The 117519-nt window shown below is 28.3% G+C and overlaps 12 protein-coding genes, 1 long non-coding RNA gene and 1 pseudogene across 22 annotated transcripts; 8 read left to right on the forward strand and 6 right to left on the reverse strand.

Annotated features, from left to right (window-relative positions):
* The first annotated feature begins 284 nt into the window (after positions 1–284).
* Positions 285–2947, forward strand: LOC141526730 (cyclin-dependent kinase-like 2). Its single transcript, XM_074241810.1, is given in 6 exon segments — positions 285–452; positions 995–1183; positions 1357–1447; positions 1450–1644; positions 1949–2300; positions 2686–2947. Coding segments are annotated over 5 exon segments (927 nt in total). The 3' UTR covers positions 2233–2300; positions 2686–2947.
* A 505-nt stretch (positions 2948–3452) lies between these two features.
* On the forward strand, positions 3453–6877 carry LOC141526655 (bifunctional methylenetetrahydrofolate dehydrogenase/cyclohydrolase, mitochondrial-like). The gene is made up of 3 exons (XM_074241715.1): positions 3453–3737; positions 5614–6170; positions 6362–6877. The coding sequence occupies exons 1-3, from the start codon at positions 3679–3681 to the stop codon at positions 6712–6714; spliced, it is 969 nt and encodes a 322-aa protein (XP_074097816.1). The 5' UTR covers positions 3453–3678; the 3' UTR covers positions 6715–6877.
* Positions 6878–7162: 285 nt separating this feature from the next.
* LOC141526667 (glyoxylate reductase/hydroxypyruvate reductase-like) lies at positions 7163–9150 on the forward strand. The gene is made up of 5 exons (XM_074241735.1): positions 7163–7189; positions 7340–7423; positions 7683–8003; positions 8154–8611; positions 8805–9150. The coding sequence occupies exons 2-5, from the start codon at positions 7353–7355 to the stop codon at positions 8933–8935; spliced, it is 981 nt and encodes a 326-aa protein (XP_074097836.1). The 5' UTR covers positions 7163–7189; positions 7340–7352; the 3' UTR covers positions 8936–9150.
* A 130-nt stretch (positions 9151–9280) lies between these two features.
* On the reverse strand, positions 9281–46391 carry Mtpap (mitochondrial poly(A) polymerase). Of its 4 annotated transcripts, XM_074241722.1 has the most exons (6): positions 46260–46391; positions 43268–44171; positions 41672–41919; positions 11314–11474; positions 11183–11238; positions 9289–10219 (listed from the first exon to the last, which is right to left on the reverse strand). In XM_074241722.1, the coding sequence occupies exons 2-5, from the start codon at positions 44085–44087 to the stop codon at positions 11220–11222; spliced, it is 1248 nt and encodes a 415-aa protein (XP_074097823.1). In that variant the 5' UTR covers positions 44088–44171; positions 46260–46391; the 3' UTR covers positions 9289–10219; positions 11183–11219. The 4 variants fall into 4 exon arrangements, with proteins under 4 accessions (XP_074097822.1, XP_074097823.1, XP_074097824.1 ...); XM_074241721.1 differs by having other exon boundaries at positions 9281–11238; XM_074241723.1 differs by lacking the exons at positions 9289–10219; positions 11183–11238; positions 11314–11474 and adding an exon at positions 32477–33029.
* LOC141526658 (RING finger protein 207) lies at positions 11511–29283 on the forward strand. 2 transcript variants are annotated; one of them, XM_074241719.1, is made up of 7 exons: positions 11511–11764; positions 11938–12282; positions 12342–12490; positions 15524–16329; positions 19603–20275; positions 23735–24133; positions 26296–29283. In XM_074241719.1, the coding sequence occupies exons 2-7, from the start codon at positions 12086–12088 to the stop codon at positions 26910–26912; spliced, it is 2841 nt and encodes a 946-aa protein (XP_074097820.1). In that variant the 5' UTR covers positions 11511–11764; positions 11938–12085; the 3' UTR covers positions 26913–29283. The 2 variants fall into 2 exon arrangements, with proteins under 2 accessions (XP_074097820.1, XP_074097819.1); XM_074241718.1 differs by having other exon boundaries at positions 11511–12282.
* On the forward strand, positions 39277–41135 carry LOC141526662 (uncharacterized). Its single transcript, XM_074241726.1, has 4 exons — positions 39277–39334; positions 39908–40078; positions 40205–40430; positions 40605–41135. Exons 3-4 carry the CDS (start codon positions 40205–40207, stop codon positions 40766–40768), a joined length of 390 nt encoding a protein of 129 aa, XP_074097827.1. The 5' UTR covers positions 39277–39334; positions 39908–40078; the 3' UTR covers positions 40769–41135.
* A 7694-nt stretch (positions 46392–54085) lies between the features above and the next one.
* Positions 54086–61697, forward strand: LOC141526659 (facilitated trehalose transporter Tret1). The gene is made up of 3 exons (XM_074241720.1): positions 54086–54147; positions 54231–54578; positions 60274–61697. Exons 1-3 carry the CDS (start codon positions 54091–54093, stop codon positions 61456–61458), a joined length of 1590 nt encoding a protein of 529 aa, XP_074097821.1. The 5' UTR covers positions 54086–54090; the 3' UTR covers positions 61459–61697.
* A 151-nt stretch (positions 61698–61848) lies between these two features.
* LOC141526650 (odorant receptor 46a-like) lies at positions 61849–70809 on the reverse strand (annotated as a pseudogene).
* A 151-nt stretch (positions 70810–70960) lies between these two features.
* LOC141526649 (odorant receptor 4-like) lies at positions 70961–90566 on the reverse strand. Of its 2 annotated transcripts, none has more exons than XM_074241708.1 (5): positions 90362–90566; positions 75518–75934; positions 75248–75449; positions 74032–74187; positions 70961–71161 (listed from the first exon to the last, which is right to left on the reverse strand). In XM_074241708.1, the coding sequence occupies exons 1-5, from the start codon at positions 90526–90528 to the stop codon at positions 71117–71119; spliced, it is 987 nt and encodes a 328-aa protein (XP_074097809.1). In that variant the 5' UTR covers positions 90529–90566; the 3' UTR covers positions 70961–71116. The 2 variants fall into 2 exon arrangements, with proteins under 2 accessions (XP_074097809.1, XP_074097808.1); XM_074241707.1 differs by lacking the exon at positions 90362–90566 and adding an exon at positions 77507–78489.
* Positions 86685–90336, reverse strand: LOC141526652 (putative odorant receptor 19b). The gene is made up of 3 exons (XM_074241709.1): positions 90064–90336; positions 88702–88857; positions 86685–88059 (listed from the first exon to the last, which is right to left on the reverse strand). Exons 1-3 carry the CDS (start codon positions 90223–90225, stop codon positions 88018–88020), a joined length of 360 nt encoding a protein of 119 aa, XP_074097810.1. The 5' UTR covers positions 90226–90336; the 3' UTR covers positions 86685–88017.
* A 3636-nt stretch (positions 90567–94202) lies between the features above and the next one.
* Positions 94203–95735, reverse strand: LOC141526677 (uncharacterized). Its single transcript, XR_012479067.1, has 2 exons — positions 94716–95735; positions 94203–94651 (listed from the first exon to the last, which is right to left on the reverse strand). It is a non-coding gene; the product is annotated as an uncharacterized LOC141526677 (long non-coding RNA).
* Positions 95736–98095: 2360 nt separating this feature from the next.
* LOC141526598 (testis-expressed protein 10) lies at positions 98096–102715 on the reverse strand. Its single transcript, XM_074241636.1, is given in 8 exon segments — positions 98096–98302; positions 98382–98536; positions 99397–99628; positions 99704–100186; positions 100189–100313; positions 100315–100516; positions 100519–100876; positions 102372–102715. Coding segments are annotated over 8 exon segments (1860 nt in total). The 5' UTR covers positions 102573–102715; the 3' UTR covers positions 98096–98198.
* A 621-nt stretch (positions 102716–103336) lies between these two features.
* Positions 103337–104895, forward strand: LOC141526806 (uncharacterized). Its single transcript, XM_074241913.1, has 6 exons — positions 103337–103606; positions 103700–103828; positions 103908–104129; positions 104212–104342; positions 104506–104710; positions 104785–104895. Exons 1-4 carry the CDS (start codon positions 103337–103339, stop codon positions 104299–104301), a joined length of 711 nt encoding a protein of 236 aa, XP_074098014.1. The 3' UTR covers positions 104302–104342; positions 104506–104710; positions 104785–104895.
* A 35-nt stretch (positions 104896–104930) lies between these two features.
* LOC141526728 (uncharacterized) lies at positions 104931–109093 on the forward strand. Of its 5 annotated transcripts, XM_074241805.1 has the most exons (7): positions 104931–105159; positions 105968–106162; positions 106232–106428; positions 106485–106637; positions 107957–108133; positions 108572–108846; positions 108954–109093. In XM_074241805.1, the coding sequence occupies exons 1-6, from the start codon at positions 104979–104981 to the stop codon at positions 108827–108829; spliced, it is 1161 nt and encodes a 386-aa protein (XP_074097906.1). In that variant the 5' UTR covers positions 104931–104978; the 3' UTR covers positions 108830–108846; positions 108954–109093. The 5 variants fall into 5 exon arrangements, 3 of the variants coding, with proteins under 3 accessions (XP_074097906.1, XP_074097905.1, XP_074097907.1); XR_012479077.1 differs by lacking the exon at positions 108954–109093 and adding an exon at positions 108196–108296 and having other exon boundaries at positions 105968–106428; positions 108572–108711; XM_074241804.1 differs by having other exon boundaries at positions 105968–106428.
* Positions 109094–117519: the final 8426 nt, after the last annotated feature.

A 117519-nucleotide genomic window follows, 5' to 3' on the forward strand; every position in this document is an offset into this window, starting at 1 on the left:
TTCAAAAAAATAAAAAAAAAAGAAATTTCAATTTTTTTTTTTTAATTTTTTTCTTCGAAATTTTTTTTTTTTTTTTCAAATTTCTCCAAAAATCAATCTCTTTGATTAAAAAAATTAACTCGATTTTTTGTGAAAGCAAAAAATTATTTTAAAGCGGGGGTTTTTTTAATTAGTATTGAAAATATCCAACAGGTGGCGCAGAGTCGCTAATTAATTTTTTTCAATAATTTTTTTATTTATTTTGTGGTATTAATTAATTATGCTTGCGTGGAATTTTCCCCAAAATGGACAAATATGAAAATATTGAAGTTGTGGGGGAGGGAAGTTACGGAATTGTGATAAAGTGTCGGCACCGCGAAACCGGTGAAATTGTCGCGATTAAAAAGTTTCTTGAAACTGAAGAAGATGTTCATGTGAGAAAAATGGCTTTTAGAGAAATAAGGATGCTTAAAGTAATTATGTTTTTTTTTTATTTAATTTCATTGGAACAGTATTTTGTTGAAAAACTACTTAGCTGTTACATGATAAAATATTGTATTTTTTAAAAATATATTGGACGAAAAACATGTTCGTCCCTAGATGATTTTTCAAGAAAGAATATCTTGATTAAAAAAAAAAAAATTTTTGATAAAAGTTAGTTTTTGGTTTTACCGTTAGATGGCTACGTCTTCTCGCTACTAGACAAATTTTTCCAAAGTATATATATGGAAAGAATTTTCTTCTATCTGTAAGATATTTTATTGAAGAACTATTTAGCCGTTAAACGATAAAATATTTTATTTTAAAAAATTTTTATACAAAAAAAAATATTGGATGAAAAGACATGTTTTTCCCTAGATAATATTTCAAGAAAGAAGATCTCAATTAAAAAAAAAAAACTAATTTATTAAAAGTTAGTTTTTGGTTTTGCCGCTAGGTGGCCACGCCTTCTCGCTATTAGAAAAATTTTACCAGAGTATATATAAGCGTAGAATTATTTTCTGAAAAATTACAGAAATTGCGACACGACAATTTGGTAAACATGATTGAAGTATTTCGTCGGCGCAAAAGATTCTATCTAGTCTTTGAATACTTAGACCACACTGTTCTAGATGAGCTAGAAGTTTCATCGAATGGCCCGCAAGTGTCTCGTCGCTATATATTCCAAGTACTGCGTGGATTGAACTTCTGCCACAGTAACCATGTGAGTTTTTTGCTTCTGTAGGCAATGAATGGCCCGGTTGTTCTTTTTGCCGGTTGAGTGCTTTGATAAAACACATACTGGCCACTTAATGCACCAGAAGCTCATCAAATATTATTTTACTCGTATATTTTTGTGCAGTAAATTTTTATTGTTAATTACAAAAAATTTTTTAGATAATGCACCGAGATGTCAAGCCCGAAAACGTCCTGGTCTCTCCCAATAGCGTGATAAAACTCTGCGATTTTGGATTTGCAAGAGTAATACCGGAAACGAGAGTTGCACTGACTACGTAGCGACCAGGTGGTACCGTGCTCCGGAATTGTTAATTGGAGACTTGAGGTATGGAAAAGCCGTAGATGTTTGGGCAGTTGGATGTCTTTATGCTGAAATGGTCTCAGGAGATCCGCTTTTTCCTGGAGACAGTGATGTTGATCAGCTCTACCAAATAACTAGGCTACTTGGTATGTAATTTTAATTTTTAACATACAGAAAAAAAAAGTTCGTTTGAACTAAAAAAATTTTAGTTGAAAAATTTCGACTGAAAGAATTATTTTTCTTGATTCAAGAATTTTTTTCTTCAGTAAAACATTTTACTGGTAGCAGAAAATTCTACGCTTATATATACTCTGATAAAATTTTTCTACTAGCGAGAGAGCGTAGCCACCTAGCGGCAGAACCAAAAACTAACTTCAAAAAAAAATTCCTAATTAGCTAAAAATATTATTCTAATTGTATTTTTATTGTTGTGCTCATTTAATTTTCAAGGTGGGCTATGCAGCAAACATCAATCGATAGTAAACAAAAATGGCGTAGCATCAAAGCATCGCAAAATGGTCGACGAGTCTGAACTCAAGTCTCTAAAGAACCTTTTTCCTTCCTGGAGTTCAGCTTCTTTAGATTTCTTGTCTCAAACTCTAAAAATGGACCCCGAAACTCGGCTCAGTTGCGCGCAACTTTTGCAACACGCGCTTTTCACCCAAGACAACTTCGCAGAGAAGTTTTTAAGCGAGTTGCAGGTTATTATCGCGCGGGAAAATTCAAAAAATTGATTGTAGAAGAGATTCGAGCGCAGGCTTACAGGCGAAGAAACTCCGCGGTCTTACGAGAGTGCTGGCAGGTTTGTGATTAATTATTAATTTAATTAATTGACTTACTGATTAATGAACATTTAATTAGCCGACATTTGAAAATTTTCGTAATTTATTTTATTGAAACAAATTCACACGTAAAAAGTTTTAAAAGCTATAAGTGCAATTTTCTTTAAATATTTTTTAAGCTTAGCCGAAGTTTTTAATTTTTTGATTTTCTTTTAATTATTCAATTAGGACTGAATTATATTTTTTAGAAATTGCGCTTATAGTTTTTCAAGTTTTTTACAAATAAAAATTTCTTTTTATTTTTCGTAGTAATTTTTTCAACAAAAAAATTTCTAAAAATTTTTAGATGTCGGCCAACTTAATTTTGATTAATTTTAGCTTTATCACTGATGTGTTAATTTTCAGGTGGAGAACACACTTGATTAAAGAAATGGGCTGCAAGGATGAAGACACGGAAAAAAAACAGAAACAGTCTCTGTTTATTGGATCTGTTTCACTGGAAAAATTTTACCTCAAAAAATTGGACGTACCTAAAAAAAATTTTTCATTACCTGCGCTACCGTACTTGCATACTAAAAATATTAAAAAAGAGAAAGAATCTAGAAATAAAAATTTTAGGAGCTGATATTTTTAAGTTTTAAACGTGTTTTTTTTTTTTTTTAATTGATTTTATTGTAATTTTTAGGATTATTTTTTTGGCTTGTAAAGTTATTTAAGAATTTTTTTTTTCTTCAAAATTCAAAATTTTCTTTTCATTTTTTTTTCGTCCTGAAAAAAAAAAATTGAAATTTTTTTTTCAATTTTTTGTAAAAATTATCATAAAAAAAATTTTATTTGTAAAACACTTGAAAAATTATCTTTACAATTTTTTAAAAATATTTTTTTTTATTAAAAAAAAAATAAATTTACTAAGTATGATAAATTTTACATTTTCAATTGTCGATACTTAAAATATCTCAATTACCACCAAGAAATATATTTTATTTAATTAATAATTATTAAAAAATAAATTAATTTATGTTATTGTAAATAGCGCATAAAATCAAAAGATAATAAAAATAATTAAAAACAAAAAAAATGCAGTTGACTGTTTAATTATTAAGAAATAATCGATAAAATAAATAACAAGTACACATGTGGCAATGGTTGTTATGTACGTCAGTGATAAACTATCAAATGAGATTAAGTAGTTACTGCAATATATTTTTTTTAATAACAACTAGAAAGTTTCTCGCGAAAACGTTGCTTTTACATTTTCCTCCGACAGATCTGTCGACGTCTCGTTTATTCAGTCCAGTTCTATAAATAAATTAATAATTCTAACCCTATACACTCAAAAATTAATATTTTATTAATTTATCTATTTATTGCTTGTTTAATTATTGGTCAGTTTCAACAATGCGAGGATTGAAATTAGTAAGCGTTAGTTTAAAGCGGGAATTCCACTCTAGCAGCTGGTAAGTTAATAAACAATTTTTTAGAAGGAATTTAGAAAAAAATCTTTAGGGCGCATGCGTGAAAAAAGCGGGGAAATTTGATTTTACAATAAAATACAAAATGATTTTTTAATTTAGAATTTAGATTCTGGTAAAATTTCTTGTTTAAATAATGAAAAAAAATACGTTATTAAAAGGCAATAATGTAAAATTTATTTTTTATTATATTTTTGCAACTAATGATATGAGACCGACTAAAACAAATAGATATTTAAAGACATCTACCTAAAAAACAGAATTTGTAACAGATGAAAGTCATTTGATGATAAAAGCTAAAAATTGATTTATTCTTGATTTTTTTTAATTTTCCCAACTGCGAAATAAATTGAAAAAAGTATCAAAAGGCGACGAAAAATAGCTCAAATTGAAGACAATTATGTAAATTTTAACATAAATTTGATAGATTTAAGCTACATTTTACGGCTTAAAAATTATTTGAAGAAAAAGGGCTGAAAAACGTTGATGTAAAATTTTTTCAAATATTCAAAATCACGGAATTAATTAAAAAAATCATCAAAACCAGACAAATGATAGTTTAAATTGAAGGTACTTAGATGGTTTAAGATAAATTTGATAGATTTTATCTATCTGTTACATCTGGAAAATTATTTTCATAAAATGTACGAAATACAAAATTTTTTTAAAATGAAAAAAATTTTCAAACACCTACAACTTGTAAACTAACCGGCCGATTTTGCTCATCTTCGAACTTGATCTTGGTATTGATCCACAGAATGAGCCCACAAAATTTAATATAGATCGGTTGAGAACTGTGGGCGCAATTCTGCTGACATGGCGCGTTATATCACACATATTTACATACATAACTAGAGATATAAACTTTTGAGCCAATGCCATTTTTCGACATTACTCGATGGAATGAAACATATTGTGATAAAATTTTCTTAAAATTTTTTAGTATTTTAAAACGTAAGAATTTGAATTTTGATGAAATAATGAGATACAAGAAAATTGAGTTTAATTTTCCACAAGACAAAAAAAACATAGGGATTTTTCCTATTTTTGCATAGAAAAAATTCCTATGTTGACATAGGAATTTTTACAATGTTAACATGGGAATTTTTTTTTTTATTAACATGATAGAAATATCCATGTAACAAAGGAAAAATTCATTTATGACATGAAAAAAAATTTTTTTTTTTTTTCAATTGAAAAAAAATAGAAATCGAAAAAACACCATTCTAAAATTTTCAGGATATTTGTAGAAAATGTCAAAGTTTCATATGAAAGAAAGAAAAAAGAAATTAAAAATGTTTATCATCGAGAAATTCGGAGTTTTTTCAGAAAATCTAAAAAATAACGATGAAGATAGGTTCGAATAATTTTTTTCTATTTTTTCCCAAAAAGAACATTCAATAAAAAAAAATTAAAAAAAAAAAAAACGTCCCGATAAGTCAATTTTTGAAAAAGTTATGGTAATTTAAGCCACACCGTCCATAATCTGCTGTATTTTTAATTGTTTCGAAATGCAAAGCAAAATTTGAAAAAATTTCCTCGGATTTTTTTTATCACAAACTGACTGTATATCACTGTTTTGCTTTTAAATTATATCTGAAATTGCTCGAATGAGAAAATTGTAGTTATTAAATTAATAAATTTAATTTAATTTCCCATGAAAAAAAATTCCCATGTTACCATTGGAAAAATTCCTATGTCAACTTAGGAATTTTTTCTATGCAAAAATAGGAAAAATCCCTATGTTTTTTCGCTGTGTACAAAAAATGTCTCTTGTAATTTTTCCATGTATAATTAATATTTCTATTTTTCCAAATATTTGTTAAAAGATTTCCAACAACTATTTTTATAAATATTTTAGGCGTCAAACTGCAGTAGTAATTAGCGGCAAAGCAATAGCCAAAGAAATAAAAGATGAGCTAAAAAAATCAGTGGACTCTTGGATTTCCAGCGGAAAAAAGCGCCCAAGATTGGCAGCAATTCTCGTGGGAAATGACCCTGCTAGCGAGGTGTACGTGAGCCGAAAAGTAAAAACCGCGAGTTCCATCGGAATTCTCGCGGAAACGATTCGCATGACGGAAAATGTGAGCCAGAAGGATTTAATAAAGAAAATAAATTATTTCAACTTGGATCCTGATGTCGACGGAGTTCTGGTGCAGCTTCCGCTGCCCAAAGGGTTCGATGAAAAGGAAGCTTGTCACGCGGTGCTTCCAAATAAAGATGTCGACGGGTTCCACTCGGAAAACCTGGGAAAGCTGAGCACTGACAGCGAAGGGTTTGTTCCTGCGACTGCTCTGGCTGTAAGGGAGCTGATTCTCAGGTCTGGAGTTAAAACTCTGGGAAAGAACGCGGTTGTTATCGGGAGGTCCAAGCATGTTGGGTTGCCGACGGCACTTTTGCTTCATGCTAATGGCAAAGGCGAGTACTAAAATTATTCTTTATTTTTTAGTAAATATTAATTTTCTTAAATTTTATATTTTATTAATAATTAAGATTTTTTATTTTATTAATTTTTCAAATTTTTTAAATAAATTCCAAGAACAATAACTTTTTACCTGTCTACTGGTCCAGTCCTCCAGAATTTAAAATCTTTTTTAATCTTCTTTCAGGTGATACCAGAGCGCTGGATATGACCACGACGATCTGCCACATCCACACACCCAGAGAGGAGTTGATAAAACTGGCCCGTCTCGCGGATGTCCTGGTCTCCGCGACTGGAGTTCCCGGGCTCGTCACCAAGGACATGATAAAACCCGGAGCGTGTGTAATCGACGTGGGAATCACCCGGGTCGATACTCCCGACGGAAAAACCAAGATTGTCGGGGACGTCGACTACGAAGAGGTGAAAAAAGTCGCTGGGTTTATCACCCCGGTTCCTGGAGGCGTAGGGCCTATGACTGTCGCCATGTTGATGAAGAACACCTTCTGGGCTGTTGAAAAAAATTTCGCATCTAAAAAATAAATTTTTTTTATTATTATTATTATTATTATTATTATTATTATTATTATTATTAAAATTTGTAATTTTTATTTTTTTACTTTCAAGTATATTATTTCATGCGCTCTTATTTATATAATAAAAACTGATCATTGTAATAGATAAAATAAATATTTTATATATATTATTAATTAAAATTATTAATTGTTAGTTAATAAAATTTTTTAATTTTTAATACTTCTAATAATAAAATCTTTTCATAAGAATTTTTTTCATTTACTTGAATTTTTTTTAAATATATATATATACCTACATAAATTTATATCCTCTTCTAAAAAGTTGATAGCCGGATGTCGTATCGTTTTACGTCACTTCTGTGACTATTTTATTCGGTTGTTGATTTGTCGACTGAGATAGTGGCGGGATTTTTAAAAGAATGAAGGCGAGCGAAGCGAGCGTGTTAAGTCTAGTATTAGTAAATAACATATGTTTGTAATAAGTAAGGTTATAAGTACATCAATATTTCTATTTTTATATATTTATATGATTGAAAAAGCTTGAAAATGATTGTTAAAAATTTGTCAAGTGTTTTCATAAAAAATATAAATTTTTTAATGGTTTGTAAAAATAATTATGATTTTTATTTTAGAAAAATTTCAAATATGTCACGACCAAGAGTATTGATCACACGTGGAGATATTCCATCACCTGGGTATAAATTATTGCAGCAAGAGTAAGTATTTAATTTGTACAAATTATAAATTAGCAAGAAAATTTTATTTAAAAATTTCATCTTTAGAAGCTCTGAAAAATTATAAATAATTTTCTATATCTAGTTCATTTTTCAAGAAAAATCAAAAAATTGTCAAGTATCTGCTAACTTCAGCCTTATAGAAAATTGAATTTAGATTTTTTTTAACAAATAAAAAAAACACTTAATTTAAAAAAACTTACTTTTGATTAAAAAAAAAAAAAAAATTAATTAATTTCAGATGTGAGCTAATCGAATGGAAGAAAAGCACTCCAATTCCGCGATCAGAGTTGCTGTCAATGATAACAGGGGTAGACGGAGTTTTTTGTTTATTGACGGACAAAATAGACGAGGAAGTAATCTCGTCAGCGGGTCCGCAGCTGAAAGTAGTAGCGACGATGTCCGTCGGACTGGACCATCTGGACCTGAAGACATTGAAGGAGAGAAACATTAAAGTTGGTTACACTCCGGATGTCTTAACAGACGCCACGGCGGAACTTACGGTAGCGTTGTTGCTGGCAACTTCGCGACGGATAATTGAAGCCGAAAAAGCATTGAGAGCGTAAGTATAAGTTAATTCTTTAAAATTATTTCAAAAATTGATTTTAAGTGACTTGGTCACAAGAAATTGCGGATTTTTTCCGGTAAAAAATTAATTCTTGATAATTTTTATCATTATTATTAAAGATTAATTAATTTGATAATTTTGCAGAGGAGAATGGACTTCTTGGTCGCCGACCTGGATGTGCGGACCAGGTCTCGCTGGCTCCACAGTTGGGATAGTGGGTCTGGGTCGTATAGGCGCCAGAGTTGCCGAGTATCTTCACCCGTTCCGTGTATCGAAAATTCTCTACTCCAGCCGCAGCGAAAAATCAGCTGCGGCTGCTTTTAAAGGCCAGAGAGTTCCTCTGGACCAACTGCTAGCTGAAAGCGACTTTGTCATTGTAACAATCGCCCAGACTCCAGAAACTCGCGGGATGTTCAACGAAAAAGCTTTCGGCAAGATGAAAAATTCCAGCATTTTTATCAATGTCAGCAGGGGAGAAATTGTTGATCAAGATGCGCTGGTAAAAGCCTTGAAGAATCGAGGGATTAGAGCCGCTGGGTTGGATGTCATGACTCCAGAGCCTATTCCATTGGACCATGAGCTTTTGAAACTTGATAATTGCGGTAAATATTTTTTAAAATATTATTTTTTTACAATTTTTATACGTGGAATTTTTTCATAATTTTTTTATTGCTAAAAAATTATTAAAAAATTTTTAAAGTCAGTCAAACTTCAGTGTCACTATTTTTTAATTGTAAGTTTGTTGAATAATTATTTAAATATTTACTGAAGTAACTTACGGAGAAATTTTTTTAGTGTTACTGCCGCATATTGGAAGCGCGTCGACAGAAGTAAGGGACCAAATGTCGGTCATTACTGCTAATAACATTTTAGCTGTTCTGAAAGGAAATTCTGAGTCGATGCCGTCTCCTCTGAAAATGCAATAAATATTTTTACAATTATTGTTTTAATATAAAAAAATAATTTTTTTTAATATAATTAATTTGTTTGAAAAAATAAACTACAAACAATTAAAAAAAAAATTTTTTTTCAATTCATACTATTTTTTTGAATTTAGTATAAATGTATTTAAATTATTTCGTGGTAAAAAAATATCGATTATCAATGTTAAAAAAAAAAAAAAATAATTTTTAAAATTTAATTTTTTTTATTCTCTTTTTTCTTCATCAACATATATAATTATAAAAATTTTAATTCTATCGACCTATATATACATTTTTACACTTAATTTATTTTAAATTTATCTCACCATTTAATTACCAAAACTTACAAAATTATTCGTGTCTTTAATTCATTTTGGTTAAATTAATTTTTTATTTATTTATTTATTAGAATTTAAATTTGCGCGCGCAAGCGCGCGCATGACTATAGACTTTGCATTTATTTTTTTATGCAAAATAAAAATATACTCAATAATAAGTCTCAACTATACCAAAATTAATTTATACCAAAAAATAACTCTACCGTAATACAGCTCTAACATTTTTTAAGTCTATTAAATTAAAACTCTACGAATTTTTTGCAGTAAACGGTGAAAAAAATATTGCTTAACGTTCGTAGGTACAGTAATGAATGACCAATCTTTAAAAATTATCTAGATATAATTTGAATTATGGCGGCAACTGATAAATATAATACAATTGAAATTTTCAATATTAATAAAAATCGGTTTGTTTATTTAAATAGTAACAATTAACAGCTTGCAGTCACTATGCGATTTTATTTATTCATATGTCAAATACTTTTTTTTTTTTAAAACAGGTAGACGGCTGTATACGTACTCACTATTGTTTTTCATTTCTTAGAGTAGAAAACGGCAACTTGTTTTAATTAAAAAATTTTTACCAATTAACATTTAAACAGAAAAATTATTATAGAACATGGACAAATGCATAATCTGATTTTTCTTTCTGACTCTATAAAGATTCTATATGTATTTTTGACCATATGTTCTTTAAAAAAAAATGATCCATACAAAATATAATATATTAGTAATAATGATAATTTTGTGGTCATCACCAGATCAAATTATTTCTATACAAGTTGAACGTAATATCAGTGTAGCAGCCTTTTACATTAACCAACGGAGGATAAGCTTCAACAGCATCTTTATCACAAAGATCTTTCAGGTAGAACCCTCGCGACTTCCGTAGTCAAAAGTTTATGTTAGAATGTACGGTACATACCCTTGAGAGTCATTATTGACAAGCCTAAAACGTTTTGTTGTTTATGTACTTATTTTAGCCAATCACTAACGAGAAACTGATCGTTTGAAAAGTCTGGCAACACTGCATGAGCGTTAAGATATTTTATAGTAGTTACACAGTAGTATTTTAGACCAACTGTAGACTAATCTCTGTTTTGATACATGCGTTTATTTATTTATTTACAAAAATTTATTCAGAAATATAATTACAATGTCTGAAAAAAAAAAAAAATAATTGACAGTATTGTTTTATTTTTTCAGAAAAATCAGTAGTTAAATTTTTTGTGTTGATGTATTAACTGATTTCAAATTTTACTATTTTTTATTATTTCATCTGACTGTTATTTTTATAACTTATCAAAGATTAATATATATTATTATATTAAAATTTTTTACTTTTTTGAATTTTTAATAAATATAGAAAAATACTTATTTTCATAAAATAATCATTGTTATTTTTTTTTTAATTAAATAAAATTAATAAGTATAATATTACACCTAACGTACATTAAACTTTTCAAATTTTTCAGCGCATGCGCGTCTCATACTTTTTTCGCGGCTCACAAAACTTGCGTTGTTGCCAGAGCTTTATTAACGTATCCTTTCCTCGGTTAAAGTCTGGTAAATTTTTCATTACTTATTAATAAATATCTCTGAAACTGTGTGGTAATTATCAATGAAATTATTTTTAAAAAATTGTTTAGTTGTTAGTTAACGTTACTCTAGTTTTTTAAAAAGATCCTAAGAAAAGTTTCTGAGATATAAAAATGTTTGTAGGTAAAATTTTGAATATCCCGTATACCGTAATGTATAAGAGCGTTCAAAACTCAAACTTTGAAATTAACTATCTCTGAAACTAGATGGTCAAAATTTTTCAAATCGCGCCAATCGATGCAGAATTATATGAACATTAATCTGTCAAAATTTTAAAAAAATCCTAAGAAAACGACTCTGGCGAGGGTACTACCTTAACATTAGTATCTCCAACATGATCCAGCCAACGTTTACAAAATGTTATAATATCTATAACAATAACAAATATAAATATTAAAAATTTTTTTAATGACTTTTTTTTTTCTTTTTTTTTTGAATACTTACTGATAATAAATGTGTAAATAAATATTATGTAGGTCTGTAGTATGTGCTCTCCTCGGCTGGTTGTTTTCACGCCCGTTGACCCGTTGGAAGGGTAGGACCGTTGGAATAATACAGATCCCAAGTGTATTCATCCATGAATGTAGTCCGTACACAGCCAAAAACTAAAAATAATATTAAAAAAAACTGACAACAAAAAAGCATTCTATAAAGACGTTATCTGATTGGTTGAGTGTATTCCCTAGGGTATGACGTAATTCGTAACAGCGCAAGCTCGCTAATAGGGATGGGGATGGTTTGGAAGCTCTGTCATGATCGGTGGTACCACCACCTCTACCACCAGCAGTAACATCTCGAGTAGTTAGTACGTCACAATAATGTGGAGGACTGTGGGATAAAACAACAGAGCTGATTGCGGAAACGCATCATCAGTCGACGCGACTCTCTAGGGCGGGTAAATAATTTATTAATTATTAATTACCGTAACCTATTAATTTGTCAAGTTAAATGGCTTGTTGAATCTTAACTTTAGTGCTGTATTGAGTTTCATTTTGTTTGTAATGTTGTGTAGTTTGTTTAGAAGGGAAATCGATTTGAGTTTTTTTAACACGGGGAGTGTCAATGCAGGTACCGATATGCGGAGCTCGATTTTAAAATCAAGCACAAGGGTTGTCAGGTGAACAACTTTTAGAAGCATTTGGATGGTTTAGCAAACCATATAGAGTTCAGTAAGGGGTGAGTTCTGTTGAGTTAAAGCGAAGCAACGGTTCCAAGAATGGCGAACTCGGCAGATGGTATTGATGTAGATGCAACTGCTGGTCTTGGGAACACAGCACAACGGAATCCATTGACTTGTGGTGTTTGTCAGGATTATTACACTGAGCCTTGTCTACTGTCTTGTTTTCATACTCTTTGTGCGAGATGTGTTCGTGGACCTCACCTCGATTCAAAAGTTATTTGTCCTATTTGCGGGTAATTTTTTATTCATTATTTTTATAGAAAATTTTTAGTAATTTTAATCATTTTTACAGACAAATAACTCAATTAAAAGAAGGAACCCAGATGCCACCGGTTGATCAGTTGATACGTCAATTGATCGAAATAGCCAATAACGAAAATCCAGCATGTGCCAATTGTGACAAACGTGATAAATCAACAATGTATTTTTGCACCACTTGCTGTAAGTTATTTATCTGGTTGTTGATAATTGTTTTCTTTAATCAAGTGCCGCGCTAGGTTTAAGGGGATAGGGTGCAAAGGTTCCTTGCTTTTAAGTGACGTTTCAAAGGGCTTTTTAAAAGCTGCTTTATTTATAATGACACTCAAAACTCTTCCAGATGTCTCAGGGACACCTTTGTCTGTTCCATCAATTCATCGATACGCTCAGAGCTTACACACTTATATTTATCATAATCTGCTCGTAGAATACACAATCAAGATCACAGTTCTGTAAATGACAATAAGTCACAATACCTTTCAAAATTATTTTCCATTAGATGACACAATTTTATTCAATTGCTTTCAATTCAATTCAATACTCGGATTTTTTTTCAAAATAAATTTTCAACTGTTAATAATAAAATTAGAAATTTTAGTAAAAATTATTAATTTATATTTTAGTTTGAATAAATTATTCCAAATACAAAAACAAATTTTTTTTTTTCTTTACTGTGATTTGCAATCAGAATTCACGTTCTTGGTAATATAATAGTTCATTGTCCTTAAATTGGATTGTTTTGCACTGGTTGGCGATACTAAAACTTGGTTTCAATGCAGAATAAGTCTTGAAAAACATAGTAGTGTCTGACACAGGATGAAACACGATCTCAAAGTTCGGGTAGTGCCACTTCTCAACTCCACCCTAGACTTAGACTGAAAGCGTCTTGTTTCATCTCTTATCTCACAATATACTATCAAAAACAATAAATTTTTTTATCGTTTAATATTTGTTGTTAAATTAATTTTTACTTTTCTGGCTACGATAAAAATGAAAAAAATATGAAATTGAAACTAAGTATTTTATTTCAATTTTTGTGTTCAAAATTTTATCTAAAAATTGAATTTCTATTTTATATAGATAATTTTTGAAGATACGACAAAATAATAAGAATTCATTTTTATATCATATTTGATTTTAATTAATAAGGTTTTTATCAATCTTTTGAAAAATTTTTGCAATTATTTTACAAAAAGTTAATCAAACAAAAATAAGGGCGGTAAAATTTTGAATTAAAAAATTAATACGAGACAAATTATAATTTTAGGTTTAAAATAAAAAAATTACACCTTATGAACTCACGCAAATTATGTTTATAATATAACTGAAGATAATTTAAACACTAAAGACTTTTGTAATTCAGTTTTTGATTAATCGAGACAAAAAACTGGTTATCTTCAATTATAAATATTTTTATTGAACTTTTTTAATTTAGCTATAAAGTGCTATGGGTTATAAACCTACAATTCGATTCTCATTTAAAAATCTTTATAATTCTCGAAGTAATTAATATTTAAAAGATCAAAAAACTGTTTTTTTTTTAAATATGAAAAGGTACCCTTTTGAAAATCAGCTTCTCACTTATTTTAATAAATTAATAGCAATGAATGTTTAGTCATCTGCTTCTTTTAAATATTAAAATTTGAAGAATAAACTAACATAATTTATAAAAAAAGTTTAAATCGTGATATCGTTACACTTTCTTTTTATTCGTTGAGTTTTTCATGCTTTTATAGGAACAAAAATATTATGAAATTCTAAAGATTTACTTTTAACGAATTTCCACAAAGAACTGGACAAATAGAAGTTTTTTTAATTTTCAAACCAAAGAATTAATATTTTTTCAACTTTCATTGAAAAATTTAGATATACGCCAGGAAAAAAAAAAATAAATTTTTATCCAAAGAATTAGGTGATCGTAAAATTAAGCATTTCTAAAAAAAAAAATCAAATTTTAAGGCTAAAATGCTGTGAAAAATAAAAGACAAATTATTTTAGTAGGTTTCGTAGAAATCTAACTAATGCAGCGGTCCTCATGTCGGAAAAAAGCTTTAAATTCCATATGTATAAGTTGTCATAAGTTCTTTTTGAAATAACTTCAGAATGTATCGATTTTTCTCATTTCTGTGGATAAAATCTTAAAGTTTATTCATTAACTTTTAATTTCTGTACCTTTAATTTCATTTGATCTCCTTTATTATATAAATTACCTATTAAAGCTGTTGAAAATTCGCAAAAAATTTCCTTTTTTTTTGTTCTCGGTTCAATAACTTTCGAATGCCTTATGTTTTCTTATTTGTGTAGATCAGATCTTAAAGCTTATTAAATAAGCTTTAATTTCCATACCTATACATTTATTTTAGTCGTTTATTACAGAAATGATAGGATAGTTCTAATGAAATTTTACTATTGCAGTGGTTTTTTTTTATTTATTTTTTTTTTTTATTTAGAGTCGATTTTAACTGCTGTGGTCCTTCGCCGACTTTAACTGTTGGAAGTGATACGTTGGGGACGTTTTGGGTTGTGAAAATCTTAAATCTACACGGCAAGGGTCGAATATCAACCAAGATGGTTTCTAAGACCAGCTTGGGATTCGAACCCACGCCTGGCCGGTGAGCCAGTCCGAGTGTTCTATAGTCACTCGGCTAATATCACCGGTTTTTTTAAAATTTATTAATTGTTAAAATCATGACAAAATTTTTGACGTTTCAGTAAGATATACAAGTTTATTTTTTTTTTCTAATTTCTGCACAAAAAAAAAAATTAACTTGATTCAAGAGAAAAATTCTTGAACCAAGAATATAATTTTGAAGAGGGTAATTGTCTTGAATCAAGACGGAAAATTCTTGAATCAAGTAAAATTTCCTTAAATCAAGAATTTTTCTCCTCAAATCAAGAATATTAAGGTCTTCAAAAATATATACTCGATTCAAGAACATTTTTTTTTTCTGTGTGGTAATTTTTGTTACATAACATATTATATATATTTTCTGTACGTAAATGAAATCTACTTCCATTTCGGCTGCCGAATAGTCTTTTTTTTTTTTTATTAAAATTTGAAGTTTTGGAAAAATTTTTCAATGACCTGATTGATGATACCTTGGAAGAAATTAAAATGAAAAATATCCAGCATCTATTTTATGAAACTTTTTTCCTTTAATAAAAATCTTTCCGTAGCTCTGTATATTAATATATTGACATAATTATAATTCATAGGTCAAGCACTATGTACACACTGCCGTGAAAATACTCATCGCGCAAAAATGTTTTCATCACACGAAGTTGTGCACATGAGTAAATGCTCAAAAGATACTCAAAGACGTTGTCCCTCGCACGGTGATTTATTTATAATGTACAGCCAAAGTACCAAATCAATGTTATGCGCGACTTGTTTTCGTGATACACCAGCAGATGCACGAATTCATTGCGTTGACATTGATACAGCATGGCAACAGGCTAATAAAAAAATGGAGCGCGCTGCCAATTCACTTTGCGAATTGCAAGCTGGCGTACACGATAGTTTAATGGCACTGAAAAGCCAATTGGAAGAATTGAGACATAATTTAGAATCGGAAAAACGTTCACTTAATTCTTATTGCCAGGGCATGCAAGAGGCTGTTACTAAAACACATACATCTGTATCGGCGGAACTGCAACGTCAATTTGAAACAAAAGAGCGGTTGGTCCGAGGACAATTACTTAGTCTAGGCTCGGCAATACCTGTATTGCAAATGCATTTAATGTTGTGCACAGTTTTTACCAGTGGTGCCACTAAATACCAATTTTTAGAGCTTGCTCATCCCATGCTTGAGCGACTTGGACGCGTCGCACAGCTTGGACATCCGTCCAGACCACCTGTATTGGCTGGTCACTTTAAAATAAATTATAGAAATGAATTCGCACGGGCATTACAACCTTTTTTGGGACAAATAAACACTACGCAACAACAGCAGCAGCAACATCAACAGAAAGATTTGTACGAGCACACTCATCAGATTTCTAATGAACAGTCACTTCTTCAGGTGAGAAATAAAGAACATTGTTAAAGTTATAGTTGAGGTAGACGTGAAAAATCTCTGGGTATTACATTTTTTTTCTTTTGGCTTTTAACAACCCACGAATTTAATTATATTTTTACAAATTAATTTCATCAGTGCGAAGAGCTTGAAATTGAAGTATAATATTTATAATTAACTCTAGGTTTAACAAAGGAATTATTTTTTTTTTTTTGCCTAAAAATAAAAGCACGTAAACAATAATTGGATTTATTAGAAACTCGGATTAACACTGCACACTGAAAAAAAAATTCTTAAACCAAGAAGATAATTTTGAAGTGTTTCATTGTTTTGATTCAAGACCAAAAATTTTTGTATCAAGTTTGAATCAAAATTAACTTAAACCAAGAAAAATTTTTCAGTTTAAGAATTTTTTTACTCAAATCTAGAAGATGAAATTTTTCAAAAATATTTTCTTGATTCAAGTTAATTTTTTTTTCTGTGCATAAAATAATGTTAATTACTTTAAGTTGCATACAAAAGTGCGTGAGAAAGGAACAAACAATTATTACCTAATTAGTGTGTTATAACGCGCATTACTTTGTTAACGATAACAAAAATTTTAACTCTACAGAAAGTAAAAATTAAACGATTTATCATCTGCATTAAACATCAAAATAGTACAAATAACAAAGAATTATTTATTTTAGAATTTTTTCTTAATTGAGTTTCAACATTCTCTACACAGAAAAAAAAATTAACTTGAATCAAGTGAAAAATTCTTGAACCAAGAAAATAATTTTGAAAAGTTTCATTGTCTTGTATCGAGACGAAAAATTCTTGAATCAAGAAAAATTTAATTAAACCATTTTTCTATTCAAACCAAGAAAATGAAGTTCTTCAAAATTATTTACTTAATTCAAGTAAATTTTCTTTTCTGTGTATTATTTCAATTGCTTATGGAAAAAGCTACATGCTTGGATATATTGATGACGTTATTCCAGCTTTTCCACTAATTTTATATTTTCGAAAATAGCAGCGGCAAAAATCTACACATAAAAGAAAATTTACTTAAATCAACTCAATAATTTTGAACAATTTAATTTTTTTGATTTGAGTAGAAAATTCCTCAAACTAAGAAATTTTTAAGTAAATTTTACGTGATTCAAGAATTTTTCGTCTTAATTCAAGACAATAAAACTTTTCAAAATTATATTCTTGGTTAAAGAATTTTTCTCTTGATTCAAGTTCATTTTTTTTTTGTGTGGTACATTACAAATGAATATTTAAAAAAATTTATAAATATAAATAGATCAGTGTCTGAACAAATGATGTTAGTTTATGAGAATATCAAATTACAGGATATCGATGTACGATTACGTTTTCTAGTGGCTAATTAAATAAAGTCAAGTTTATCTAGTTTATTTCCGAATTCAACAGTTTTACCATTAGATTTATCTGTTAACGGGTTTGGTAAAGTGACTTGAATCACGATTTAGCAATTAATTTACGAATAAAATCGGGATCAACAACAAGTTGAGTAGTGTTTCACACAAAGGAAGCAAAATACAATTACCGGGGAGCAGTGGTACGTTTATTAGATTCAATATATCGACTAATGCGTACTGCTATTCCGGTCATCTCAAAAGTGACTGACATACTAAGACCGTGTGTCCCAATTATCTCATTTAAGTATATTTATACCGACGTAAAATGTGATCTAAACATTCCTAATTCAACAACTGTTAATATATCTGGACTTAAGTATTTGTTTGGTTTATTCGATTATCTCGGATAGCTTAACTGGTAGAGTTCCCAAATTTGTCTTTAAGGTAGCACCCTCGCCAGAGTTGTTTTCTTAGGATTTTTTTTAAATTTTGACAGATTAACGTTCATATAATTCTGCATCGATCGGCGCAATTTGAAAATTTTTGACCATCTAGTTTCAGAGATATTTAATTTCAAAGTTTGAGTTTTGAACGCTCTTATACATTACGGTATACGGGATATCCAAAATTTTACCTACAAACTTTTCTATATCTCAGAAACTTTTCTTAGGATCTTTTTAAAAAACTAGAGTAACGTTAACTAACAACTAAACAATTTTTTAAAAATAATTTCATTGATAATTACCACACAGTTTCACAGATATGTATTAATAAGTAATGAAAAATTTACCAGACTTTAACCGAGGAAAGGATACGTTAATAAAGCTATGGCAACAACGCAAGTTTTGTGAGCCGCGAAAAAAGTATGAGACGCGCATGCGCTGAAAAATTTGAAAAGTTTAATGTACGTTAGGTGTAATATTATAGTTATTAATTTTATTTATTTAAAAAAAAAAATAACAATGATTATTTTATGAAAATAAGTATTTTTCTATATTTATTAAAAATTCAAAAAAGTAAAAAATTTTAATAATATAATAATATATATTAATCTTTGATAAGTTATAAAAATAACAGTCAGATGAAATAATAAAAAATAGTAAAATTTGAAATCAGTTAATACATCAACACAAAAAATTTAACTACTGATTTTTCTGAAAAAATAAAACAATACTGTCAATTATTTTTTTTTTCAGACATTGTAATTATATTTCTGAATAAATGTTTGTAAATAAATAAATAAACGCGTGTATCAAAACAGAGATTAGTCTACAGTTGGTCTAAAATACTACTGTGTAACTACTATAAAATATCTTAACGCTCATGCAGTGTTGCCAGACTTTTCAAACGATCAGTTTCTCGTTGGTGATTGGCTAGAATAAGTACATAAATAGCAAAAAGTTTTAGGCTTGTCAATAATGACTCTCAAGTATACGTACCTTACACTCTAACATAAACTTTTGAGTTCAGAAGTCGCGAGGGTTCTACCTTAATGACAAATTTAGCAATGACTTATGGAGTGTAAGAGATTTTGATTATACGGTAAAACTGTGGGCATCATTTGTCTGCTAGCAAAAAAATAAAAATTTTATCAATTAATTTTTATTCTTAAAAAAATGAATCTCTTGTTTGCGGTATTTAATGAGCGTGCATAAATAGTAAATTTATAATAATCAATATCCCAATTAAAGCATCATATCCGATCTAAATAATGACACAAGCTTATTTCCTCAGGCAGCCAATTCCGTTCTCCTTCAGCCTATTTAGTATTTCAATAATTCGTAATCTTTTTTTGGCCATTATAACCGACGAAACTTGGTCAAGAACTTATTATATTATATCCATCGTATTCAGAATAACTTTATCAGATTCAGATAATAATAATTATTTATTTCTTCTTTACAATTCACAGACCACGAAACTAACATCTCGAATATCAAAATTGGGGTCAGACAACGGGCAATTCAGCAGCCACTGCCGCACATTTGATTCCCAACTAAAAGAATTGAATGACCAATTAATAGCTGTTAAAAATCGGATAAGCGAATTGCAACGTGATGTAACTGTGTTGAGGCGCGTCAACACACCACCGATAAGTGTGCGGTATGAACACGCTGTAAGAGATTGTCGATTACTTGAACAGGAATTGGAGCATCACCAAATTGAATTAGAACGATTGAGAAATATATTCGATGCGTTGTGGGAAGAACAGCTATGTAAAATACACATTGAGAAGGAGATATTCCATTCCCAGATGAAAGATATTCTAACATTGAAAGCCGATCTCAAACAATTGCAATCAGTATCCCAACAAATGGAACCCTTTATAAAGTCATTCTCTGCGGGAATTTCCGCCGGTGAAATGAACGCTGCTGTTGCTGATGCTGCTAGCCATCAACATTTACAAGCACTTTTGGAGCATTTTACAAGGCTGCAGATGCAAGAACCCCAACAGCAGCAACCTCAACAGCAGCAGCAGCAGCAGCAGCAACAGCAACAACAACAGCAACAGCAGCAGCAATCTTCTAAAGATTGTCGACATTCCAAGGGCTCTAATATGGCTGATAATATCTTTTATATAAAAGGTAAGAAATTTTTTTATTTTTACACTGATAAAGAAACTTTTTATTCAAGAATTATAATCTTGATCCAAGAACAAACATATTTTAAACACAACCTGTTGTCGCACTTCAAGAATTTTTTGTCTTCAATCTTATCATCTTGGCTTGAGAGACCAATATCTTCGGTCGATAATTATTCAATTTTTTATTGTAAGAATAGTGATAAGAGAAAATTTTTGACTCTTAAAGTAAAATTTGTTTAAGCAAAAAAAATTATTTTGAGTTTAAGAAATTTTCTATTTAAATGAAGACGATAAGTTCTTAAAAATTATTTTTTTGATTCAAGAATTTTGCTCTTCAGTCAAATTTACTTTTTTTTTTTGACACAAGAAATTTCACTTATTCCAACAAATTAATTCTTTTACTTTAAGAAATACGTATCTTGATCCAAGAAAATTTATTTAAGTCAAGAAGATCTTCTTGTTTTGAGAAAATTCAGCCTCTTGCTCCAAAAAATTTTGTTCTTGATAGAAGTAAATTTTCTTGCCTTGAGAAAATTTCTCTCTTGCTCCAAAAAATTAAATATAAAGATAGAACTAAATTTTCATAAATATTTTATTGATTCACATGACAAATGGGAAGATCAAATAATATTGAATCATTTTTTTTTTTTTTCATTCAATATGTATAATTGCACGCTAAAATTCCACTTTTATAATTTAGATGAAAAATATGAAAATATATCATGTAAGCAAACTATTCGTAACGTGATTGGTCAAATATATCAAAGCATAAAAATATATGCAAATCCTAAATTCATGCGTGCGCAAATTTAAATTCTAGTAATATAAAATGGGTATCAAATATTCAAGAGAAAAATTTTCTCAAGGTAAGAAAATTTTTTTCTCAGCTGAAGTAGGTGCACTGATAGAAAAACAATCTTGATTCAAGAATGTTTTTCTTCAAAATTTGAACTCTTGAAACTAAATATAGATATATTTCTTTCAAGAATTTTTGTCTCTTGGTTCAAGATAGGCGATAACATTGATTCAAGATGTTACCGACTTGTGTTAAGAATGGCTTTTTTTTGAGTCATTAATTTACTTATTTCCAAGAAATAATTTTTTTTCGGTATAACAATTAAAGACTATTTAGTTTTTGAAATATACTTTGATGAATTATGTTTGATGTCGGTACAAAGGAGATTGACTAGATTACTCTCATGAGTATACTCAAACTTTAAACATCTATACTTAATATCTAACATGGGTCATTCTCATGGCAACTTCTATTATCGTTCTTATGAACGCGATGTCAAATGGTTGCTGCACATGCGCACCAAGACTTAGCGGGAAGAAGACCGGCGAGCCCGGGGCACGAGGCCCGAGGGACGCCATGTGCGGCAGTTGTACTGGAACAGTTCCAGTGGAACTTGTGACTAGTGCAATATACCTGCGATCTCTCTGACATAGAAATTATTTCATTGAGTTTCATTGTTTACTAAAATAATTAATTATTCAAGTTTGTTAAGAATCTTCAATTCCGCTTTCAATAATTAATAATATCTTCACTTCAGTTCTTTAACATTTAATTACAATTAAAATTATTGTTATTTAATTATATTTTACAAAGGTTAATTGAATTTAATCAGTAGTAATTATTAATTTAACTTCATTTAATGTGCTTTATTTAACTAACTAGACTTAACACGCTCGCTTCGCTCGCCTTCATTCTTTTAAAAATCCCGCCACTATCTCAGTCGACAAATCAACAACCGAATAAAATAGTCACAGAAGTGACGTAAAACGATACGACATCCGGCCATCAACTTTTTAGAAGAGGATTTTAATCGTTTATCAAAATCAAATTAATATTTTCAAGAAACAAAGTGCGTTAATAATTTCATATATTTAATAATTTTGTTGAATTATTTAGAAAATAATTTGAATTGAATAGTAAATTCTCGCGTCAATTAGAAAAAATATATTCAATTACTAATTTAAACAAATATTCAAATCATTCAAATCAGAAAAATAAATCAGATCCTTAAGGATCAATTTAAATATTTTAACATTTGATCCTCTCGGATCGCTACACACTTGATCCCAGCGATCAAATTACTATTTGAAATTACAGGTCATTTCAGACCATTATAAACATACAGTCAATTCTCTTCCGATTACAAACACACGATCCTTTCTGATCATAATCACACATTATATCTTGCTATAGATTTAACGGTTGACGGTTAACCTCAATAACCTAACGGCGGCTGAGATTAATTCTCACCCCTCATTGCACACCAGTGCAATTATCATACACATTCACGTCAATACGCATATGCACACGTACATCTCTTAACTGTATCATCTTCGAGGAGTTTTTCTCTAGCAATTGCTAGAGTTTTCTCCCATTGGGGAATAAATTAATCATAATTATTTACCCCAACACCGAGTCTTTTATTTTAAATAGATAAATCCTGAACCAATTTCTAAACAATCAACTACATATAGAAGAATCACGGAAATTCTCCTTATTGGAGAGTTTGCGACAAAACAAATTATTTTAAGTTTTTTAAACGATAATGTTATTTTGGTTGGAAAATTAAATGTATCGATTGAAGATAATATAGCTCTTAAGCCAAGAAAATCTAAATCAAGACAAGAAATTCTTAAATCAAAATAATCATTTGTCTTCCAAAATAAATTCTTAGATCAAGAAAATATCTCTTGAGTCAACATAAAATTTCTAATATTTTCTAAATATTTTTGAAATGTCTTAAAATTGTCCCAAAATTGTCCTTAAATTGTCCCAAAAATGGTCAATAAATGTTTTTTCCATCAATTCCTAGACAAATTTACAGCTGTGCAAAAATAAATTTTTTTTTATTAAATCATTTAATGAACGTTTAAAATTGTAGTAAAATTGTTGTAAAATTGAAAATTATTCTGAAAATTTTCAAAAAAATACGTAAAATTGACGAAAAATTACTCAAATGCACTATTTTAAAATTTCTGTTTATTTCTAAGATGTCCCAAAATTGTCCCAAATTGTGTCACGTTTGGATGTCCTAAGCTTGGGTCATTTTTGGGACAATTTTTTTTTTACACGGGTCAGGCATCCGAAAATTCTCTTGAGCCAAGAATTTTGTTCTCCAGCCAAGAAATTTTTCTTTCTGTGTGGAATTTACCGGATAATTTACTTAAAAAATTAAAGTTGAAATAAATTATGAACATAGATTTGTTAAAATAAATTGATTCATATTTTAATGAAATAAAATCGTATCTCAATCCAAAAGAAACAAATTTGTCTGAAAACAGTAAAGCGCTTTGTTAGAGTAAAATTTTTCTCAAGAATTTTTTGCTTATTCAAGAGTTTTATTTTATTGATTGATAAAACCATATATTTCTTAAAAAATGATTATTTTCAATGTAAGTTTAAGAATTTTTTCATAAAGATCACAATTAAATTTTTTTTTTGCAGAATCAAAAGATGTGCCAAGATGCAGAACTCCCTCGGGCGGAGTAGGAGCACTCTTAGATTCCGGTGGTAATATTATTGTTTATGGTACGGCTAAATCATCAGAAGCTAAACGTGGGGTACTGAGTCAATTAATCGAAAAAGCACGAACCCGCGAAGACCGTAAGAAATCACCAGGTAGAGACAAAGAAGAAGGCGGGAGCAGAGATCGTAGTCAAAGCCGTCGGTCACGAAGGTCACCTGACAGTGGTCACAAGCCTAAAACACCACCTGGATCGTCTTCTACCAGCAAAGTTCGTTCTCTTTATCGGTCATTGAAAGGCGGCTCTGGCGACAATAATGCCGATGGTGTGGAGCAGGATAATAAAAACAGTGAAAGTCAATCTCAAAAAGATAATACTGGTAATTGTTTATTGTTATTATGATTTATGAATTAGTTCTACAGAAAAACTCAATTTTTAATTAGGATAGAAGCTCTGGGTATTGATTCTTTAATAAGACAATTAAAAGAAGTCGAAAATTTTATTATCGGCTTTAAATAATTAAAATTTAAAAGACAGAAGCAGTTTTTGTTCTTGCAATTTTCTTTTTTATAATTTTTCTTTTTCTTCAAGAAAAAAAAAAAACCGATGATTTGAAATTGTAAAAGAGAAATCTTTCTATTGATTGGATTTAGATGAATTTCATACCATTGAATGAACGGAGTGATTTTTTTCTCTTTCTTCGTATTACGTTTCACTTGTATTGTTTCTTTTGTTTGTTTTCAGCACTAGACTCGCCCTAATATTTCTATAATAGTAGACAGAACGTTATACGGATATTTTCCAGAATATTAAATAACAAAAATATTCGATTACTTGTGGTAGTTACTTTTGCAAAGTATTAAATTTATGAAATTGGTTTAAAATTGCTGATTAAATAGTCAATTAATAGAATTTGAGTAATAAATTTATTAAAAGAACTTAGAACTTCCCATAATTTTTTGCAAATTGTAACAAGCTTAAACTTAAAAAAAAAAAAAAATTAACTTGAATCAAGAAAAAATTTTTGAACCAAAAAAATTATTTTTGAAGAGTTTCATTATCTTGAATTCAGACAAATATTCTTGAATCAAGTGAAATTTACTTAAATCAAGAAAAATTGGTAATTATTTGTGGGGTCAACTCATGCTGGGCCATGTTAAAATTTTTTTTTTTTGATCAAATTGATCAATTTTTTTTTTTTTTTCAATTCTTCGTTTTTTTTATGTACTTTTCAAAAAAAATATCTAAAAAATATAAAATAGAAATTTCATTCAAAAACATGAAAGCCAAAATTTTCTTCAACTTTTAAAGGCAAAAAAGCAATCAAAATCTTTATTTTTTCCTTTCACGAAATTTACTATCATAAATGCGCTGTAAAAAGAAACAGAATAAAAAAAAATTTTTAAATGTTAATTTTTAACTTCCCTCTCATAACTTTTGAGCGGCTTGACCGATTTAATCGCGGTTGGTGTCATTCGAAAGAGCTTGACTGAACTTAGGTTTTGAATATACTTTGGACCGATTCGGACCAGTAGATTTTGAGAAATCTCAAAAAACTACAAAAAAAAATTTTTTTCAAATGTGGTTTTTTTGGAATAACTTTTAAACGGCTTGACCGATCGATTTCAAAAACTAATCAGCTCTTAACATTAAAAAACCACGTTGATCGACACCAAGCCGGTCAAAATCGGTTGATTCGTTCGTGAGTTATCGTTGACGAAAGAAATTGGAAAAAAGTGTTTTTTTCGAATGACACCAAAACTTCTGGTCTTATCAATTTGTGTTTAAAAATGTATCATAGAATTTGAAAAACTGCGTCGAATGCCGCCAATTGCGTGAAAATTGTTTCGTTCATTCAAAAGTTATTGCGGTTTGAAAATTCAAAAAATAGTGTTTTATTAAACTTCTATCAGACTTTTGAGCTCGGAGAGCTCAAAATTACATGAAAATTATATTTTTGAGCTCTTTGAGTTCAAAACCGTAATAAGCGCAATTTTGAGCGCTTAATTACGGAAGTAGCGGGAAGTTGCAGGGATGGCCTTCAGGGTCAACCGTTTTCTTAATTTTTTTTATGTATTTTTCAAAAAAATATATCAAAAACATCAAAAAAAGATAAAATAGAAATTTCATTCAAAAACATGAAAGCCAAAATTTTTTTCAACTTTTAAGGGAAAAAAAGGTATCATCGAAATCTTTATTTTTTCCTTTCACGACATTTTTTATCATAAATACGCTGTAAAAAAAAGCAGAATAAAAAAAAATGAAAAAATGTTATTTTTTCATTTAGTTATGGCCCAAAATGGGGCTGATCTTCCTTGTAAATAGTTACCGAAAAATTTCATAGTTAAAAAAATTTTTCTTTTCAAATCAAGTAGATAAAGTTCTTTAAAATAATTTACTTGATTCAAGTTAATTTTTTTTTCTAAATACACAATGCAAAGAATTTAATTTAAATAATGATAACTTTCTAAAAATTAAAAAAATATTAATTTAATTTTTATGATTAATGCAATTTTTTTTTTCAATTTTCATTTAAAAAAGGAGCAACTGAAGAAAGTGAATATCAACGAATATCAGAAGCATCAACCCTAGGGGACGTTAAAAAATCGCGAGTTCAAGCCCAAATTCACGCAGCACCAGAAGAACCAACAATAGGAACAGGAAAAGCGAATGAGCAGCGTCAAAAAAGCGTAAGAGTGTATCCAGCAAGTGATTCTGAGGACGTTTTTTACTCGAGTGAAAAAACCGCTGATGGCAGAAGAAAAAGACGAGCGAGCTGTGACAGTCTGAGCACCACAGGATCTGGCGGTAGCAGGAGATCAAGTCTGACTGACGGTGCGTTAATCGGTAAAGATCCACGAAAAACACTGCTAGTGCTAATAGGACCAACAGCTAAATCTACACCAAGTCTTGTTTCGAAACAACGATCATGGGAAACGTTCCCACGACCTAAAAGTAAACGATCCGCAGCTCATTCTGCAATTATCGCTGCTGCTGAAGCAAACGCGACTGGTCTTGGGCCTCTGAAAAAAGCTGACAGTTTAGAAGGCCACGAGGAAGCGGTAAGGACTCTTGTTGCTGCAGTCCAAGAAACTAGAAATCAGAGGCATTATCATGCTCATCATCATCGGCATCATCGTAAAAGTAAAACTAATTAATTAATATTTATATACTGTTATTTATTATTTTATAACAGTATATATTGTTGTATAATTTGGATTTGAATTTTGATAAGTCTTTTTTGAGGTATAGTTATTTATTATATATATACATATATATATATTTAATATTTGATAGTGAAGTAATTTATTACTCATCCATGCCAATATTGAGTAAGCATTGTTCTTGTTTAGTTTATGAAAGTTACATTTTTAAAGTTAAATATACACATTTTTATAGTTTAAGGGGCACAACTAGTGTGACAGCCTAAAAAAAGCGATTTTTGGGAATTAAATTAAAAAAAAACTCCTGTATGGATTGTTTTAAAATTTTAAGGGTATACTAATACATATTTTGAGAATATGCAGTAAAATTTTTGAAGAAAAAAATTAAATATTTTGGAGTTACACGCGATCTCCGAGGGCACTAAAAAAAAAAAAATATTACTATATCAATTGTTTTAAAATCTTATTTTATTTATTTACTAGCTGTTACCCGCCCGCTCCGCTGGGCACTTTATAGAATTGTAGTTTTAGATCTAGACTTGAAATTCAATTGGAGTATTATTTTGACTTGCACAGGCTCCTCATTCCATCGAATCGGAAGTAGAATTTATTGAAATCCGTATTGAGAAGATCTCTACATGACAAACAAGAGATCCTTACCAAATTTGCAGCTTTTTGAAGCTATATTTTAAAAATTAAGATTTTTTATTGTTAACACCCATCCCCGCGATCTTTATTGGAGGTGATTCGGTGTAAAATCCGTTCTTAGATCATTTTTGTATCACATGTAGACGACTTCTATTAAATTTGGAGTCTATAAGAGCTATAGCTTGGAAATTAAAAATTTTCATTGTTAATACCTACCCCCGCAACTCTCTGTGGGGCGAGATATCGTAAAATTCATTGATAGATTATTTCTACATCTCTTACAGAAGGTTCCTACCAAATTTGAAGTCGATAGGAGCTATAATTTAAAAACGGGAATTTTTCATTGTTAACGCTCCCACAACCCCCCTTGTGGGTGGAATTTTGTAAAATCCGTTCTTAGCTGACCTCTACTCGGCGGAAGGAATATTCCTGCCAAATTTCAAGTCTCTAGATCTTATAGTTCCAGAGATATCGTGATGAGTGACTATATCTATAGAAAATCTCCTATATAAATATATATATAGATATAATAATGAAGTTAGCGGTCAGCTGTCAATTTTAAAAATTTTTTTAACAAATTAATTACAGTAAAAAAATGCTTCTAAAAATTTTCACTTGTGAAACTTTTTAATTAAATTTTTTTTTAATAATTCAATTGCTAAAAAATTTTTAATTTCTGTCAACTTCAGTGTTATATTTATACATATTTTGAGATTACACAATAAAATTTTTGAAGAAAAAAATTAAATATTTTAGGAGTTACACGCGATCTCCGACGGCGCGCTAAAAAAAAGGTCCTCCACTGTTGGAGTGATCCCGGCCTTCTCCGTGGATGAAACGTAGAAAAAAAAATTTTGGTTCAATTAGAAGATATTGTCCGTACAATGACCCTCGGTCAAAAAAAAATATCAAAAATTGACGAATTGGCGGCGTTTTTTAAAAAAAAAAAAAAGTTGAATTTTACTCAAAATTTTGGTTATTTTTGGCCTGCCAAAATTCGATTTTTGATCAGATAAAAAAACTGAAGGGTCATTGTATGGAGAACTATATACAGAATATGGAGAAAAAAATTTGGTCAGATCATTTGTCTCCGAGTAATTACTCCAGCAAATTTAAAAATGCGTTTAAAAATAAAATGATCCTATCCTAACTGCCGAGCGGTTACTTTTTAAATGGCTGTAACTCAAAAACTATTTGAGATATCGATTTAAAATTTTGGTATGTTATTTTTTAAGGTACAACCTATCGAAATATGAAAAAAAATCGATTTTTTTTTAAATTTCACACTAGTTGTGCTCCTTAATAAGTTATTTTTTTTAACGAAACTTGTTTTCGGAGGGAAATGGGCAGTCATTAGAAGTTTTGCTTTCATAAATTTCATGTTGCAGCAGCTTATTGAAAGGATTTAAGGCAGAAATTCACCGTTGAGCTTAAAAAAATATTATTTTTTAAATGTTTTACTTTTAAGTATTCGCTATGTCTATAAGCAACAAAAAAAGCATTTTCTGAGCTCGTGCCCATTTCAGTCCAATTTGAAATTTAGATTAATTTCGAAGAATTATGTATTATACAAAAAATAATTTATCAATTAGATAAAAAAATTTTACATGAATATTAACATTTATTTATTAATGAAAAAAAGCTGTAGACGCTCAAAAATAAACCGGCAGTGCCAGTTGATTATAATTTTTATCCTTGTTATTTTTAATATTGTACATTGTTACTTTTCTTCCCAAATATTACCATTCATTGCATTATAAATGTTCTCAATGGTTAATAATATAAATTATTATAATTATAAGAATAATTATTGAAACACACGCAGATATTAAATAATTATTTATAATGATATTAAATAATTGAAATAATATATGAAGCACTTTTAGGAGCCTTTATTAGAATATTAGAAAAAAAAGTGAATAGTATTAATTATAATTGAATGGGGCAAATTAATGAAAAATATTAGTTGATTTTAATTTTTAATTAAGAAATAAAAAAAAATTTACGATAAGGACGTTATATAAAATTGTTTAAAAAAAACGCAAAGGCAAATTTTTCCTCCTTGCTATTTGTAAAATAATTTTATATTTAAGGTAGAACTCTCGCGATTTTCGTAGTCAAAAGTTTATGTTAGAGTGTACGGTACATATACTTGAGTCATTATTGACAAGCCTAAAACTTTTTGCTATTTATGTACTTATTCTAGCCAATCACCAACGAGAAACTGATCGTTTGAAAAGTCTGGCAACACTGCATAAGCGTTAAGATATTTTATAGTAGTTACACAGTAGTATTTTGGACCAACTGTAGACTAATCTCTGTTTTGATACACGCGTTTATTTATTTATTTACAAACATTTATTCAGAAATATAATTACAATGTCTGAAAAAAAAAATAATTGACAGTATTGTTTTATTTTTTCAGAAAAATCAGTAATTAAATTTTTTGTGTTGATGTATTAACTGATTTCAAATTTTACTATTTTTTATTATTTCATCTGACTATTATTTTTATAACTTATCAAAGATTAATATATATTATTATATTAAAATTTTTAACTTTTTTGAATTTTTAATAAATATAGAAAAATACTTATTTTCATAAAATAATCATTGTTATTTTTTTTTTAAATAAATAAAATTAATAACTATAATATTACACCTAACGTACATTAAACTTTTCAAATTTTTTAGCGCATGCGCATCTCATACTTTTTTCGCGGCTCACAAAACTTGCGTTGTTACCATAGTTTTATTAACGTATCCTTTTCTCGGTTAAAATCTGGTAAATTTTTCATTACTTATTAATAAATATCTCTGAAACTGTGTGGTAATTATCAATGAAATTATTTTTAAAAAATTGTTTAGTTGTTAGTTAACATTACTCTAGTTTTTTAAAAAGATCCTAAGAAAAGTTTCTGAGATATAAAAATGTTTGTAGGTAAACTTTTGGATATCCCGTATACCGTAATGTATAAGAACGTTCAAAACTCAAACTTTGAAATTAACTATCTCTGAAACTAGATGGTCAAAATTTTTCAAATTGCGCCGATCGATGCAGAATTATATGAACATTAATCTGTCAAAATTTTAAAAAAATCCTAAGAAAACGACTCTGGTGAGGGTACTACCTTAAATTATTTTATTTACAAGTTTATATTTGTATTACTTGTTACGAAACTGTTATTATTTAGCAAGTTTGAGGATAAATTTATCTTTACATTTCAGAAATTCAAAAAGTTGATGTATATTATCAAAATTTTAATAAATTTATTAATCAAATTAGTTAATAAATATTGAATATTGTTAAAAAGTATATATTAAATAAAATTAATAATAATTATAAATATAATAATCAATGTAAGATTATTTGTATTAGAAAACAACACTGCCAGTTGCCATGGTATTACGAATTTAAACAATAAATAAATAAATAAATTCAATTTTATGGACGATAAATTACGTATAGAATAAATGTACGCATTTTAGAGCTCTTGAGCGATGAAAATGATGCAAAAAGCGGACAATTTCTTTGACGAATTTTAACGATAAATTTATTTTGATTTTAAATTTATTATCGCCGATATAAATTAATTAAGGGATTTTTTTTCTCGTTGTATATAATAAAAAAAAATTTTTTTTAGTGTCATTTTTTTTCAAACTTTAAAAAATAATTTTTATGTGAGTTTTATTATGTATAAATCTATTTAAAATTTTTCTACGATGTATTATCTGATTTTTGACATTTTCTTTGTAATTCAAGAGTTCTTGTATATAAATAAAATAAATAATGATCAAAAATGAAGAATTTTTAGTGAAATAAAAATTTTTTGTTAATAAATAATTAATTTCAATAAAATTGAGTCGATTTAAATACAAAAAACATATTTCTTTTAACAAAAATAATAATTAATTTTCTTCTCAGAATAATTCTAGTACGCTCACTACAAGGACTATAAATATACATACTATGAATCATGAATGTTATAAAATAAGTGATTAATCACCGAATAATGGCCGAAAAGTAATTAACTAAATAAAAATTATGGATAATTAACGAAAACAAATAAAATTTTGAATTCAGTAATGTTATAAATAAATATAAATATAAATACCACACAAGTGGACAAAATTTACGTATCAAAAGATGTATACTTGGTATATAAATGGATTAAAAGTTGCAAATTGAAAGAATAATTATAATTAATTAATTGAATAAGTTAATAGTAATAAATCAAATTATATAAAAAAAAATTTTTATTTATAATTGTGTTTAATTTTTTTTATCTACTATTTATTTTACAAAAGTTATTACACTTCAACTTATTATTTATAGATTAATTATGTACATTTTATTAACAAGAAAAGAAAATTATAAACTTCAAATAGTTCAAACATTTTTAAAGCAGAAGTGAAATATGTAATTCACATTTTTAACTTCACATTTTATCAATTTATGAAGAAAAATGAGTGAGATTTAAGTCCAGATTTTTAGCTCAATACAAAAATTATTTGTTACTAAAAATTAAAAAGTATTTCTATAAATATCATACAATATTACATATTTTTTTTTTGTATCGTTAATTTAAAAACAAAATTTTTTTTTTTTTCAACTGTAACTTCAGTTTATGTAAATGAATTGCCTAATACAGAAATATAAAAAAAAAATCGTTTTATTTAGAATAAAAACGTCATTAAATTCTAAAGGGTAAAAATTATCTGTTGAACATTTTTATAAAATACTTAGAGTCTTTTTATTGACTTTTAATCAAAATTTAAATGAAAAATTTTAGAAATAAATATTATAATTTATCGGAGCATAATTATTTTACTAAAAAATTTTAAGAAAATAAAAATTACTTTTTCTTAAAATTTTTTTTATTTGAAAAATTTCATTTGGGTTCTTGACGTCGTTTTTGATTTTTGAAAAATTTATTATGATTATTATTATTATTAATTTTACTACTATCATTATCGATTTGGTTTACATCATTACTGGTGTTATTATTATTATTATTATTATGACTTCTATCTTTTGTATTTTGTGAGGAAGTGAATTAATTTAACACAATATTTATGTTGAATAATCAAAACGAATCTTTATTTAACTTCTAAATAATCAATAAATGATAATATGTTATCTGGAATAATTAATAATATTGTAATAATACAAAGTAGAACGTAAAAGAAATAATTATTAATGTAGTAGCACGTGGTAGCACGTAATACCGCCAAGAGTACAATACATAAAGTGAAAGTATAAAGAATGCAGGGGAGAGGAGTCGTATGTGCCGTCAAGCAGCGCGTAGACCGACGCCAACTCACTAGCGATAATAATAATAGTGTAGATATATAAAAATAATAAGCCTAAGCGGACTTGGATAAATCTTGACTTCTTAACACTCCCTCCATTTTCCCACGTCCAGCTTCCACTGCGCTACTTCTTACTATCAACAGAGTTTTCTGTAACATAGTGAAAATATAATTATCATTAATTCTAACAATTTTATGAACTTCTAATTATTCTAGTCCAAAAGTCTATCTCTTAAATATCTAAATGGTTCTGCAGGTAATGGTTTTGTAAGTATATCTGCTAGGTTCTCTTTCGTAGATATCCAACAAACTCTTATTCTATTTTCATTAACGCATTGTTTAATGAAATCATCATGGGTTTTTGCCATGTGCTTTCTATTACCTGTTTTCTCTCTTTCTAGTAATTCTAATTTCATTTCATTTACACTATTATTGAACATCTTAAGTTTATGACTACCATCTTTTTTTGTACAGTCATTTGCTAACTTGTTATCACACCAAATAGTCGTAGGAAATAGTGTTTTTCCAATAATAAATCTAATCGCTTTATCCAGAAATATTATCTCTTGACAGGCATCACTCATTGCCAAATATTCAGCTTGACAAGTCGAAAGCGTAACGTAATTTTGTTTGTGACTTCTCCATGCTATTATGTCACCAAACAGTCTAATAATGTATCCACCTGATGAAGTTGAGTCATCATTGTCTCTAAAACTAGCATCGGAAAAAGCTTCTAGTTCATCTGAGTTACCTGTGTATTTTAGGCTTAAATTTACAGTACCCTTTAAGTATCTCAGAATTCTTTTAACATCTTTCCAGTCATCCTTGTTGGCATCTAATTGTTTTCTAGCTAAGTAATATACAGCAAAAGCAATATCTGGTCTAGTTCCATTTGCTAAGTACATAAGACTTCCAATTGCCTCTCTGTATGGAGCTTTTCTAGTTGTTGATGATTGTTCACATTTGGACGATCCTGATTCTTCTAGTTTTCTTCTTTTGCATCTATTTTCAGTTTGTCTAGTAATCATTGGGGTGTTTTGAGGATTACAATCTGTCATCTTGAATCTATCTAAAATGCTTTCAATATAATTACTTTGCTTTAATACAATGTATTTCTCTTGTCTATTTCTCTCTATTTCAATTCCAAGAAACTTCCTGGGTTCACCAAGAATTTTCATCTCAAAATTCTTGCATAAGTGATTTCCAACTTCATCTAATTTTGTTTTATCATTACTAGCGGCTAAAATGTCATCTACATAAATTAGCAACACAACTATGATTCCATTTTTCCTCCAAGTATACAAACATGGTTCGTGTAAATCGTTTTCGAGACCAATTTCTTTTACCACTTGATTAAATCTAATGTTCCACTTCTTTGGACTTACTTTTAATCCATACAAAGATTTCTTTAATTTAAGTATCTTTGTTTGTTTTGTCTTTTCATCTACATCTAGACCTTCTGGTATCTTCATATAAATATCTTCATCTAAATTTCCATAAAGGAATGCTGTTTTCACATCATATTGACAGATTTCTAGATCATATTTATTTACTATTAAGAGTAATGCTCGTATGAGTGATAGTCTAGATACTGGCGAGTATGTATCTTTTAAATCATAGTCATTCTTGTCTTTGAAACCTCGACATACTAGTCGTGCTTTATAAAGTACATCTTTATTTACTTCTACTTTCTTTTTAAATACCCATCTTGAATCAATGATGTTTAATTTTCTTTCAGTTTTACTTGCTTCTTCCAAATCTACGAATTCCCAGACGTCATTTTTAGTTATAGAATCCAGTTCATCCTTGATAGCTCTCATCCATTGACATCTTTCACTTTGAATTGCTTGCCTCATCATAATTGATTGGTTCTTTGTTTAACGAAGTGATTAAACAACTTATCAATTCTTGTTCATCCTTCTTTGATTGATCTTCTGACACATTGACGCTTCTTACAAAGCTTATGTCTTCAATTAATTTTCTATCTTTATCTTTTTCAGATTCTAATTTTCTTTTCATCTCACCTCTAGTACATGGTCTAATTTCTTCTGATGAATTCTTCGTTTCATTTAAGTTTTTAACATCTAGTGAATTTTTGCGGGGTCTTCCTCTTTTTCTTTTACTTTGCAGTAACTTGATCTGATAGCGACGTTCGCGATTTTTTTACTGCGTTTATATATATATATATATATATATATATATATATATATATATATATATATATATCAAAGAAATTATGCCAATAAGAGAAGAAAATCCTCTTTTTTGCCAGGAACCGTCTCCCGAAACGGTTAAAATATCTTCTGGTTCTCCGTGCTGAGCATTCAAGAGTTTCTCTTCTCTAACAGCCTTCAGCATCACTACATCATACACACTTTTCACCGCGATAGAGATCGAATCGATAATTTTATAATAAATAGAGGAGCTTATCCCAGTTCCAAGTTCCATAAGACCACAAAACTTATTAATACCACTCAATCCAACACCAATCAAACGCATAATATACACTAGACGACGATTAATTTCGTATCCAGTAGAAATCATGTGACACGAATTAATGTACCTTTCGCCACACTCACATGTAACACAAACATTAAAACCGAGTCCTCGCTGTCCATACTTTGTAAAAGAAATATCTTTATCACAAGTTTTACACTTTAAATACTCTTGCAACGTAGAGAAAACCAGGAAAAACTGTATAATACTGTATCCCGACGTTTGATCCACGTGTACGTCGAAACTGGTATCTTTCGATTGTTGTAACTTCAACGCAGATGCACTAGCATAACTTGTATTTGCCTCGTGGTCATGTGGAAGCACTCCATGAAATTTCCGCTTTTTCGGCTTCGAACCTGGACGTCTCCACTTGGCAGTTTGATATACACTTTTCTTGTCCATTTCGGTAATCACGAGCACAGATACTGACGGTTGAAAATTTCAAATACGACTAATATAGGGAGAAATTCTAATGGAACGGTATCCTTCGAGAATAATCTATTATAAATGAAAATTTTCAGTATAGATAGTATATTATAATATTGTACATTTGTCAGTATACCTGAAAAAGGTTCAGCTGCTAATGAATACAAAGGCAGGTAGGCTGTACCGCTCCGAGCGATCCGCACATTAGCGCGCTCAGATAGCTACGTAAACGTCGTCCAAAAGTACAGTTAAACTGCTCGGATCTTTATGAATTTTCAGTATGATACTTTTAAATATGTATACTTTCAAAAAATACAAAAAAAAAAAATTCGATTTTTTCAAAATTCTAAAGAGGGTAGACCCCTTAACGAGGGATTTTATCCAGTATTAAAAATCTTGGAAGTAATGGGCGTCAAAATCGGCCCGATCGCCGCACAGTTTGCTGCTGACTGTGACAGAACGCGCATACGAGTTGCAAACCGCCGCAGCACCGATGCCTCTAAGGAAGCCAGAACGAAACGATGGCAGGCTATTTTGGATGAAAATGTGCACTATGAAGAAGATGAAGGCATAATGTATGGTGCAGGCATCGCTGATTAGACGTAAGATTTTTTCACGATTTTTCGTTACAGAAAACTTTAAACGCGTTTTTCTCGGAATGACGTTTTTAGACGGCTTGTTGATAAAATCTCCGAAACTATTCAACCGAACCTTACCAAAATTTAACCACATGTTCTTGATGACTATAGCTATCGTGCATATCATACGATTTTTGAAATTTTGAGTTTAATTATTTATTTTTGACAAAGAACGACGGAAAAAACGTGATTTTTCGTACTTTTTCGAAAAATGGCTGCCATTTTGTCATTTTTGAAAAAAAAAAAATCGTATGATATGCGCTATAGCCATTTACTTACTGAATCTAAAACTATTTTTTTTTTTTTTTTTTTTTCAGATCATCCATTCCAGATATTTCATCAACAGCGCACACTCATCTTTTTTTTTGGACCAGTCTTCTCCCTCATTTTTATGTATAAAAACTGATTAAAATAAATATAAAAAAATTTTCTTGTGTAATCAAATAGTGTATTTTTTAGGCCTAACACTTTTTATGTCCATATTTATGACGTATACCGGTCAAAAAAATTCGTGAAAATAGCCTTATCTTTGCCCGTCTAAAGAGGGTCGACCCCTTAATTTATTAAATTTTTACTGCAGACATAATATAACTAAAGCTGCACTGAAGGAATCATTAGAAATGCAACTGAAGCTTTTACCTGAAAATAATAAAATGCCGAAAACATTATTCAAACTATTCCAGTATGCACAGTCTATTGCTCCTCGTTGTAAAGTAATCAAGCATTACTACTGTAAAAAATGCCTATATACTGTCAATGTTGAGGTACTCAACAAAAAACAAATTATGACTTGTCCCTTATGTCAAACATGTAAACCGATCGATATTTCATTTTTTTATGAATTTGATATTGACGATCAAATAAAATTTTTATTTGAAAAAACTAACATTACTAAAAAATTGAAACCATTTTATTCTCATAACGATGGAAATATATCGGATATAACTGACGGCAGTGAATATATAAAAGTGAACACACGAAGTAGTAGAGGTGCACATGATTTAACCTTAATTATGAACACAGATGGATTGTCATTGGTGAAAAGTTCCAAGAGCCATTGTTGGCCAGTGATATTCACTATTGCAGAGCTCCCTGAAAAAGTTCGCGAATCTTATATAATAATGGCTGGACTTTGGTATGATGATCAGAATAAACCTCCCATGAATCTTTTTTTCAAACCGATTTGCTCGAATCTAAAACACTATTTTATTGATGGTATCGATTGGGTGGATTCAAATACTGGAAATACGATTAATTCTAAAATAGTGGCTCTATTAATGATAGCTGATGCTCCAGCCAGGGCGCAAGTTCAAAATATTATGAATTTTAATGGTCGTTACGGATGTAACATTTGTGAAATTCGTACTATACGAGCGAAAAAAATTGATGGAAAGAAAACCTACCGCATATATCCATTTAAAATTGATTGTAGATTGCGAACTGGAACAAGGATGGAAGCACAAGCTCAAAAATTACTCAAATCAAGCATGAAGAATCAAATAAGAGGTGTTAAAGGTTACTCTTCAATGTATTGTTTACCTTTAGCTGATGTTGGGACATGTGTACTACCGGAGTACATGCACTCTGTTCTACTTGGAGTTATCAAGCAATTCGTAAGTCTTCACGTTGACAAACAAGGTCTCTGGAGTATTAAAAATAAAATGAAGGAAATTGATAGCTTTATTTTGGATATCCGACCACCTGATTCATTTTCTAGACTACCAAGAGAATTATCACAGTATAATTTATACAAAGCTTATGAATTCTATAATTATTTGTTTTTTTACTCAGTGCCGTTACTTTCAAATTACTTGCCAGAAAAATACTTTCAACATTGGCTTTTATTAGTAAAAGCTATTCATAACTTAGTGAAAGATACTATAGAAATTTCAGATCTTGAAGAATCAGATAAACTATTGAAATTATTTGTTTCACAAATTGAAAATCTATATAATGATCGACAGCTAACGTACAACGTCCATCAACTTGTGCATTTAGTTCTTTGTGTAAAAAGATGGGGACCGTTGCGCGGAACCTCAGCTTTCGCGTTTGAAAATTACAATGGTTTTATAGCAAAATGTGTACACGGAAAGAAACATTTTGCCCAAGAGATTGTCAATAATATACAAATTGCACAGGGTGTACAACTATTAAAAAACCGTATCGATGAAAATTCAGGTAAATCTACAAAAATAAATGAGTCAAAAAACTATCAAGTTTTGGGAAAAAACATATCAAATTTTGAGTTTAGTGATAAAGAACGTTATTTATTTCATTCTAAAGGTTTCGAACTAACGAATATGGCAATTTACTCACGTGCAAAAATAAATACGGTTGGATATACATCGTAAATTTATAAAATAATCAAAACAAATAGTTACACGGTATTAATTAAAGCAGATGACTCAATAATTTATGGGACTGTTAGATTTTTTGCTGAGATGGAAGGAGACTTATGGATTGTTATTCATCGTCTTACCGTTGATCACACTAGAATTTTTTACCACGAAGAAACAAGATCAAAAATTGAACATATTGTTCCAGTACAAAATAGTGATGATTTTATTTTAATTAATTTAAAGAATATCAGTTTGATCACACAGCTTGTAAGAGTTGGCAACTATGTCTGTGAAAATATAAGTGCAATAAATACAGTATGGTAATAAATTTGGATGTTAACATTAATTTTAAGTAGTTGATTCCACTGTTGTATATTTGTTTTTTGTGAATATATCAATTAACTTTAAAGTAAAAAAATTTGCGTACGGCCCTATATATTCATATATAGTTCCATATGTAATCATTAGGGCCAGGACTTTCGCAGTTGTTTAAATGAGCATTCATGTGTTTAACCTCGAATTTGAATAAAGAAAAAACGCCAATTTCCTGGCCCTAGTAATCATATATAATTATATATGATACTACAAAATTTTATTATTTTTCTCAAACATGATTATATTTGATTATATATAATTATATATGAGAATACAAAATGATTGTGTCTCTCAAACATGATTATATACAATCATATACATGATAATATAATAATATATATATATATATATATATATATATATATATATATATATATATATAATCATATATATGATTATATATAACTCTGTAAATACCCGAGAAGAAATTTGTATATAGTCTAATTATATATAAGCATATATAATTATATATGATCTCATATACGATTTCATATATAATCATGTATGATTATATATACTTATATATAATTATGTATGGAACTATATATAATCTTACGTGGCTGTATATTGCTCCATATATAGTTATATATAAGTATATATGATTACATATAATCTTGCATTGCCGTATATTGCTCCATATATAGTCATATATAATCTTATATACAATTCCATGTATGATTATATATGATTATATACAATTATATATGATTATATAGAAACATTTTTTCTCGGGTTGTCAAGTAATGATTCCCAGTACAATGATCCTCCAGATGATCCACTAGCTACTCCGGAATTAGAGAATGATCCATCAGGTGTTAAGAAACCAGTAGTAAAATCAGAAAGTGATGAAAAACCTGTAGTTGAGCCACCGGTTACTCAAGAAACAGATCCTGATCTTTTTGGAAAAGATTGCCCTGATGATAAGGTATATTATTTAACTAGTACTGATGATTATTTTACTATTTTTGTGATGATATTTACTAAATTTATGAAAAATACAATTCTGTAATTAATTTTTGTATAAAATTTTAATTTGTTGGTCGAAAAACAGATGATTAAGTTAGCTGGTGAAACATATTGCAAGAGCCGTGACTATGACCTTGCTATATCTGCTTCAACTCAAGCATCACACCTTGTTCGTCGATTAATAACTGGAGTTTTCAAGCCATCCGGTTACTTACAAGCTACGTTTACGGGTCAGGCACCCAGAGCCCATAAAATTAAGGATCCAAAACAAATAAAACCCCTCAACATCACTGCGAAAAATGCTATAATTGGTGAGTGGCTCATAAAATTTTGTTACGTATTTAGTTGGATGCCTTTGACATGCATTACTTATACTATTTATGAATATCTCTTAGATATTTCCTAACGTTTATTTTATCTTCGATTTTCTTCGTGAATATTTCATATTTCTCAAATAATAGTTTGAAATTTATTTGCTTTCGTAGACTTCGCTCTTAAAGTAGCTCAAGATAATAATTGGAAAAATAAGAAAGGCATTGCAACAACTAGAGAAGAATTACAGCATGTGATGACCCAACGTCTAGGAGAACTAAAGAGGAGCGCTGAGCTAAATAAAAAAAAAGATAACCCTACAGAACCCTCTGTATAAAATGGTAGCACACAAGTTCTATTTTATTTTGATATTTAACGGTTTTTTATTTTATTATTTTACAAATGATAGTTATTACGATAGTATACTTAGATAACTATCTACCTCAAGTTCTTACTTTAAATTTAATTTAAACAGTGTTTAAACATAAAAAAATTTATGCAATAATTAATCTTAGTCATGTCAGTATTGTATAAGAAATGTCATTTGATTAATTAATAAGTTATTATTAAGATAAGTCATGAGAGAAACCAAAAACTTTGGTTAATCGTAATGTTTGTTAATGACATTTGAGATGTTTATTACAAAACTTAAGTATAGTTATTGCTATTACCAAATTTTAATAAAGTAATATCGAAAATAATAATAATAATAATAATAATTTGAAGATAAATTTCATTTTTTACCATTTAATTTTTATATAATCATATATAAGTATATATAATATTATATGATTATATATAAAAATTGGCCAAATATAATTACATATGATTATACATATTCATATATAATTATATATGATTATATTTTGCCATTTTTCATATATAATCATATATAAACAATCTATATATAAATATATATAATTATATATAAGTATTTTTCTCAGGAAGCCTAAGCGGACTTGGGTAAATCTTGACTTCTTAATATATTTGTATTATCATAGTTGTCATTATTACTAGTCATCTCAGTAGAAAATAATGTTTTAAATAACGATCCAGTATTGACAGCAGGAGGCTTAACTTTTAAAGGATTTTTGTATGTTCTTTCGAATCTTGTTTTTCCCACAAATATATCAAGCAAACCACGACGGTAATAATAACTACCTCCATCCATCAGCGATGCAGTTCTTCGTATGTTGCTGGACAATGACAATGTTTCGGTAACAGATACATTTTTACTTACCATTAACGATGTTTCTAATGGGTTACATATGTAAAGCCCTGCATGGTTAGAGTGTGGTTTATTAATACTTTTCCCATCGCGTAACGATATAGCTAGTGATGCAAAGTCAAATTCCGAATAAAAACCGAAGAAATCGAATAACAACTCTTCTAACGATAAAGATGAACTCTTGGATGAAGGCCATTTTTTTATATCACGTAAAAATGTACAGTCCACTGTAGTATCTGCAATCCGCACGTCTGATTTTCCTAAAAATCAATAGAATATTATTTTTTTAATTTTCTTGGAACTATTTTTTTTAAGGAGGAATTTAAAAAAATTTTTTTTTAATTTTTAAAAAATTAAAAAAAAATTTTTTTTCATCAAGGAGGAACACCACTGTGACGATCAAAAAAAGAGGTGATTTTCGGGAATTTTTTTGACAGGGAAAATAAAGGAATTTGGAGATTGGATTTTTTTATTTTATTAAGGATACATTAAAGATTTTTACCCTAAATTTTTATTAAAAATATTTAATTATTATAAAGTTATTAACAATCTCGTAGAGCACTAGAAAAATTTTCCCCTCCATGGTTGGTTCGATAACTCAAAAACGGATCATTTGAAAATAAAAATCCAAATTGATTTTTAATCAGTAAGGATGTAGTTATCGTCGCACGTACGGAATTTTGTAAATTTTTATTTAAAAAAATAGCGATTGATTGAAAATTTTCTCATTATTCTTACTGTTTTTTTTTTTGTTTTAACCCGGTTAAAAAAATTTTTAAAATAAAAATTTTTTTATTTGACACGCGCGGCAAAACTTTTGTTATTTTCTGTATTCAGTAGCTATAGTTGCACGTAAGAGATTTTGAAAATTTTTATTTTTAAGATTTTTTAGGGCTGTTTAAATCCAAAAAAATGAATAAAAAAAAAAAAAAAAAAAATTTTTTAATGTCTCCATTTTTTTAAATCAAAATTTTCAAAATCCCCTACGTGCAACGATAACCACATGCATGCAGATTACAACCATGTTTCGTTTTTTTGTTCTAGACTATCCGTTTTTGAATTATAGATCACACCGTGGTGAGAGAAATTTTTGAGCTCCACAAAAATGCTAATAACTTTGTAACAACATGATATTTTTAATAAAAATTTATGAGAATAATCTTTAATGTACACGGTAAGAACAAGATTACACTGGATATCGTCCTAGATTATACTGAGTGAAAAAAATTTCAGATAGTAGCTAGTATAATCTAGATTATAATGAGTATAATCTAGATTATAATGATTATAATCTAGATTATAATGATTATAATCTAGATTATAATGATTATAATCCAGATTATAATGAGTATAATCCAGATATCACGCAGTATAATCTGGATTTTTTAACTACTATCTGAAATTTTTTTCACCACAGATATCACTGAGTATAATCTGGGATGATATCCAGTGTGATCTTGTTCTTTCCGTGTATACTTAAAAAAAAAAAAAAAAAAATAAACCCGATCCCCAAATTCTTTATTATCCAACTCAAAAAAATTCCCGAAAATCACCTATTTTTTCGATCCTCACAGTGGCTATTCCCCTTAAGTGAGATAAAATACTTACTTGCATGTCTGTAAAGATAATCAATGGACGGCAGAATTCCTTTATGTTGCAAATAAAATAATACGAGTAATGTGAGTGAAAAATTAGTGATCCATGGTCCAGGTGATTTACTATTAGTCAAGCCGACAAATAAAGCCCACAGTCTAACAGTATAAACCAGAGGCCTTACTTTATCATTGAATTCACCAAATAAATACAGTAATTCCGACATATAAATAGCTGTCGAATTGGTGATGCTTAGGTCACATTCCATGCCGGTATAAACATGATCGAAAGAGACAATTGGAACACGCGCCTTGAGTATACTTGCCACTTTTGAGACGCCTGGAATAGCAGTACGCATTAATCCAGATATTGAATCTAATAAACGTATCATTGGTTCCCGGTGATCGTATTTTGCTTCCTTTGTGTGAAACACCACCCGACTTGTTGGTGATCCCGCTTTTATTCGTAAATTAATTGCTAAATCGAGATCCGCGTCACTTTTACCAAACCCATTAACAGATGAACCAAATGGTAAAACTGCTGAGTTCGGAAATAAACCGGATAAACTTGACTCTATTTGATTAGCCACTAGAAAACGTAATCGTACATCGATATCCTGTAATTTGATATTCTCATAAATTAACATCATTTGTTCAGACACTGATCTATCTGTACTTATAAGTTTTTTTATAAATTCATTTGTAATAGCTTTGTTTGGACTATGAGTAGGAGTTGTTAGCGGTGGTATCGTATTATTTTTTTCGATTTTTGGTAATGAACTCGATTTTTGACGCCGCTCATCGCGAAAATATAAAATTTGTGAACGAGCTGGCATGACGTCATTAATGTCCAAGTGTGTTGCTTCTTCTATGAACGATTGAAACGATGATAAATATTGAAACTCAATTAAGAAAAAATTCTGAAATAAATAATTATTTATTATTAATATTATTTAGTTGGTTGATGCAGATGATAGTTCGATTAATTTTTACTTTGTGTAGAGTTAAAATTTTTGTTATCTTTAATAACGTAATAGGCGTTTTAATACTCCGTGTAAAAATTTTGCGGAATTCCGGAGGTGATTCGTTGAATATTATGTGGAAGTCATTTTTGACACAAATATAAATTCCAAATGAATTCCTGATGATTATACGAAAATAGTACAGAAATATAATTCTACCCGTGCAGAAAAATTCTGATTCAAAATGAATTTACGATTGAAATTCATATTTTTACACAAATATTTTTGGGAATTAAATTAAAAAAAACTCCTGTATGGATTGTTTTAAAATTTTAAGGGTATACTAATACATATTTTGAGAATGTACAGTAAAATTTTTGAAGAAAAAAATTAAATATTTTTGGAGTTACACGCGATCTCCGAGGGCACTAAAAAAAAAAAATATTACTATATCAATGGTTTTAAAATCTTATTTTATTTATTTACTAGCTGTTACCCGCCCGCTCCGCTGGGCACTTTATAGAATTGTAGTTTTAGATCTAGACTTGAAATTCAATTGGAGTATTATTTTGACTTGTACAGGTTCCACATTCCATCGAATCGGAAGTAGAATTTATTGAAATCCGTATTGAGAAGATCTCTACATGACAAATAAAAGATCCTTCCCTTACCAAATTTGCAGCTTTTTGAAGCTATATTTTAAAAATTAAGATTTTTTATTGTTAATACCCACCCCGCGATCTTTATTGGAGGTGATTCGATGTAAAATCCGTTTTTAGATCATTTTTGTATCACATGTAGACGACTTCTATTAAATTTGGAGTCTATAGGAGCTATAGCTTGGAAATTAAAAATTTTCATTGTTAATACCTACCCCCGCAACTCTCTGTGGGGCGAGATATCGTAAAATTCATTGATAGATTATTTCTACATCTCTTACAGAAGATTCCTACCAAAATTTGTGTCAAAATATGACTTCTACATGATATTCAGCGGATCACCTGCGGAATTCCGCAACTTTTTTGCACGGGACCCTAATTAGGTAATAATTATTTGTTTTTTTATCACGCACTTTGTTACGCAATTTAAAGAAATTAACTGTGGGGGCATATCTTCCACCCACTCCTGAGTAATTTAATTGTTATTATTTATAATTATTTAATTATTAATTATTTGATGATTAATAAGCGATCCCAAATAACATTGTTTTATTAAATATTAATCCGAGTTTCTAATAAATAAAATTATTGTTTACGTGCTTTTATTTTTAGGCCTCAAAAAATAATTCTTTTGTTTAGCCTTCAGAATTATAAATATCACTGTTAAATCTAAAGTTAATTATAAATGTTAAATATGAAAATTAATTTGGCATGTATTTAATAATTTAAAAATTTTATAACAAATAAATTGTATGGCAAAAAAATTGACATGAAGAAATTTAAAAAAATAAAAATGCAATTTTTTCAAATAATTTTTTTGGTAAATAAAATTAAAAAAATTGTTGTGATTGCTAACTTTAATGTCATATGTTATATTTTAATTGCAAGCTCTTCGTACTTTTGAAATTAATTTTTAAAATTATAAATTAAAAAAATTTAATTAGCGAGTTATTGAAAGCCAAAAGAAAAAAAAATGAAATAGCCATAACTTTACAAAATAGTTGAAATTTTCGCGTCTACCTCAACCATAACAAATATATAATGTTTTTAATGTCTCGTTTGATTCAAAAACATTATAATGAAGTTAACCGATATTTAAAAATTTTTAGAAATTTTTTATTGAAAAAATTTCAATTAAACAATTAAAAAAACATTATCACATGTAAAAACTTGAAAAACTATAAGTGCAATTTTTTAAAAATATCTTGTTAGTTGTAATTACAATTGTTAGTCGTAATTTAATTAATAAAGAAAAATAAAAATTTTTAAACGTCTGCTAACTTCAGTGTCATTCAAAAACAAATAAAATTCATCGACCTGCTGATGATACTTCTGTCATTATCAATTACTTTTTTCAACTGCTAGTTTTTACATTATAAATACTCACTGGTCTCTTGTCTACATTATTCAGCGAATAATGACGTATGTAATGAATAGGTCCAAAAGTTTGACAGTATGAATATAAATCTTCATAAGAATCTGCGGATTTAACTTGAATAATAACTGATTTTTGGCTTCCCACTTGCGTTGTAATAAAAACTTGTCAAAAAGTCCAAATGATTCAACTTCTTGTGGCCCGTAATTATTTCTTCTTTCATCTAAAAAAACATTTGCAATGTAAGACTTCTCAAACTTACATTGAAAAAAAAATTTACCTTGAAAATTTTCGACGTCATTTTTTTGGTTATAGTCAGCCGTCAGCGTCCCGAAATTCTGTGAAGTGGTTAAATTATTTTCTGTCAGACCAAGTTTGCGCGTAATCACAATTTGTTTTGATGAATTGATTAGTAATTTTTGGTGATATTTATTTATAAATGATAAAAACGATTTATTAGATGAAGCACGTATGAACAGTGCCATTTTTATTTTTATTTTGACCCACGTGCGTTTACTATAGCATATATACAGAACTACACTATTGTTATTTTGAAGAATCTTTATTTATCGATTGATGAACATTTGCGCTTCTAGCTTACCAGTAATAAATGTAATTGTAAATTTTTTTCTTTTTCATCAGAGATTCAAAGATTTGCATTTGAATTTATGTAACTCATTGATCGGAAAATTTTAATGAAATTAAATACTAAAACACGTTTGTTTTTTTTTATTAACTAGTTTTAGATGACAGTGAAAAATTTTTAAGGGGCTCAATTAGTGTGACTGTCTAAAAAAAAGGCGATTATTGGAAATTAAAAAAAAAAACTACTGTATCAATCCTTACAATAAAAATATATGAGAGTGTGAAGTGTCAATAATCGAAACTCGCAAAAAAATGGGATCTGATTCCTTATTGGTTGAAATTAAGGCGCGCGCGATTATTCAAATTTCTAGTTGTTTTAAAATCTTACATAACTAGAATCCAAATTTGCGCGCGCCTGAATTTAGATTTGCATATATTTTCATGCTCATGATATATTTGACCAATCACGTAACGAATAGTTTGCTTACATGATATATTTTCAAATTTTTCATCTAAATTATAAGAGGGAAATACGGAAGTTTAGTAATATCTTAAAAAACACAAAAATATTAATGAAAATTTACTTTTATCGAGATATGTATTTCTTAAAGCAAGAGAATTAATTTTGTTGGAAGAAATGAAATTTCTTGTATCCAAAAAAATTTTTTTTTCGCTCAAGAAAATAATTAGGAAGAAAAATATTTTCTTGGTTCAAGTGAACCTTTTTTTCTGTGTAGTTATAAAAAAAAAAATAACTGTCAGAAATTTTCGAAAAACTGATAGTTTTTGATCTATTTGTTGTGAGTTTAAAAAAATTTCAAAAAATTTTTTACTGTCTAATTATTTTAAAATAACGGATTAAAGTTCAAAAATTTATGAAAAAGTATATATTTACAGGCGGAAATACTGTATGGGTATTACGTCTTCATGGGTACAGTCTTGCGTAAAAATTATGAATTACTTAGCGACAAGCTCATATACTTTTGCGGCGTGTGTAATCTCTAATTTTTGCGGCGTATGTAAACGTAATTTTCTTCGGCTCAAATCAAAACTGAAAAGTAAAAAATTAATCAATTGCATCAATACCATTTTTATATTTTATGATAATAATAATAGTAATTAGTAATAAAACGAATTTTCAAATGTTAAAATCTATTTGTTATATAAACCCGAAAAAATTGAATTTAATGGCGCAAGAAATAGCCTTCAGATATATTTTCAAAAAGAAAATTTTTCAGAAATACTTACATTAAATAAAAAAATTTCTTTTGAAAAAAAAAAAAGCAACGTTGTAATAAAAAATAAATTTCTTAGCGGAAGAATAAAAATTTTTCTCACAGGAACTTTCTTGATGAAAAAAATAATTTGAATCAAAATTCGCGCGCTGTTTCTCTAAAATTATTTTTTTTTTCAACTCAAAATAACTTTTCTTTGCAAGAAAGTTCACTGAGATGAAAATTTTAAACCATTTTTTTTCTTAGCTGGAGAAATCAAATTTTTTATCAAATAATAAAAAAATTTTATTATTTTTACAAAGAATTTTTACATGAAAAATTATGTAAATTCTACCTATTCCCCTTCCCCTTCCCCATCAAATCAATATTTTATTACAAGATCGCTCATTTTTTCAAAAAAATTTTTTCTCGAAAATTTTCTTAATCAATCAATTTTTGTCCTTAAATAACTACGTTTAATCCAGTAATAAAAGTTTATTACATAATTTTCACTGGTCCTGAATTTTATAAAAAAATTCAAAGAAAAAGAATTTTAATTTCAAATCGCCAGAATACTCTTTGTAAAATCTCAAGTCTTACAACGAATTTTTTATTATAGCAATACGATAGTTAAAGTCTAATTTATAGCCTCTATAAAAAATCTGATAATGAAAAATAATAAAAAAATCAAATGTTCATTGCAAAATAATAAGGTGTAATAAAATATGTATGATATGAATAAAAAATAGATTAGCACACATTATTTTTTTAAGCTATCGGATTTAGTTGCAATGGTCATTGTCAAGGTTATAATCGAGCAAGTTGTTACTCAATGATTGCATAATTGTGTAATTACTCAAGATGAATTCAATTATTGTTATTATTATCTTGCATCAATGAGTATACTTACACTCAGGGCAATTACCTAAGAAACAATGTTTAATATACAAATCTATTTTTACTAACAAACAAATTAAAAGTTACCGACACAGGCAGCAATATTTTCCCTTATATAATCTTATCGAATTATTATAACAATAATAATAACAAAAATAGCATCTATTATCAAGTATCGCGTGACCGAATTCGTTGTATCTAATAAGTCTAAATACAATCAAATAAATTTAACTTAAGGTATTAATATCTTCTTTTTTTTTTCATAAAATTTTTGCAATAATCATCAATCAGTTTGTCACTTCAACAAATAATTATTTCGTTGTGAAATTTATCAGACAAAAAATTAAACCATCGCTTTTGTTAAAAAATTTAATTGCCAAAAAAATAATTAATAATTAAAATTTATTTTACGAAGATTTCTTTTTATTAAATTTAATGTTAAAATTTTGATATTAAAAAAATAAAAATATTTTTTTTTTCTTATTAAACACGGAAGTTGTGTAACGAACAAAAATATTACGTTACACACGAATTGAGTCAAAATAAAGAACTTTTGGATAAAATTATAGAATAATAATAAATTAATTACGGCATAATGGTAATAAAAACTAAAATATTTCTCACGTAACTTGGAATGACGCGGATGGAAAAAATCTAATAAATTCATTAGTGCACTGATTTTCCATACATTTTTTTTTTTTGAAATATCTGATAAAAAAAAAAAACGTATGAATATCAAAGTTTCATCATATTGACACATTACTTCCACTTCTAGAGTCTGACCTTCCGTCGTAGTCTTCTCTCTCTCTTTCTCTCTCCCTCTCTTTTCCTCTCTCGATAAAACTGAACATTAAACATCGCAGATTGTCCACGATACCTGGTAGGCAAACCTACCAATTACCCTATGTAATTATTATGCAACAAACGTCAATGGTCTTATCAGTAAATCCAATTTGCATTGTGGTGATTATCTATCTAATCTGTACAATTAAAATCAATAGATAAATTAATCATAGGAACAATCCAGTATTTTCATCTGCATTACCATTATCGAGAAAAAAATTACTAAATATTTATGTAATTTAGATATATGTTCAATTAATCGTAAGATTATGAGGACATTAAACATAATTTGTTTAAAAATTTAATTTGGGTAAGTAAATAATCGTTTAATAGTTCGAGTTTGGTACGATTAAAGAGAAAAAATTAAAGACATTTTAATGAAATACATGATAAATGTATGCAAGGACTATCGAATCAATGTTAATCTTAATTGAAGGATAAACAGTATGGTAATAAACATTTACATTGATGACTCAAATGAATTTAGACGAGTTAAATGTCTCTAAGACATTGAACTTCCGGAGATTAATGTCCTTGATACAGATTTCTTAATACTTAAAAGGGGATTTATGTTTTATGTTTGCAAGTGGGTGATAGTTACCCTCGGGCGACAGACAATGTTCTTGAATTCTTGAATTGTTCCGCCTTCAGATCAATTACTTTTTTTTTTCTTTTTTTTTTTATTATTATTTATTGTTTGTTTGTTGTTTTTTTACATTTATTTATCAACAAGTAAACAATGTTACTATTTAGATCCTGGATTGTGTTCGTTCCTTATTAATTATTTTACGTTTTTCAGTTTTAATTACTGAGATCTTTATTGCATAATGGCTTATAATCAGTTATTTTAATAAGAATTAATTTATTCTCTTGAATAACGAGTTTCAAGTTTTATGCATTTCTTAATGGGGTATTCCCGACCAAAAAATATCAAAAGAGAATAAAAAATTAAATTACGGATCTATTAAAAAAAAAATTTTGGGTTTTTTTTCTCGTAGTTTTTATTTTTTTTTGTTCTTCGTTGTTGACTTTTTATAAAAAAATTAGAATTTTCAGTCATTTTTTTATTTTAGTTAAAATTTTCATTGAAACTTTAAGCATTAAATAAAAATTTATTAAAAAAAGTTTTTATTGTTGAAAATTTTATCCATTCAACAATTTTTAGAAGAAGGTAATTGATCCGATTGCAAAATAATCACCTTCGCATTTTTAACTTCAAAAAATTAATTTTTATATGTGTTAAATAATATTATTGTTATACTACTTAAAAATTATAGTAAAAAATGTTTTAAATAAATTACAGTTCATTCTTAGCCTGAAAAAGCCAAAACTTGTAACTAAAAAATGATACTTAAAAAAGTTATTTGTAAAAAAGTTTTTAAGTATGATTTAATTTAATTTTCAACAATTTAAGCGTAGTAAAAAAAGTGATAATAGTTTGCCAATATAATTTGAAAAATTTGAAACATTTTTCAGTAAAAGAATTATTAAAAATTCGGTAATTATTTACAAGTGGGGTCAATTCTATTTTGGACCATAACTAGATACTTTTTATGATAAAAAATGTCGTGAAAGAAAAATAAAGATTTCGATAGCTTTTTGCCTTTAAAAATTAGAAAAATTTTGGCTTTCATTTTTTTGGAAAAAATTTCTATTTTATCTTTTTTGATGTTTTCGATATTTTTTTTTAAAGTATATTAAAATCGAACAATTTACAAAAATTGATCAATTCGATTAAAAAAAAAAAAAAAAAAATTTAACATGACCCAGCCTGGGTTGACCCCACTTGTAAATAATTATCAAAAATTCAAATAATTCAAAAATCTTTGTGAAGGCTCTGCTTAATAGAAGATAAACTTTTGTTTATTATAACATAATGAATTATCTATATTAAAGAGATACAGATAACTTGTTAGTTTTTTTTTACTCAAAATTATAATTATAATTAATTAACTGCTCACTTTTGGTATAAATAAAAAATTACAGTTATTTTGAAATAAGTATTTTTTTATTACAATATTTCTTAAAATTTTGAAACTTTGGAAAATTAAGAACAAAATTTAAAATTAAAAAATTTTTATTTTAAAATAAAAAAATTGTTTCAGCAAACTAAAAAATGCAAACGAGAATTTCAAAAGCAGACATGCACATGTGAAAATTCTATGCCACTATTTACACGCTATAGGAGAGATACAACCTGAAAGATGTTTGATATTCTTATTTTAGAAATTGTGTATAAATAAAACAATATATCATTCTTTTTTTTTTTTCAAAAATTAAATTTCGAAAAAATTCACATACCGAAAAAAAATTTTTTTTTTGTCAAAAAAAATTATATTTACTCAAAAATTAATTGTTGATACAAAATATTTGCAACTTAATTAACTTTTCTTTTAAATTACAAAAAATTAGCTAACTTAATTACAAATCATTAAGTCAATCTATTCTAACAGTTACTTTGTTATGATTGATACAGAAAGGTCATCGTATTTGAAACTATAAGTAAAACAATAAATCATTTAATCTAATTTATTCCAAATAAGACAACTAAGAAAGGTTTGTTCATTTATTTACCACATAATTTATGATTGAAAAAAAAATTTATTTTATTTTATTTAAACACATAAATTATGTCAAACGAAAAACATTATCATTATCACGCATTTGAAATATTGAACAATCTCATGACAAAATATTAAACAAAAAAATTTTTCACAACTATTACTTCGGAATTTTTAACGATTAGCAATAATGACAATCGGTGTCTACTGCAACATGAATATAAGTATATAAATGCGAGTGTAGTCCGAATGCTCTCAGTACGAGTTGAAAAATTGCCGATAGTCAGTGGCTGGCTTTTATTAAGGATTATTAAAAAAACAACGTACATTCATAAGTTACTTTTATTTTTTAATTTATTTTAATAAATTAACTGATTTGACTTTTAAGTGATGGTTTTTATAATAAATGGTGATTTTTACTGTGATTTTTAAAATTTCTTTTTACAATGCTGTAAATTTTGATACTGAGTGATTTAATTATATTTAAACATTATTTGATAGAAAGGTAAAATTTTTACAAATTGATTTTTTTTTAATTTTTAAAGCGATTAAAAAAATTGATGTAAAAGATGTTGATTAATTAGGATAATTTTTAAATACGAGCGACTTATTTAGTGTAATAAAAAACTTATCCGTTTTTGCATAAGAGTATAATCTTACACAATGTGGTCAATTAAAGTTGGTGTGTAATAGTGAGATAATAATAAGAATTGTCATTATTGTTTCAACAATTCGTAAGTTAGTGTTTGTTAAATTGCCAAAACGATTTCATTGTTTAATAAGTCGTTAAAAAAGTTTGTTGCAAAATATTTAATCCTTCATGGGATAAATCGTTATTTATTTTAAATAGACCGAAAAAAACAGACGTTTAAATATTTTTTCGGATCAAAGTTTCGTTGATCTTTAAAAAGAGATTTTTATAAAAATTGTTTGACATTAAAGTAATTTAAAAAAAATTTTTCAAATTGAAAAAAAAATTTTTTTTTTTTTTTAAAAACTATTTTGTTAAAAAATTAAAAAAAATTTATGTTTTTTTTAATTTCCCATAAAATATTTTGCAAAATAGTTTTTTTTTTACTAAAAAATCTCATTAATTAATTTATAAAACATCGAAGAAAAATTATTTACAAAAAAGTCACGTTTCAATTTTTATAACTACCTGATAAAAAATCATCGCACAAAAATTTCCAACCGATATTTTGTAAACTTCTTTACAATAAACCATTTGCATCGTTAATTGTACTACTAAAATGAAAAATGTACAAAAATTTGGACAAGGTTGCTTGAAAAGACAAAATTGTTGCATACATATCCACACATTTCGTAAATTCAACTTTATCAGGCAAACTTCAACTAAAAGAGACGTTATTAATTAAAAATTTTTTTATTAGTTTCCACTAACTTGTTTTCCTTTTTTTCTGTAAGGATCGAAGGAAAAAAATTACCATTAAATAACAAAAAACAAAAGGATTTATTATTTAATCAAAATATCCCAAGCATTTTGAGTCATTGATAATAGAGTTTTATCATTCAATTTAAAGGGAATTACTCATCTTACACTTCTCTTAGTCTGTTATGCTTTCGTTCCATTCATAAATTAAATTATGCGATAAAATTTCTCGTGACTCATATTATTAATTTTCAGCATGTGATCAACATATTACATATTTTATTTAAACGTATTATCAATAATAATTTAATGGAATAGGTGAAACTTGTTTATCATTTAGGAAAAAATTCAATATGCAGGATCAAGCGCGATACTGGTGGAAGTTACTCTATGTTGCTGACGCCAAAGGTGTAAGTGTTTTCTAACCATTCCAATTCATAATTCTTAATAATAACAATAACAATAATTTACGATTCAATGGTAATAATTTCAGATAATTGCCGGCTTGGCTGCGCATTCTGGTCAAATATCGGTCGGATTGTCGCAAGGATTCAGTGCGATATTAGTGCCAAAATTGCTGAAATCTAACTTTGCGGGCATCAATGAAGCATCATGGGTAGCTTCGTTGGGGGTTATTTCAAATCCATTGGGGGCATTTATTGCCGGGATAACTGCGGAGTGCATGGGCAGACGCTCGGCAATAGCATTGGCGACATTGCCTCATGTTACCGGTTGGTTACTTATCGCATTCGCGCATGACGTACCGACTTTATACGCTGGAAGATTTATTGGCGGCATCGGTACTGGGATGGCTAATGCTCTGTATTTATACGTAACTGAGGTAGTGTAGAGAAAAATTTATTTTTTTTTTTTTTTTTGACTGATGAGTCGTAACTCGCGGATATTTATTGCTCACATTGAAAAAATATTTACCGCTATCGTTAGATTAAATTAAACATTTTTTTGGTTGACGTAATTATGATTTACACAGAAAAAAAAATTTACTTTAAGTTAATAATTTTGAAGATCTTCATCTTCTTGATTTGAGTAGACAGAAAATAAAAGACCATTCGGCAGCCGAAATGGAAGTAGATTTCATTTTATTGATGATAATAATAATTTCTTATTAATAAAAAAAAATTACAATTTTCAAACCCCAACGATAAGTTTTGGATGACGTTTGGTAAAACGAATGCAACAGCAAATTTCATATTTAGTATAGCGGAATAGGCCATAATTTTAAGACTATACATATAATAAAATACTCAAATTGAAACTTATTTAAAGAGCTTTCAGATGAAATTTACAGAAATTCGATAAGCTATCCCATTCAAAAGTTATACGAGTAAGAAAGTGAAAAAATATGAATTTTTATGATTTTAAAAATTTAAAAATCTTGGAATTTCTAAATTACTTGACCGATTAAGCTCATCTTCGAACTTGACCGGTATCTATCTGTAGAATAAGTATGTTGAGTTTGGTAAAGATCCGTTGTCAAGAAAATATTTTTCTTCCTAATTATTTTCTTGAGCGAAAAAAAATTTTTTTTTTGACACAAGAAATTTCACTTATTCCAACAAAATCAATTCTCTTGCTTTAAGAAATACGTATCTTGATCGAAGAATTCAGCCTCTTGCTCCAAAAAATTTAGTTCCTGATAGAAGAAGTAAATTTTCTTGCCTTGAGAAAATTTCTCTCTTGCTCCAAAAAATTAAATATCTCGATAAAAGTAAATTTTCATTAATATTTTATTGACTAACATGTAAAATTGGAAGATTAAATAATATTGAATCATTTTTTTTCATTCAATATGTATAATTGCACACTAAAATAATATAAAATAGGTATCAAATATTCAAGAGAAAAATTTTCTCAAGGTGAGAAAATTTTTTTCTTAGCTGAAGTAGATGGCGCTACTTCCCCAAAGTCTCAAAAAATTTTGATTAAAAATAAAAATTTATTGTATCAAGTATTTATAATAATTTGAATTAAGAAAAAATTACTTCCACCAAAAATAAAATTTCAAGAAAAATTTTTACTTCGGCCAACACAACTTCGGTCTTCCTTCAGGCACCCGAAAATTTTCTTGAGCCAAGAATTTTGTTCTCCAGTCAAGAAATTATTCTTTCTGTGAAGAAGAATTCTTAAACTAAAAAATTTTTTTTGGTTTAAGTAAATTTCATTTGATTTAAGAATTTTTCTCTTGATTCAAGTTAGTTTGTTTTTTCAGTGAAAAAGTATAAATTGAATGAAAAAATTTTTTTTGAATTAAAATTTTTTTCTTATACGCCCCAATAAGTCGACTTTATGGTTTAGAATTGTATAATTAACAAAAATATTTTTTGATACAACCTTAATTATGGCTCCTAATTTAAATGTACTGAAAAATTTACATTAAATTTTACTATGGGTGTATTTTATATCGCTGGACTATATGAAAAGTTAAATTCAAGACTAAAATCGAGTGCTATAATAAAGTTATTTGCATGTAGAGTAAAAATTAATATAATTTTTACAGTGATAACATGAGAGCTTTAAAAAATCAATGGATAGTTTTGATCGGTGATGACTAAAGATTCAAATCAGTCTTTACCGAGAAAAAAATATTTTTGATTTACGTACATCTACGTAGATCAATGGAGATAAGAAAAATGCGATCGCAATGTACGTAGATGTAAGAAAATGAAGAGATCACAATTGTAATGTCCGTATAACTACTTAGATCTAAGTTGATATGCGGAGATCTTGTTATTGATACTAGCAACCTGCAGTCACTATGAGACTGCCGAGATATACGGATTATAAGCAAGAAAATGTTGGCTTAATGATTTTTTAATATTTTTAATCACACTATAATGGTCTGGGTATTTTTGAAATAAATTTGAAAAATAATAGTGCTATGACAGCATCAATTACGAATAATTTAATGGAAAATATGTGAAAAAATTTACAGAACCATGAAACTATTTAAAATTACTTCAAAAATAATATAAAAAATTGACTATCACTGAAAAATATGTAAAACCTTGAAAAGATGAAAATTTTTGTCAGACCTTTTCGATGATACTAAATTTAAATAAAAAAATTCCTTTCAAACTAATAATATTCTATTTACACAATTTTCCTTATTCTATCAAATATTTAAATCACAAATGTCTATCACTGAAAAAATATCAAAATCCATTTACAATAAAGAAATACCCGTTACGGAATTTTTAACTTTCCCGCTAAGAAAATCGAAGATTTTCAAAAGTCGCGAAGTTATTCTTAATATAAATTAATTTTTGACATACAACTCCATCCATATGGAAAAAACAAAATAAATAAATAAAAAAATTACGTTTATCTATATTAGGGTGTGTCAAAATTCAATTTCCGCGAAGAACCTTTTAAAATTGGAATTTTGAGTTCCGCTTTTAGCAGGAGCTGTGTTTAGGTATTTCCCAAGATTTTTTTCGGGTGAGACAATTTATTTGATTTTCATAGAATTTTTAACAGAAGATTTAGTTGGGCACTTCCGGCCAAAATTTGAAATTCCAGCGGAAATACCCAAACTAAACTCCTGTTAAAAAATTCTATGAAAATCAAATAAATTGTCTCACCCCAAAATATCTTAGGAAATGCATAAACACAGCTCCTGTTAAAAGCGGAACTTAAAATTCTAATTTTAAAAGGTTCTTCATGGAAATTGAATTTTGGCACACCCTAACCTATATGTTTCATATTCTAAAAAGCATGTGAAACATTAAAACAGCACAAGTTCAGGTCAAGAACTTTCCGATAATACGAAATTTAATTTCGAAAAATGATTTTGTTGTATAAATACGCCGAAGACGAAAATTTCCCCATTTTCTTAAATATAGTGATAACCTTTGAATATTTGTAAATCTAAATAAATATAATTGTGATATCATCATATTTTGTTATATCTACGTAAATGTAGCTCGCTATTTTTTTTATCTTCACTGATTTACGTAGATCAAAGATATTTCTTCCCAGGTATTTTATATAAACTATTTACATATTTTATTAAACCAAATTTTGTATTTTTTAAAAAGTGTTTTTCGAAATATGATAGAAAAATAAATTTATGAACAAGTCCATAAAGTATAGGTACTTATTATAATAAATGAATAAAAAAACGTATAACACAAATAAAAATCAATATTTTTAGTCTTGTTGGTGGAAACTTTAGTTGAATTATAATTTAATTTATGAATAATTTGCATTTCAAAGTTTATATAATTAATTGGTATGATAAAAAGCGATAATTATATATTTTTTAAAACGTGACACTGTTTATTTGATAGACTTGTTAAATAATTATAGTAAAAAATAGAAGTGAAATCAGAATTTTAATATAATATCACTGAAGCTACTTGGGGAATTGAGAACAAGACCGCTTCGAGAGAATACGTATAGGAACATACATGATTACTCTTCTCTTATTAGATTTCTCTTAAAGCCATCTTTTGCCGTAAATTACTAAAATCTTATTGCGTAATTCAAAAAAATAAATTGACTATAACTCTGTCAGATTCGCAAATTCAATTGATATTTTAATAAGTATATTAACAACTCTTTCTTGAAAAAATTTGATAATTATGCAGATAACATCATAATGATTCATAACGCAACTTTAAGAAAGTTTTGCCTTTCAGATTCACCAAAAATCCCAGGTTCATTGTTATTATTATATTTGTGCATGGGTATAAACATATCTGACCTTAAAAATTTATAATTGTATGTAACTATATACAAATATATATGAAGACGTGTAATGTTTGATTATAAAAACCCGAAACATTTTAAACTTCCCGCTATAGAAATCAAAATAATTTTCAAAAAATTGAGAAGTTATTGGTTTCACCTTATAGGTCATAGGCGGCAGTTCTAATTATTTTTACGAGAATGTCACTACGCGTGTGTGTGTGTGTGTGTGTGTGTGTGTGTGTGTGTGTGTGTGTGTGTGTGTGTGTAAACTAACAACGTTTGAATGGTGTGACCGATCAAAACGAGGCTTACGGCGTTCGAAAAAGTTATATTGCCATTAGATTTCATGCTCTGAAAAAAAAAAAAAAAAAAAAATTAACCTGAATCAAGTAAAAAAATTCTTAAACCAAGAAATTAATTAAAAAAATTTTATTGTATTAAATCAAGTAATATTTACTTAAACCAAGAGAAAATTTCTTAGTTTAAAAATTTTTTTACTCAAATCAAGAAGATGAAGTTTTTCAAAAACCTCTACTTGATTCAAGTAAATTTTTTTTCTGTGTGAGAATTTAAATTAGTTCGGTAAAATTACCAACAAAAATTTTTTGGCATAAATTTTAAACTAGTGTATCGCTTGATTCTGAAATAAAATCAGCCCTTAATTTGAAAAAAAATAAACATCTTCGATTTCTGCAAACCGCATCACAATCCATTAATTCGCACGAGAGATATTGTTGTCTTTTAGTATTATTTTTCGTATAACTTCAGAATTTCTCGCCGGATCATATTGCAGATAATGAGTAGGGGAGGGTGGGGCAAGACGGCCCACCTGGGGCAAGAAGGCCTACCTCAAAAATTGACCAAAAATTTATTTTTCTAATATTTTTTCATCATATTTTAGAGGTGGACCATCTTGCCCCAAGAAAAAAAAATTTTTTTTCGTACTTTCGAAAAATTCCGGTGAATTGAGCCAAAGTTGGACGAGAGTAAATCCACTTAATAGTAGAAAGTCACAAAAAATAAAAACTGGCTTAGGTGGACCGTTTTGCCCCACCCTCCCCTAACCTCTTCGTGCTGAAAAAATCGCGTTTAATGCCGCAAATTATATCAAAATCGGGAAATTCGTTCGAGAGATATCGTTGTCAAAAAATTCATAAATATCATATTAACATATGTTTCAATAATATTATTACATTGGCTTGGTATTTTTTCTATATTTTTCATAACATAGAGTAATTTAGTAGTAATACCATATAAGTATAATAATTTTGCAATACGCTCAGAAAAAAAATCGTCTCCTGAATATCAAGAGTTATGTAGAAAGATGAAACCATTTTTGAATAAAGTAAATATTTTTTTAACCAAGAAATTTTTTTCTTCGTTCAAAATAATTAAAATTTTTATAAATATTTTCTTGAAAAATGAACATTTATACTTCATCCAAAAATTATTTTCTTTCTATGACCCGGACTCAGAATCGAACCCATATCACTTCAGTTTCTTGCTAAGTATACCTAAGCACACTTATAACTTTTAACTAATAATATCTTTATGTACTTTTAAAGTTAATTTTACTAAACTAAATATGAAGCTATCGAAAGTTGACAAATTAGTCATTTCTTCTTCATGATGAAATAATTTTAAGTTTACGTATAGCTGCGCTAAACAATTTTTGCCATTCGACATGATAAAATTTTTTCTCTGGTCAAAAACTCGATTTACGCCTGTAACAATGAAACTAATAACTATCTGTTAATAAAAAAGTAATTATGTAAAAAGAAAAACCTCTATAAACATAATTTTGATATAAAATTATATTACAGGCAGCAGCTCCACACCAAAGAGCCTGGTTAGCGTCAGCGGGCCCAATTCTGGTATCCTTCGGAGTCTTAGGAATATATGCGCTCGGCGCTTTGACAACTTGGCACAGTAGTGCTGCGATAAGTATAATTCCAGCAATAATTTCGCTAGCTCTCACTAGAGTAATACCTGAGTCACCAGCATGGTTAGTCCGCAAAAATCGGCTGAATGAGGCCAAGCAAGCATTGTTGTGGCTTCGAGGCCCTGGATTGGATTGCGAAGACGAATACAAGCAACTATGCACATCAAGTATTAAACAATCGGAGAAAAAGTCTGAAAATTTATCAAAAGTGATCAAAACAATATGGAAACCATTTATAATCTTGTTTTTATTCTTCGCGCTTCAACAGATGTGTGGTATTTACGTTATTTTGTTTTACGCAGTAAATTTTTTAAAAGACATCGGCACAGATATTGACGAATACGTCGCTAGTGTTGGGATAAGTATAATACGACTTGCAGCAGCTATTTTGGGAGCAGGCTTGGCCAACCATTTTGGCAGGAAATGCCTCGCATGCACCAGTGGATTGGGCATGGCTTTGTCATCTGGAGGAATCGCATTTGCTATAAAGTATCAAGGGATTCCCAAATGGGTGCCATTGATATGTATTGCACTCCACGTTGCATTTTCGATGATAGGCTATCTCACTCTACCTTGGGTGATGACATCCGAATTGTATCCCCTGCAATATCGCAGCACTGCTGGTGGTTTAACGACAGCAATTGCACAAGTTATGACATTTGCTGCTATTAAATTCTATCCGCACATGAATAGCTTGATCGGATTTGAAGCAACTTTGTATATTTTCACAGTAGCGGCTTTGGTCGGTGCATTGTTTGCCAGTTTCATTTTGCCTGAAACTAAAGGCAAAAGTTTGGAAGAAATTGGCAAAGGGTTTTCATCATCGAATCTGCAAAATAGTGTCAATAGTGGTATTATTGTTTCTGATAGATTTTCAACGATACCTGATGATAAGTATGTCATCTATCCAAATGATATTGTTATGCCTAAAGAGTACAATAACTTGGGAATGGATTTGAGTGATGAAAAAGACGTTGTATTGAGTTCTAATGATGTAGGAAGCAATTCGGATAATAGGGATGTTGGAGTTTTCAAAATTTCTACTTTAGAACATGGTTTTATTTGAATGTTACATGTGTGGAGGGGAAAATCGACATGGATAGTCTATTCATAATCATGCTTTGCTCATACAGTAGAAAATTTGTTCAAAATGACCGATCTTGACTGTTTTTAGGTATTTATTTGATATTCTTTTGTTTACACATAAACACTTTCATGCGGTTTAGAGATTCGTACTCTACACGGCGAAAAAAACAGGGATTTTTCCTATTTTTGCATAGAAAAAATTTCTATGTTGACATAGGAATTTTCCCAATGGTAACATGGGAATTTTTTTTTTATTAACATGATAGAAATATCCATGTGACAAAGGAAAAATTCATTTATGACATGAAAAAAAAATTTTTTTTTTTCAATTGAAAAAAAATAGAAATCGAAAAACGATCATTCTGAAATTTTCAGGATATTTGTAGAAAATGTCAAAATTTCATATGAAAGAAAGAAAAAAGAAATAAAAAATGTTTATAATCGAGAAATTCGGAGTTTTTTCGGAAAATCTAAAAAATAACGATGAAGATAGGTTCGATTAATTTTTTTCTATTTTTTCCCAAAAAGAACATTTAATAAAAAAAATTAAAAAAAAAAAAAACGTCCCGATAAGTCAATTTTTGAAAAAGTTATGGTAATTTAAGCCACACCGTCCATAATCTGCTGAATTTTTAATTGTTTCGAAATGTAAAGCAAAATTTGAAAAAATCTCCTCGAATTTTTTTTGTCACAAACCTACTGTATATCACTCTTTTACTTTTAAATTATCTGAAATTGTTCGAATGAGAAAATTGTAGTTATTAAATTAATAAATTTAATTTAATTTCCCATGAAAAAAAATTCCCATGTTACCATTGGAAAAATTCTTATGTTTACATTGGAAAAATTCCTATGTCAACATAGGAATTTTTTCTATGCAAAAATAGGAAAAATCCCTATGTTTTTTTCGCCGTGTAGATATCAGTTTTCAGGACAGCAAAGAATCATTAGATAATCATAAGTCAATATTGACACATAATTATGCATGCCGATTCCTCTCTAGGTAGTTGTTGCTGATAATTATTTTGAAATGATAATAACAAGACTTTTAGCTAGGTTGTTTTTTAAATGAATTTTTATATTATTATACAGTAAAATTTTTTTACAAATTGTGTGATTAATCAAATTTACGTTTTGTGCCAGAAAGATTGATTTTGGTTCGATATAGTTTAGATTGAATGGTTTGTGAAATTAACTGGGGATGAAATGGCTTGAAGAAACGCTTTTGCGCACCTGATAACGCAAAGCATTTAAGGTAGTGTTCTACTCTCAACTTGGTAAAGTCAAGCGATCTTACAGACATTACACTGATAGAAAAGTGAATAGTTAGCTGAATTATAAGTATAAAAATATAGTTTTCTGAACTTTTTTTGTGTAGTTACTCAAATTATGCATTAGTTAAAGTAACTTTTGGTAAATAGTTGTATAAACGATATTTTAATTAATATTTTTATGTTATCGTGTTAATTAACAAATTATTAGGTGACTGAAAGGTGGTTTTAGACAATGTCACTAATAGCTTCACTGGAAGAGCCCATGAGGTGCAAACAAAAGATTCTGGTTCGAGTCCCGATCCAGGCTCTCCGAATTATTTTTTGGGTCACCAAAAAATTCCCACTGAGTGGTCCTTCCTTTCCCTTTACCCTTTCTTCTATCTTTTCACGAAATTTGTCATCATTAACTCTCGAAGGATAATCGAGATAGACATACTAAGTTCAAGTGAACCAAGCTGACTATTATGCCCATTAGGGTGTGCCAAAATGTAATTTTCGTGAAGAACCTTTTAAAATTGGAATTTTGAATTCATCGTTTAACAGCAGGTGTGTTTAGGCATCTCCTTTTAACAGGAGATTCAATTTGGCACTTTCCGCCAAATTTTGAATTTTCCGCTCCTGTTAAAAAATTCTATGAAAATCAAATTTATCGTCTCATCCTAAAATATTTCAGAAAACGCCCAAACGCAGCCCCTGTTAAAAGCGGAACTCAAGATTTTAATTTTAAAAGGTTTCTCACGGAAGTTACATTTTGGCACACCCTAATGCCCATATTTAATTAAAAATATTTTGAGTAACTATGATTATGGGGTACAGTATAATAAATAATTTTAGATATAAGAACTTCAATTAAACAGTGGTGATACTTACTAAGTAGGTTTTCTTAGTTTAGAGAACCATATTTTTCTCTCAGTGGAAATGTTTTCATTGTTTTTTTTTTTTTCTTTCTAAAATAGTACAATTTAGTTGTAGAAAATATCGGACGTACTCACTATCACATTAATCGTGTCCATTGCTAGTTGAAATAAGGTAAAAAATATTATTTTAAAAAATTATTCTACTGTCAATAAATTACGATAATTAGTCACCATAAATACACAAATTGAACACACACTTAAAAATTGAATTAATATTTACGATTTACCTGTTTTTTTTTTCTTTTTTTTTTTTAATTATATTAATGCAGTTTCTTAAATTAAAATTTATCTTTTAAAGATTTAAAACAGTTATTATGAAATATATTTTTATTTATACAAATTTCAATTTTTAATAACGTTCAGGGCGCAACTACGAAGCGCTTTCAAATATTCGTTATAACTTTACTAATATTTAGAATTTCGATCTAAAATTTTTATATTAAAAATATCTATTTTCTTTAATATAAAATTGATGATTGAACTAAAGCTAGTTTCTATAAAAAATCTCGAAATAATGGTTACTGATTCCTTATTGGTTAGGATTAAAGCGCGTGCAATTTGAATTCCTAATAAACATATATTTTATATGAAACTTGTAAAGAATAAACAGCCATATGAATGACTTACAATTGATAATGCAACGAATCTACAGATCAGTATTAATTATATATAATGATTATAATTATAATTGTATATAAAATGTATAGTGTAAGTGTTTAGTTATTATTTTCAATCATTGTATCAATGATGAATTATTATTGTTATGATTATTAGTTATTATTATTAATTATAATACATGTATTTATAATACAACGAGTATCTCTTTTGTACGTATTATATGCTAATAAAATATGATATATTATTATTGTAATCAAATAAAATCTGAAATTGAGTATGTAAAGATAAATGCTTTACATTACTGATCCGCTTTATAGTAGTAATATAATATAAAAATAAAAATAAAAATATAGGTATGGTTCTACTTACTTTTAATTGTAATGATAGCCATTTACCGCGAACCGAAGGATTTGATTTATTGTAACATATGTGTTCTGATTAACCGCGACCTAGATGTAAGATTAACTAGATGTGACTCATAATATACCTCAACGTACCATCATCATCATTATCCAATTAATATAATTAAAACTTATGGATTTTTAACATTTAGTATTATTATTATTGTAAGATAAAATACTGTTGAACTTAAAAGGACTATTCTATAGGACTTTGCTCCAGTTACTAGAACATTAAAATTAATTATACTGGATTTTATAAGGTGAAGAAATAATTATTGATTTTATTAATAAATATTTGTAGTTAAAAAGAATTTAAAGAAACGAATTATTCATTTAGATATTACAAAATATATTTGTTCTATAGCATATAGTGTTGTAATGTACTCATTTTGTTAGTTTTTAAACATTCGATTCATTTAATGAAACCCAGATACTTATAAAATGTCCTGGAAGGTTTCTTAGCTTAGAAGAGTTTAGATTTTTAGTACTTTTAAAATATTTTAGATTATTCGAGTACGTTAAAAATCGTATAAGATAATTTCATAATCTACATGAAAAAATACATTTATTAATTATTTTTTGGAAACAAAAATATAGCATTGCTTGTGGTTGTATATTTATACTTTTAAATGAATCCAATGATAGATCAACGAAGTGTCCCGCGATGAAAACGACAGGTCGAGATGTTTTGCACATTATTATTAACATTGATTTCATTATAGTTGTTCTTGAAGAATGCCAATTACTATTGTAAATTTCATTACGGAGGTTTTCAAACTGCAATTAAAATGATTATTATTAAAGTGATTATCAATTATTAATTACATTTCTTTATTAATTAACTTTGATTATAGTTGCTCTATTTATTTCTTATAATTAAACGAGATGAAATATCGTGATTCCGAAGAAATAATCTTGATTCCCAAAATTTTTGACTTCCCGCTAAGAAAATCGAAGATTTTCAAAAATCGGGAAATTATTGTTTTCACCCCGTTTTTCGAAAATCGAATTTTCATCGGATCTCGACGTATCGAGGTCCTAGGAAGTTTCCCTGACTATTCCCACGATGGTGTCTGTATGCTTCACCGATTTGATCGCAGTTAGTGCCATTCAAAAGGGCTTGACTGAACTTAAGTTTTGAATATACTTTGGACCGATTCGGACCAGTAGATTATGAGAAATCTCAAAAAAACTACAAAAAAAATTTTTTCAAATGTGGTTTTTTTGGAATAACTTTTAAACGGCTTGACCGATCGATTCCAAAAACTAATCAGCTCTTAACATTAAAAAACCACGTCGATCGACACCAAGCCGGTCAAAATCGGTTGATTCGTTCGTGAGTTATCGTTGACGAAAGAAATCGGAAAAAAGTGTTTTTTCGAATGACACCAAAACTTCTGGTCTTATCAATTTGTGTTTAAAAATGTATCATAGAATTTGAAAAGCTTCGTCGAATGCCGCCAACTGCGTGAAAATTGTTTCGTTCATTCAAAAGTTATTGCGGTTTGAAAATTCAAAAAATAGTGTTTTATTAAACTTCTATCAGACTTTTGAGCTCGGAGAGCTCAAAACTACATGAAAATTTTCTTTTGAGCTCTTCGAGTTCAAAAATGTAAGAAGGACAATTTTGAGCGCTTAATTACGAAAATAGCGGGAAGTTGCAAGGATGGCTTTCAGGGTCAACCGTTTTCCTAATTTTTTTGTGTATTAATTATAAAAATACAAAAATGTTCTTTACCTCTATTGTTACCTGCTGAGCGGTGATACATTGTAAAAATTGTTGCGAGCACATGACAATAAAAAAAACACATTAGTAACGAAATTCAGATCATTGATTTGAGTTTGAGATAACATATATGCGACAGTACATAATACAACTGTATTTGTAACGTAATGAATGAATACCGCCTTTGAAAATAGTATATTTGTGAATTTGAATAAACTGAAAAAAAATATAATTCTTTAAAAAAAAATATTCAGTAACAATAAAAATTTAATAAAAAAATATTTTGTATTTTTCCAGTCAGTTAACAATAATTTGTTCATATACAAAATTAAATACATTACTTCAAAATAGCTATATGATTCTCGAACCAATCACATAACAATTGCTGTTCAATTTTCTTTAATTTATCTTATATTATTTAAGTTATCTTCACTTAAAATTTTTTCGTCCGTAGATGCAATAATTTCCAATTTTTCGATAAATAATTTGAAACGATGTTGAAGCACAGTAAGCTTACCACAAACTTGGAACATCATTGTCGGCAAAAATACATTAAAGCCTGCATTAACAACAGCAAGAATTATGACGGAGTACATTTGTTCGACAGCTGTGCACCAGTAAATTACGGGGTTCATTGTATAATTGTATGGAAAGTATCCTCTGTAAGGTAATCCATACGCTGTGTTTATCACAACAAAATGTCTCATTGTATACCACGCTATTGAAGTCATCCCTAATTTTGGAAACCAAAAAGTGATCATTCTGCAGAATACAATTATACAGCTTATTTAATTAAAAATTTTTGCTAGAGTGGTTTATCATTTTCAGACAACTGTTTTAATTATGTTTACTACTGAAAATTTTGAAAAGTATTTTACGCGATTAACGATCTCTGATAAAACGAAAGGATTTGAAATTATAAAATGAGGAGCTAATTTTCAAAAGGGTATCTTTTCATTTTTGATTAATCGAGACAAAAAACTAGTTATCTTCAATTATAAATATTTTTATCGAACTTTTTTAATTTTGCTATAAAGTGCTATCAGTTATGAAGCTATAATTTGATTTTCATTTAGGAATCTTTATAATTCTCGAAGTAGTTGATATTTAAAACTTCAAAAAACGGCTTTTTTAAAATATGAAAAGATACCCTTTTGAAAATCAGCCCCTCAAATATTTTTAATCATTTCTTATCTGTCGATTTTCCATCTTTAAAAATCATTCACAATGATTAATTGTGAAATTTCTAAAATGATTTACATGATTTCAAATTTTAAAGAATGATTAATTTCTTAATTACTTTTAATTACAAATCATGCTGCTTCATCAGCCCTGACGGATTCAAAGTGCGGTAGAGTACGGTAATATACGATAAATTTATGGTAGGGTACGGTACAGAGTACGCTACGTACAGTGATTTACCGTAATGTAGTATGACATCGTAAATTACGGAGATTGTACGACAAAGTACTGTAATTGTACAGTAATTTACCGTTATTGTACGATAACTTATCGTCAAAATAGGGTAAATTTGACGATAGGTTATCATTGGAATACGGTAATGCGGAAAATTTAGAAGTATATATTCTACCGTATTTTCACCGTATGCTACCGTATTTTTACCGTTCTATACCGCATTTTCGTCGTTATTTACTGTACGTTGCGGTTTCTACTGTGCAAGTAGAATGCTACTGTAATCTTCGGTGATCACACGGTATATCAACCGTATTTTTACCGTACAATATCGTAACTCTACAGTATTTCAGATCCGCCAGAGAGGGGAAATCATATTTTCAACTGCTGCTAAAAACACTAACGTAGAGAAGTAAACATATAATAGAACTATCTAAAAATGATCTATTCTTTCGAATGATAGAAATCAACAAAATATTTGGTTATCTTAATTCAAGGAGTTATTTTGCAAACTCATATAAATTAAAATCCTTGGATCCCGGGTTAAAATTTTAAGTGTTGTTAAACGTACAAGATTCACTTATATTCCAAGAATTTTTTTTCTTTTCATAGAAACTAGTTTTTGAACGAAAAACGTAAAGCTCAGAAGAAAACAAAATTATTATGATATTGTACGACCAAAGATGATATACACTTGAATCAAGAGACAATAATTATCGATCGAAGATATTAGTCTCTGAATACAAGGTAAGGAATTTTTGAAACAAAGGCAACCAGATTTTTCAAAATAAATTTTTTGATTCAAGTTAAATTCTCTTGAATTAAGTTAATTTAATATTTTTATTGACTACTATAATTTGTTATAAGAAATAATAAAATAATATTAATTACCTGTCAAGTCGATCATATTTCGCATGAATCAGTTCCTCGTCAGCATTTTTCAATCGAAGTGGATGAATCTACAGTTTGTCAATAACTTCAATAATATTTTGACGATAATTTAGAATGCTAGTTATTTTTGGAATGTTTTGAACATATCCCACTACCAGTGAGACGTGATCAACCATAGCAGCAAATTCAAAATTTTCAAACTCTATATCCAGTAGTCCAGATATCAAAAATGATAAATGAAAAAATATTACTATACTGGTGTATAAATCGTAAACTCGTGCTTTTAACCCTTTCCATTTAAGAGGTCTCCAAATGCCAGCATAAGTGAGTACTTGAAAACTCTGAGGTAGTTCGACTCCCATATTTTCATTTGTTATTTTTGCTATATATCCGCAGACATTGTTTTGTTTAGACAAACAATGGACTAGTCGTCACAAAGTCCGAACTTACAATGTAAAATCTAAAAACTTATTATTGTGCAATTTAGATTTTAATATTTAATAGAGCAAGCTGTTATACATTAAGTGTTTTTCAGTCAGGTAATAGTTGATTAATAATTCAGAAGCATTTTCGAAAAAATTACATAAATTACGTACAGTTATCCGTAATACTATTTTCAAATATTAATGTATAAGTGATGTACGATAGGGAGATTACAAAATTTACGCTCTAGTCATGTATTAGTTTCGTTGAAATTTATATTGCTTTGTGATACATGTGAATCTTCGTTATTTCAATGAAAATTCAATAGTATTATGTGACTATTTTGAAGAATTCTTAATGTTGGTTGATGATTATTTATTACTAGGCATTTCCATCTACTAGTCAAATCAATAGTTTGTAAACTATTGATCTATTTACGTACCAAAAACTTATATGTACCCGAGTCGAAATTTAAATTGTAGAGATTCAACGTATTGAACGTTAAAATTGTCATTTGAACGTAATGGATGTTAAAAACGGATATGTTGAACGGATCCAACGTATTGTAAATTTGAAGAGAACTAATAATGGGTAAAAATAAGTAATATTAAAACTACTTAAATAACTACATATCCTCAAAACCTAAATAGACAAAAAAAATTTTTAATTTCCCGCTAAGAAAATTGGGAAGTTATTGGTTTTACCCCGTTTTGCAAAAATCGAACTCTCATCAGATCTCAACGTTTTGAGATCACAGGAAGCAATCTTAAAAAAAACAGTGAAAAAAATTTTTTTACAGTGGTTTTTTTGGAATAACTTTTAAACAGCTTAATCGATCAACACCAAAAACTAATCAGCTCTTAACCTTAAAAAAATCACGTCGATCGCCGATAATCCGGTCAAAATCGTTTCATTCGTTTGAGAGATATCGTATAAGAAAGAAAACCGAAAAAAGTGTTTTTGGGAATTACTCCGAAATTTTTCATCTAAAAAATTTTTGTTGTCGATTCTTTTAAAGGACATAAAAAACTGCATCGATTGTCGCCAATTGCGTGAAAATCGGTTGATTCATTCAAAAGTTATTGTGGTTTGAAAATTCAAAAATTGTGTTTTATTAAACTGCCCTCAGAGTTTTGAGCTTGAAGAGCTCAAAATGACATAAAATCGTATTTTTGAACTCGAAGAGCTCAAAAACGTAATAAGCGGGAAGTTGCAGGGATGGCCTTTAGGGTCAACCGTCGTCCTAATTTTTTTCCAGTTCTGTTAGGGAGATTTTATATTTTTAGCTTAAATTGACAGAAATGCTTTATCGAAATTTTTGACCCTCGGAATAATTTCTAAAATTATGAAATATCATTCATACGATTTTATACCAAAAATGGTCGCATAAATCTGTACATAAAATGATAACTTTTATACAATTTTATAAAATTTTGTACCACTGGATTTTTACAAAAAAAAATAAAAATTTTAATTTTTGACTTCCTGCTAAGAAAATTAAAAATGTGTATTTGATTGAGTAGTTTTAACATTACTATTTTCACCCATTATTGGTTCTCTTCACATTTATAATACGTCGGGTACGTTTAACATACGTTGTTGACGTCCATTACGTTCAAATGACGATTTTAACGTTCAATACGTTGAATCTACGATTTAAATTTCAACTCGGATACTAATAGGATCGGCGGTAAGTATTGATTTGAATTCTTTTTTACCTGATTAATTATTTATATTTTTTGTTTTATTTCAGTCTTTGATAATTATAAGGACAAAGTTCATACTTTTTTTAACAATAAATAATAAACTGAGCAATTAATTACATCGTGGATTTAATTATTTTTAATAAAACCATAATTATTATTTATCCATTGTATTAATAAATTTCTCTAAGAAACAATACAGATACATATTGCATAATTTTTTTACTGATGATCTTAGATGATTTGTGTTTACTTTTTCTCCGGAGAACAGATTACCCTTCAAGTACATTATAAATGGTGTACGACAATTTGAGGATCTAAATAATAAAAATTAAAAATTATGAATATTCATGAACCCATATTTGTTTAAAAATAGAAGGCAAATAAGAAATTTCTGAAACTATTTTTCAGAAATCTATTTTTGAATAAAGTTGTTTAAAGTAAAAATAAAGTTTAAAAATTAGTGAGTAAAAACATACAAAGAAAAACTTAAGGAAGATAATGAAAAAACTATTGAGAGATCAAGTTATAATTAAATATATAAAAAAATAATAATCGAAAAGGATGGATACAATTATTGGAAAGATGAGAAGAAAATAGAGGAAGAGAAAGAACAAGAATAAGAATGTGGCTAAAATAAGATGTGGAAAGATTGGGAAAGCTTATAAGAAAGGATATACGGAGTGGGCGTGTAGATTATGTACACAGAAAGAAAAAAAGTCTTGAGTCAAGCGTAAATTTTCTTAAATCAAGAAAGTTAAATTTTTTTAAGCCAAGAAAATTTCTTCTTGCTCCAGAATAACTTCAGTCTTATAATTTTCTTAATTCAAGAAATTTTTTTTCTGTGTAATGAAAGCATGGAAACACTAACACATCTAAGTACGTGTAAAGAAGTAAAGAAAGGGGTGAATGAGGAGGAAAGAAAGTATTTGGAAAAGTGGGATGAAATAGTAGAGGAAGGAGAGATTAAAAGAGAAATATATTCAATTCTAAAAGGTGAAATAGAAATTTTTGTAAAATTTTTCGTAAACTCGAAGAACTAATAAAAAGAAAGAAAAAAGCTGAAAAAATTTGGAGAAGAAAGTGCAAAAGCGGAACAGAGAACCGAGTGAGGAATTCTGAGTGGTTAAGAGAAGAAAAGATTGGTAATAGAAGGAGAAAAGTGAATTCCAAAAGTTAAAGTAAGTGTTATCAACAAATAATGTTTCTAAATGTTTATACTAGTTAAAAAATGTTTAAAATAATTAATAATTATTACCTATTTAAAACTTAGTATCTAATTTTAAATCTTAGAAAAGAAAACTTGTGCAAAACTGTTAAGTTATGCAAATAAAACACCATAATAGTAATAATAGTGAGTAAAAACAAAAAATAATCTTGTAAATTTATCAATTTTTCAGTTCGTTATAATTTTTTTAAAATAAAATTATTATTCGTTAGCTTTTATCTACCTTAATTTTGTTAATTTTGCACAGTAAAAAATTTTTAGTATTTATGTTAAAAACGGTCTGTGTTAGAAATGATTATGTTGATTTTTATGTTAACTTGACACTTTTATTTGTGTTACATATTTTTTAACATAAAAATGTGTTAATACATCTTTATAACACTTTTTGTGTGTTACTTAAAAATCAACACAAATTTTGTGTTGTCCAGCAAACGGTAACACAAAGCTTGTGTTATTAGGACGCGTCTTTTCTTGAGGTTACGCGGCAAACGGTTAGTTAGCGTTTCCATTACAATTGTTACTTTATTTTCGTTCGTTAAAGTTTCCATCTAATTTATTGGTATAATTATTTAAAATAAAGTTTTGACTAGTGTGAAGAAAAGAAATTTAGTGAAGATAACTACTGAAGAAAAAAATTTTTAATATACAAATACATTGTCATACTGGAATGATCAGTTGACATCCTTTGAAAAAAACCTACTCTTTTAAATGCTAAGAAACAAGAGATTGAAAATTTCCAGTTTAAAACTATTATTAAAAATCTTTTTATGGTATTGATATTACAAATAAGTTTTTACTGTTGGAAATAGTATCGAGTTCAGAGGAACTAAATTAATAATTAATAAATTTATTTGCACGTCTTTCGCAGATGATTTACCAGTTTTTAGTAAAACTTTAGCGTTCTTTAATAACGACTACGAATATTTTATAATATGTGAATCTTGGAAAACTAAAAATATTCTACCGTCTTGTTTTGGTTACTCTATTGAACCATCATGTGAAACGTTTATTGTCAATGTGATGGATTTACCGTATACTAAAAGCTGGTAACTATATCAATATGCAAATACTTTAGTTATAATTACAAACTATTTTTATAATTAAACAATATGTGATAATAATAATGAAGTTCTTATACTAACTCTACCAATAAATCTAATTTTGCAGTAAATATTGTGAATTTCTGTATTTTAAATTATTCACCTAATCTTCGTTTTCAATTAAAACCGACATTAATATCAATTGTTATCAAAAAAACTTTCATTTTTATGATATTGGACTGTTTATAGAAATTAGCGTTGATTAATTAACATTCATAAGTTAACATTTATTTTGTGTTACTGTTAACACTTAAATTGTGTTAGATTATTTGTTTTTCTCTAGAGTAAAATTCTGACACAAAATTTCTGTTAAAGATTTAACATATTTTTTTTGTGTTGAAATTCAACACAAATATTGTGTGGACCGTTTTTAACATAAAAATTGTGTTAATTTTACACAAAATTTTTTACTGTGTGATGACAGTAATAGTGAAAAAATCAAAATATAAATTTGACGTAAAATTTAGTTTTTTACAACTTTTATTCGATATTTTTCATTCTATCTCTTACTCTTTTCATGCAATTCTATTGAAAGAATGTTTTTTTTTTCATCCCTTCTAGGGTTTGGAAAAAATAAAATCTATGCATGGTTTTTAGACACTTCTAAGTTAATCATGTTGAAAAATTGGAACTCCTGACAGACTTTTTAATTTTTTTGGACTAAATAGCGAATTTTATTTTACAGTAAGAGTATAAAATTTAACTTTTAAACAAAAAGAGAAGCAATATCTACTGCTTAGTAATTTTAGTGAATATTCTTATACTATACGCCCATACCAAAGAAATGTAAATATAAAAGTTGAGCTTGGAGCAAATACCAATAAAAATTTTTTTCAGAAAAATAAGCATATATACTCACTCTTTTGAACGAATCTAGTGATAAAGTTACGAAGTATCCACTAACAAACTCAACCGGTATGATTGACTTTGACATTATTATAATAATTGACTTTTGAATAGTTATTCTGGTAGCAAACCAGTTGGTGCTAAAAATCATGTCACGAAGATCTTCAAACTAAAAAATTCAAAAAAATTTTTTCCAAATCATCAATTGCAGTAAATAGTTTTGTATGTACTAAAAAATGTTTCTATAAATCAATTGGTCCGAAAAAATTTCTTGCATTAGAAATATTAAGTATACACAGAAAGAACAAAATTACACTGCATATCCTCCCATATTATACTCAGTGTAATCTGTGGTGAAAAAAAAATTTCATATAATTTGTATAATTTGAATTATACTCAGTAGAATTTTGTATTATACAATTTTTTTTAAAATTGTGATATTCAAATTTTTTAGTAAAATTTTTTTGAAAATTTGTAAAATTTGTGAAAATTGTAGTAATCAATTTTTTTTTCAATTGTATATTGTTTTTTAAATATATCAATAAAATCAAATAGAAATTTCGTTCAAAAAAATGAAAATATTTACTAAAAATTTTTCAACCCCAAATTATCGAAAATATTGTGCTTGAATGATTCTTAAATATTTTCTATCTATGTATTGCATTGCATTTTTTAAAAATACATCAAAAGATGAACAATTTAAAAAAAAATAATCATCACTAACTTGAGAAATTTTCAAAAAAATTTATAAATTAAAAAATAGAAAAGTTGAATATCACAATTTTCAAAAAAATTATATAATCGAAGATTCTACTGAGTATAATTCAAATCATACGGGATATTTTTTCGGATCATATCCAGTGTAATCTGGGGCGGTATAACCAGAAAAATTACTTGGTCAAATCGGAGATTACACTGAGTATAATACAAAAATAATTAAGTATAATCTGGATTATATTTGATATTATCTGAAATTTTTTTTTACCAAAGATAACACTGAGTATAATATGGGAAGATATGCAGTGTAATTTTATTCTTTCCGTGTAGATTTGAGAGAAAAATTTTAAATAAAGCAGAAAAATTTCTGAATCAAAAATTTTTTCTTGATTTAAAAATTTTATGTAGTTCCAAAATTTTTTTACTTAATTGAAGGCAAAGAAATTTTTTTAATAATTTTTCTCTTAAATTAAATCGATTCTTCAAACAATGCACAAATTGATATATTTTACCTCCAAAGTAATTTGATGAGCAGAAGAACATTGCAAATATTGTTGCGTACATTTAACAGAAAAATAAAACACATTACCAATAAAAATGTTATCTATTTCGCAGTGACTTAAGATATACGCAAGCGTACACATTACTATTGAATTGATAACATAATGAATGAAAACAGCTTTTGCAAAAACAGATTTCGTAAAATCATACAAGCTGAAATTAAAAAAATTAATTCAGTATTTTAATCTATAAACAGACCGTTTATATAATAGTGGCTCAACCTTAAAAGTGTATTATGACTTTCCACCCAGTTAGCGATAAGTTGATCTTGATATTTTTCAGTCATCACTATTTTCTTCTTCGCAATATCTTCAACAGGGTTATCCATTTGAACATTATCAGCCAATTGCTCCATGATCATTTTGAAACGATGTTTGAGTATTTGAATTTTAGTACAAATTTGATACATCGTTGAAGTGAAAACTAAATTGAATGCACCGTTTATACAAATGAGACTGGACACAGAGAAAAGTTGATCGAGAGCAGTCAACATATAAATATTATGACTGCTGGAATAATTGTATGGTATTCTTCCTCTGTAGGGTAGGATGATTGGTGATTCCATGGCAAGGATACGTCCTGTCGTGTAATATACAAGGGATGCTGTTTGTAGCGCCGCGTAACATAGAAGGACAAACCTTTAAAAAGGAAACAAAAATTGTTGTGAATTGTTATTTTAAATCGAAATAATTAGCAAATGTAATAATAGTGTATCCGATAAATATAAAAAATCAAAATTTTATTTTTATTCACTAATTGCCGTTTGAGGTCGTTAATTTGAATCCCGCATCACGATCTTCAGTAGTATTTTATAACAAGTAGTTTCATTAATATTTAAGCATAGACATTCAAAATGTACGATAAAGCGATCATTAGTATTTATTGATTGCAATTACTACTCTTTACACAGAATAATGCCGGAGAAATCAATTTTTGAAGAATTAAAAGTTCGTAAAAATTAAAGAAACATTTCACCAAATTTTATAAAATTGGATTTTACTACCAATATTTTTCAGTAAAATTTTTCTTAATCTTTCGTTAAATTTTATAATAAAAATAATATTTTTCTTTTTATATATACATTCAATTTTGCTGAAAACTTTTTTAATCAATTAAAAAAATTTGAGAACTTTCTAAAAACATAACTATTTTTTTTTTAAATAGAAAAAATGAAACAGATCCGTTTTCAACGATTTTTTTGTCTTTCGAAAAAACCGAAAACAACTCGATGATTATCATTTGTTTTTAAAATATTTATGACCTTATTTAGTTGATTTAAAAAATTTCTAAGAATCACCATTAAAATAAAAACCAGTAAAAAAATTTCAGCGAAATAAGGCATTGAGTTAAAAAGTAGATGATTTGACGTGGAATGTCTCATATGTGTGAAAAGATCGAATTGGAACAAAAGTCGAATTTCGCCGTTTCAATTTAACAAGTTTGAATTTCCACAATTTCTAAAATAAAATTTTTTGTTAGTACACGGGACGAACAAGATGACACTGAATATCATCCCAGATTATACTCAATGATATCTAGGGTGAAAAAAAAATTTCAGATAATATCAAATATAATCCAGATTATACTTTGTGATATCTGGATTATACTTATTATAATCTGGATTATACTCATTATAATCTGGATTATACTAGCTACTATCTGAAATTTTTTTTTCACTCAGTATAATCTAGGATGATATCCAGTGTAATCTTATTCTTACCGTGAAGTTATGCATTTCATAAAGATTTCTTCCGATAAATGCTCTAATAGCATTTTGTAACGCGTCATGAAATTTACTTATATAAAAATTGACTAAGCATTACATACCTATTTAAGACATACATAGATATTTTGAATGTTTGCGTATATTAATTAATTAATTAATAAAAGCAATATTTATTAAATATACACAGAAAAAAAATTTCTTGAACCAAGAAAATTATGAGGAAGACCGAAGTTATTTTGGAGCAAGTAGAAATTTTCTTGACTTAAAAAATTTTAACTTCATTCAAGAAATTTTAACTCCATTTAAAAAAAATTAAGTCTTCATTCAGATTTTCTTAATTTAAGAAAATTTATGGTTGATTCAAGACTTTTTTTCTTTCTGTGTAGCTAATAAATACATAACGAAAAAAAAAACTTTATTAAAAAATCATTAATAAAAAATATTAAAAAAAAAAAAAAATTGACTTATAATAAAAGATTATTACCTGCTAAATTTGTCGTATTTCGTTTGAATTTTTTTTTCATCATCGTCTTTCATCTCGAAATGATTATTTGAAAGTTTGTATTCTATTTCTATAAGATCACTACGATTAAATAGCATACAAATAATCTTTGGTGTATTTTCGATGTATTGCAGTATTAGTGTGATAAGATCAATATCGCCAAGAAAGTTAAAATGAGCATAATCGATTTCCATAATACCGCATACAAAAAATGAATAGTTAAAAAATAAAACAATAAGTGTACATAAATCGTAAATTCGTGCTTTCAATCCTTTCCATTTAATCGGTCTGAAAAGTCCTAGCCACGTGAAAACTTTCCAACTGTTTGTGATGAGATTCATTTTTATTCTGTTATTTATTGTTTAGGGTTGAAATACAATGAGTAATAATACAGTTACAAATTTTTAAAATCATTAGGCGATTGACACAAACATGTGTCGGGAATAGGTATTAAAGGTATGGTGGTTGTTTTCTGCACTTCCCTATTCGAGTCTAGGCACCTAAACGTCTAAGAGTGGTCAATAATTTGCTACAACAAAGCGACAATTATGCAATTTTATAATTAATTGTACCTAGAGCTACAAAGTTCTTGCCAAAAACCATTAAAAACTCATACCATATTCAAATTAGGATAATTTGTAAAATAACTCGTAATTGAGATAGTGTTTTATTATTCATTACGTACGGTAGAGTTACGTTCACATGCGCTCTGTTTTAACTTTTAAGTCATACTTTAATAATCGGTTACATTGTGAGAAAGAAAATCTACAAAATTTGATTCGTCTTCAGATAAGTTTTCAATCATCTATATTTGATATTACCATTGTATTATGTTATAGAATTCTACAATTCTACAATTATATTTTTAAAACACAAGACTTGCAAAAATTATTCACATAATAAACAATTGAGTTTTTTTTATCATGTATAATCTAATATTTTGCAACATTTTGATTCTGGGTTTTCTGAAAAAAATAATTTTTCTAGTAAGGGGCCATCCCTAAATTACGTCAGTAGTATGGGGCATAACTGGGGAGACACAACAAACCCCCACTCCTCGGCCACTGGCGCCAGACCTTTTCCTCACCCCTCAGCGTTGGGTTCCGCTGAATGTTGGTGCCGGGTGTCTGGGCCTTTTGATTGACAGTTGTTAATTGACTTGTGGAAAATGTTTTTTTCGAATGTTTACAGAAGTGTTGTCATGGCAGGGGGTAATTAAGATGGTAAGGATAGGTGTATGTTTTTTATGTTTAAAGATGTAGGTCATAAATTAGTCATGGCATGGGAAAAAGATGTAGGATTGTATGATTTTCTATATATTTTTGAAGATGTGGTTTATTTTTAAAATGAAAACAAGTAAAATATTTCGTTTTTTTTTCTTTATTTACCATATTTCTTCTTATTTATAAAAATAGTAGTACAATTAATAATGTTGGTACAATTATTATGAACAATAAAATTAGTAATACAATTAATAATACAATTGGTATATTATGTACTTATATATTAAACATAAAGTCCTAGGTCATCAGACGCAATTTCTGCTTTATTATCAATGAGAGCAAAGAAATCACCCGAGATTTTGAAAACTTCTTGAAGTTCGTTATTTAACACTGCCACGGAATAAAATCCATCGTTTCGTCGCAAAAATGTAATATTATCAAGTACACATGATGCTGAATCTTTGAAGAAGCCATTTGCGTCGTATATATACACACGGTCCACATTTAATGTTTTGCGAATTTTATTCGCTTTTTTAATATGTGCAAGTATAGATTTTTGGGTAAATCGATACCCGTTTGATACAGATTCTAACGGGTATTCTCCATTCTCCATTTTTATGATAGAAAGTGATGATAACGAAGACACCCTAGGAGGTTCTTGTAGGTTGACGTGAGAAACTGTAGTAAGTCTATTTTGGTATGTGTGGGGGTAGAAAACTTGAGATAGAGTGTGGAGAGGCAGAGCTTCTATTTGAGATCTTTACGTTTTTTCCAAATAAATTTTTTCATCATTCTTGTCGCTAAGCGCATACGCAATGGAGCATTCAAATTTCCCCTGTAATCGACGAGGTAGTCGAAGCTGAATTATTAGGGTTATTACCTGAAAATTTAGTAAATCTAAATTCAGTTCATTTAGATTCACTTATATCAAGTGAAGTGTCAAATAACGTGAATAATTCAATTGAAGAAAATGAGGATTTAGTGTTTTTACGGGAACATGGAATAGCATTAAGCCCTTCCCAACAAATTGACATGGAAGATTTTGACGAGGATTTATTTGATGGTAAGTTGAGAAAATATTTATTATTATTTAAAGTTTTACGATTGTATAACTTAATTATGTATTAATACTTTGTTTTTTTTTTTCATAATTTTTCATAAGTAGGAATCATTCAGCATGGAGGAGAACGAGTACGACACCATAATATTGAAGAAAATCAAGAGAATTCCGATAATGAAGATCAATTAATAAACGGAGGTGTAGGAAATAATAATATAGATCAACCGTTAATTCAAATTTTTAATGGAGTAGAACGGCTTGAAAGATTTCGGGTAAACATTCATCTGATGGAATTTCGCATACAGCCTGTACCACACGGCGTCAATGCAGTTCAGTGGACTATAAGTGCTTTCCGTGAAGTTTATAATAAAATAATAGAAGCAGGTGGAGCTGGACACAATCGGTTTTGTTTAAGTTTCCGTTTCGAAGGGTTACAAAGCAATGCAGCCGTTTCAAAGTATGCGACCTATTGATGGATATGAGTTTGAACAATTGTGGGATTTAGTGAACAAAATTTCGCAAAGTGCTGGTGGTTTTAATGTAACAGACACTTTTCAAATAAAGTTACACATTGTGGAAGCAGTGGTTGGACAAAAATATTCCGAGGCATGCGACAGAAAATGTCCACCCGGAGTGTTAAAAATGAATAATAATGATAATCTTTGTTTACCTAGAGCTCTTGTTATGGCACTAGCAGGGCAAAGAAAAATAACCGAAAAGGCCTCCATTGGACAATTGTATGAAGAATGGAATCGTATACGTGATTCGCGAAATAAAGGAAATTCTTACCAAAAAGAGAAGGCTTTGAAACTTATCGCAGAGGCTGGAGTGTCAGTACCTGAGAGTGATTGCGGATTACCAGAAATAAAAAAATTTCAAGCATATTTTATACCAATGAAGATAGCGATCATTGTGTATAAATTGAAAAGCACTCCTTCAACTGCATCAGACGATGTAATTTTCGATGGGTCAAACACCGTTATTGCTCAAAATGGAAACATAATTCACACACACTAAGAATTCTTTATTACCCCGAGGAAAATCACTATGAATATATTCAGACAATATTGAGTTTTCAGGCAGCACGACATTATTGTGAACCATGCAGGGTAACGTTCAAAAACCCGTATGATCATAAAAATTGTTCTTACATGTGTAATAAATGTTATGCTAAACCTCCATGTGATTCAACACAAGCACATAAATTTTGTAACAATTGCAACCGCGTGTTTTATGGACAAACGTGTTTTACTCGACATCTTACACCTGGTTTGTATCAAGGACAGCAAACGGTTTGTGAAAATGAGCAGTTTTGTACAAATTGTAAAATTTTTACTTATCCGAGAAAATCAAAACATGAGTGTGGTAAATCAATGTGTACGATCTGTAATAAATTATGTAAAGATCAGCATCTGTGTTATATTCCGGTAGCCAAACCTTTAGACAATAGTAAAAAGTATACACGATTTGTCTACTATGATTTGGAAACACGTCAGGATGAAGAACTTTATGTGGGCACATCAGTCTATAAACATATTCCTACTTTATGCGTGGCTCAATCAGTATGCGATTTATGTTGTGATAATGACAATTTTAATCCTAATTTAAGTGATTGTATTAATTGTGGGTTGAATGAAATTAATTTTCATGGTGTGGATTGTGTTGAGAAATTTGTGAATTACATTTTTGATCTAAGTAAGTTGAAAAACTGTAAAAAAGTGATTTGTATAGCTCACAACGCCAAAGGATTTGACGGTCAATTTATTCTATCGGAAGTTATGACAAGACAATACAAAGATATAGATGTAATAATAAACGGTACAAGTATAACATTGTTAGAATTAAATAAGAAAAAAATAAAATTTATTGATAGTTTAAACTATATGCCAATGCCACTAGCTGCCCTTCCTAAAGCTTTTGGTTTTGAGGATCAAATAAAGAAAGGTTATTTTCCTCATTTATTTAATACTAGAGAAAATCAAAATTATGTAGGGGCTATACCTGATAAAAAATATTATAGCCCTGACTCAATGAGTAAAAAAGAAAAAAATGAATTTTTACAATGGCATAATGATCAGTTAATTATAAATAAAGTATTTAATTTTAAAGAAGAAACTATTTTTTACTGTCGCTTAGATGTAAGTATTTTACGTATAGCATGTAACAGATTTCGTAAAATTATTTTAAATTGCGGTAATGTATGTCCCTTTTTAGAATGTACCACGATAGCCTCTACCTGTATGCTGTTTTATAGACGCAACTTTTTAAAAGAACAGCAAATAGGTATTGTACCACGTTCAGGATACCGCTCAGGATACCTATCTAAATATTCTTGCTTAGATTTCTCATCTACACACTGACTAGGCCAACCGGATGCCTGTTGTTTAATTTTTAAAAAAGTATTTATATATCCCTCAAATAACCCTGCGCTATTTTTATCTTGAGGATTATATTGTACTACCTGGTATTCCCAAATTTCATCAATTTCTCGAATAACATACCCTTTTTCTACAGCTTTTCTAAGCTCACATGCAACCCATGTATCACATAACTCTCGGTCAGATATATTTTCATGGTGACAATCAGTCTGTGTTTGATCTTGACAGCAGCTTTGACATAAAGGGAAAAATAATTTTCCATGCGCTCTGACAGGTGAAACTGGATGATATAGATTACGTGGGGGTAATACTCTGCATTTAATTAATCCTTGAACGTTATCTATATTTTTACTTGGTGCTATATTTTCACATGCATCAGCCACATAAACTTTGGGGTGACCGATAGGGAAACAACCGGTTTTTAAAACCCAAGGATACAGCGAACATACATCGACATATCTGATTTTTTCAATATCTTCGCCCTTTGAATTTTTCTTTACGTCGTAATATGTTTTTACGTTGCCTGTACGTCCGCCAAAAAAAGCATCTCGAGGATTTAAAGATTTAACTGATATCACTTTAGAACTATTTAAAAATAATTGCAAGTCCTGATTATTTTTTTTTCTCTATTAAATTCACAATCCCAAATCTCAGTTAAGATATAACCACATTCTTTAATTTTTAAAGATTGCAATTGTGTGGCCTCATATCTTGACTTGAGAGTATTATTCTTTTTGTTTTTTATTTTCGGTTTTATATATAATATTTTCTCGATCATTTTTGAAACATTTAGGACAACCATGACAAAAACATCCGTGAAATTGATAAGCATAATTTACCCCGTTTTTATCAATTCTATAACCATCCAATTTTACACCATTTGGTGTCTTGATTTCTCTGTCTCGTAAAGCGTGAACTATTGAAATATTATTTTTTTCTTCAAGCCATGTAAACCATTCAAGAGCAATTCTAGACTGATTATCCCCTAAGCGGTATCCTGAACGTGGTACAATACCTATTTGCTGTTCTTTTAAAAAGTTGCGTCTATAAAACAGCATACAGGTAGAGGCTATCGTGGTACATTCTAAAAAGGGACATACATTACCGCAATTTAAAATAATTTTACGAAATCTGTTACATGCTATACGTAAAATACTTACATCTAAGCGACAGTAAAAATAGTTTCTTCTTTAAAATTAAATACTTTATTTATAATTAACTGATCATTATGCCATTGTAAAAATTCATTTTTTCTTTTTTACTCATTGAGTCAGGGCTATAATATTTTTATCAGGTATAGCCCCTACATAATTTTGATTTTCTCTAGTATTAAATAAATGAGGAAAATAACCTTTCTTTATTTGATCCTCAAAACCAAAAGCTTTAGGAAGGGCAGCTAGTGGCATTGGCATATAGTTTAAACTATCAATAAATTTTATTTTTTTCTTATTTAATTCTAACAATGTTATACTTGTACCGTTTATTATTACATCTATATCTTTGTATTGTCTTGTCATAACTTCCGATAGAATAAATTGACCGTCAAATCCTTTGGCGTTGTGAGCTATACAAATCACTTTTTTACAGTTTTTCAACTTACTTAGATCAAAAATGTAATTCACAAATTTCTCAACACAATCCACACCATGAAAATTAATTTCATTCAACCCACAATTAATACAATCACTTAAATTAGGATTAAAATTGTCATTATCACAACATAAATCGCATACTGATTGAGCCACGCATAAAGTAGGAATATGTTTATAGACTGATGTGCCCACATAAAGTTCTTCATCCTGACGTGTTTCCAAATCATAGTAGACAAATCGTGTATACTTTTACTATTGTCTAAAGGTTTGGCTACCGGAATATAACACAGATGCTGATCTTTACATAATTTATTACAGATCGTACACATTGATTTACCACACTCATGTTTTGATTTTCTCGGATAAGTAAAAATTTTACAATTTGTACAAAACTGCTCATTTTCACAAACCGTTTGCTGTCCTTGATACAAACCAGGTGTAAGATGTCGAGTAAAACACGTTTGTCCATAAAACACGCGGTTGCAATTGTTACAAAATTTATGTGCTTGTGTTGAATCACATGGAGGTTTAGCATAACATTTATTACACATGTAAGAACAATTTTTATGATCATACGGGTTTTTGAACGTTACCCTGCATGGTTCACAATAATGTCGTGCTGCCTGAAAACTCAATATTGTCTGAATATATTCATAGTGATTTTCCTCGGGGTAATAAAGAATTCTTAGTGTGTGTGAATTATGTTTCCATTTTGAGCAATAACGGTGTTTGACCCATCGAAAATTACATCGTCTGATGCAGTTGAAGGAGTGCTTTTCAATTTATACACAATGATCGCTATCTTCATTGGTATAAAATATGCTTGAAATTTTTTTATTTCTGGTAATCCGCAATCACTCTCAGGTACTGACACTCCAGCCTCTGCGATAAGTTTCAAAGCCTCTCTTTTTGGTAAGAATTTCCTTTATTTCGCGAATCACGTATACGATTCCATTCTTCATACAATTGTCCAATGGAGGCCTTTTCGGTTATTTTTCTTTGCCCTGCTAGTGCCATAACAAGAGCTCTAGGTAAACAAAGATTATCATTATTATTCATTTTTAACACTCCGGGTGGACATTTTCTGTCGCATGCCTCGGAATATTTTTGTCCAACCACTGCTTCCACAATGTGTAACTTTATTTGAAAAGTGTCTGTTACATTAAAACCACCAGCACTTTGCGAAATTTTGTTCACTAAATCCCACAATTGTTCAAACTCATATCCATCAATAGGTCGCATACTTTGAAACGGCTGCATTGCTTTGTAACCCTTCGAAACGGAAACTTAAACAAAACCGATTGTGTCCAGCTCCACCTGCTTCTATTATTTTATTATAAACTTCACGGAAAGCACTTATAGTCCACTGAACTGCATTGACGCCGTGTGGTACAGGCTGTATGCGAAATTCCATCAGATGAATGTTTACCCGAAATCTTTCAAGCCGTTCTACTCCATTAAAAATTTGAATTAACGGTTGATCTATATTATTATTTCCTACACCTCCGTTTATTAATTGATCTTCATTATCGGAATTCTCTTGATTTTCTTCAATATTATGGTGTCGTACTCGTTCTCCTCCATGCTGAATGATTCCTACTTATGAAAAATTATGAAAAAAAAAAACAAAGTATTAATACATAATTAAGTTATACAATCGTAAAACTTTAAATAATAATAAATATTTTCTCAACTTACCATCAAATAAATCCTCGTCAAAATCTTCCATGTCAATTTGTTGGGAAGGGCTTAATGCTATTCCATGTTCCCGTAAAAACACTAAATCCTCATTTTCTTCAATTGAATTATTCACGTTATTTGACACTTCACTTGATATAAGTGAATCTAAATGAACTGAATTTAGATTTACTAAATTTTCAGGTAATAACCCTAATAATTCAGCTTCGACTACCTCGTCGATTACAGGGGAAATTTGAATGCTCCATTGCGTATGCGCTTAGCGACAAGAATGATGAAAAATTTATTTGGAAAAAACGTAAAGATCTCAAATAGAAGCTCTGCCTCTCCACACTCTATCTCAAGTTTTCTACCCCCACACATACCAAAATAGACTTACTACAGTTTCTCACGTCAACCTACAAGAACCTCCTAGGGTGTCTTCGTTATCATCACTTTCTATCATAAAAATGGAGAATGGAGAATACCCGTTAGAATCTGTATCAAACGGGTATCGATTTACCCAAAAATCTATACTTGCACATATTAAAAAAGCGAATAAAATTCGCAAAACATTAAATGTGGACCGTGTGTATATATACGACGCAAATGGCTTCTTCAAAGATTCAGCATCATGTGTACTTGATAATATTACATTTTTGCGACGAAACGATGGATTTTATTCCGTGGCAGTGTTAAATAACGAACTTCAAGAAGTTTTCAAAATCTCGGGTGATTTCTTTGCTCTCATTGATAATAAAGCAGAAATTGCGTCTGATGACCTAGGACTTTATGTTTAATATATAAGTACATAATATACCAATTGTATTATTAATTGTATTACTAATTTTATTGTTCATAATAATTGTACCAACATTATTAATTGTACTACTATTTTTATAAATAAGAAGAAATATGGTAAATAAAGAAAAAAAAACGAAATATTTTACTTGTTTTCATTTTAAAAATAAACCACATCTTCAAAAATATATAGAAAATCATACAATCCTACATCTTTTTCCCATGCCATGACTAATTTATGACCTACATCTTTAAACATAAAAACATACACCTATCCTTACCATCTTAATTACCCCTGCCATGACAACACTTCTGTAAACATTCGAAAAAACATTTTCCACAAGTCAATTAACAACTGTCAATCAAAAGGCCCAGACACCCGGCACCAACATTCAGCGGAACCCAACGCTGAGGGGTGAGGAAAAGGTCTGGCGCCAGTGGCCGAGGAGTGGGGGTTTGTTGTGTCTCCCCAGTTATGCCCCATACTACTTACGTCACATGAATTTCAGAATTTTTTAATCCCTCCCCCCGTTCTTGTCACAGGTTGTCACATTGTCAGAACCCCATCCCCCTTGTTGTGACGTCACACATTTTTAAATTTTGGTTCCATGATTTTTTATCCCCCGACAAAATATCCCCAAGACAAAAAATCCCCGACAATTAATCCTAAATAGCCGGAATTTTTAAATAAAACGGAAAGATCAAATTTTAAAGATTTTTAAATTAATATACTATGCTTTGCAATTACTTTTTAATTTTTTTTTCTTATAAATTATGGCAAACAAAAATTTTCTATAAATTTCATTTAACCATAATCATGGTTTTTGTGTATATTTATTCATACACAAACACAGGTAATATTGTTGCACCCTTTTAACGTGGTTTTTGTTTGTGTTTATTCGACATTAGACCAACACATACCCTTGTTACCGTGCTGTGCCCTTTTATCATTGTGGTCTTAATAATTTTTCATAACTATAACGAATTTAAAGGATAACTTGTCGGGGATATTTTGTCGGGGGATCAAGACGCCTGATACTATAAATATAGATTAAGTTTGTAAATATTTAAAGTGTTCTATTCACAAATAAGTTTCGCGTTTGAGTATTCCAAATTTTAACATGTGACGTCACAAAGCTTTTGACCCCCCTGCTCTGTGTCACACAATCTTACATTCTGGTGATACCCTCCCCCTCCTTTAAGGTTTGACGTAATTTATGGATGACCCCTAAGGTAAGTTTTTAAAATATCGTACAATTCAAGTACAAGGTAAATTTTTAATAAAATGTATAGACATCATGGATACAATGTGTTGTCCTTTATACTATGCCTCATAAACTAGATTAAAAATTTTAAATGAATACATTTTTGTGGTAAATTTAAACAATATATTTTGCTAATAAAAGACTACTTTTTGTTACAGTTTTCTACAATTGTTGCTAACTAAAGTTGATATATAGTTTTAATAATAAATATCCAAAAAAATTTAATTACTCTGAGCATATAAAAAAGTACTACATCAAATTCTAAATAACAATTGGTTATACAACTTCAGTCATTTGGGAGATTAACAGTGACAAGTTTTTCTGTAAACTATCCGGTAAAGAACTATTATACGTATATGACAGTAATTTTTTCCTTCATATTGAGCAAACGTTTTTGAAAGTAAGTCACATTTACGTTGATAGCGCTAAAACTCTTGGATGACTTTAGTCTTGTTTTTTTTTTTTCAGCAACTCAATCAATCAATAATGAATCATTTTCACTCCAGAATATTGTAAATAGTATATGATAGCTTGATTATCTGATTGTAAGTCATAAAAAAAAATTTATTAATTAACATTTGCTTAGAATAATTGTAACTCTTTCTAAGTGTATACTATGATACGTTAAAATTCAATCTCTAAAAGTAAAATTTTAAAATTGGAATCTTGGGTTGCGCTTTTTACACACAGAATAAAAAAGTCTTGAGTCAAGCGTAAATTTTCTTAAATAAAGAAAATCTTAAGGAAGACTGAAAATTTCTTGAATGAAGTTAAAATTTTTTGAACGAAGTTAAATTTTTTTACGCCAAGGAAATTTCTTCTTGCTCCAAAATAACTTCAATCTACCTTATAATTTTCTTGATTCAAGAATTTTTTTTTCTGTGCAGGAGCTGTGTTTGGGCATTTCCTGAGATATTTTGGTATGTCACAATTTATTGAATAATCACAGAATTTTTCATCAGAAGCTTTGTTTGGCCAAATTTTGAAATTTTGAAATTTCAGCAAAAATACCGAACAAAGCACCTGTTGAAAAATTCTGTGAGCATTAAATAAATCGTGACACACCAAAATATCTCAGAAAATACCTGAACCTAGTTCCTGAAAAAAGTAAAACTCAAGATTCCAATTTTAAAAAGTTGCTTTCGGAGATTGAATTTCGACGGACCCTAGCATATACTCACCTTTTTGAACGAATCTAGAGATAAACTAACAAAGTATCCACTGACGAACTCGACAGGTATTATTGACTGAGACATTATTATAATCATCGATTTTTGGACAGCCTTTTCAGTGGTATACCATTTAGTATCAAAAATTATTTTACGGAGATTTTCAAACTATTTGAACAAAATTTTATATTTTTTAAAAATCATTTTTAATAAAATCGAAGAATGAATAAATTAAAAAATTTCTAATTCGCATGTATACAAATACTTCTTTAAAATTTTTTTTAAATTAAATACACGGAAAGAACAAGATGATATTGGATATCATCCCAGATTATACTCAGTGATATCTCCGCAATTTTTTTTCTAGCGCCTGCGCACTTAGCATTATATTATGTATATCATATATATTATGTATTTTAGATATTAGAAAAGTCAAATATTGTTTTAAATATCTGAAAATATTTCAAATAGTAGCTAGTATAATCCAGATTACAATGAGTATAATCCAGATATCACCCAGTACAATCTGGATTATACTAGCTACTATCTGAAAATTTTTTTCACTACAGATATCACTGAGTATAATCTGGGATGATATCCAGTGTCATGTTGTTTTTTCCGTGTACATGAAAAAAATAAAATTTTGAAAAAGTCTGATTAGAAAAAAAGATTTGAAACGATTCGAAATCGCTCAAAGCGATTAAAAACGATTTAATATGACTGATATATAGATATACATTTTGCATGGGTTGAATCGTTTTAAATCTTTTTTTTTTTTTTAATAAAAGAACTGTTAAAAAAAAATCAGCCATTCGGAAAAATTTGGTTCATTTAATAAAAATTATTTTTTTTTTTAATTTCAATAAATATTTTTTTAAGAGAAAAAGAACATTTAATAACAGTTTAAAAATATCCATCAACAGTTAATATACATTGATCATTTTTACCGCAAAAAAAAAATTATAATTTATTGCAATCAATTTTTTTATTAACAATTTTATCTTCTCAAAATAATTTTTAGCAAAATTATAAATTCTTCTGACCTAATGAAGGTCTATAATCTATTGAAATTATGAGTCTATAAAAATGTTCATTAACAGTCAATAAATACATTAAATAATTAAATTAAATTTCGGATTAGTCAGGAATCCAAGTCAGGAATCGAACCCGGTTCGCTTTGACTATGAGTCTAGATCTGTCTAGAGCTGTATAACTCAAGCTACTAGCTCCCATTAACAGTCAATAAATATTTATTTACAGTTAATATTATTTAAGCTTATTGAATAACAACAAATTCTTCTATCAGAGAGTAATTTATAAATGATGTAAGAATTATGTTGTTAACATTGAATAAAATAATTTATAAATTTTTACCTCTACAGTAACTTGATGAGCAGAAGCACATTGTAAAAACTGTTGTGAACATTTAACAACAAAAAAAAATACATTACTAACAAAAGCGATATCACCAAATGGAGAGTGTGATAAAATATATGCAATAGTACACAATAAAATTGAATTGACAATATAATGCATAAAAATAGCACTTGCGAATAACGTATTAACAGAATTAAATAAACTAAAATCATAAGTCAATCATTATTTTTCTGTTAAAAAAAATTAATTATAATTACAATAGCATAGAAATTAAAATTTAATCAAATTACTTAACTTTAAAAGTTTAATGTGACTTTCTACCCAATTTGCAATCAGTTGTTTTTGAGTTTGATCGCAGATTTTTCCACTCAGCTTATTATCCTCAGTATTCTCTAATTGTTTTATCGTCATTTTAAAACGATATTTGAGAATATTAAGTTTAGCACAAATTTGGAACATCATTGTTGGAAACAGAGTATTGAATGCCGCATTGATGCTAGCAAGACTTAACACGGAATAAATTTGTTCCACCGCTGTCAATAAGTAAATTTTATGGTTATTGGAGTAATTGTAAGGTATCCTACCTCGATAGGGTAATAATGTAGGTGACTCCATTAGCAAAATGTGACTAATTGTATACCACGTTATTGATATGGAACCAAATATAGGAAACCACAAATTAAGCTTTCTAGATCAAAAATACTTTAGTTAGTCGGATAATTTTTAAATTTACTATTAAAAATCCGCTGAGTAAAAATTTTAACAAAATATATTTCCCTTATTAAAAAAAAGAATTAAAAATTATTTCACATGTTAAATGCCCATAAGAGATAGTATTAAAAAGGATTTGAAGGATTAAAAAGTATTCAAAAAGATTAAAAATCAAATCATTTTGAATTCTTTTTTTTTAATGAGGGTTTAATCATTTTTAGTTTTGTAACTTTTGATATTTTAATTTCAGCGGTCAATATTTTGGTCAAATTTGGAGCTAAACCAAATCGGTGAATTGGTTCAAAAATTGTGGGTCAACAGTAGGGTGTGCTAAAATTCAATTTCCGTGAAGAACCTTTTAAAATTGGAATTTTGAGTTCCGCTTTTAGCAGGAGCTGTGTTTAGGCATTTCCCAAGATATCTTCGGGTGAGACGATTTATTTGATTTTCATAGAATTTTTAACAGAAGATTTAGTTGGGCCCTTCTGGCCAAAATTTTAAATTTTAGCGGAAATACCCAAACTGAACTCCTGTTAAAAATTCTATGAAAATCAAATAAATCGAATAATAGTTTAAAAAACTAAAAAATAACACTTTTAAAAATAAACCGAACTAAGTAAAAAATAAATAATAGTTTTAAAAAACTAAAAAATAGAAAATAAATTTAAATTAAGAATAATGTTAAAAATTTAAATAAATATAAATTAATGATAGTGTGAATAAAAAAAAAATTATTTCATTTTAAAAAAAGCGTGGGACGCATGGTGTCAATAGTTATAAATATTTTATTGACAGATATGAGTAGAATGATTATCATTTTGATAATATCTTAAAAAGCACCCCGCGCTTTTTTTAAAATAAAATATTTTTTTTTTTTATCCACACTATTATTAATTTATATTTATTGAAATATTTAACACTATTCTTAATTTAAATTTATTTTCTATTTTTTAGTTTGGTTTTCTATAAAAAGCGTGTTTTTTAGTTTTTTAAAATTATTATTTTTATCCACTGTCTTAATGTAAAATTTAAATAGATAAAACGATTTAGTAATAAAGTGATAATAAATAGTAATTTTAATTATCAGTAGATCAACAATGTGGGCTTTATTATGACTTTTCAAAGTTTTTGGTTGAATTTATAATCAGTCACATAAAGTCAAATGTGTTTAATTGAAAAAAAAAAAAAAAAAAAAAAATTCAATAAAATAGCCCGTTTTTGTATTGTCATTCAATTTTAACTTTTTTAAAAGAAAAAGTTTTTGAAAAGACTCAAAAACATTGAGAGAAGATATAGCTTCAACTGATTTTTAATCATAACATCTTCAGAAATAAAAACAATATTATTTGATAATACATTAAAATAATTAATTTACCTATTAAAATTATCATATTTCTGTTGAATAACTTTCTCATCGTTATTCTTAGCGTCAAATGGATCACAATTTAAATTATTAACAATTTTCATTACAGAGTAACGATGCCCTAACAAACACGATATTTTTGGAGTGTTTTCAATAAACTGAAGTAACAGTGAAATAAGATCGATCGAGCCCAAAAAATCAATATTTTTATAATCGACGTCCATGAGACCAAAAATAAAAAAAGAGTAGTTTGAAAAAAATACGAAAATAGTGTATAAATCGTAGAGTCGTGCTTTTAAGCCGTCCCATTCCAAGGGTCTCCAAAGACCCACACAAGTAAAAACGTATAAACATTGGCTTAGAACTGTCATTAGACTATTTCTGATATTTTCCTACTCGAACTTGGGCGCCACGATGTCTGTCACTAAATAGTATTTTGCATAGAAAATTAAGAAATTTTGTGATGATAAATTATATTTAATTCTAATGCTATCCCTCAAAACTATGAAAGATCAATAATATATTCAAATTGCGGTAATTTATTTCATTATTCATAATAGGCTTCAAATAATAAGGTTTTTTATTATTCATAGACCTAACAAGCATCGGGGTTGTGTTGACATGCGCATTGTCTTGAATTAAGTTACAACTTAATGTTTCATTTTGTCATCAATGGAGGAGGTATACTGATAAAATGGTTAGCTTGCCTCAAGAAAAAAATCTTGCGCTGAGAAACTATTTTGAAGAAATTTATTTTCTTGAGTAAAAATCGAAAAGTCGAAAAAATTAACTTAACAATTGATTTAAGCTTATCTAAGTTCATTTTTTCGACTCGGGAAAACATAAAATTTCTTTAACTCAGAAAAATATACTCAAACCAAGAAAAACTTTCTTGGCTCAAGAATTTTTTTTTCTTGACTCAAGATAATCAGTTTCTTCAAAATAGTTTCTTGGCAAGTTTTTTTTTTTTTTTTTTTTTTTTTGCGGCAAACTAACTTATCTATAAGTGTATTGATAAATTGAAATCGATTATTTAATATTGGTGATCTGTAATTGAGATTTAATACTTTTTCAAATTTTATTTTATTTAGCAATTTGCATATTTTCAAATAAGTTGTACAATTGTGATTCAGTTTGCAGTATTTGACGAAATTTTTTCAGTGATATAGTTGATAAAAAAATTTTTTAAAAATTGATAAAAAAACCTGCACAGAAAAAAAGGTTCACTTGAGCCAAGAAAATATTTTTCTTCCTAATTATTTCCTTAAGCGAAAAAAATTTTTTTGACACAAGAAATTTCACTTATTCCAACAAAATTAATTCTCTTGCTTTAAGAAATACGAATCTTGATCCAAGAAAATTTAAGTCAAGAAAATCTTCTTGTCTTGAGACAATTTCTCTCTTGCTCCAAAAAATTAAATATTTCGATAGAAGTAAATTTTCATTAATATTTTTATTGATTAACATGTCAAATGGGAACATCAAATAATGTTGAATCATTTTTTTCATTCAATATGAATAATTGCACGCTAAAATAATATAAAATGGGTATCAAATATTCAAGAGAAAAATTTTCTCAGGGTAAGAAAATTTTTTCTTAGCTGAAGTAGGTGGCGCTACTTCTCTAAAGTATCTAAAAATTTTGATTAATTATAAAAATTTATTGTCTCAAGTATTTATGGTAATTTGAATGAAGAAAAATTACTTCCACTAAGAATAAAATTTCAAGAAAAATTTTTACTTCGGCCAACACAACTTCGATCTTCCTTCAGGTACCCGAAAATTTTCTTGAACCAAGAATTTTGTTCTCCATTCAAGAAATTTTTCTTTCTGTGTTCAAAAACCAACTAATTGGTAAGTTTTTAAGCTTTAAAATAGTGGAAAGTTTCAAGTTCAACCGCTTTCCAAAACTTTTTTTTTCAATGATTAGAAATTTAATTTATTCAAGCTTAAGAGTAGAGTTCTTGATGTATAATTTGTCCAGAAAGTTAAAGAATCATTGAAAAAATTGGAAAACTAAAAATAATGTTCGTCCTCGAAGCACAAAAAGAGTCATCAGAAATTGTGTTGTTAGGCAATTGTATTTATTATTATTTGCAACCAATAAAAGCCATTGTCGTTGAAAAGATTGCAGGCAAATTATTTTAAATTTGCTGCTATTACGCAACTTTAACAGAGAAACATATAACATCATAACTAAAGTTAGCAGTTGGTAAGTAAGTACACCTCCTGCAATGCATTCATACAACACGATTAAAACTTTATAACTTTTTATAAGTTGATAACTTTTTTTTTATTTCCATATATGACAATCGCCATTGTCCCAATAGATATTATTGATTTTAAGGAGTTGAAAACATATTTAATTTATTCTGAAGTAGCGTTTTAAGGATTCCCAGAAAAATTGTAATAAATGGGAAAAATGGTCAATCCTGTCATTTTCGACCACTTTAAAATTTCAAATCTTCTCCAATTTTCTGCAAAAGATGGTCAGTCCAAAACTACATTAATCTGAAAATATTTACCAGATTTAACTATGAATCTTGTAGTAAAAATAGTAACTTCTTATTCTTACCATGGTTGTAAATCTGAATCCAGATCAAGCTTCTAGATCATATATTTTGAATTTATTTATTTATTCAAGTATCATAAAATGTGTTGCTGCTACAATTAATCTTATTGGATAGTAAATAATAATTATTAAAACAGACCAATTCATGCTAGTATAAGTACATAACTATAATAAAAATCTCTGAAGTTTAAAATTTTATGTTGGATTCATACATGAATTTTTGATAAATGAAAATTTTTTTCTGAAATTCTAGTTTTTAATTTCATTGCTATATTCTAAATTCTTACATGATACTTAGATTTAGATTAATTTATTTATGCTAAGTCCTATCGGCCAAATGGCAATATTACAATACAAATAGTAATAACATGTTAATAAAATACATAATAGATATTATAAAATTTAATATTAGAAATACTGAAAAAATAATCTTACACTTAATTTGAATTTAAATAATACCTTATAGACCAAGTATCAAATTTAGAATTTGTTATGAAAACTAATATCACAAAAATTGAAATTTTAATTGATATAATATAAAAATTAGCTAAAGATCGCTCAAAAAATACATAGAAAACTATAGATTAACAACAAGATTTATTAATTAAATTTTAGATTTTTTTTTTTTAATAAATTTTTTTCATGAGGAAATATGCGCAATTTTTTGTAACATCAAATTGCTTTAATTACTTACGAATACACAAAAAAAACGAGTGCTATTTATTCCATATTGATGTGGGGTACATCACAAAACTATATAAATAAAATTTACACAAATAATTGACAAACCTAATAAAGGGGAAGTAAAAAATCTTTAAAACTAATTTTTTTATGATACTGAAATAAGCAGACATCTGATAATTTTTAGAATTCCCGCGCAAAAAAAAATCTTATTCAATATGAATTTAAGGTTGAAATTCATATTTTGACACAAAAATCAATTAGTTTTAAAATCAATTTAAATTTGAAATTAAAGTATAGATAGAAATTAGCATGTCTGTAGAACTTTCAATCCTGATTCAGAATTTTAATAAAGATTTAATAATATTTAGGATAAATTTTATACATAAAGTATTTTTAAGTATTAATTAAAATTCTGAAGCAGGATCGGAAGTTCCAATCTTTAATATAATCAATCATCATAGACAATATATTTTTAAAATTTCGCGCTTATAATTTTTTTAAATTTCCACATGAGAAATTGTTTTACTAAATTTTTTCATTTTAATTTAATTATTATGAAAATCTAAAAAATTGTTAGATGTCTGTTAAATTCAGTTACATACTTTTTTTCTTAAATAGTACTTACCAATATTTTTACAAGCAGCATAAAATTTCTTATAGAATAAAATAGTATTTTTAAGAAAAATTATTTAAAAATAAATACCTGATATTCCAGAATATTGAACACTGTAAATAAAAGTCATTATAATGGTTAATAAGATAAATTAATGATGGTTCACCATATAATAACCGAAGGTAATTTATTGGCAATAAATTTTTTTATCTACCATCACTGATGATGATTCTAAAATCAAGACAATAAATAATTAATTAAAAAAAAAAAAAAAAATAATTAGCCGAGTACAAAAATTACAAATTAAATTTAATCATTATTAAACTAAATTTCACACGACACATATATATTTTTGTAAATTGATAATTGTTTTTTTTTTTTTTTTTTTTTTTTTGAGTTGGCTGATGTATTAAATTTTTCTTTGATATTTTGTATGTCACACTGTCAAAGGTTCGCGTAATTCTGCGGACGCTGTAATTTGTATTATTGACAGAAATTGTATATATTTTAATATGATGATCAAATGATTTCTGCGCAACTAGGGGTTGGACGATTTGTAAGCTCATATTGCTGAGTACCGTATGATTGGTTAAAAATTTTTATCTTCGAGTGTGCGTAAACGACTGAAAAAATATTTAATTTTAATTCTAGGAAGAAATTATTTAAAAAATTTTTAATGCAAGTTGCAATAAAAGTTTATCGAATAGTAATGAATTTTTTATCATGAGCCATACATTATTAATTTTTCTTCTTACCTTTCTAAAAAATGATAGTCCGTTAGCTAAAAGTACACTTCTCGTTTTTTAGCTGATAAATAATTTTGATGAGGATAGTATTTTTCGAGTGAAAGTAAAATTTTACAATGCTTCGTTTAATTTAATCAATTCATTAATTATTATTTTTTGTTTGTTTAATTTATTGGATTGTTAGCAACAGCCTCGAAATATATGGCGTAATGCATGTTGAAACATAAGAAACTTTCATTAAAAAACTTATATTACTCCTAAAAGTAAATTTTTTTCCAAAAAAATTTAATTATCATTTTAATCAAATGAAGAAATTTTTAGTATTGTTAGACAGTATACATGTCAATTTCTAGTTATAAGTTCGATGAGTTTGTTAAACAGGCAATGTTAGTGTGAAAAAAATCGACATTTTTTTTGATTTTCCGGAAGTTTATCTTCTTAAAAATAATATTATTTCAAGTAAGTATCTTAAATAGTTTTTAAGCTACAAATTTTTAAAAAGATAGTTCATACGTCAAAAAGTACGTTACATTCATATTTAAATGCATTCTTTTAGAGGTACATTTTTCAAATTGGCTGTAGTTTTGACTCGACGAAAAATTAACCGAATAATTAAATTTTTTGTAAATAATAATTAAGTTTTTAGTTGTTAACTCTTTAAAAAGTGATCCTCTAATTTTTTGACTGCACAAAAAGTATAATTTTGGCACTTTTTTTTAAACTCTTTATTTTTTTCTCTTTTTTTTTACATAAATTTTTTTTTTTTATTTTATAAAAATATTTTCTAACTTAGTGAACTTTTTTTTTTTTATTTCTGACACTATGAAAGTCAAATTTATTTCAACAGTTGCGCAACTTTTTGTATTCGTCATTGGGAAAGTTCCCGATAATTAAGAAAATGTTGAAAATTTTTACTTAAAAATTTTTTTATCTATACCTAAAATATGTAAAAACATGGCCTGAAAATTTCAAAAAGTGACAACAGTTTTCTTTTTTGAAATCTCAAAAATTACCTTTTTTTTTTTTGATCGGTTACACTAGTAATGTTTCTGAATAATAAATGTTATTTTTTCATTCCAACTGTTATCTATCTCTTAATTAATTGTTTTTGAACTTTTGAAGAAATAAGTTACAAATTTTTAGAAACTTTCAAAAATTTTTTTTTCAACTACATATTTTATATTATTTTAATAAATTAAAATCAAACTTTTAATAATTACTTACGTAGCTTCAACATTTCCAGATAATCCAATCGATCAGATATAAACCGAATAAAAACTTTTTTTATATTGTATAGGAAAGAATAACTATTGATGGAATAATAAATGACATTACCTTAATTTTATACTCCAACTTAGCATTATTTATGATATATATACATATAAATTTTTTTTTCATTTAAAATATTTTCTTTTCAAATTTTAAATTAAATTGGTCAGATATTCAATAATAAAGTTGACCATCCATAAAATAAAATAGATTACAAATCATTAAACGTGAGTCTTTTTCATTATCAGCACCAATTATCTTTATTTTTTTCGCGTTGTCTGCAACAAAGATTTATTTTTAGATCTCATTATAAAAAAAAAAAAAAAAAAATTAGTTAATATTTAAAAAAATAAATACCTAAAATACTGGTGTGATTATTTTCAAGTCCAGCACGTACCCATTGTCGATATTTTAAAACAACTTGATTTATCATTTTAATGATGTCATCGTGAATACTTTCTTTCAACAACATGTCTGGTAAGCTTTTTATAAATTGTATGAAATTTCTATCACTGAAAATATAAAAATTGTTCTATTAGTAATAAAAAATCGTAAAATTGCACAAAATTATTTTTTTATGGAGCACAACTAGTGTGAAATTTTTTAAAAATCGATTTTTTTCTTATTTCGATTGTTTATACCTTTAAAAATAACATATTAAAATTTCAAATCGATATCTCAAATAGTTTTTGAGTTACAGCCATTTAAAGAGTAACTGCTCGGCAGTTAGGACAGGATCATTTTATTTTTAAACGCGTTTTTGAATTTACTGGAGTGATTACTCGGAGACAAATGATCTGATTACTACTAAATTTTTTTCTGCATGTTCTGTATATAGTTCTCCATACAATGACCCTCCAGTTTTTGATTTAATCAAAAATCGAATTTTGGCAAATCAAAAATAACCAAAATTTTGAGTAAAATTCAACTTTTTTTTTTTAAATCGCCGCCAAATTTTGTCAATTTTTGAAATTTTTTTCGATCGTAGGTCATCGTACGGATGATATCTTCTAGTTTAATGAGAATGTTTTTTTGTTTTATCCACAGAGAAGGCCAGAATCACTCCAGCAGTGGAGAGCCTTTTTTTTTTTTAGCACCGTCGGAGATCGCGTGTAACTCGAAAAATATTTAATTTTTTTCTTAATAAATTTTACTGTCTATTCTCAAAATATTTATAAATAAACCCTTAAAATTTCAAAACAATTGATACAGTAGTTTTTTTTTTTTTTTTTTTTTTTTTTTCAATTCCCAAAAATCGCCCTTTTTCTGGCTGTCGCACTAGTTGTGGCCCATAAAATTTTCGTCTCAAAATTTCATTAAAAATTCAAAAATAAATTCTGCTATAATTCGTAATAAAAATCAAGTATCTTACTGGTTAATTTCATTCTGCTGATCCAACAAAATATCACCAAATATTTTAAACAATTTAATATTAACTTGCAGCGTTGAATCTTTAAGACTCGTAGCAATTATCGCTCGTACAGTTGATTCTAAATTAACACCACTTTTGTACAATATTTTACTGCAATTAATAAGAATCAACCGGACAAGTTTCATTAACTGCGAGACAATAGACGGATCGTTATTCCAATGATTTAGGGAATCTAAAACAAAGCAATAAATTATAATATCACAAATTTCACAGTCGAGTATTTACAAAATAAAACAATTATAATTACCGTTAACAAATTGAACAATCTTCTGACAATTTTGTTTACTGACTTCATTTAATCTATTAGTCTGACTATACGAAATAATCCACATGTAAATGTAGCTGAGATTCAGATTCTGCTCTAAGCAATTCTTATTGCAAGTGTTAATTACTGCTGACTCAAAATCATTCTGTCTTTTACTGGCAGTAGTCTTTTTATCAGCAGCAATTTGGACAGCTTTGAAAGAGTAAGGAAAGCTGTTCATGAAATATTTCGATATATTATTTTTATATTTATTACAGAAGTCAAGGGCAATATTTGCGTCGTCTATTTTCGGTTTGACGATGTCAATAAACTGGATGATCAATTGCATTATGGACGTAATAGACGTCAAAAAGTCTTTGGTGTCATTTGAAATCAGAGAACTATTTTCACCGGACGTTTCTTGAGGTCTAACTTCAACCCAGCTCTCAAAAATCAATGGCATCAAAACATCGATATACTTTATGAATTCATAAAATTCAGAATTGTATTTTTACTTATCAGATCGTTGCAATTGTTATCAAAGTTAATATGAAACAACTTAGTATCATTATTGTAAAGAGGTAGGTAAAAAGTCTTCTCCTGGATATTAATTTTTTTCTTCCATAGAATCTTCCTGGGAGTAATATCTCAAGCGAATATCGTTGATGATGGTGCTAAAAATACTGGACAAACGATCAAACACTTTGTTTCTCCATTTAACAGTCGTTAACTTCGAGCTCAATGTTGTTGAAAGTTGACGATTCGATTGAGTTTGGTTTTTTGAAATAAAGTCCAAAAAGAGTGAAAGAATTTTTGTGAATTTTTGGCAATCAAGTGACGTGATTTTTCGGCAATTATGTCTAGGAAATTTAGCGAGTCTTCTTTTATTGCGGGTGTTATGTGAGTCATCGCACAGCATAAGTAAGAAATTAAAGTTCCTGAAAACGGAGCCAGATGTTCGGGTTTTATGGACCCTAGAATCAAAGATATTGTCTTCAAGGTATCACGCCGGATATCTTGCTCTCTGTCGAGTACTAATGCACCCAGTCCTTGTAATATTGTACTTAAATTTGAATTAAGTATTTCAGATGGGTGGTTTTTAAGAATGTCGTCCAATTCTTTTATAGCTTCCTGTCGAACTGACGAGTTGTGGTGGTGAAAACGGGTTAGTAAATCCTGCAACAATCGTTTTTAGTATGAATTCTTAAAAATAATCAACTTTTATTCATTTTTTCTGTTATTATCCTAAAGTACATAGAAAAACTTCTACGCGTTGGAATTAAAAAAATATGTAATTTTTTTTTTTATTATTAATTAATTTTATAAAATATACCGAAAATTTTCAGACGATTTTTGACTTCTATATTATTCTTAAATAAAAATTAACAATTGTAACAGTGGGCACGAAAAAAATTTTTAATTACAAAATATCATTTCAAAAATGAATAAAAAAATGCAAACACTAATTATAAAATTTGTGAGTATGAAATTTGTGAATAGCTGATTTTTAAAAACTTTCGAATAATTATATGAGTATAATGATTGCAAAAAAATTGATAAAATTTTTATTTACAAAAATTCTAATGAGGCTGAAGTTAGCAGATACTTGACAATTTTGTGATTTTATTTTTTGAAAAATGAACTAGGCATAGAAAATTGTTTATAAAAAGTCATTTATAATTTTTCAGAGTTTCTAAAGATGAAATTTTTAAATGAAATTTTCTTGCTATAATTTGTTTGTTAAAAAAATTCTAAAAATTATCAGATGTCTCTCAACTTCAGTGTCATAAATTCTAACTAAGTCAAGAAATTTTTACTTTATTCATACTCATGAAAACTTTTATAAAAATACTAAAATTAGCTGAGATCTGACTTTTTTGGATTAATTTGATGAAAATTAACTTAGCAGATAGTTGATAATTTTAAGAATTTTTGTAACAAATAAATTGTAGCAAAAAAAAATTTATAAAAAAATTGACATTTAGAAATTTTAAAAAACTATAAAAGCAATTTTTAAAAACAATTTTTGAAAAAATTAAAAAATTATCAAGTGACAGCTAACTTTAATGTCATATTAATTTGAAAAATTAATTATTATTAAAAGAATATTTTTATTATTTTTTTAATTTTAATTAATTCAAGTTGTACAGTTTTTAACTATTCTACATTCCAATCCCAAAAAACCCTTTATCTTACTTAGTTATACATAAATTAGTTTAATTATTTACTTCAATACTTATATATGACTAGGAAATAGTTTTACATTCATACTAAAATCATATTAGTCATCAGAAGCTATATTCATATAAATATATATTTTTAAAAGAATTTTCAAAAATTTCATTCTTTTTTTTAATTTCTAATTTTTAAAATAATTTATTTGTCTAGAAAAATGGAAAAATAGGATGCCTGTTAATTGCATAATTATTTCATGAAAGTTAACTTAGCAGATGGTTGCTAATTTTAAGAATTTTTGTAACAAATAAATTATGGCAAAAAAATTTATAAAAAAATTGACATTTAAAAATAAAAAAATTACAAATGCAATTTTTAAAAATAATTTTTGGAACAAATTTATTTGTTAAAAAAACAAAAAATTGTCAAGTGATAGCTAACTTTAATGTCATAATTATTTCTTAAAATCAAAAAAACAAAAAAGCTTTATAATTACCTTAACATTTAATTTTCTTCGACTTAAAATTTCAGATTGATCATGTTCCTTTAATTGTTCTCTAATAACTATTTTTTTAACTTTAAACGTCGTATCAGTAATATTTTGTCCTTTCGGTAATAATTTTGTCTTTGCTTGCTTTAATTTAACCTTTGATTTTTCGGATTTTATATTTTTCTTATGTCTGTTGTTTTTACCCATTTTATTATTTTATTTTTATAATTTATTTTCAATTAAAACTTAAAAAAATATATTCTCAGCGGTATTCAATATTCAATAAAAATATTTTTTAAGGTTATTAAATAGTAAACAGCGTGTTAAAAAAACACCCATGTGGATTTCCCCACTCTTACAAAATTAAAAAAACGCACTGTACCATATTATGGTAAGATAATTACTTACTAAACCAGCAGAGCAAATTTCGATTTGTCGCTTCTCACTTTTCAGTGGCATTTTTGTGCTCCGTTCCTATTTTTTCATTCATAATGTCACGAAGGCTAGATAGAAGGAGGACGATCGGGATAGGGTTTCCAGCTGTTATAGCGTCCCCGTATCCGTGTAAAGATTTTAGTTTATATTTGGTCACCAGATAGCAGTGGTGTTGTGGAGATCCGCTTGAGGTTTCTAATGCGCATGACCACACATGACTATGTAGTATTGTTTTTCATTAAAAGTGATAAATTAAAAAATTATTTAGTGTATATTATTTGTTTTTTTACGTTATAAAATTACATTTTGATTAAAAAATGGTGAAAACTTGTTCAGTGCTTAGTTGTGAAAGTGGGAGAAAAAATGCGCGTAAAAAAATAATGTTTGCAATCTGCGTCAGATTTCTTTATTCAAAATTCCAAAGGTAACCTTAAAATTTTTATTTCATAATTTATAACAAGTGTATTTATTTATTATTTAGATTAAAATAAATTTATTTATCATGTGTCACTCATAATATGATAAAGTATAGGGTTATGAAAACTTTCTTATATTTTTCAAAGGATCCTGAAAAATTAAGGAAATGGAGCTCAGGGTTAAATCAAGACTTAACTGCCAATAAGTTTATTTGTGAATTACATTTTTCAAATGATGATATTATTAAAAGAGATACCGTAGAATTATTTAATAGTGATATTTTTGTATCTGACCGAAAAAAGTATACATTAAAACCAAATGCAATTCCAACAATAATTAAAAATAATACGTCTTTAGAACGCAGTGATTTACCGTCGAATCCTAATAATGTAAGTACTATGACGGTTCTAAAATATCTATAATTTGCTCAATCGATGAAATATACGCCATAAGAATGAAATATATATTTTTATCAATTCTAGAATGTTTCAACGCTTGAAAATTCACCTCCAAGGACTTCTAAAGATGAAACTCTTGTTGGTTCTCTAGATTTTCATGTAGAAGTGAGTCACCAAGATACTTCCGCCAGTACTCCTAATCTTAATTACGAGGTGAGTAATTGCGTCTTTGAGATGAATTTACTGTCACTACTTCACTGTTTTTTAATTATTTTATTGTATTGTTGTGTAGCTTCCACCCGATTCTCTAAGTGAAAATTTAAGTACAGAAGACACTTTAATAAAATTAACTATTATGGAATTAATCGAAATTTTAAGAACTAAAATGTTACCTGAAAAATGGAGCTGGGCCAGTGACGTAAAGGATTGTCATAAAGTTTATTTATTTTATGCAGATCCTAAATCTCTTTCGTTAAAATTTCACGTTAAAATTGATGAGGAGTTTAATATTACGGTAAATTATTTTAGCCCTTAGTAATTATTTTTCGGTATAATTGAATTTACATTCTAAAATAAAAATTTTTTTAAATAATTAGTTAACAAACATAAAAACCAATCAATCAACTGGGATATCATTTGATCTGTTGATAGTTGAAGATTTTTGGGACTTATTGAAACAGTTATAAAGCAGTGTTTTTTGTGATGGTACAGGATTTGATTCTGAAAGGTAATAATTTTAACTAACTTTTTTTATGATGAAGGATTATGAAACTATTCAAAATAAAACTCTTAAAAATTATCACTAATATTTTGCGCTACTAAATTTTTAATATTGATTCACTTACGAATGAAACATAAATCGGTGAATAATAACGGTTTTCTTTTTATAGATGTTCTTTAAGCTGTGTAAATATATTAACTGATGAGAAGCATCAACACTATCAAGGTATTATTCGATGCCAGTCTTGTCGTGTTTTGAGACGCCAACTACAAAATCGTCAAAATAAATCTACTAAGGACTTGAAATTGCAATGTAATAATTTGAAACAGCAATTGAAATTGCAGAAGCGAAAATCCGCACGCCTGCAGCGAAAGGTTGTATTTGTACAAAATTATTGATCGTAGTATTTTAATAATGTTTCTATTTTTTCATTGCTTCTTATGTAAAGAACATAGAGTTATCTCAATTGATAGATGAGCAAAAGTTGAAATGCGCTGCTGTTGAAACTGAAGTAATTGAAAAAGCGATAGCTGATTTACCTGAAGTTCAACAAAAAGCAGTACGAGCTTGTTTTGATTGTGCTAAATTAAAAACTCCAAGCTAAGAAGATATGATGTCGAATGGGTGTATGAATGTCTACTAATGCGAATCAAAAACTCCGCGTTGTATGATCGTCTGAGAGAAAGACAAATTTTACCGCTTCCATGTAAGGATACATTGAATTCTTACATTCAAAAATTAGATAGCGCGTTTGGTTTCCCGAAAGCTATTTTTGAGACACTTGCGTACAGAACTTCACGTATGGAAACTTATTCTAAAAGGGGTATCATTGTCCAAATTTTGATCACGCTTCTGCAGTAAAATTAACATTTTATAATTGGCAGTAGTTACTAACAATATGAAATAGTCGATTATACTAATTTTCAATGGCTTTATTTATCTTTATTAGGTGTGCAAAAAGTTTTTTGAGCATCATAAAGAATCTCTAAGTTTCAATTGGTCAAACTAGAAACTTCGGAGTAACTCCGAAAAATAACTTTTTCGGTTTTCTTTCGTCAACGATAACTCACGAACGAATCAACCGATTTTGACTGGAGTGGCGGCAATCGACGTGGTTTTCTAATGTTAAGAGCTGATTAGTTTTTGAAATTGATAGGTAAAGCCGTTTAAAAGTCATTCAAAAAAACCACTTTCGAAAGATTGAATTTATCGAAAAATAAGAAACCTTTAAAAATATTAGTTGTTTGTTCGGCAAAGTTGGTTCAATCAAGAGAAATGAAAATCCAAACTTTCTGGAATTTTTTTTTCCGTATGAATTAAACGAAAAATCGAAAAATTCAGTTCGCGACCTATAAATATTGATATTAAGAGCTCAAATTTTAACTGAATTTTAAATTGTGGTATCTTCTAACGAAATTTCAAAACTTTTTGAAAAAAATTAGTTGATTTTTTTGCACACCTAATCTTTAGAGAACCAACAGTTTCGTAATTGGCTTTAAGTTTATGCTTATTTATTTATTTTTTTATCTTGGAATTTCTCAAGTAGTTTGTCTCTACTAGCTTTTTTATGCTAAATAATTTTTTTCATTTATTGTTATTATTTTAATATTGTTATTACGTTTTTTCATTAGGTACACTTCTTATTGATGAAGTAGCCTTGAGTGAAGGGGTGAAATTAAATTCGCGAACGATGAAATTTGATGGTTTTGTCGACTTAGGAGATCATACACCACAAAAGTACTTAAATACAAGAGCTGACCATGCTCTTGTATTCATGTTTCAGCCGTTTCAAGGCGACTGGGTACAAGTCGTTGGAAGCTTTTTAAGTAAGAATTCTGTTACCAGTGATATTTTACATAAGCTAATAACAGAATGCATACTGCTGCTTGAAAAAGCTGGTCTTCAAGTTGACTGTGTGACTACTGATGCTGCACAATGGAATAGAGGTGCCTGGAAAATATTTGGAATAGAAGACCAAAAATTCAGTTGTGAGCATCCTTACGATGCTAATAGAAGGTTATGGTTTGCATCCGACTTCTGCCATTTGTTAAAAAATTTTAGAAATGGAATAATTAAACTTCCGTGTTTTTGGGTAATTCAAAAATTTTAAAATGATATAGATATGTACTAATATAAAATACTTTTCAGACTCCTGATGGTATTGTTAAAATGCTGCATTGGGAAGTACTCCTGAAGCTTGAAGCGTATGGAAAAATGAATATGAAAATAGGTTTCAAATTATCTCCAAGTCATTTGAAACCGGAGGGATTTCAAAAAATGAATGTGTTACTTGCAACGCAGGTATTTTGGAAATTATTATGTTGAACTAGGGTAAATGCACCAATTATTGACCGATTAAGGTTTTTTTTTTTCTATACTAAGATATAAAAAACTATTAACTTATTAAGGTAGTACTCCCTATACTAAATCACGTTGGAGAAAGAGAGACAGTGATAAATTTTGAATGTTTTTTATTAATAAATATTTTGACATTCTTGGAAATCATACTGATTGTTATTAAATATGTTGTAGATGTTATTTTCTCTCGTTGTCTTAATTTTTATAAGAATCTGAACGTCCAGTTTTGTGAAATAAAATAAAGTCTTTGATTTTCCATAAGGATCAATGGTAAAGGCAAAAATATATAAATATTTAATATCTTTTTTCAGGACTTTCTAGGCTTCCAAAAATTTTACTGCTTAATTATAATATTACTAATAATAATATAGAATTAATAATAATTGGCTACCCCTCTTTATATCTCAGAAATAACATGCTCGAAAATAGGCCAACACAAACGCCCGTAATCGTGTTGCGCCCTTTTAACATGTTTTGTGGGTGTGTTTATGCTAAAAAAGGCCAAAACACACGAGATATTATTGTCTGAGATATGATTGCCGAGATGTATTTACCAAGAATTAACAAAATTGTATTAATTCCTTTTGATGACGATAATTCTTCTGATTCACTTGAAATTTTTCTATTCTTCTTTTTTCAATTAAAGCTTAAGCTTATTTATTTAAAAATATATTTTTACTAGCTTGCAACTTTTTTTTCTTTAATTGTTTAGCAATTTTTTCTTCTAACAATTCGTTCCTCGATATAACCGTTCACTAAAAAAATTAGAACAAAATAAAATTTAATAATCAAAAAGATTTTAAGTATTATATTAATTATAAATATACATTTTATAGTCATTTATTAGATTGTGATAAAATCAGAGGGTCTAATAAATGACCGAATAAATTTTTTACTGGTTTATGGGCTTCTGACCGATTCTGACGGATTGAGTAGTTGACCGGTCTTAAAATAATATTTAAACTGATAATTTTACTGTATTTTTCCGTAAAAGTTGGAATCTGATCTTTAATTAACATAATAAAACTAAAATATTTTATATTATGTCAGTTAATATCACTAAATTAATAATGAAATGCACTTACTCTCCAATTGTACGCCAGTTATTTTTTACCGGTTTATGGCGGGTCGACTAATTGGTGACCGCTCAACAACTGGTGCATTTACTTTATGTCAACCTTGAAATTTGGAATATATTTTTTTCCTTATTATAAAAATATTGTTAAGGATGAAAAGTATTCTTTTCATTTTATGGTTTTTAGTTATTTTCGCGTCAGTTAAGAGTAGCAATGTCGATTTACAAAAATGATAATTATGAACTCCACGATTGTGAACCAACTATTGCTTTCATGGCGAAAGTGGATAATTTAATAAAAGCAATGAGCTCTCGAACACCTGAAAATGGTTTACGGCAAAATGCTGATTGTCCGATGAAAAAGGTATTTAAACTAATACTTAATAAATTTTTAGTAATTTCATAATTCCAGTCTTTTGACATCAGCATACTAAGGCTGGATCAAAATAAAAATTACTTCCCGATTTTTGAAAATTTTCGATTTTCTTAGCGGAAAGTTAAAAATCACTAAACTGCAAAAATTAAGAGTAAGTAATAATAAAAATTAATGTGTTAAAATTAATTCCTTTAATGTTAATACATATTATCATATCTTCTATCTCACGTATCATATAAACATATGTTAATGTATAAAAACACAATTTATATCTAGGTTTTGGTATCCCATTCACATTTTTAGATATCAAGTACTACTACACATTTATAATTCACACAATAAAATTTATATCTTCCTCTTCTTCAATGCAATGTCTGCAAAAAAATTTTACATTATTTATTTATATTTCATTAATTTATTTTATAGGCCATTATTGATTTCGACCAGTATCTTCGTGATTGGGAAAAGAAAGCTAATGAAGAGAAACTTAAAAAGAAACGTAACAAGAAAAAGTCTAACGTGGAGAATACTGATGATTTCGTAGAAGAATTTGATTTTCCTATCACAACTAGTACGTTAACTGGCTTTAAAATTACGTTAGGAACCACTCTAGAATTATCAAAGTTCTTGTATGATAAGTGTAATTTTAATTATCTCATGACATCACGTTTAAACGTGATTTAAATCAAGATGCTTTGGAGGTGAGATTAACAATTTAATCATGATCTTCTTTCTTTTCAATTAATATATATGCGATGTATAATTATTTTTATCACATAGCTTTTTTACATATTTTTTTACATTGTAGAAATTCTTTGGTATCATGAGGTCAGCTTGCGGATGTAATGACCACCCGGACCCAATTCTTTTTGGTCAAGTCTTCAGACTTCTCTGTAGTTATTCTCTAGCTACACCCCCAAGAGGCTCTAACGTAACTGGTGGTGAATTACTATCCTCATTAATGCAAACAAAAGAATCATTAGCTGCATCTAACTCTAATAAACAAATTTGGCTCCAAAAAATTGATTCAATTGTCGAAAATGGTATTGCCACTGTACATCGAAGTTCCAACTACGAAAAATCTGATACTGGATATTTACCTTTCGAGCACTGGGTCGATGATTCAACTAGTGATAGTGATGACAGTATTAAAACTTCAGACAAGTGTTATATTGAACCGAAAACCGTAAACTCTTCAAATAATAATAATAATAATAATAATAATAATTGTGATCTTAATAATAGTAGTGATTATAATAGTGATAATGCTGATGATCATAATAAAGGTGCCGATATTATTAATAATACAAACACTGCTAGATATATAAATAACACAAATGATGATGCCGATGATATTGATGATGAAGATGGTAATAATAATAATAATAATTATTATTTATTATTATAATGAAAGTAGCAATAATTATAATTGTAACCATAACGAGAGTGTTGATGATGATGTAATTTTTGATCACGATTACGATATTACCAATACTAGTAATTATGTCGTCGCATATATCGCTGGATTCATGGCAAGAAAAGTAAGTCGTTTCACTAAGTGTTTAGATTGTACGGAAATGTTAACTTCTACAAATCCAACCGATCGTGATAGAATGATAGAAGGAATGAGTGATGGAAACTTAATTTTTCCGAGTGAAACTTTATTTTTGTTAATTAGACAATTAGAAAATCAAGTATTAACAGTAGTAGGCACCAAAAACTTTACTGCTAATACTATGTTTCAAATTTTACAAAAATTTCGACCATAAATGATTTACCTGTTGTTGGGTGCGAAAAACATTGTAAACAGTTTATGATTAAAATAATTAATAATTTCATCGTTATGAGAGGACATTTTTTAACAGATTTCTTTAATAGAAACATAAATAATCGTCAAATAATGACCAAACGAATGCGTAAATGTGCCAAAAAGTAAAATTCTACTTCATTTTTTGTTTTATAGATTTTAACTCTTAAAAGCATTTATTTATTTATTTTATACTTAATATTGAAAAACAAAGTAATTATAATAATTTTTAATTCAAATATCTGTGATTGAGGTTTTCATCGATATATTGTATTTTATATTTAACACTGAATTTTTTTATAATAAATATCTAATAATAAATGATGTTTTTAGAATTTTCTTTAGAAAATTATCATCACAATAATTATTATTATAAATTGCGCTTATAAATTTTAACAATTTACTTGTGTAGTTTTGTAGAGTATTATTTTAACACGTTTTTTTAAATTTACTTTTTAAAAAAAAAGTTTCATGATTTTCGAGTTCAATTTTATGCTAACATCATGAAAAATTAATAAAATTATTTTATCCATCAATTAAGATTTATTACATTCATTTAACCAATAAATTTCTTCATTTTATAAAATAATTAAATTATTTTTCAGAAATAATTTCGCTCCATTAGGTTTTTTTACAGTTTAAATCTGTGAGTACCTTTGCAACAACAGCGCACTCTGCCGTCTGTATCTGCTTTCTGTACCCCGACTTTAACATTACGATCACGGAGGCTAGATATAAGGAGGACGATCGACATAGGTAAATGTACAGTTAGTGCGTCCGGAAAACTGAGGATAGATCATTTTCAAAAAGAAGCCGCTAGGGCGTCACTACGTTCGCTAATGTCCGGATCATGGCGTCCGTTTGTTATTGTTTATTAATAACACCAAATTGACATTCAGTTAGTTAATTAGTTTTTAATTAATAATCAAAGTGATAATAGTTTAAAATGGTAAATAAATGTATAGTTGATGGGTGTTTGAGTGGCCGGATAAAAGATCGTAATAAAAATTAAAATTAAATAGTCGAAACACGTCTTTATTTATTGTGCCACAGGTAATATAACCTAACTTAGTATTTTTGTAAGAAATAATTTTTATACTAATTAAATTTATATTAATTAAATGATTATAAAAAAATTTTACCTATAGAAATTAAAGGAAATTATAAGTGCTCTTTTTCAAAATATTTTTTTAAATAATTTATGTTACAAGAGTCCCAAAAATTTTTATATCAGTAGATTTTAGTATCATTTTTGATCAAATTAAAAAAGAAATTGTAAAAAGGTATAACGTAATTTTTTTCTTCTTAGAATTAGTTTTAAAAAATTGCATCGTTACCATTTTTTTGGAGCTAACGTTTTACTCAAAGTAACTTATTAAAATTATTTCCAAATATAACTTCATGTCAATTTTTTGTTTGTTTATTCAAGTGTCCAGACTTGTTAAAATTGTGGTACTGTGGATTAAAGCAAGATCTCACCCCAAAAAAGATTATGTCTGTGAATTACATTTTAATGATCAAGATATTATTAAAACTGATAAAATATTATTGACTACTGGAATTTATGAAGAATTACCTCGAAAAAGATACTCGCTAAAGCCTGATGCTATTCCGACGTTGAATCCGAACCGTGTAAACAAAGCTTGCAACAATGAAAATAACGAAGCTCAGTATATGCAATGCCATTTATTAATTACAAATGACCATAAAACTAACTCACCACAAAACCAAGAACCAATAATTAGTAATGATCTCATAAACATAATTAATTGTGAGTCACCAAAACGCATTGACGTATTTGAAAATTTTGAAGAAAATGATAATTGTGAGAACGAAATGCAGGTAAGAAAAATTAAAATTTCGAATTATTACTCTGCAACTTAAGATAAAAGCACAAACAATTAGGAGGCCTAATTACTCTTGTTTGTTAGAATATTTATTTAAGTACTTGAGATATTGAGAAAGTGAAGCTCCCTGCCTTCGTGGAGCAAAAAAATAGTATACACTCTACGGGAAGTAAATAAAAAGCCTCAGATCACATATTTGTCAACCTCGGCTTCGCCTCGGCCGACAATTACATGTGATCTGAGACATTTCTTACTTTTCTTCCGTAGGTGTGTAATATACTATTATAAATAATAAGAAACATTCACTATAAAAATTATCAAGTTTACTCGAATTTATTATAGCAGTGTATGAGAGTTAAATTTGAAAAATATTGTTATAAAACAAATAGTCTTTCGAAAAGAAATTATTAATTATTTTTTTTTCATATTCACGTTCTTTTCTCTATTCAATTCTTTAAAACAAAAGTAAATGAAATAATTAAAGAATCATGTTATAAGATATTTCAATAAGTCAAACAATCTGAATTATGAATATGTTAAAAAAGTTAAGTCTTTAGACATGTCTCTTATATCGTCTCCTATAAATTTAGAACTATTATTACAAAAAAATAATCATTAATTTTTGTTTATTTAATCATTTCAAGCCACGTGAGTTATCTACTCCTGAATTACGTCTTGAGAAATGTTCTTTATTAACAATTATCAACGTGTTGAAATTCAATGCTTTGCCACAAAATTGGAGTTGGACAACAGATTTAGTTAATCCAAAAATATAGTTTTATGTCATTTAGATAAAGTATCCATGAATTTAAAATTTCGTATAAAAATAAGTGAAGACTTCAATATATCAGTAAGAATTTTTAGATCTTGTAATTTATTTTTTCACAGTATAAACATAAAGTTCCGAACGTTGGTTGCTAACGAATGTTCAAATTTCTTCGAAGCGAACATTACACAGAAATATATCAGTTCTCAAAGTTATTTTCTCGATTTTTTCGCGTATTTTTGAAGATTTTGATAGAATAGCTTTCAAGAATTTTGAAAATTCATAAGAATCTAATGTTCGAACGTCAGTTTTTTTTTTTGTGGTAATGTTAACATTATACTTTTGATTAGTTACTTAACTTGAAAACGCAAGAGTCGGTAGAATTCAATACCAATTTTTCCCAAATATCTGATTTTTGGGAGTTTTTGAAGGAATTGGAAAACTGTGAGTTATGTGAAGGGACTGGATTACTTTTCCATTTTTGGCTACGGACATTAATTTTTGTTATTAATAAATTTAAAAAATTTGCTATCGATTTTCCATGTTTAAAAAATCGATTACCAAACTTAATAATTATTGTGTATCTTAAGTACGGAGCACATTAGTATACTCTACAATTGCCTAAAAATGATAATTCTAAGGTTTTTTATTACTTGTTAAATGAACTTTACTAGTATCATTTCTCATTAATAATAGATGTTCATCGGCGTGTTCTGGTGTGTCATTGCCTGACGAACAATATAAGAAACAAATGAATCTTTTTCGATGCTTTGCTTGTCGGCAATTGAGACGGAAATTGCAAAATCGATCGTACAAAGTCAAACCCGACATTAAAAGTTCGTACACTGACTTGAAGTACCAGGAGAGCCTGAAAACTAAACAAATTCAGCGCCTCAAACGTAAAGTAGGTATTTACTTATTTATCGTTTCTTCATGTATACTTGATTATTTACAGGTTGTGAGTGTTTAAGATCAATATTCTTTTATTTTTTTTCAATAAACTTAAAAGTTTGATACAATGCTCGTTACATTACATTATCATTTCGTCAATACGGTTTAGTTTGTGAATACAAATTTAATCAACTACAATCTGAGAACTTAAATTAAATCACCTGTAAATGCCTATTTAACTATTTAACCCTTTACAGAATGAATCACTCATCAAAATTATAGAAACGCAACGACTTAATTGTATGGCAATTAAAGATGAAGCTCTAAGAGCGGAAATTTCTATTTTGCCTCCCGTGCAACAACTAGCAATTCGTGCTTGTTTTAATGCAGTAAAAGCTAAAAATGCCAAACAACGAAGATATACGGTTGAGTGGGTTTATGAATGTTTGCTACTTGGTATAAAAAATGCTGCGGTATATGAACGACTCAGAGAACGTCAAATCCTCCCTCTTCCCTGCAAAGACACCCTTAACAAATATATCCAGAAGTTGGATAGCGCTTTTGGTTTCCCTAAAGCCATATTCGACACTCTTCGTATTAAAAGTTCACGTATGGAACCACATGAAAAACGGGGTATCCATGCACCATTCCTGTCACACTTTACTACTAACTGCAAATCTTAAAAATGCAAATCTTAAAAACGCAACCATTTTAACTATATCTAACAACTCTACTTAGCTATCGAGTATGATTATATTAACAAATCCGAGCGCATAAGTTTTTAGCTGAAAAAGTAATTCGTATTTGATATTTTTAAATAACTCTTTAAAAGCTTCATTAACTTTTAACAGTAGCTGGCTATTATTGTTAGACTACATCTGATTCACATTTATTTCATTCTAACAATTTTTTATTTTTTCTCCTAGGTACCCTTTTAATAGATGAAGTAGCTTTAAGTGAAGCCGTGAAGCTAAATCGGAGAACTATGCAGCTTGATGGTTTTGTAGACTTGGGGGCACATACTCCGGAAAATTTAATCAACAGTCGGGCTGATCATGCCTTAGTCTTCATGTACCAACCTTTTCAGGGTAACTGGGTGCAAGTAGTTGGTAGCTTCCTGAGCAGAAATTCTGTCACGAGTGCCATTCTTCACAAATTACTCATTGAATGCATCGTATTACTGGAGAATGCTGGGTTTTATGTTGATGTCGTTACTTCTGATGCAGCTCAATGGAACAGAGGAGCATGGACACTTTTCGGTGTCAAAGATGGACAATGTAGCTGTGATCATCCATGCAATTTTGACCGCAGACTTTGGTTTATTTCGGATTTTCCACACTTAATAAAATGTTTCAGGAACAAAATTATGAAACGATTGTTTTTTGGGTAAGCTTCTCTTATAATATGATTTTTAACACCAGTGTACTGTTATTCACGATTGAATTTTCAATTTAGTTAGCATTGGAATGAATATATTCATAGGTGACCTATTTAATTTTACAACTATCAAATTTTTCAATGATTGTATTTAATTATTTATGAAAATGTTATTTATTTTTTAGACTCCAGATGGTTTTGTAAGAAAAAGTCATTAGGAAGCTTTATTATTGCATGAAATTTATCTGAAAGCCAATCTAAAAATAGCTTATCAACTAACTCCCCAGCATTTAAATCCAGAAGGATATCAAAAGATGAATGTCCCGTTGGCTTATCAGGTAATTATAATTATAAAGCTGCGAGAGTAAGTTAAAATGAATTTAAGATTATCATTAACATCGAGGTAACTGGCCTAATATTTATCTTTAATTTCTAACAATTCATATTATAAATAGCTGATTCAGTTAAAATAAATAATAAGATGTATTTATTCTTATTTTGATAAAAAATTAATTTTTATAAATTTTCAATCATAACAACTGCTTATCTAATTTTAATGAGAAAAATTAAAACTTTTTGTTTTTAGCTTTTTTCGAAAAATATACAAGTTGCAATGGCGACTTATAAGAACGCTACTCCTGAGCTCAGTGATTGCGATCCAACAGTGGTTTTTATTAAAAGAGTAAATGATTTAATTGAAGCCATGAGTTCACGTACTCCTTTGAATGCTTTACGTTTAAATGATAATTGTCCCCGAAAAAGGTAATTTTTAATATATACATTAGGTCTTTTGATAGCTTCATACAATTTTTTCGCAATAATAAAGCGAAAATTATAGTTCTAAACGGAGAACCATTGTCAACATAAAACCATCATTATACCATGTGTACATGATCACATATTATAACCAATATTGGAAAATATTTATAAAGTATATATATGTAAGTATATAACTATAAAAATAATTTAAGACACTCCAATCTTATCATGACATTATTCCTACTAATGTTTGCACATAATCCAGTCTCGCAAGTTTACTTACATTTTCAATATGAAACTTATTAAACGAAACTTCAAATGATAGTCAAATTCAATGAATTTGAGTTTATTAGTTGCGGAAGTTCCTAATCTTTATCATAGCTGATATTCTCTTGGACTATGTATCCTATTTTCTGAAACATGCATTTTTCTAGAGTAATTTCTACTACCATAAGATAGAGGATAAATAAGTAATGCTATTTATTTTTGCTAGGTAATAAGTGATTTTATTGATTATCTGAAGATTTGGGAAGCCAAAGCTAATGAAGAAAGAGAACTTTATAAAAAGAAGAAGAAAGGCAAAAAACAAAAATCAAAAATGAAAATGAAGTTGATGATAAATTTTTTTCGCAATTACTCCTAGTACTCTTACTGGATTAAAAATTACGTTACAGGCTACTTTAGAGCTAAGTGAATTTTTGCAAAAAGAATGTAATTTTGAGTACTTGATGACATCGCGGCTTAATCAAGATCAATTAGAAGTATGTATTAATCGTTGGATTTTTATCAAATGAATAATTAAAAATTGTTATAGTAAATATTCTTTTTTTTTTTAATATTTGAATCTTATTTAATTTATAGAAGTTCTTCGGTATAATGCGGAGTGTTTGTCGTTGCAACGATCATCCGGATACAATCCTTTTCGGGCAAGTTTTTCGATTATTGTGTTCATATTCATTAGTCACGCCGCCGAAAGGGTCCAATGTCACAGCTGGTGAATTACTACAATCTTTAATGCAGTCCAAAGATTCTCTGGCTACAGCTAATGCATTAAAAAAATTGGCTGAATGAAATTGACGCTATTGTTGAAAATGGTATTTCTAGTAATAATTATTCGTCTAGTGATGATAATAATAATACATTTTCTCATCCAAATACCTCTGTGGCTAAAAACCCTTTGAAAGCTTGTTAGACGAAGATAGTGATGACGATAATGATGATACTATACCGTCATTTATTAGAAAACCATTCGAAAGTTTATTAGACGAAGATAGTGAGGATGATATAGAGGACGATGATGATTTGTATCACGATAATCATTATCCGTTCGAAAATTTAACTGAGGTTGACGATTCTTCTACTGAAAACAACATTAATCATCATAATCAAAATAAAATTAATATTGATTCAAATGAAAACTTTTACAAAGTGAAAATGATTGGGAAGGAAGTAATAGTTTTCGTGATGACCAGCATTACCATCATGATTATGATGTTGTTTCCACCAGTGATGGTATAGTTGCTTATATTGCTGGATATGTTGCGAGAAAATTTCAGCGAATGACTTCTTGCTGTGAATGTATTGAAACATTACGCTCTGCGAATTCCTCTGAACGTGATCGGGTCATATAATTAATGAGCAATGGTGGATTAATTTTTCCCAGTGAAAATTTATTCAGACTAATTAAAAAATTGGAACAAATAGTTTTAACCGTAGTTGGTACTAAAACTGTTAAAATAAATACTATGCACCAAGTGCTAGAGAAAATAGCAAAAGCTAAATGCCTCCCCATCCTAGGATGTGATGAACACAAAAAGGAGCTTACGGCTAAAATATTGAATAATTTTGTAATTATGAGAGGTAATTTTTAGCTAATCTTATCAACCGAACTCTTAACGAACGAAAGATGATGGCCAAGAAACATCGT

This window comes from Cotesia typhae, unplaced genomic scaffold (genome assembly GCF_013202065.1).
Source record: "Cotesia typhae breed Kobodo isofemale line unplaced genomic scaffold, CoteBio_Ctyphae contig_36, whole genome shotgun sequence".
Taxonomy (NCBI): Eukaryota; Metazoa; Arthropoda; class Insecta; order Hymenoptera; family Braconidae; genus Cotesia; species Cotesia typhae.

Excerpts from the sequence above, each read along its gene's own strand:
- LOC141526655 (XM_074241715.1), top strand. The coding sequence starts at position 3,679 with ATGCGAGGATTGAAATTAGTAAGCGTTAGTTTAAAGCGGGAATTCCAC. Across the intron at positions 3,738-5,613 it reads GAATTCCACTCTAGCAGCTG|GCGTCAAACTGCAGTAGTAA; the intron begins GTAAGTTAATAA and ends TAAATATTTTAG. Across the intron at positions 6,171-6,361 it reads GCTTCATGCTAATGGCAAAG|GTGATACCAGAGCGCTGGAT; the intron begins GCGAGTACTAAA and ends ATCTTCTTTCAG.
- LOC141526667 (XM_074241735.1), top strand. The coding sequence starts at position 7,353 with ATGTCACGACCAAGAGTATTGATCACACGTGGAGATATTCCATCACCT. Across the intron at positions 8,004-8,153 it reads GCCGAAAAAGCATTGAGAGC|AGGAGAATGGACTTCTTGGT; the intron begins GTAAGTATAAGT and ends ATAATTTTGCAG. Across the intron at positions 8,612-8,804 it reads TTTGAAACTTGATAATTGCG|TGTTACTGCCGCATATTGGA; the intron begins GTAAATATTTTT and ends AAATTTTTTTAG.
- LOC141526658 (XM_074241718.1), top strand. The coding sequence starts at position 12,086 with ATGGCGAACTCGGCAGATGGTATTGATGTAGATGCAACTGCTGGTCTT. Across the intron at positions 16,330-19,602 it reads ATGAACAGTCACTTCTTCAG|ACCACGAAACTAACATCTCG; the intron begins GTGAGAAATAAA and ends TACAATTCACAG. Across the intron at positions 24,134-26,295 it reads ATCTCAAAAAGATAATACTG|GAGCAACTGAAGAAAGTGAA; the intron begins GTAATTGTTTAT and ends CATTTAAAAAAG.
- LOC141526662 (XM_074241726.1), top strand. The coding sequence starts at position 40,205 with ATGATTAAGTTAGCTGGTGAAACATATTGCAAGAGCCGTGACTATGAC. Across the intron at positions 40,431-40,604 it reads TGCGAAAAATGCTATAATTG|ACTTCGCTCTTAAAGTAGCT; the intron begins GTGAGTGGCTCA and ends TTGCTTTCGTAG.
- Mtpap (XM_074241721.1), bottom strand. The coding sequence starts at position 44,087 with ATGCCAGCTCGTTCACAAATTTTATATTTTCGCGATGAGCGGCGTCAA. Across the intron at positions 41,920-43,267 it reads TTATCTTTACAGACATGCAA|GAAAATCAGACGTGCGGATT; the intron begins GTAAGTATTTTA and ends ATTGATTTTTAG. Across the intron at positions 11,475-41,671 it reads CATTAGAAACATCGTTAATG|TTTTTGGCTGTGTACGGACT; the intron begins GTAAGTAAAAAT and ends TATTATTTTTAG.
- LOC141526659 (XM_074241720.1), top strand. The coding sequence starts at position 54,091 with ATGCAGGATCAAGCGCGATACTGGTGGAAGTTACTCTATGTTGCTGAC. Across the intron at positions 54,148-54,230 it reads ATGTTGCTGACGCCAAAGGT|ATAATTGCCGGCTTGGCTGC; the intron begins GTAAGTGTTTTC and ends TAATAATTTCAG. Across the intron at positions 54,579-60,273 it reads TGTATTTATACGTAACTGAG|GCAGCAGCTCCACACCAAAG; the intron begins GTAGTGTAGAGA and ends ATTATATTACAG.
- LOC141526649 (XM_074241707.1), bottom strand. The coding sequence starts at position 77,865 with ATGAATCTCATCACAAACAGTTGGAAAGTTTTCACGTGGCTAGGACTT. Across the intron at positions 75,935-77,506 it reads AAATACGACAAATTTAGCAG|GTTTGTCCTTCTATGTTACG; the intron begins GTAATAATCTTT and ends TCCTTTTTAAAG. Across the intron at positions 75,450-75,517 it reads AGTCATAATACACTTTTAAG|CTTGTATGATTTTACGAAAT; the intron begins GTTGAGCCACTA and ends TTTTAATTTCAG.
- LOC141526652 (XM_074241709.1), bottom strand. The coding sequence starts at position 90,225 with ATGCATTATATTGTCAATTCAATTTTATTGTGTACTATTGCATATATT. Across the intron at positions 88,858-90,063 it reads CTCATCAAGTTACTGTAGAG|TTTGAAAATCTCCGTAAAAT; the intron begins GTAAAAATTTAT and ends TTGTTCAAATAG. Across the intron at positions 88,060-88,701 it reads CTCTAGATTCGTTCAAAAAG|ATAATCAAGCTATCATATAC; the intron begins GTGAGTATATGC and ends ACTTACAATCAG.
- LOC141526806 (XM_074241913.1), top strand. The coding sequence starts at position 103,337 with ATGAAAACTTTCTTATATTTTTCAAAGGATCCTGAAAAATTAAGGAAA. Across the intron at positions 103,607-103,699 it reads TACCGTCGAATCCTAATAAT|AATGTTTCAACGCTTGAAAA; the intron begins GTAAGTACTATG and ends TATCAATTCTAG. Across the intron at positions 104,130-104,211 it reads ATGAGGAGTTTAATATTACG|TTAACAAACATAAAAACCAA; the intron begins GTAAATTATTTT and ends TTAAATAATTAG.
- LOC141526728 (XM_074241804.1), top strand. The coding sequence starts at position 104,979 with ATGCGAATCAAAAACTCCGCGTTGTATGATCGTCTGAGAGAAAGACAA. Across the intron at positions 106,429-106,484 it reads TTAAACTTCCGTGTTTTTGG|ACTCCTGATGGTATTGTTAA; the intron begins GTAATTCAAAAA and ends AATACTTTTCAG. Across the intron at positions 108,134-108,571 it reads CTGATTGTCCGATGAAAAAG|GCCATTATTGATTTCGACCA; the intron begins GTATTTAAACTA and ends TTTATTTTATAG.